General features: G+C 41.1%; 1 protein-coding gene across 1 annotated transcript; it reads right to left on the bottom strand.

The window, feature by feature from the left end:
* Positions 1 to 36,668: 36,668 nt before the first annotated feature.
* PELI2 (pellino E3 ubiquitin protein ligase family member 2) lies at positions 36,669 to 91,625 on the bottom strand. Its single transcript, XM_014072956.2, has 6 exons — positions 91,276 to 91,625; positions 69,182 to 69,311; positions 54,134 to 54,235; positions 47,333 to 47,530; positions 45,619 to 45,807; positions 36,669 to 44,439 (listed from the first exon to the last, which is right to left on the bottom strand). The coding sequence occupies exons 1-6, from the start codon at positions 91,350 to 91,352 to the stop codon at positions 43,873 to 43,875; spliced, it is 1,263 nt and encodes a 420-aa protein (XP_013928431.1). The 5' UTR covers positions 91,353 to 91,625; the 3' UTR covers positions 36,669 to 43,872.
* Between the last annotated feature and the right edge of the window lie 52,554 nt (positions 91,626 to 144,179).

Genomic DNA, 144,179 nt, shown 5'->3' with positions numbered 1-144,179 from the left:
TTGACAATTGGAATTCACAACTACCGAAATAAATTTAGTAGCCACTCAGAACTTGCCATTCCTAATGCATTCTTCAGAACCTGCTGGCTCATTTAAAGCCCACACAGACACACACTCTCACTCACCCCGCCCTCCCTATTCTTAACTAAACACCTATTATATTAATGTTTAAAATCCATTTAAGTTCATCAGGGGTGGCTTTGCCAAAGGACCTTGACTTTACTGGTGTAATTAGAGGATGCATTGCCCCCTAGTGGTGGCTCATGCTTGCAAAAGAAGCTGTGACTTAAATTGGATGAACCTCGCAGAGAGAGACAGAATGCAAAAACAGAAAGGAAAATTATACATACGCTCTGAGACAGGGATATATAAGCACAGTTATACATGAACATGCATATAGATCCAATATACACACACATGTTGGCAAAACTCTGCCGTAAGTCAGCTATCCATAAAGTTGTGATCCAACTTAGCTTATATAAGTTATGACACGTTTTTCAAGATGCTAAAAGATTGTGTCGGTGCTACTGTTTTTTTTCTGCAGACTAACATGACTGCCATTTGGGGAAGGTGGGGGTTTTCTTGCTGTAAGGATACTGATGACATCAGGAATAGCAGGGGTGGTTCTCTGGTTGCTGGGTGGGCGTGGCCATGGTGGGCGTGGCCTAGTCAGCTTCTTGCACTGTTAGGTAAGCTCCCCGTTGGGAGAGTGAGTGCATTCAGAGAAGCATTGTGAGAGTTGTGTTGGATAACAGTTCCATCCTAAACGTTCTGAGTAGCTGGTTAATCTTCTCAGTTTGTGAGATTTATATATTGTCCTACCTAAAGGGGAGAATGTTAGGAATATAATCTAACAGTTCGGTTGGCAATATATAAATCATGTAACAATGCTGAACCTGTTTCTTTAAATCATATTGTAAAATGTGATTGGTTGCTGTTTCCTCAATCGCCCATAAGAGGGAGCCAGAATGACTGTTAGGTCTCTGTTTGTTAGATGCTGGGCTGATCTGATCTGAGTGTTTTGGGTGTTTTCCCTCTGTGGGCTCTGGAGGATTTTCTCAAGTCTCTGGGAGGGCGAAAATGGCCTCCCCAGTCTCTGGAGGCCCATTTCCAACCTTCCCAAACTTCCGGTAGGCCCGTTTTTCGCCCTCCCCGAACCTCCGTGTGCACCCTGCACTTACCTGCATCCAAAACGGGCCACAGGGGGACTCCTGGGAGGGGTGGGGTGGGTGGAGCCAGCCAGGAGTGGAATTTGGGAGTTCTCCAAACTGCACAGAATCTTAGCTAGAGGTCCTCCCAAACCCCTGCAAACCCACAGCCGCCCTCCCCTGCGGGCTGTTTAGAGGTACCATAGTCCTGGACTTATGAGCCCAAAATTTCCATCGCTGAGCAAGATGGTTGTTAAGTGACTTTTTCCCCATTTTACAACCCTCCTTGCCACAGTTGTTAAATGAATCACTACTGCTGTTAATTGAACCAACATCTTGATTTTGCTTGTCAGAAGGTTGCAAAAGGTGATTACATGACTCCGGGACACTGCAACCATCACAAATACATGCCAGTTGTCATTGTCAAGGATCTGAATGTTTGATTTTGTGACTGTGAGGACGCTGCAATGGTTGTAAGTGTGATAAATGGTCATAAGTCACAATTTTCAGTCCCATTGTAACTTTGAATGGTCACTAAATATATAAGTCGTTATAAGTCGAGAACTGCTTGCATTTTTCTGACCTCCTAAGGAAGTAAATAACAATTTGTATGTGCCCCCACAGGCAGGCTTATTCTTGAAAAATAATGGGAGTAATATACCTCTCCTTTCATTTTCCTATGTATTTCACCAACAAAAAAAATTAGGGTGATTAAAAGGTGGTTTAGATTTTTTTTAAAAAATTGGATTGCTTTAGAGAAAAATGAAAAATAAAAATTAGAAAATGAAGAAAAGAGCAAAATCCAAAAAAAGGAGGAAAAGTACAAAAATATTATAACAAAAACAATTATAATGTGAAAAAAGATGTAAATGAAAGCAAATGAATACAAGAGAACGGTTGCTGCAAAAAATGAAATGAGATTAAAAATGAAACTAAAATGTAAATCAAAGAGAACAAGGAATGTTTAAGTTAAAAAAAGATAAAGGAAACATAGAGCAATTTTGTTGAAATATATTTTTACAAATATTTTAGAAGTGGGGCAAGAGGGCTAAAGAAGGAGCTTCCAGCAGAATAAATAGAATTACAAATAAAAGTGATAAATCTATATGGGATGTAATTGAAGTGATAGAAGGATGGCAGGAATATTTGAAGCAGAGGTGGCATTCAACTGGTTTACAACGGTTCACCCGAACCAGTGCCAGAAATCACGGGGAGGAGGCTTCTCATCTGCCCTGGCTTTATTTCGTCCTACTAGGCACTTTTTGAGGCTGGGTGCATGCACGGAAGGCACGCGGGTGAGCAAAATGCATGTGCGGAAGGCTGGGCGCATGTGCGGAAGGGGTGCGTGTGCCCACACAGCGGCCACGCCCGCACGAAGCACACATTAACAAAATGTGAAACTCACCACTGATTTGAAGGAATTATAGTGAAACGTCAAATGGGAATGGAAACAATAGTTATAAATGTTGTAGTAGTTGTAGTTGTAGTTAAGTAGTTAAGTTTATTTATAGGCCGCCCTTTTCCCTGAGGGGACTCAGGGCGGCTTACAACTTATATAGGAAGGGGAAACATACAAAGACATATAGGACAATACATAATTAAAAGAGTAAAGCAACATTCATTCAACATTCGGGCGGGGATGGAATATAATCTTTAACCCCAGGCCTGACGGGATAGCCAGGTCTTGAGGGCTGTGCGGAAGGTCTGGAGGGTGGTGAGGGTACGAATCTCCATGGGGAGATCGTTCCAAAGGGTCGGAGCTGCAACTGAAAAGGCTCTCCTCCGCGTAGTTGCCAGTCGACACTGACTGGCAGATGGAACTCGGAGGAGGCCCAATCTATGCGATCTAATGGGTCGTGTTAGTGTAGGAAAGATGAAAAAGAAGATTTCAATGTGAGAATGTGTTGAAAAATGTTCCATCTGCAGGTGTGGACAGCAGAAAGGGAGAATTTTGAAAATATGATTTATGTGTCGAGTGGCGGTGCAACCTATTTAACAGTTCCATGAAGACCAAGTCAGTGCTTGACTGTTGGGAGAAAATCCACCATTATTCCTCTACCCAAATTAAAAGATAGCAAGGGTGAATGCACAAATGGCGGGGAGAGGAGTTAATTAAGGATGGCTGGGAAAGTATTTAAGAGAATCCTTGTTGAAAAGATATGGCAGCTGAGAATGAGTAAAATTGGGGGATTTATGCAGGTCATTGAGAAATGTATGAAAGTGAACAAGAAAGATTATTGATGTTTGTTGATGCAGAGAAAACACATGATAATGAAAAAGGCTTGAATTATGGAAGTGATTATATATTTCATGCCTTTAATTTCTTTGGCTTCCTTTTACTCCTTTTGTATACTTTACGTAACGTAGCTAAATCTAAAAGGGAATAAATTGATTGCCGTGGCGGAGAAGCCTTGTGTTAAGTGGCAGTAGCAAATTGAAACATGGAGGCAGATTCTTTTCTCTTAACTCCCACCCAAGTCTACCACCAAATCTTCCTTGCAGAATTCTCGGTGGGGTTCAGTGGTGGGTTTCAAAAAATTTTCAAACCTACTCTGTGGGTGTGGCCTCCTTTGTGGGAGTGGCTTGCCAGCCATGTGACCTGGTGGGAGTGGCTTGCCGGCCATGTGTTTTCTTTCTTTCTTTCTCTCTCTCTCTCTCTCTCTCTCTCTCTCTCTCTCTCTCTCCTTCCTTTTGTCTCTCTGTCCCTTTTTCCTTTTTTTTCTTTCATCTCTCTCTCGCTTTTTCTTTCTTTTTTCTTTTTTTTTCTTCCTTCCTTTCTCTTTCTCTTTCTCTTTCTCTTTGTGTGTGTGAGTGTGTGTGTGTGTGTGTGTGTGTGTGTGTCAGTGGTGGGTTTCAAAAAAATTTGGAACTTCTTCTGTAGGTGTGGCCTGCTTTCTGGTGGAACCTCTTCTAACAGGTTCGGTAGATTTGACAAACCGGTCCTACCAAACTGGTGCGAACTGGTAGGAACCCACCTCTGGTGGGGTTATAAGAATGAATGGTGTGAAAATGACTTGTAAATTTGGAGCTCTGTCTGGAGCCAGCATTACATGTTGGGTTCCAGAATTAATCACGGTGTGTTAAGGGAAAGAGTATACAAGCAGGGGTGGGCTTCAAAAATTTTGGCAAGGGGTTCTCTGCCTGATTGCTGGGTGGGCATGGGCATGGTGGGCGGGGCCTAGTCAGCCTCCTGCACCATGGCAGTTTGCGTTTTTGCCCTCCCCTGGCTCTGGAGGATTTCCTTGAACCTCTGAGAGGGCGAAAACGGCCTCCCCGGGCTCCGGAGGCCCCTCTGGATGCCAGAAACGGGCCCATTTCTGGTCTTCCTGAACTTCCGGTAGGCCCATTTTTTGCCCTCCCCAAACCTCCACATGCACCCTGCACTTACCTGCATCCAAAACAGGCCGCAGGGGGACTCCTGGGGGGGAGGGGCGGAGTTAGTCTCTAGTAGCCAAAAATCAGATGGAATTTGGTAGACTTTTTATTTACGAACACGTTATGAGATAGAAAAGAAAGGATGCCTTTTAATATAGTTTTTTTTTTCCAATATATAGCCCATAGTTCATAACCTGGTCATATTAGAAGTTTAGAGGTGGAAGTGGTTTAGAAAAGAGGACTCAACAGTTCAGGGTACTCCAAGGGATTCAGGCAATTTAGGGTACGCAGGTAAAGATTGAGGGAACTCAGCAAGCAGGCTTAAATCCACCATGCAGAGCATCTCCCTCGGGTAATGCCTCATTACTAGATGGAGCAGACCACTCCTCTCCTGCATCCTTATTTATCTCTGCTCTCTTATGCCCTGGGGGTGGGGGGTGCAAGGGGACTCTTTGGGAAAATAGTCCAGTCACCAACAAAAAAACTTTGGTTATGTTCTCTGTGCTTTCATTTTACAAAAAACTTTAAAAAGTTATTTCTTTCTAGGTAAAGTTAATATTTATCACTAATCTATAATATTTATTATATTCTATCCATGCCACAGTAATGTCTGTATGTATGTATTTAAATTAGGCACAGTCCTATGAACATTTCTATTCTCCTTAATTGCCTGAGCTTATAACAAAGTCTTTAGCCATTGTTTAATCACTTTCAAGTTATACAATACAATAGCAGAGTTGGAAGGGACCTTGGAGGTCTTCTAGTCCAACCCCCTGCCTAGGCAGGAAACCCTATACCTTTTCAGATAAATGGCTAGTTGGTTAGTTAGTTGGCTTCTGTTGCTGTCAACTGCTCTTCTGACATGACAGCCTCTCAATCTGCTTTGTGGAGGGTTGGGTGAGGAAGAAAGTGCTTTACCAGCTGGTAGCTGGTGGTAAGGCTTATAGCAGCTCTGCTGAGTGGTGAGGCTTCCTTTTTCAGCTCATGCACTGTTGGTTTGCTGAAATCTGCTCCTCCTTCACTATTAGTCATCTATTAAGTTTTATACTTTGTTCTGACAGCTGCAAATTCTTCCTTTCTGTCCTCCCACAAAACACAAAAATGCCTCCAGTCCAAACAAGTATTACAATCACGTGTGCATAGTTTACAGCTGGAAAGCAGACTGCCTTAAAGTCAGTGGTGGGATCCTGCCGGTTTAACAACAATTTCGGTGATTGCGTGCTTGACGCGCATGTGTGTTCAGTCTTAACAAAACTTACTTTCCACGTTACTTCTGGGGAGTAACACAACTGAGGCGCGGCAGAATCAGCTGAGAGGAAATAGCTAAGTAAAGAGCAGGGGCAGGCGGGCTCATCTGATCGGTGGAGCGAACTGGTTCGCTCCCCAGCTGATTGTCGGAGCTACCGGTTCGCCCAAACCGGTCTGAAACTGGTTGAATCCCACCCCTGCTTAAAGTCCCATGGAAGGAAGAGCTTATGATGGCCACTGCAAGGTCTTCCCTTCACAGGGAGGCATAGATTCGCCACCCTTCAGGCTTTCCGTATAGTCGTTAAGACCTGGCTGTCCCAGCAGGCCTGGGGCTGTTGAGTTCCACCCCTACTTGAATTGGTTGTGCTTGTTGTGATTTTTAAATTGTTGTATTGTTGTCTTGTTTTTTGTCTTTGTTGTATTTGTTCCCCTCCCCTTGGCTTTTGTTCAGCCGCCCTGAGCCCCTTCAGGAATAGGGCGGCATACAAGTCGAATAAATCCAATCCAATCCAATCCAACAACCCTCCTTTCCTTTTGGAGAAGATTCCTAACAAGTAGTTATAACAGGATGCAGTTCCTGATCTCAGATTCTAGATCTCAAAGAAGTCCTCAGAAGCACACATGACACTCTGGACTATTCAATTGTTTTTCTAATTGCTGGCTTACAAATGATTTCTGAGCAAATACAGTCTCTGGAGCTGATTAATCTTCATGCCCAACAACAGTAGAACTTGCTGTGGTTCTCCATTCCAAGGATCCATCCACTTGCTTACTTGAAGCACTGCAAAAACTCTACTGAAGCTCTCAATGGAGTCAGGGAGAAGTATAATCAGATGATCAGCTAAGTAAATTACTTTTGTGAACACCAGAAAGGGTAAATATAATAAAATTAGGACAATGTTTGAATAATGTTGGGTTGGGTTTCTTAAAAACAGGCTTTCTATAGCATTAAAAGAGGAAAGACTCCACATTGTTGAAGTTGGCATTATCAAGACAACTAGTAAATATTATGGTCAGCTGGAAAGTAGGAAAAATCAGAAGGAAAAAATACACAAAAGGCAAAACATGATAGCAATGTGGCAGCTTCCAGAATTTTGTCAGCAAGGCTTTTCTGAGGAGGATTAATCTTGGACAGTATTTCTCAACCTCGGCAACTTTAAGATGTGTGAGCTTCAGCTCCCAGAATCCTCTAGCCAACATCACTTGGACACCAGGCCAGTTCTAAGTTTCATAATTTAAGAAGAAGATTGACAGATGGGAAGGTCTCCAAAACAAGGTGGCAAGAATGAAGTAGGAAGATGGCCAGAGGTGGTATTCAGCTGGCTCGAACCGATTTGGGTGAATGGTAGCGGAGATCACCCATGCGCCCCAGCACTATGCCGTTCTATTGAGCCACATTTTGAGATCCGGTGCATGCACGGAAGGTGCGTGCACAAGCAAAGCGCATGCACGGAAGCCCGGGCACATGTGCGGAAGGTGCTCACGAAGTGAGCGTGCACGCGTGGGGCGAACCGGTATTAAAAATAAATTAAACCCACCGCTGAAGATGGCCTGGCTTGAGGACTCAACTAATTTATTCTACTGTATTTCACTTTTGCACAGAATGGGGTAAAGGAAATTTTTGTTCCTGGCAATGTGAGGACAGTGGTTTTTGTGGTGGGGTTGCAGTTCTAATCCATATCTTAATCTATGCATTTTAAAACCTTAAAAGAAAAGAAAATGAATTTTAATGATAAGCAATGCATTAGCTATCAACCAGTGGTAGGTTCAGACTGGTTCGGCCAAACTGGTAGTGATTTGCCACGTTCCCTAACCAGTTCTCCTATGGTTATCCTACGGTGGCGCCATCTTGTTTTTTGCTTCTGTGCATATGCAGAACAATTTTGTTGCATTGCGCATGCACACACGGCACACATCAAGCACATGTGCACACAGCACACATGAGCAAACAGGTAGTAGTGCCTGCCAGAACCCACTCCTGCAGAACCCACTAGTCATTTATATTAGGTTTTCCAGACCGGATGTTCTCCGTAACTGTTTACTTCACATAATTCTTCAGGCTTTATATTTGAAACCCTGGAGGTTCCCAGTACTGCATTTCATACTTGGCAATATTTTGGAGGGTTTTTCTTTTCAGAATTCCAACTAAGGGCCCTCTTTGGCTCTCTATGTCTCTGCCTCTGTCCCAGTTCCAGTCTGCATATTATGGATTTTATAGCCAGCCATGGAATGCAATTATTTTGGAACTAATGTTGTGCTGCTAGTTTTTCTATAAATTTGTTGTCAAGATCAGCTGGCCATTACAACTTGCATCATTTCTTTTGCTAGTACCAAGCTCCGACTTCACAAGTCCACATGGGAGAATATTATCGCTCGGCCTGTTTGAATACCCAGTTCTTTTTTAAAATGCTTGTGTATGGATGTACACACACCAAAGTGTGTATTCAATAATTATGCTTGTTATAATATTTGAATGATCAAAACTACTCTCAGTAGGGAATGTTTTCCACTAAGAATATCATTATTGTTTATATCATTTACCAGATCATTTTTGTTGATTGGTATTTAACTTGTTGCCAGGAGATGGCAGTAATATTTAAACTTTTCTTTCCTGGCTGATTACTTGGCTTCATTTGGGCCTGAAAACTGCTCCCTCAAATACTTCCACAAGAAGACTCACAGGGCTGGATCATTTTAGCACCCGGGTTTTTCTTGTGCTCCACCTTCTGCTCACATTTAGAAGTCGTCCTTGACTTATATCCATTCATTTAGTCACCATTCAAAGTTACAACAGCACTAAAAGTGACTTATGACCAATGTTCACACAACCATTGCAATACCCCCCATGGCCACGTGATCAAAGTTCAGACACTTACCGTGTTTCCCTGAAAATAAGACAGGGTCTTATTTTCTTTTGATCCCCGAAATAAGTACTTGGCCTTATTTTTGGGGAAGTGTTATTATTTTTGAGGTGCAGGAGGCAGCGACCATGGTCACCTCATGGCTGCTGCTGTGTTAAAATATTTTCAGGGGAGGGTTTATTTTAGCGCATGCGCTCAAAAGAACGGTGGGGCTTATTATCCGGGGAGGTTTTATTTTCAGGAAAACGGTAGCAATTGGCATGTATTTATGATGGAGGCAGTGACTTGTGATCTCCTTTTGCAACATTTTGACGAGCAAAGTCTATACGGAAGCCAGATTTACTTAACAACTGTATTCCTAACTTAGTTATTCCAGTGATTCATTTAACAACTGTGCCAAGAAAGGTTGCAAAATGGGGCAACTTGTTTCACAACCATTTTGCTTACCAACAGAAATTTTGGGATCTTTTGTGATTGTACGTCAAGAGCTACCTGCGTCACTTTAAAAAGCAGCCCAGAACTAAGTTTTCTCATCTCTGTCCCTACAATGGGAGAGATCAAGGCAGATGGATGGTATTTGAGAGGCATTTGGGAAGTCATTGGAAGAACTACAAGTAACAACTGGAGATAGGGCAAGGGAGGGGGGCAAGCATTCATCTCTGCAATTGCTAGGAGTTGAGCCCAAGTCAAAATAACTCTTTCTCTCAATACAATACAATAGCAGAGTTGGAAGGGACCTTGGAGGTCTTCTAGTCTAACCCCCTGCCTAGGCAGGAAACTCTATACCGTTTCAGGCAAATGGCTATCCAACATTTTCTTAAAGACTTCCAGTGTTGGGGCATTCACAACTTCTGGAGGCAAGTTGTTCCACTGATTAATTGTTCTAACTGTCAGGAAATTTCTCCTCAGTTCTAAGTTGCTTCTCTACTTGATTAGTTTCCACCCATTGCTTCTTGTTCTACCCTCAGGTGTCTTGGAACATAGTTTGACTCCCTCTTCTTTGTGACAACCCCTGAGATTTTGGAACACTGCTATCATGTCTCCCCCAGTCCTTCTTTCTATTAAACTAGACCTACCCAGTTCTCCAGACCCCTAATCATCTTTGTTGCTTGTCTTCTCTTAAAACTCCCTTTTACAACAGCTTCTACATTTCTTACCATGTTAAGTGAACCAACAAACTTGCCAAATTTGATAATTCTTTGGTACCTGAGCTGTTTGATATATCAGACACTCACTTTAATTAGGCTACCGTATCATAATTTGCAGCAGTAATATGGAGTTTTGCTGTATAAAATGAGAGTTGGAACTATTGCATCAGTTCACTTGGGCTACCAGCATATTCAGTACAGTTACTTGGGAATCAATAAGTTGTGGTGGGAACAGAATTTATAAAATGAATATAAACTGCAGGTTTATAAATGAGTACTTGTCTGGCTGCAAATAAGAACAAAGGAGGCTGCAGCAGACGCAATTTTATTTTATTGATTAATCGATGAATTTGTAAACTGCTCTGTTCATACAATTCTGTGTAGTGCACAGCAGGCAGGTGCAAACATGATTGAACTGATCCACATGAAAAGGAGCTAATCAAAACACAGCATCATATCAGACGGATTCTTTCTGTCACACGCTTTCTGTTAAACACTTGCTGAAATAACATGCTGGAGCCTTTTCTCCTTTTCTGCTCCATCCAACGTTGGTCAACTTTTTAGGTGACCATGTGGGGGAAACTTCACAACAGGCGTGTCCAATAAGAAAGTTCAAAACAGTCAACACTTCTGCAACCACATGACTGAAGCCCCATGCCTTGTTTACAAATGTTGTAGCTGTCATTTTTATTTATTTATTTATTGCATATAGATTTTGTAGGGTACTACAAAAACCATCTCTGCATGCTTAAAATCTACACACCTGGAATTAAAAAAAAATCAAAGTTCTTGTTTTTGACATATTAGCTTTTCACACTTAGGGAAGTATATTGTACTTATAAGTTGCTCAGAGTTAGCTTGGTTGGTGTGGCTTATAAACCCAGAATACGATCAAAATATTTATACCAAGGAAAGGCTGTACTTATTTGTAATGAGTAACTCACAGGTACATTCTTATGGAAGGAAACTCAACAGCAGCACTTCTGAAAATGTCTAAAGCTCAGATCACATCTCCAGAAATGGTTGCTATTTGTTGGTAATGCTTGATGCAAAGCATGTGAAATCCAACAGAGGGTACTCTAAGATTTCCAATGAGTGTTAACTCAAGAATTCTCCCTAGAATACTCCAGCAGTTCTCAACTTTCTGCTGACAGGACTTCTGTTTCTTATAAAAAAAGGTTTGCAGATCATCACCTAAGAAAACCGTTTTGTAATATAGCCTACAGCTGTTGGAAATCAAACCTTTCTATCAAAGAATGTTTAGAGAAATACAGCTATTCTTTGTAATTGATGATTAACCAGAATTCCACTGGATAGCTGGGCAGCCATATCAATGTGTATAATAAATTCTAAATGAATAAATGGACCACTGGAAAGCTTAATGCAGGGGTCCCAAACTTGGCAACTTTAAGACGTGTGGACTTCAACTCCCAGAAGTCTCCAGCCAGCATGCTGGCTGGAGACTTCTGGGAGTTGAAGTCCACAAGTCTTGAAGTTGCCAAGTTTGAAGAACTTTGGTTTAATGTTTGCAACTTAAGCTGTTTCCTTCAATCTCAATTCTTTCCTTTTATCGTTTTTATTTTTATTATATAAAGTACGAGGAAGAAGAAAAGAAAATAGGAAATTAAGGGAGAGAAAGGGAATGGGGGGGAAAGGGGGTGTGAGATACAAGAGGAAAGAGACAAAGAAAGAAAAGGGGGCATTGACTTCCAACTCTTCCTAGCACAGTACAAGATAAACAAACTCCAAGCTCAACCTTTTGCTTTTACACATGAATATATAACTAGCCATTTCTATCTCAATTCTTAATTTCTTTCTCGTGATTCCTGAATGAATTTTGTATCTTTCATAATAGCTCTCTTCTGAAACCTTAAATTTTACAAGTTTTTTTTAAAAAAGAGCAGCCTATAAATGTAATAAATCAAATCCTTATAGTAGTTACTCACCTCAGTATATATATATATATGTGGTTATTTTTTTTAAGAGATGCATACGGTTTCCAACGTTGAATTGAATTTCTGTTAATAATGCACATACTCCATCTAAATTCAAGGTTAATAAATACATTTTTTTCCAACTGTTTAACCTATTTTGTTTATTTTCATTCTCCTTCGTGATCTTTAGCCAATTACTGGACCATAAGAGAAGCCTTTCTCTTAACCCATGACTGCTATGTTTGCTCTAGAATACAGAGACTTTTTTTAAAGTAATAATAAACAAAATTTCTAAACAACATCTTAGTAATATCCAGTCTCGTCTTTAGCAAATTAAAAATCAAATGCTTTGAGAATAATCTGTCGCATCATCTTTACCAGCCTTGCTTTGTTTTGTAGGTCCCAGTGGGCAGCTTAAATCTTAAAATTGGCCTCCTGTTAGATTGCTGATCCTTCTATCTGAGCAAAGTACACATGGAGTTTATATCTTGCAAGCCCATTTAGACCTTTACAGAGAAACTCAACAGAATGAAAATCAGACTGAATGGATTCCTTCTCTTTTATGCCCTCTAGTCCAACAATTTGCCGGTTCTAACCACAACCATCCTTTGTAGGAAGGGATGTTTATCTCAAGGCGAGTGGGGAGATGAGCACAAAGCCCATGTAAGCCTAGCTCAGAAGAAGGAGGAGAGAAAGAAGGAGAGGTGGAGGAAGAGCAGTAATGTCTCCCTTCCAGGAAGTCAGCAATGAAGTAACTTTCATAGTGGATAAACACAAAACCAGTGATAATCTCTCCACTTTCTCCACAACCAAAACCATAGAGATAGCAGTTGGATTGGAGAAGCTAGAGCAGTGATGGTGAATCCTTTTAGCACAAGGGTCCAAACTGGAATGCATGTGCTTGGGCACACACCAGAGCACCTGAAATCCGAAGACTAGCTGGCCGCACATGCCTGGTCTTTGGCTGTTTTAGGCTGTTTTTCAGGACATTTTGAGTGGTTTTTCAGGCAGCCCCCAAACAGCCCGAAAAGCAGCCTGGAAACAGCCTGAAAAGCGGCCTGAAAATGGCCCGAAAAGTGACCTGTTTTGGGGGAATTTTTCAGGCCATTTTCTGGTGCTCCAGTGCCCGCGAAGACCAGCTGGAAACCAGAAGAGCAGCTGGCGATTGCGTGCATGCCCACACATGCCATAGGTTTGCCATCACGGAGCTAGATTCTGATTACCAGAGGAATCTCAAGTTTTTCACTCACAAAAAGAACCTGACAGAAGAGCTCATGGTTTAAGCATGACTAAAAAGCTGCCTGGTGCTGTTTAAACCCACAAATTTGGGGATAACATGCTGCTGTAAACCCTCTTGTGTGGAAAGACTTCATATCCCCCACTTTATCTCAAGCCACAAGATTGTGGGGCTAGTCCATCTGTGTGAGACTTACTCTTTTAAATTGGCTTCCTTCCATTTAAGTGGTGTATCTAGAATAGCAACTCACGCTGAGTCATGCATATATCAAGCATTTTTGTCGGAAACCACATACACCAAAAATATTTAAATGTCCCTAACTACTTGGCATTGTATTTTTTTTATAGTACAGATGCCGGACTCTGATGTTTTAGCTATTAAAAATACAAGAAAGAAGCATCAGAGATACAGGATGGTGCATAGACCAAAAAAAGCCTTACAGCTTGGAGTTTGGAGGCTGTTGCTTTCCCAAAAGGCAGAGGGAGGAAAGGAAAAGAGGAGAAAACAGAAGTTAGAAATTAGCATAAGTGAGTTGTTAGAAGGCAGGAACTTGGAACATGGGGGAAGATTCTCTTTCCTTCTATTGTGCCTTCTTTTGCGTCACTCTTGCCCTCCAGAAAACAACCCTTCATCCAAGGTCATTTCCTTCCTCTAGTCTAGTGCAATCAGCACTCTAAAAGCAATGGCACCAAACACTGCTGTGAGAGCCCTATTGTGAGAGGCTGCCTGCCACCACCTCAGCCCACACCAAACAATTGTCCCAGCTCCACCTAAACCTTGGATGGTTTGAAGAGGCCATATTTGTTTAAGCTTGTCTGGCTACTGGAAATTTGGCAGTGTGTGTTTTTTTCCATTGAGAGAAGGATGGTTTTGAAGGAATTTCCAAATTAGCTACACAGGTATTGGCAAGCACCAACCTCATGAGAAACATTTTTTCCACAAACTTGACCTGTTCAAAATAATCTTTCCCTCACCATGATAGGCGTAGCAAGAACCTTGGACCCAGTGGCGGGATTCAAATAATTTAACAACCGGTTCTCTGTCCTAATGATTTCTTCCAACAATCAGTTCACCAAACTGCTCAGGAAGTTAACAACCGGTTCTCCCGAAGTGGTGCGAACCGGCTGAATCCCACTACTGCTTGGACCCAAAGATAAGCTTAGAATGCCTTAAACCAGGAACCTAAGCTCTGTTTCGTTCTCACTTTAGTATTACGTATCAAAGTCAAATTCATCAGGGTTTCCAAAGGAATATGCTCAAGACTGATTCAGCCTTCAACCTTCCGAGGTTGGTAAAATGAGGACCCAGATTGTTGTGGGCAATGTGCTAACTCTGTAAATCACTTAGAGGGTGTTGTAAAACACTGTGAAGCAGTATATAAAGAAATGGCAAGACCTCAAGCATTCAGATTAGCTAATTCCAGCTTGGAATGAATGGGAGAAGCCTGGTGGAGAGAACAGGCCAGTTTTCTAAACATTCTCAGAACTGCTATGTTCTTGACTTCCAAAAGGAGAAATGGACTAAAGTTAGCTCCACAAAATGCAAAGCCCTTGACTGCCGCAAAGAGCAAAGAGCTGGTGAGTAGACTCAGAATCTCTCCAGATAAGTAGAAGGTAGGAGATTGCCCAGATGCATTCCAAACAGTTGCTCCTCGCAATGAGATTGCAAGACAGTGGGTTTTAATATACAAAGTGACAATGGGAATAGCCATCTTGCTTGCCCTGGAATAGTAAGTTCGCAAATTTCCTTTTCTAATCACATTTGGAAATTGCTTGTTTAGCTATTTCTAAGTCATTACAGGCATTTGAATCTCCAAGTGAATTGTCTTTTAATTCTTAATGAATGAAAATTTAAAACATAAGTTTAAGAATGTTTTTAAAAATCAAATAAGCAGCAAAAAGTTAATAAGATCTGATCCTAGAAAGATCCTAGAATGGATGAAGAGTCCAGATAAATTTGGAATAATTTGGGAGACGTAATTGTTTAGATTTTGCAAGACATAATTTTAAACATTAGAGAAAAGCAAAGATTTTAGTTAAAAAAGAAACATGCCCAAGCCTGATCAGTTAATTAACTGGGATATATAAAGTGAAGCAAAATGAAGATAGTCCTCAACTTACAACTGTAATAGAGTCTGTCCATTAAGATAGTAAGTCATAATGGTTGTAAAGCAGGTCACCCACATAACTGACGTGATTTTATGACCCTTTTTGCAGCAGTTAAACAAACATGATGGTTATTAAATGAACCAATTATTCACAACGGGCCATTTTTACCAGAAACCAGAAATAAATGCTACTTTTTGGCAAAAACATTGTTGGTTGGTCGTTTGATTGATTAGCCCTTAGGCCATATCAAAATGCAGAGTTCCAGAAACAAATTATTACTAAAATTTGATAAAAGCAATTTCAAATGAAATTGGAATAAAATACAATAATTTAAGATGTAGATAAAATTATATTTCGGTGTCACCCCTACAATCTACCCCAATCAGTCCCACATATTCAGATCTCAACCGAACCATTTTGCTTAAGTACTGTGCTGTGTTAAATGTTATTTTCAGATTCTGGCCACACATAAGGTAAAGAAACACAACGGTTATTAAATGAACCAATTGTTCACAATGGGCCGTTTTGGCCAAAAACCAGAAGTAAATGCTGTTTTTTGGCCAAAACATTGTAAAACAAGGTCACGTGACCATGAGACATTGCAAACAGCAATACCCAGGGACTGGAAGTGGAGGTTAGCCATCAAAACATCTGAGCCAGGTCAGTAGTTCTCCCAGGGAGATCCATCATAACTTGTAAGCAACTGGTCATAAGTTTAATTCTTGTAAGGTGTTATAAACACATGGAAATAAGCCTCAAGAACAGGTGCAGTTCTCAGTGTTTCCTTGGTTTGGTATACAGTAATCAGATGATGTCATGAAGAGGCTTACAATTAAGAAACATCTGGATTTATATGGATAATATCAATAGACAAGGAACATCTGTTTTGAACCAGAGGTTTCTATTTGTGGGGAGGAGTGGGGAGGCCTTGTTTCCTGTTTTTGAAATTTTTTCATTGGAAGGAATTGACTTCTCCAACCTTTGAATCCTGCTGAAGCAAGAGATTTACACGCGCAAAATTGTTGATTTTCTACTAAAGCAAACCTGAGGGAGAATATTTCATTTTCTGATGAGAATTAAGCAATGTGTGCCTAGACATGGATCTGATGGGGCAGCAAGACAAAAGTTTTGAGTTATTGGCTGGCAAGCAAGCACTGACTGACTGACGATTCTCTATGCTTACCTTCTGTTCAGAAATGAGCACCGGTTGACAATACTGCTTCACAAGGACTCTGGACATACAATCGTACCCAGAATCCTGTAGCTGAATATGAACAACTTGGATCAATCTCACATGTTTTTTAAGCTGGAATCAGAAGAGCTGAAATATTTGTTTGCTAGAAGGGCCCATATCAAATGAGATTCTGTTTTGTGTAGAGCTGCAGCAAAATATGTCTTTTCAGCTCACACCCTTCCTCGGCAGGCATGCCATAGAACCGTGTTTACAGCTGACATCTTAGCTTATTTTGGAAAGGTCCATGTGTTTGTTTGCATAGGACTTTTTGGCTTTCATTGTATCTTTGGCTCCAGCAGACCTGGAAAGTGGCCCTGGAAACCTTTCCCAGAACTCGCCTATAAAAGATTCCTTCACCCTAGTGTAAACATATAATGATGAAAACATAGAGAAATCAATATTTGGATGACTTGTTTACTTGGACTTATATAAAGACTCTCCCTTTAGGGCTTGAGAGACAGAATTCATTCTGAAGACCGGGAGAAAGGGAAAAATACACGTTGAAATCACTTCTGCAGATTGTGAAACGTTTGGCAGGTATGAAAGATTACAGATGGTATTCAACTTACGGCCACAATTGGGCCCAAAACTTCTGCTAAGTAAGACAGCTGTTAAGGGAGTTTTTCCGCATCTTATGAGCTTTCGTACCACAAAAGTGAGTCACTGCAAGTGTTAAGTTAATAAACATGATAGTTAAGTGAATCTGGCTTCCCCAGTGACTTTGCTTGTCAGAAGGGGCACAGAAGGTGATCACACGACCCTGGGACAGTGTAACGATCATAAATATGAGTGAGTTGCCAAGCATCTGAATTTTGATCGCGTGACCATGGGAATGTTGTAATGGTCATAATTGTGAAAAACTGTCTTAAGTCACTTTTTTCAGTGATGTAACTTTGAATGATCACTAAATGAACTGTTGTAAGTCGAGAACTACCTGTACTGCCCCACAGAACTAGGAAATTAAAGCAGCAGAAGAAGAAGGTTTACTGAACTAGGAAATTTGAGGAGAGGGGAGGAGAAATCTCCTCTAGAGTAACCAGAAAGTTTTCCCTAGAACAAAATCAGTGGAGAGGTATTTAACTTCTCAGCCGAAGTACCGACATGAGGTCTTATGAAGAAGACAACTTATCACAGAACGATCTCTTTTTCTGTATGGTTATAGCCTTATATTATAACATGAGCATAACAAACCGTAGCTACAAAATCCTGGTTTTCATAACCAGAGCCTGTGCCGTCTATCTGGATTCAAGGGTCTTGGTAAATGAAATAATTTTATACGGAGCAACAACAATTTTCATACAACGCAAAAATAGTATTGTAATATTTTTTTTATTTCAACATAACTACAATTTACAAATATAAATTGTAACTGTTGCCAAACATCAAAATTTTGATTGCATGACCATGAGGATGCTGCAACGGTCGCTAAGTGTGAAAATGGTCGCTAAGTGTGAAAAATGGTGATCAGTCACTTTTTTCGTTTTAAATTTTCTTATTTTTTTATTTTTGTTATTTTTTTATTTTATTTTTACTTTTTTATTTTTATTTTTTATATTTTTATTTATATCCAACTTTCCATCTTCTTCAGTCACTTTTTTTCAATGCCATTGTAACTTTGGTCACTAAGCCCATTATATCACCTTTCTTGCCACAGTTCTTAAGTGAATAACTGCAGCTGGTATTTTGTATTTTGGATAGAATCTTTTTTTAAATTGTCTTAGACCCCCCCCCCCCTCCGGACAAAGGTGTCCCTCTTTACCAATCTGAAAATCTGGTCACCTTAAATAACACACATCAAAATTTAAAATCTTTAGGCACTCTTAATCTTTACTAAGTTAAAAGAGGCTCACCTTTAGTCAGAGCTTGCTATGCCTTTTTGAAGATCTGCCCCATTTTGGGGATTTCTTCAGTGTTAAACAATGAGGAAGACGGCTGCTAAGGCAAACCAAAATAAAGAAGTGTGGAGCAAAAAAAAAAAAGAAAATGATGGAGAAACATAAAGGCAGAAAATTGTGGTAGTTTGTTATTTGTAGTAATGTGTAGTTTGATCTGCCTTGCTGTGGATGGCTAAATCATAAAAATCAGATTTTTATGATTCCTGAATGGCTAGCAATTTCTAAGTGATTTATAAAAAAAGGAGGAGTCAAGATGGAGGAGGAAATTATTAGAGATGTATTTGAAAATTCTCTAAACAAAAGCCACCAGTTTGTAGACCAGCTGTTCTCCAAGGATGATAAAAAAAACACGTTATCAAACTACTGGAGAGATGCAAACGTGTAGAAAGTTACCAAACTACAGAGGCATCTTCACAAGTAGCTGAAAATGCAGAGGAGTCAGTTGCAATTTTGGAACACAAACCTGACATCAACTTTTATTATAATGGTTTAAACATAAATCTCTCAACACAGCTGAAAGAAGAGCTTTCAGAACTTATAAAAAGACAAGTTTGGGACTTTTTAAGGACATTAACAAGGTTGAGAAATCCTTGAGAAAAAGGGAGGCCTCTGACTGCTTGATAAACTTTCCAGAGAGGAAAGTTTGTATTCCATGAAGACAAGCTGAAAGTAGTGACTTAAATTTATCTAGGATGGATTTTTATTTGTTGTAATTGAAAAAAATCTTAATCTAAAATTTGAAAATGTAACATACATACATATATACATACATACATGTTACATATATATATAATCACACACACACATATAAAAAATGTAACCTAACGAAAGAGAACCAATCACATTTTCCCCTTGTACCTTCTCCTCTCTCTCCCTTTTCTTCTCCTAATTTCCCATTTCTACTTCTTTTTATATTTTATATATAGATAAAACAACAATAAAAGCATACAATTGAAAAATCAAATCTAAAATGCATGGCCTTTAGGAATATTACTATTCCTATGTTATCCCTATGTGAAATATTATTATTCCTATATTATTATTATGTCAAAGTTTACATAGGGAATTACATCATAAAACTTTGGCAAGTGACCAGGAAGCCCCCAAAGCAATCTGATCAGCTTTTCTGCATATTCATTGTAACATTAACACTCTCTTTTTCCCTTTCCTGTTTTCACCACTCCGTCCACCACCTTCATTGCCCCCACCCCTGGAATTTCTAGGCTTCCTTCCAAGCTCAAATTAAAAAAAAAAAAACCATGGAGATTTGCCTCTAAAATGAAACAGAAGGCTCTGCTTCGAATGCTTTAAACTTGATCAATATGGTGATTTTCAACCTGGCTTTTAGTCTTTTTTTTAACTTTATGTTTCAGAGGAAGAAGATTGCCCCCAACAAATAAAACTTCAGGAAGTGAGGTAGCAAAAGGGTTTAGAGATTTCAAGCTCAATGATTCTCAGGACAATCCACTTCCTGTTCTTGAAGTATCATTCCCAGCCGGATGTAGGAAAGTCACAAAATTATCCTCTAGTTTTTCTCATGAAGACCAGAAGATATTTAAGGTCAAAAAGTGCACCAATTCATGAGAAAGGCAGATATATGTAGTCCTCAGCTTACCACCAGTTGTAAAAACACTAGTGAGCATTCAAAGTTACGACCAACCTGAAAAATGAGACAACCAAAGTTCTGATGGATGTATCTCCCCACGGTCATGGGACTGTGTCAGAGTAGATATACACATGAACTGGAATAGGGCTTAGGAACAATGGGAGCTGAAACATTTTGGAGCCTGGCCTTGGCTTAGCTCTATAGCTCTGAGTCTGTGCAAGAGCTAAAAGTGGCCTGCAACTCTGAACTAAACTGGAAACCAATCTCTCCTCTCTAGCATGTTGGAAGAACCACTCTTGGTATTGTATATATGTCTCATGTGTTATATTATATATAAAGAGAAGTTAATGAATCCCGCTGAATCAGTTACCTATGTGTGCTTCTGGATTTGATTGCTGCAACAAACTCTGACATCTTGCATTTTGTGTTTGGTAACATGACCAGGTTTATGGCTGTCTCAGGCAGGGGTGGGTTTCTCGCCCCGTTCCAACCGGTTCGGTTGGAACGGGGCCGGCGGCGTCCTCGTGCACGCATGCAGTGCACGCATGCGTACTAGCGCCTGTGCGATGCTCCAGCTGCTCCTGGAGGATCACGCAGGTGCTGTATGCATTCTGCGCATGCGTGGAAGCGCAGAACTCGTCAAAATTGGGTAAGAAATGCGGGCGGGCGGGTGGATCCTTCGGCGTTCCCGGAAGTTACTTACTTCCGGGTTCGCCGACCAACCGGTTCGCGGGGACCGCCGCGAACCTCCTGAAACCCACCCCTGTCTCAGGCATCCTGTAGTCTTTTGACTATGTCTTACAAATTTTGCCAAAAGTCAGCACATTTGGTTTTGGCAAAACCATGCTATAGCACACAATGGGGTTACTTGATGACCATGGCATTCACACTTATGACTGACATGTTCACTTAACCACCACCACAAAAAATCATAAAATGTTACAATAATTACAACCTACAGCTTTAATGGGTAGACTCCATTATGGTCGTAACTCCAAGACTACATATAGAGCAGTATGGAAAATGAGGAATGATGGTTAAGTTGATGTGTTGTTGTGAGATGCCCAGATTGTACTCTATAATGGATGGTCACACAAATCTTTTAAATATTTTAATTCCCTCTTCTTTATAGTAGCTTATCAGATTATTGTTGTCTAGGAATTGAAGACAGAGCAATTGTTGTTTGATTTCTACCTGATGTTTCTCAGTATCTCAAAGTAGAAGGGATAACTATGGCCATTGGGAAGTTTAAAAATTGTGAGGTGAAGCAGGACTCTACTCTCTCTTCCAATGTTTCCTCCACTCTGGTCAGACAAAGTTGGTCAGGGAAAGAATGGCTAACCCAGGATTACTCTATATTTCCATAGCTGTGTATGTAGAACCAGGGAAATCAAGTCTGGATTTCCCTGGTTCTACTCCGACATGATGAGTAACCACTAATAGCCTTGAATGTGGGCAGCTCTCCCAGTTGGCAGCTGTCACTACACTTGTGGTAGCAACCTCACAGTTTATGAATCATTTTCAATTGTATTTTTTTGTCTACACACGAGTTCTAAATTGAATGTTCTTGTACAATTTTCCTAATGCCATATTTATACATAGTTCCCCAACTATGCACGTGGCACTCTGGGGAGCCGCAGCAAATTCATAAGTGTGCCATGTGCCAAAGTTTTGTTCTTAATGGGTGTGCAAAATAAACTCCAAACAGCCCTACAGTTTGGCTTGACCTCAGGAAATCATTGACAAGCACTTTACCAGCCCTGTCAAAGAAACAATATTGGACATGTATTGTTGTACGATGTATGAAGAATCTGGTGATGTTGGGACAAGTTTCAATCAGGTAATAATTTGGCCTCTAAGAGATAAGTTTGGGATCCATGTGAATGCTAAGGAGACAACCTATGAATAAATTTGGTCTAGATAAGGTCAACATAGCTCACGGCTATCAAGAGCACTGATTTAGAAAGAAACATTACACAGTTCTTAAGAAAACAAACCTTTGTTTCGCCTAGCATTAATTGTTTAATATTTGAGTGTCCCTGAAAAGTTTTATCTAAAAGCCAATTTCAAGGTTGTGATGTGAACTGGATGCAGCTGGAAATAAGAATTACCAGGGAGTATCTGTGTTTTTATCCTGGAAGGCACCCAAAGTTCACTAGACCACACAGTGAGCCTCATCCCATAAAAGAAGAAAGTTCTCTCTGCGAATAGGGATGTTCACAGATGAGTGAGATCATTTAAAGGAGTGGGAGGGAATTGCACATGTCTAATTTATTGTATGAATCATATAATGAAGATGTGCTGGAAATCTATTCACTGAAGTCTCCCAGCGCATATGATATTCTTGAGTATACAAAGACAGGGTTGCTTTATATATTCTGTGAATGTGACTCTTGAGAGGTGATGATCAACAAGCAGTACACTGCAGGCTTCGCACAGATTTCTAGGGCTTTTGTTATCATGAATGGCTGAATCCCTCTTCATTTATTCATTTATAAACAGAACAACTCATAAAATTAGACAGTATTTATTGTTCATTTAGCCATATAGTTTTCCACTGTGGATACAAAAATCTCTCCTCTGTTTTCGGCATCTCCCTCTCCATTTGCAGTAATTGCTTTGTCTTTTTGCAAGGAGAAAAAAAAATGTAGTCAAATATTTTCATTGTCCTCACTTGCCTTATTTATTTACATATTTACTTACAAGGGTTTATATAGAGTTCCAATTCAAAAAGACACTGAGCACTTATATTGTATTCCCCCCCCCTTTACAGTAAGAAAGGGGAATAAAAATGGTGTAAATGCATAAAAATGAACAATTACTATGGAAGTTCCAAAGGAAACTTTGGTTTCCAAAGACTGAACAAAAAGACAAATAGGTTTGTTATTCATAGCAGTTTTATTCTCAAGGTTTAAAACTGTCACACATTGAGAACTGTAGTAAGGCTGATCTCAGGCAATGTGCTGTTGCAAACAAGGGGGCTGCGACAGAGAAGGCTTAACTCCAAGATGATGTGGATGACAACATCCGCCCCCAATAAAGGGACTCTGACCCACCCACTCATCTATATCTTATTGGATGAGCAGAAGCCAGAAGGAGAAGGACATCCCATAGACATCCAGATGTCATGTAGCCTTTTAATATTCAGTTCTACAACAAGAGAGGAGGTTCAGATTCAAATATAAAACAAAGCCTTTTAAAATATGAAACCACTTTTTAAAAATAGCAGGAATCCAATTACATAATATCCAACTGAAAAATAATAGGTCTGGGGTTAAAAAAAGTTTCAATCTGGAATCAAAGAGGACAATAAACTCAGCATCAAGTAATCCTTTCTGTGAAGAATTCTAAAGCCAAGAAGACTTTATCTTGTCCTAATGATCATCCGCTTTAGCCTAGGGAAGATTTATTGGGATAAATCAGTGTTTCTCAACCTTGTCAACTTGAAGATGTCTGGACTTCAACTCCCAGAATCCCCCAGCCAGCATTCTGGGAGTTGAAGTCCAGACATCTTCAAGTTGACAAGGTTGAGAAACACTGGGATAAATGATGTAATAACCAAATCTTATAGGCTGTTCAGAGTTGTGACATCACCCCATTCACTGCAGGTTTTGTTTTGTCATCCTTTTCAGGACCACCAGATAATTCTCACTGAAAAATTCTACAGCAACAGCAGAGTATGCGAAAGCAACAGCTATGGTTGCCACCAAACCCTCACTACACCATCTCATTCTTTTAAAAAAACTGTTAAAAAGTTATGAAAGTGAATAAAGATTAATGTGGCAACATTAAAAAAAAGAAACTGAAGGCTTGATTTTGGCTGCTCAAGAGCAAACTGTTCAAACGAATGCAATCAAAGCAGAACTGAAAAATCACCAAATGATTCAAAGTGCAGATTGCGCAAAGAAGCAGAAGAAACAAGGGGTCACATACTCAGCTAGTGTAAGAAAATCACACAGACATATACTCTTGCTAGTGTAAGATCATGTTCACCAAAACAATTCAGTGGAACATCTGTAAAAATTATAATATACGAGTAATGAAAAATTGCTGGGAACGTATAATTGAAAAAAAATATTAAAAAGTGAGCAGGTTTAAATATTGTGGGATTTCTGACTGTAGACAAAGTTTTGGCTCATAACCCACTAGATGAAACTCTAGTTGCAAAGAAGAAATTGTGGATAAATGAAGTAGCAACACCAGGGGATAGCACAATAGAATAATATTAGAAGAGATCAGAAAGTGTCAAGATCTGAAAATTGAAATTGAAATAATCTTTACCACAAACCAGCCATGTTAGTCCTGGTACATTGGATGCCAAATAAAAAAAAAATCTTGGATGGCACTTAGAAAATCTGCACATTCAGAAAATCTGCATCTGTCAATTGCAAAATGCCCCATTGCTTGCAACTGCATATATACTGATACATTACAACCTAGATTCTTGGGTATGCAATGCACATGAAGGCCAACACCAGCTAAAGAACTGGCAGCTGTGACTTCATATTGTTGTGAACAGATAACAATTATTAATAATCCACAGTTTTAGATTCTTCATGTGCCACTTAACCCCTTTGTCATCCCAAGCTCCAGCTTCAGGGTGAAAACAATTTCTTGTTGCTAGATAACACAGATAAATGAAAGCTGGCCATGCTTGAAAATAAGGTAATGGGGAAGAAAGAAATGAATTATAGAGCCCCTGTAAACACTTTCCTGTGAAGTACCATCTCTTCTGATTAATAATGGAGAATGGGCAGGCAAAGGGACGGTTTAAAAAAAATCCCCATCGCAATCCCAGATGTGACTTCTTCTTCTATAAAAGCCTTCTTGATGCTTTCTCCAGATAAAATGGAACTGCATCTTCCAGGAATTGCAGTCCCAACACATACAGAAGGTTTCAAATAAAGGAAGAATTTCTCTATAAGCATCATATCCATTATAGGACATCATTAATCAATCAATGACAGGGAGATGGATTGCTGAGGCTCTTGGCCACAAATAAAAGCCAAATCTACCCCCAGTTAGCTCGGTACATTAACAAATCAGCTCCCTAGATTGGTCATGCACAGTAAAGCACAGAATACTGATGCCCTGAGACCAATTAAAACATACATCAATTTCTTTCGAATGGATTTTACTCCATTTTATAAAGTGTTCTGAGGCAGACAGAACTCCATAAAACAGTCATAAGTATTTGTTCAGCGCTCTTGTAACTTAAGAGAAGTCACTGACCACATGGCCATAGGTCGAGGACCAGCTTGTCTGTTAAATCTATCATTATCTGCCTGAACTGATCCTGCTGAAAAGAGCTCACTTGATCTAGGCTGGATTACCTGCATGGATCATGGTGATTTTGCACAACTGGGGATGGCAGCAAGACTAAGCACAATGCACTTTGTTTGGTTTATTTTAAATCTTTTGAATAAAGAGTATAACTGAGACCAAAATAAAAATAATGATGATTCATTAACCGTTCTGTCAGCAACTCTAAAGGCCCAATCTTTTTATGAAATTAAAGAACTGGTTTTTTTTAATAAGTATCTATGAAATAGTGGATGAGAAAACTCATGATCTATTCTCCAGCCAACCAAGACCAACTCTAGGTCTGAGGCGCTTCTGCCTATCTTAGTATCTGCTTTTTGTTTTAATGTCATGTTATGAAGTAACCCAATCTTCAGCAAATAGGTTAGATTAGATTAGATTTGTTTTATTTATATGCCGCCCTTTTCCGGGAGGGACTCAGGGTGGCGAACAACTCAAGGGGGGGGGGGGGGAAGGGAACATAGAATACAATACAAGTAGTTAAAATAGCCAAGAATCACACAGCCACACAGGTCAAGAGGGGAGGGGAACTCATCAACCCCAGGCCTGCCGGCACAGCCAGGTTTTGACGGCTTTCCGGAAGGCCAGGAGAAAGGTGAGGGTCCGAATCTCCGCGGGGAGTTCGTTCCAAAGGACCGGAGCTGCCACAGAGAAGGCCCTCCCCCGGGTAGTAGCCAGATGGCATTGGCTGGTAGACGGAACCTGGAGGAGGCCGACCCTGTGTGATCTAATGGGTCTTTGGGAGGTAATTGGCAGCAGATTGGGACCAGGAGGAGGCTGCTGCCAGCATTACTGCCGGTTCACTGCATGTGCATGGCCAGTTGCCTATAAATTGTTCTGCGTATGCGCAGAACATTAAAAAAGGACGTAAAAACATGCCGGCAATGGCATGGGTGACTGGGGAACTGGTTCGGGGGTGTGGCCAGCCTGCCGTCCCTACTGGTTCAGCGATCCTGTGGTAACCGGTAGCAACCCACCTCTGATTGGGACCTGAAAATGGAGAATCATAGCTGTTCTGAGGCCCAAGAAGAATGTAACACCAATGAGTCCTGCCAGAGACTGCCAAAGGCTGGGTTCAGACATTACACAAAGCCAAAATGGAAGCTTGTTCATTTTGGCTTGCCTATAGGCTGACTCCATCACTTGGGTTGTATAAATCATGGTTTATGGCTTAGTGAGTTACGTAATCCCAGCAACAAGTTATGGTTTCTTCAACAAACCACACTGAAACAAACCATAACATAATGCAATGTATTTTGTATTCCTCCAAGTGCTGTTTTCCCTTTTCCTTTCAATTTCTTCCCCGAAAATTTTCTCTCCCAGCTTTTTACATGCACAATCTTTTTACATGCACAGTCTTTATATGCAGGCTTTGTCAAGGAAAGTAAAGGAATAAGGAGATCTACTGCCATGAAGAGTCAAAAAGTGAAAAAGATGAGACTGTAAATTATAAAACATTCTTACATAAAGCATCTATATCATTGCATAATCTTTAGTTAGGTTTATAGAGTAAAACAATACTCCCAATTAGGGCAGCCCTTCACTTTGAATGTGAAAAGATCCTTTAAAGCAGACAGGAACTGTACACTTACCACTTCTCTTCAGCTGTCAATCAAATCTTTCAGGGAATCAGCAAGCTGAGCGCAGCTACACTATTCCAGGAGAAGATGCAGCCTTCTATTCTGCAAATATTTCTATATTTCATGCAAAGGCATGAAGAAAGCCAGCTGGATGACATTGGGTCAGTCAATCTCTTTCCCCCAACTCACCTCACAGGGCTGTTGTTCTGGGGAAAACAGAAGAGGGAAGGAGTATTGGGTATGTTTACTGCCATGTGTTATTTAAAATAATAATAATAGAAGAAGAAGGAGGAGGAGGAGGAGGAGGAGGAGGAGGAGGAGGAGGAGGAGGAGGAGGAGGAGGAGGAGGATGGATGGATGGATGGATGGATGGATGGATGGATGGATGGATGGATGATAGGTAGGTAGGTAGGTAGGTAGGTAGGTAGGTAGATAGATAGATAGATAGATAGATAGATAGATAGATGATTGATAGATAGATAGATAGATAGATAGATAGATAGATAGATAGATAGATAGATAGATAGATAGATAGATAGATAGAAGCAGAGGTGGTATTCAGCAGGTTCTGACCAGTTCTGGAGAACCAATAGCAGAAATTTTGAGTAATTCGGAGAACCGATAAATACCACCTCTGATTGGCCCCACCCCATCTATTCTCTGCCTCCTGAGTCCCAGCTGATCGGGAGGGAATGGAGATTTTACAATATCCATCCCCTGCCATACCGACCAAGCCACACCCACCAAGCTACTGGATGGATGGATGGATGGATGGATGGATGGATGGATGGATGGATGGATGGATGGATGGATGGATGGATGGATAGATAGATAGATAGATAGATAGATAGATAGATAGATAGATAGATAGATGGATAGATAGATAGATAGATAATGGATGAATAGATAGATAGATAATCCCTCTTCCAAAATTTATCTTTCCTCCTTCCAAGAATCAAAGATTGTCTTTCTCTAACCCATTTTTGTTCCTGTCTCTGCAGAGCTAGGCATAGATAGTGAAAACAACAAAAAGTGGTTGCGCTGACATTAACCAAGCTTGGGCTCTTTGTACATGTAAATCTTGTGTGCAGGAAGGGGTGGAGGTTGTGTCACCACAGGGCAGTGCTGCTTTCATCACTTTGTTCCTTACATTCATTATCTGATACAATACCATCACAGAAAGATCAGAGCAAAGAATATAGATCACCTTTGATCAAATTAGCCGTCACTTTCCACTTCCCAAAGGAAGACAGACGCTCTGCCCCTTTCTGTGTGTGACATTTCCCTGTACAAAGGGTGGGGGCTTGTGTCGCACCAGCACAACATTCTTTTTGTCAGTCTTCGATCCATAAATGGTCTCTGCTTTGTTCATGTCGTCTTTGCAAACACGCAAAATGAAGGCCAAATCAGTGATGAAATTCAATTTTTTTTACTACTGGTCTGTGGGACTTGGTGGGCATGGTGTGGCTTGGTGAGAGTGGCTTGGTGGGCTTGGTGTGACTTGGTGGGCATGGCAGGGGAAGGATACTGCAAAATCTCCATTTCCACCCCACTCTGGGGCCAGCCAGAGGTGGCATTTGCCGGTTCTCCAAACTACTCAAAATTTCCGCTACCGGAACTGGTCAAAACCTGCTGGATTTCACCCCTGGGCAAAATGTACTATTTTCATGGGCTTTCCAGACATTGCTTGCAGGCTCTGAAATCGTACAATTCTATATTGAATGCCTCCAAGAGCCCTTTGGATTCCTCCTGATAAGTTTTATTGCTGGTATTATTCATTTATTTACTAAATAGATTCATATGACTGCCACATCCCAACTCCTGAGTGGCTAACCTGTTAAAAACAGTAGTGGGGGGGAATCAACAAATGTTTAAAAATGTACAGTGGCTGCTGAGGATAAGCCAAAACAACACAACAGAAAACTCTCAGCAAGTCATCTAACCTTCAGATCCCAGGCCCTGCAGCACATCCTGGCCTTCAGTGCTTTGTCTAGCCATAAAGCATTGTGCAACAGTAGCCATAGGAGTACAGCAGTAGGAGGCAGATATTAACGCACCGACCCTTTGGTTTCCTGCATGACTAATTCTATGTTTCATAAGAAGATTCTTCCCCCAGGAAGTGGAGGATGAAGCGAACATGACTAAAAGCCTGAGTAGAAAACAGAATAAACCTGGCTACCGCAAACACATTTTGTCAACTAACCAGCCAAGCTGACCTTTTTCTTTTTCAAAAAATGTCTATGAATATGCTTCCTCTTTAATTGACATAGAATCGAAGACACATAGGGCTGGAAGGCACTTCAGAGGTCTTCTTGTCCAACCCCCCGTGCTCGAGGCAGTAGACTTATACATCCAAGTCAAATGGTTGACCAGTCTATTTTTGAAAACCTCCACTGATGAAGCACCTACAACCCCAGGAGGCAAGCTATTTGACTGATTAATTGCCCTCACTGTTAGAAAAGTTCTCCTTACTTCTAGATTGGATGTCTCTTTGACAAGCTTCCACCCATTATTTCTTGCCCTGCCCTCTGGTGCCCTAGAGAATAAATCAGTCCCCTTCTTCTTTATGGCAGAGAACATAGAGAACCTCAGAAGAGCTCTGCTGAATCAGATAAGCGGGCTATCTTGGTCTGTGTACTACTGAGAAATTGTCACTGAGCCACAAATATGCCAGACTTTCTACCTGATTATAAGAAGTTTATAACAGATGGAAATTTTGTCAATTCTGTGGAAAATGAATGCTGGCATCTTAAGGTATTGTCTACTTAGGAGATCCAAGTTATGTTATACTCAACATTAAGCAAATGGGAAAAAATAACAGAGTTGGAAGGGACCTTGGAGGTCTTCTAGCCCAGGGGTAAGCAAACTGCAGCTCTGGAGCTGCATGTGGCTCTTTCCTCCCTCTGCTGCGGCTCCGTCACTGGACAACAATTTTGAGAGGAGCTTCCAGGTGGAAGAAGCACAGTGTGCCAGGAGAAGACTCTATGGCAAGGAAAGGGTTTTCCAGTTGTCTCCACAATTGATAGGGCTTTCGGTTATGACAGGTAGAGGGAAAAGTATGCCGTGCTAGGAGGAGACTCTATGGTGGGGGAACTTAACTTCAGGTCAGCTTCAGAACTGAACAAGGGGCTTCCGGTTAGGACCTTTTTGGCTCCCAGTGTTTTCTTTTCTGTGGGAAACGGGTCCAAATGGCTGTTTGATTGTTTAAGTTTGCTGACTCCTGTTTTAGCCCAACCCCATGCTTAGGCAGGAAACCCTATACCATTTCAGGCAAATGATTATCCAATCTCTTCTTAAAAACTTTCAGTGCTGGAGCACCCACAACTTCTAGAGGCAAGTGGTTGCACTAATTGTTCTAACTGTCAGGAAATTTCTCCTTAGTTCTAAGTTGTTTCTCTCCTTGATTAGTTTCCACCCATTGCTTCTTGTTCTGCCCTCAGGTGCCTTGGAGAATAGTTTGACTCCCTCGTCTTTGTGGCAACCCCTGAGATATTGGAACACTGCTATCATGTCTCCCCTAGTCCTTCTTTTCATTAAACTAGACATACCCAATTCCTGCAACAGTTCTTTACATGTTTTAGCTTGTTACTTTCCCCTACCACAAATCCTCAAGAAACCAAAAAAATGCAGATCATGTGAAACAAATTGGGGGAAGGTTTTTGCAAACTGATTCAAAACAATTACTTTGAATACTTATGTAAAAATGGAACCCTTTTTTAAACTGTAGTTGAAGTTTAGCAGTAGCAGAATGACATCATTCTGCACAACTGAAGGCTCAGAATAAGTTGTTCAGCAAATATTTGGCCAGTTTCGCAAATCTGACAGATGACTAACAAGCTGTCTGCTTAGATCAGTGTTTTGTAGGCTAATTCTCTGTCATTAAGAACCAGAAAAACCACACTGGGTATACTCCTAATTTATGAGCTATGCTACAATTTGACTGAAGAGAATCACATAGACATGAGGGCAAAATTATTGCATTAACAAAATTAAAAGTGGGATGCAGTTCAACCTTATCTAATTTATTGCCGTTCAGGTGTGTTGAGTTATGACTCTTGCCATTCCCAACAACGACTAATTTCCTATTCAGAAAACTAATCAGACACTGGTGACAATTTAAGACTGTGCAAAGCCTTTAAAAGATGCCGAGTACCTACTGACACAATCCCTTCGCTAGCCTTTGATATACAGAAGACACTTCTGTTGTTACTTTCGACTGGGAGAAGTAAAAATTCCCGTCTTGATGCTTCCCACTGAAAGATTTAAGAAAACAAACATCTCCATTTTTTGAGAGGAGATGCTGCCTCAAAAGAGATTGCTGCAGCAATAAATGACCAGAAAGCTTGGCACAGTAATGCCTCTTCTTATAAGTAAGTGACTAACCTTTCTTTCACCATCTTTATCATTTATTTATTACATTTATATGAAACCCCCTTCTCTTCTTTTTGCTGTTTCCCATTAAGTTGTTAAAGGGGACAAGAAGAAGGGAAAAGAGGCAAGGGTTATTAAAATATAATGCAATACAAAATTATTTATTGGCAAAGTGTGATAGGACACACAATGAATTTGTGTGACAAGAGCATCCTTGCATGAACATTTCATTTATTCATTCATTTATTCACTTATTTACTAAATATCAAAATTGGGGACTTATTTTCAGCGTGTGCATGCTGTTTTAAGCCATTTCTTCAATGCCACTTCTGTCAAAGAAGGATACATAAACAACTATATTAAGCTGCGAAAGTCAGGTTATTTTTGGAAGCAAACTGAAAAGCTTTATCTCCCCCCCCCTTCATCCTCAGCATAAATTGCTTTGTCAGGATGAGGCAGCCAACTGCCCATGACTTCACAGCCAGCTGCATAGTTAATGCAGCATTGCAACAAAATGCAAAGCAGTGTAGAAACTTCTGTGGCCAGGAAAATATTTTTTAAAAAACACAAAAGGATCAAGATTCATAATCAAACTTGCCTTTAGGGCATTTGATCCCACAGAACTGAGACTGGTCTAAAGGATAAAAATTAAATATGCCACCAACTGGCAAATATAACTTTGTCTCAGTTAATTAAACTGGATGCTCAGATGTAAAAGGCCTGCTAAGGTTTATTTTACTTTTAAAAAAAGGTTTTCTTGAGGTTTTTCCTTGCCTCAGATAGCAATAGCACTTAGATTTATATACCGCTTTACAGCCCTCTCTAAGCGGCTTACAGAATCAACAATTAAATATTCTCCCCAACAATCTGGCTCCTCATTTTACCCACCTTGGAAGGATGGAAGGCTGAGTCCCCCTTGAACGTGGTGAGATTCGAACTGCCAAACTGCAGGCAACTTAGAGCCGAGGTGGCGCAGTGGTTAGAGTGCAGCACTGCAAGCTACTTCAGCTGACTGCAGTTCTGCAGTTCGGCTGTTCAAATCTCACCGGCTCAAGGTTGACTCAGCCTTTCATCCTTTCGAGGTGGGTAAAATGAGGACCCGGATTGTTGGGGGCAATATGCTGACTCTGTAAACTGCTTAGAGAGGGCTGAAAGCCCTATGAAGCGGTATATAAGTCTAACTGCTATTGCTATTGCTATTGCTAACTTGCAGTACTGCACTCTAACCACTGCACCACCATCCCTTAAGCAGTACATTAAGGCAAATGTACCCTCCTGCTCGTTACCTTGTTTCCCCCCCCCCAAAAAAAACCCGTACACAATCTGGTATTTGCTGTTTCATAAAAATACAGTAGACAAACACGGACATTTTTGACATTTTGTGGTCTTGTGATTTGAAGGCACTCCTTGAAGTCTGTGTTTCTCTACAAATCTGAAGGAACTTACGGTAACAGCAGAAAAATGGAAGAACTGGAACTATGCATAAACATATACAATATGTAACATGACAAAATCTACTGATATGAGTCCCACCCTTTTTTTACAGCAAAGCTTTAATAAAATTGTGGAAGACTTTAGATTACTTTTTGCTCTGGGTAAGAGAGCCTCACTCTACATGCTCTAGTGACAACCTGCCAATCAGTTGTTCCCTGGTAGAATGTTGTGATAGGTGTTCTTTCCACTATATCTAGAAGCAAATTCTACCTCTACCTGGATAGACAAACAGACAGACAGAGGATCTTGTAGTAAAAGTAAAAGTAACATTTCTACAGAACAAGTTGCATCCAGCCCCGGAGATGTTATTAGGAGCCACCCTTGATTTGAATTAACAGGTGGCACAGTGGTTAGAGTGCAATACTGCAGGCTACTTCTGCAGACTGCCGGCTGCCTGCAATTTGGCAGTTCAAATCTCACAGGGCTTCCATCCTTCTGAGGTGGGTAAAATGAGGACCTAGATTATTGGGGGCAATTTGCTGACTCTGTAAACCGCTGAGAGAGGGCTGTAAAAGAACTATGAAGCAGTATATAAATCTAAGTGCTATTGCTATTGCTATTGCTATTGCTATTGCTATTGCTATTGCTAATCCAACTCCCTGCCCAGTGGAGGATCCACTACAGCATCTCAGATACAGTAATCAACTCTCCAGCCTTTGTCTGAGGACTTAGACCTAACAAAGGAGAACCAATCATTTAATAGGCAGCTTGATGCACTAGCTGACAGCCCATCTAGTCATTCCTCCAGATGTCTAGTCTGAACTTTGTCCCATTACCTGATTTGAATCTGTAATTTTAATCCATTGGCTCTGGCCCTGACCCGTGGGACAATGCTATCGAGAATATGTGTGTTCCTTCTGTGTGACAATCCTCCTAAAGGCTATTATCACACTTCCAGTTAGTGATCCATGTTAGCCACTTCAGTTTTCTCTCATATTTCTTTTCTGAGGGGAATTTGCAGCTGTACATTTAGTGCCCGGTTTCAGAAAATTTCCCATTCTTCCTGGACACTTTTCTCCTTCAGGGTTTCAAGCTATTAATCCCTGGAGTTCATTTCCTCCTTTAAATCCCTATGCATGTTAGAATAACAGAAGCTGCTAATTATCATTTTGTGCTTTAATAAGACTGGTTGATTCAGAAAGGCCTCATCAATATCTTCTGCCCACGAAGTGGTCTATTATAAATTCCCTAAATGGTGTCACTTTTATCTCTTTCTCCTTTTGCTATTTCCTAAATACTTTCATTGAGATTTCCATGCTCTCCTGGATTTAGTACAACTATTCTTCCTATAATGTGCTTGTAGTCTTCCAGTAATGCCTATATCACTGGTCTAGTTAAGATCTCTAGTTCTCTTTCTGTTTATTCTGTGTATTGTTGTAGAAACATTTAAGGTTTTAAATACCACCTACTCATCCTGTTTCACTGCCTGATAAAATTCTAGGTTCCCATGGTGACTTTCCCATGATTGCTGGAATATACATTTCTGGTCTTTGGCCACCTTTTTGCTCTTTTAAAGCTTTCCAGAAGAGAGTGATAAGGCATCTGCCAAATATTTCTTCAAAACGGCTTTCTAAAAAAAGCTTGACATGCAGAGGTGGGCATCACATAATGCAACAACCTGTTCGCCTAGAACCAAAAATGTGAGCACACGCATATGCACACCTGTTTTGCTTGTGTGTGCGCCTTCCAGGCATGCGCACGGCATCAAAAACACAATTATATAGGATGGGATAGCCCCGGGGCAGGTAGGAGGGCCCAACCTCTGATCAGAACTGCCGGTTTGCCTGAACCTGCCCGAATTGGAAGCAGCAAACCTCTGTTAAGGTGGTTTGCAAATGGATAAATTACTATTGGAGGCATGAACCATCAGAGTGTATTTTTTTATTATTAAAAGGCAAATAAATGAAATTGCTTACTATTGCTTTCTCTAGTTTGCGAGATGTTTTCTACAAACCCAGTTTATCTGTCACTTTGGAAGGGGAGGCAGGTGAGCATATTTTAAAACAATCCATTGAACTGCAATGGATACATCATTTTCAAAAAATCTCTGTGAAGCATATCTAATTTCAGGGATTGCAAATAAAGATGGCATTAGAAAATCAGTGATTACAGAATTTTCCCAATTATTTTTTTGTTTTAATTAAACAAAAATAGTAGTGTATAGACTGCATAGAACAATGGATATGGCTAAAGCTTGTAAATTACTAAAAAATGCTGTATGAACATCTTAATTGATCAAAGTTTTATTAGATGGTGGAGATTACCATCTATGGACACATCTGCAATGATCATGGTATATAGAACTTGTGATGGAATTGGTTTTGGGCGCCACAATATACCAATCTAAACATAAGAAGAGTGTAGCATGAATCATGAATGAAAAAAAGTAGGTATGTTCTCCTAAAATTCACAAAAATATGTACTATAAAGTTGGATCATTTAGTACACACATGGAAGTGAAAAAAAGTTTAATTATGAATGACAAGTGTGAATTGATATTAAGCAATTGTGGGTGCATATAAAAATAGGCATTCATAAGTTAGTGGTAGTTACATGTTTTGAACCGATGAATACTGATAATGAAAGAACCATAATTATTCTTTTAGGTGACAAAAGTAGGTGGGAACTGAAACAGGAGTATAGAAAAAGTGACTGAGCTATTTGGAGGCCCAAGATAGAATTGTCAATGAACAGTTCAACAATGATCAACTATGGAAATGTGTGTACTATTTATGCAGACAATGCTGTATTGTTAGGTAAGTTTCTGAATTATTTGCATAGAATATGTTTGTGTGATGTATTGAGGAGTGTAGATCACAATATTAATGTATCAAAGAACTAAGTAAATTGGGAAAATTGAATGAAAGATTGTCAGTTTTCTATAAATGGCAAACAAATAACAGTAAACAGGTGAATTTGAATACCCAGACAGTAAGTTTATTAAGATGAGTAAAAAAAAAAGATTTATCAATTTTGATAGATGTATGGGGGTAATAAATTGTCTATTGTGAGGAATAAAAGTGTTTAACCAAAAGAAGCAAAAATATCTGCATTTCTAGACACTTTATTATATGGAGACGTGAGGCATATAATAAAAAACATTAAAGCTCAATACAGTGAGAATGAGTTATTTAAGAAGTGTCTGATAAAAGATACACAAACAAAAAATAATAGCTGATGAATTGTTTAAATAAATCGAATAAAAAGTGGCCTACACAAAATAAATATGTTTGATCATATAGAGAAAATTAGTAAGAACTAATTCTGAATTATAAAACAAATATAGGAAGGCAGAATGAATAAGTCAAGAGAAAGGGGAACCCTGAGAAAATGATGGTTGAACCTGATGAAATTCTTCAGAAAAAGGAGCTGACTGGCAGGGAACATTAAGGATGGCTTGAATGGTGTAAAGGCACAGAGAGGTATATATAGTGATTACTCTTGGTGTAAGTAATATTTTTTCTTGTTTATTTCTTGCTTTTTTAATTGTTTATTACTTTTTATTATTTTTCTTGTGTAACATTACATTTGGCATAAGACTTATTTTCCCCACTCATAACTGTAATTTTGTAAAACACCACAAAAATCTGGCTTTTGTTAAGTCTTAAATCACCTGGCTTGTATTCTTAAGAATAGTCACATTAAATATTTTTGTGTCCTGAACAACATAATGAATTTTCACTTCAAGTATACGAAAGTACATGCAAAACTATACGCAATAAACATTCTGAATGGCCTGTTTTATCTTGTTATGGCAATTGGAGAAAATTCTCAGGTGAGAAGCCTCAGTTGTAGTAAGATGTAAAAATTTCTGCTGCTTGGTTTTATCATACATCTAACAGCTTTTATGGTAAATTTCACTGCTGTGCTGTTTTTATCTTGAAATCTCATACATGAGAACTTCCACCATTAATATATTCCTTTCCAGAATTCTTAATGGCGAAAGGACCAACAAAACTGCTAAGATTCAAATCTCCATGCACCAAGTGTTATAATAACCATTTATTTGATAGCCTTAAAGAGCAATGCTGACTTTAATTCACAAACTAAACATTGGATTCCGGTAAACAGCTTTGAAATATGAAGAATAAAAAAGGAGTCAAGAGATAATACTGGAATACTATTTTATTTTCCCCCCTCCTGTAAAATGGCTTGTACTTCCAAAACATACAATAGTTAAATTATGTTAATATTCATTCACACTGTTGTACAAAAGGCCAATTTCACAAATATAATTCAGAACATTAACAGCTGGTAACACTCTAAAGTCAATATTGCCATTTCCATCTTTCAAGTGGATTTGTCCAAAATAAAATCTCTAGGAATGGTTTTGATTAATGAGTTCTATCTATGTTCCTTACAATTTAGTCTTATTAGGCAATGAATTACCTAACATGTTACATTAAAAAATTAAGTTGGATAATTATTTGAACAGCTTATTTTACCAGGATGAGTTTCTTGCATATTTGTTTACCAAGCCTGATCAACAGCTAAGATAATATTTTCAATATGCTGTTCCTATGAAGCTGAGACTCCCCTGCATGTATTTCTGAGAGGTGTTTTTTTTTCCAGTAAGATGCCAAATGATTGCTTGCTCATCATTACAGATATCACCCCAATTTCAAACTAGGCAATCTTGAATATATTTTAGAGCAGAGGTGGAAAATGTGGCTGAGCTACAACTTGCATTATCCCTCTCTACTATAGATGTGGACTGATTAAAGCATTATCTAGTAATAGATAATAGTGAGCTGAAAATACCATTTAAAAGAGGCCCAGATTCCTATCAAGATTCCAGGGAACACTGTTTTCATAGGACAGAATGCCCCAAAGCCTGGCTAACACCCAAATCAATCAATACCCACTCTAGTGTGCAGACTGGTGGCTTTCAGTAGTTATTTCTAGGTGAAGACGGTTATCAGGAAACTTGTAATCAGATAAATTCAACATTAAAATAATGTATAAAAGAGTCTCCAAATCTAAAGTATCACTTATACAGGTACCTAATATGTCTAACACAAATTTGTCTTCAGTTTTTTGGAATAAACCAATAATATACATACATTTTGCCTATTCCGAATTATTTAAAGATATAAGACTTAGAATCATTTAAGACTCTAAGGTTACTATAATGGTTTCCTGCATAGAATGGATTTTCTGTAGGAATGTGCAAACTGTACCATGCATGGAACTGTGTTGAGTAGCCAATATTCTAAGTGAACCATGCATGTTTTGTAATCTTTGGATTATATATAGAACAAAACAATGCTGTTCCACACATTAGTTTGCGGAAGAGGAGGAGGAAAATTGGAGGCAGGCAGGCAATTGGAGTATGACACCCAGAGCAACCAGAAGGGGGGCCTTACCCTACTCATCCCATATCACTCCTGGATCTTTATGGATTCCTTCTAGAGTGTTGTTTCATCCAAAATTCAGAGCAATGAAATGTTTAAACAACATATGTTCTATTTCACACATATCTGAAGTTTGATGCAGACCTGATTTTGGTGTGATCTGTTACATGCCCAGGTTCTTAAAATATTTTTAAACTAATTAGTAAGTCACCATTTTGTAATACCAGCCCCAATTCAATCCATGACACTCCTACTCAAAAGTATTTTTTAACACCAGGAGTTTGAAAAAGACATCCAGAAATGTATGTCAAAACTACTGTAAATAAGACTGCATTTAAAATAAGTATTATCGACTACTGATATTCACATGGAAGGGAACTAGTGAAAATATTTTTTTCCTCTAACAGCTTCTTGGTAATTATCCCAGCTGTTGATGCAATCTTTCATGAGTCATATTTTCACCATGACTCTGGGCAGGAATTCATCCTGATCACTAACCAGCCATACTGATTGCTATTAAAATAATATAATGCCAATAACAATTACAATACTTTGATAACCAGATGTCTCACATATCCTATATACCATGCACCGCCTCCTTTTAAGTCCTCTAGCTCCTGCTTCTGTACTTACTAGATGTACTCACTAAAACTACAAGATGCCTCTCAATGAAGCAAAGATATTTCTTTGTATAAGATATCTCAACAATCTAGGTTGTTTTATTAAAGAACAACAGCTTTCCAACTAATTAAAAACATCACCTTAAGAACAATTTAGGACTATTTAAGATTTTTTAAATGAAAGGAAGCTACTATCCTATTTCAATGTTTCAGAGATATTTGACCATAAGATTAACTTCAGTCTTTTTAAATATAATTTTTGGGATGAATGCTAAGTTAGATGAACAACTATCAATTTCTCCAATCAGATTCAGATCTGTAAAAGCCCATGTACTGAAGGGAAACATCTGAATTTGCTTGAAGCAATCTCCATGGAACAGTCCATTACAGGGAACTGAATGGCTTAACATTCATAATCTCTTTATAGAAATTATTAATTGTTCCTGTGCCATTGCCTGGAAACTATAAGAAGATATAAGCATAAACAAGAAAATGGATATACAGCTGGAATATCTGAAGTCATTTAGACAGTAATGAATTAGTGTAGTAAAAATGGATAACCACATTGCTTTTAGTGCAAAACACATAGGCAAATCCATCAGCTGACAAACAATTATTGCTGTTATGGAACAATGAATTGTTTCAATGGCATTAAAAATATCTGAGGTTTTGCAGTTTCTAAACTGGCATTGTTTAATGACCCATGGTAATAACAACTATATATGCATATAATAAAATGTTCTTATTTACTTAACAAAAGGGAGGGCAACCATGTATTTTGACTTATTTGCACAGGTCAACCTGTTCAAATGTATTTTGCATTTGCAATTTTTTGACTGATAGAAATTTTTAAAACCTTATGAAGTTTCAGAAAAATCTAGCATACTTTTTTCCTGAAATTCTAATTGCAGGGACAACTAAGACTTCAGAAAGTCTGCTGTTCATAAAGAACAAAATACATCAGCAATGAAATAAATAATTATTGGGTTCTAGAGTAGAAAAGCTAACACAAATAATACAGAAACATTTCCTCACTGACTACAGTATAAGAGGAGGAATTGTCCAGAGAGACTTACAAGGTGATCAATTAATATTTTATACAGACATTAGTGGATCTCCCAACACAGGTTAGCGTGACTTGCACTGACTTTTAAATAAATATTTATCAAGGTATTTATTGGAAAAAGCAGGGAAGAGAAAGTTTGCACATGCTTCAAATTCATTTTATAGGGCGGTTTTTCCTCAACCTGGCATCCTTCAGTTGTAGCAGTACTACATTTCCAAAAATCTTTGTAACCTCAAGAACTGAGTATCCTTGAGGTTAGAGCCTCAACACATCTAGAAGTATCAGATTAAATAATCTTTTTTAAGGTTAAAGGCTCCTATTTTATTTCAAAATATATAAATGTGTAAGTTTTATTTTAGAGAAAACCCATTGGAATCCATCGCATAGATGAATTTCAGATATCTCAAGAAATTTTGGCCACTTCCTGTATATACTTTGAATCTATGTCCAATTGGGTGGGGTGTCAACATCATGCAAATATTAAAACAAAAGCATTTCAACTTCCCCAAATATTTTGGAACAAACATCAGACTCGTGCTTATCTTTTTTTAAAAAGTACCAAAACATTTCTAAACTACTTCATCACCAAGGAATGAGTCAAGATTTCTCAATCTGACATTAAGAAATTACAGAAAAAAAGGTTGATGATAGCAAGCACCACTGCAAACATTCAAAAGGGTGCACAGAAAATTTTGAGGAGCATATAATGCTGGTTGAATTTGCATGACACTTCAAATTATAAAGTACCAATCACATTTTAGTTTAGAGTGTTGTGCAATTTAATCTGGTGAGCCCTATAAACCCATAGAGTTAGGTGAAGCGTGATACAAATATGTCCATTTAAGTCAAATATAGACTGTAAATGACTGATTGAAACAGTACACTAACAAATTCATAGCTCTTTGGGGAAAAGTTCAACATGAAATGAGACAGTCATTTAAAACATGCAAAAAAGCCACTCAGTAGCTTGCTTTGCACTGGAGTTGGCTTGTTCTTACAAATGCACACAGTTTTCAATGCTCCTTTTCACCCCTTCAACCTGGAATCCAAAATAAATATCTTCTATTTGTGTCTGGCAAGCTTGAGGCACTGAAGAACCATCATTGGATGGTTTAGATTGGAGAGAATCAAAGGATTACTAAACAAGAATTACATTTCAGAGGAAGAACATGAACATGTAGCTTACAGGCTTATTATAAGCAAAAAAAATGTTTTCCTATATGAGGAATGAGAGTTGTATAATATGTGAGCCAATAAACCAAATTTAAAATAAGACACAAAGCACACTTTGAAGTAAGTTTGTATAACAAGTTTTAAATTCTATTCAGACAACACTGACAAAGAGACTGCTTCAAAAATCTTAACTTGTAGAAAATATTATTGCTGACAGAATTCAGGAGAACAATATCCAAAATAGTTTTAAAAATTCCAAAAGCTTAACAGAGGAAGAGACTGAGAATGCTCTTTTAATAAATCGCACTGGCAAATTGTATAGGGAATTTTTCATATAGCCAATAGCCCTCCGAAACAGAAAGAGGAGCCGAATCGAATTCTGTAATGTATAAGGAAAAATGGGATTCAGACCCCCTTCCAGTATGGGGAAATATGGAACTGTTTCTATACATGCTGCTCAGATTACAAAAGGATTCAGAACTGCAGAATGAGTGGGCTCATATGACCTATTAAAAAGCAAAAATATATATCTGGAACAACTTTCATTGCTTGAGCAAATAGTAGAGCATAGGATCTCCTTGTATATACCTTGTATATGAAACAGTCAAACATGGCAACCATGTTTCTTTTTTCACATTTTAAAGTAACAAGGAGAATAGTTTTTTAACTGATTTTATAGCATTTCACCAATTAACAAGAAGTCGTTAAAAGGACTAAAGTATCTGTATTAAAAGATAACAGCTAAGCAAGATTTGAGTTACATGTTTTATCAGGAAATCAGAGCAAGGTGCTATCTTGTTTAGAAGGCACTAAGACGAAATGTTTTGAAAAGAACTGGCTCTCCCAATCTATCACATGGGCTAGGCAAGCTACAGTGTGGTACTTGATGTAATATACTGCAATAAGTAAAATCCTTTCAGACAAATTATTTCTAATTAAAAATACTGAACTTTTTATACAGGAAAAGTGTATAAAACATCAGCAAATAAAAACAAATATGTCAATGGGCATGGACATGTGAAGTGTTTAAAAGGTTAACTGACTATTATTATGTTTTAACTATGAACAGGCCAATTAAAGTGTATGTGTGTGTATATATGTATGTTAATATATTAAAATCATATAACTTCTATACTTAACCAAGGACAAAGTAAACCAATGGACTGTTCTGCATTTTAATAATTCAAAATGCAAGATTTACTTCAAGATATGCAATAAATTTCTTTCTGGTAGAGACTAATTTTTTCATGGCAATATGAAAAATTGAATAAATTTGATAGCATGAGTATAAAACAAAAAAATGGAATTTCTATACCAAAACAACAATAAACTACATGTAAAATAATTCTCAAAATGAGCAGTAATTTGTCCTGTTTCCTATCCACCATTCCTGCCATACTAAATCAAGAATTTCAAGTTACTTAAGACAGGAATTGATCCTAAACATTTAAAGGGTTTTTTTTTAGATGCAACTTCAAAATTAATAAAAGGAAGAAAAGAAAAATAGCAAACCAAACATTAAAAAGTCAATAGTATTATTAGAAAAGATTTGTACATTATGGGAAACATAAAAGAAGCAGGTGCTACAAAATCACCTATTTTAAATTATTATTTCAAAATGATTAACAAGAATTTAAACATGTGAATTATGCAGAATTTTCTGCAGTTGGTTAAGACTGAAGAGGGCATCAAACTGATTATAAGCTCAAGGGGAGTTTGTGTGTGTCCTACAAAAAATTGTCCAAAACTTCCCACTACTGTAGAAAGTGAAATTACTGAAAAACTGGATTAATAAGTTTCTACATTTTCTTTTGCTCACAGGTCTCAGACATGCAAGGGCAAGTTAATGCAAGTAAAGCCAAAAGGCAGAATTAGAAAGAGACAAAACTGTTAAGATGGTACAAATAGGTAGATATGCATGAAAAGTACAAATGACACCAGATGCAAAATTGAAAAAGACTTGTTATACATTGTGATTTACGACCACTGAATTTAAATGAGATAAAATTTAGCATCACTACACTGGTGGGAGAACCACTTTGCTTCAGCCATGGTGCTGCAAGAGCACCATAAAAGAATCAGACCTAAGCAGGACCATCCAAGCTAGGAGGAACATGCATGGAAAGATTATTAGCGCATGATAAGAGCCATGGATACTATGGAAAAAGAAATATGGTTCTTGTCCTACTCTGATAATTGACCTAATACTAATCCTTACAGGACCATTCTATGCTGTGTAAATTTACTAAAACGCAGGGTAGAATGATAGTACAGTCCTTGCTACTGATAGGTAACAGAGTTGGCTCAGAAGAATCAGAAGCAAAGAAAGAAATGCTCATTTTGCATACACTGTCTTAAACTTAGGTTGGAGCAAATAACCTGTTCCTCAAACTTCCCCTATTAGTTTTATGAGCATTGTTTAACATAGCAACTTTTTTCTGAAGAAAAGAAAAATAACACAGAAAGTCACCCACAACCAGAGATCCCCAACTTTCAAGTAACTATGTCTCTTGGTCAGCTATATTAGACAACACTGCAGAATCTCATATTATTTTGTGCTATATTGATAAAGCCAACCTTTTATTTCACTCTATGTTCAATGTATTAAGTGAATATTCACCTAGTTTTATCCCCTTTGAGAATGAATTATTCAAGTTAACTATATTGCAAATTAAAAAGAGAGGACAAATTACATTCTGTATGCTTCTTTTAGATTGAAAAAATATGTGTTTTAAAGGCTTGTCATTCAAAGTGTAGAAGAAAACATTTCTGTTAAAAAATCCAATATTAAAAAAAATCATTAAGACACTGGTATTTTTCTTCTAATCTTACAAATCTTACAAATATACTACAGCTTAACCAAAAAAAGATGTCATCATGAGCATGCTGCTGTTCCGCATGCAATGCCACTGATAACTGTTTGGTTCCAGATATCAAAATAACTTCACAACCCAGCTGCTAATCCCACCCCAAAGCCCTCATTAATAACAATCTTATTTTAAAAAAAGGTAAAATCTAGAGTTAGTGGCAATTCTTTATCTTCACAGTAAATTGTTAACAAAGTGAGCTGTATAATGGTCATCTGTAAAATGGCATTATCAGTCAATTGGACCCTGAAAAATAAGTTTGATGCAGTTCTGATCTCCAGTCAGCTGGGTAGCACAGAAAGGACAGGCAGCATGGAATGCGTGAGTACCATGTGGCAATGGGATCTGAGACCAGTATTTGGCAGATTTTTCTGAGCACACATGCCCACAAGGGGTGAAAGCATAAGTTGGTGGACCAGCATCAACATAAAAGCCTGCCTCACACCCAAGCCAAAGAGGAACATATGGACCAACAGTTCTGCACATGGGACATTCACGCTCATTGGCTTCTGTATCACTGCGGTGTCCCCAGTTATGATAACCATGGACATGGCCACAGCTGAGGTAAGCCCACGGTTGTTTTTCTTCTACCACTTCTTTACGGTTAATGCTAGGAAAAGCCAGTGTATTCAGTCCCACGGGACACTGGGGCCTTGCAGCATTGATTTCTTGTCGTAGAGCCTCTATGTGTTTCTGAGTTGGTGTGTGAAATAAGCCATCTGCTGTTCTCCACAAGAGTGTGGCCCCACATAGATCAATGAGAGAACCATCTTGTAGGATGTTGGTTTCATTTTCCACCTAAAACGCCAGGCAGAAAAGAAGAACAAATTGAAAATGACTCCTATCGCAATGTTCCCCCACACTTCTGGAAGTAATGAAACTTTCATTCTCCTCTTTAACGTCTTACATTATGATAAGCCATCCAGCCTTCTCACTCAGACAATGGCATCTGTACAATAAATATTGTACGCAAGAGCTAGAGCAATGGGCAATTGTGTTTTTATTATTTTAGCAGTTTTTTTCCTAACTTCTGCATTTTTAAGAACTGTGAGTTCATTCTACTAGAATTTCCTTGCCAACACACATCCCAATATCAGTCCATTTGATTTATAAGCTGCCCACATTACACGAGTCTAATAATTAGTCCTAAAGGTGCTTTTTCAACCATGACCTGGATGACTGAGAATCTCCATAGATTTATCTCCGTCATTTAAGTGACAGAGTTCCATTCCAACGACCTAATGACCATATGATTTAACTTGGTCGTTGGAATGGAACTCAGTCAGTTAAATGAGGAGTGGCTGCAGATGATGAGCAACACTTTGAATGCCACTTTTTTGCCAATTAGCAGCCAGTATAGCTTGTGGAGCAGAAGTGAACCTAGAATGTTTCAAGGTATACCCATATCCCTTCACAACAATACAATCTGGGCCAAATGTGGTTACCACATAGTCTTCAAGGGCAGCCCATCTATATAGCACACTGCAACAGTCCAACTGCATGAGTAACTTTATGTAGTACCTCCTGATCCAAGAACGATTCTAAGTGTATCTTTATGTAAGCTGCAATGATTTCCAGTCTGCCTCTGGGTGCAACTCGGGGTGCTAGTTATCATCCACAAGGCCCAAGGTAATGTAATTTGTAGGATTTCTCAACTCTTATGGTCCCCGCACCCATTTCACCAGATCCAGTAGGTTAGGCAAGCTCAAGATATTACTAAACAGTGTATCTAGCTGGACTTCTTTTCCCACAAATCCCTGTGTGGCTTCTCATTCAGGAATAAAATGATTCTATTGTAAGGGTTTTCAGATGGATTTATGTTTTTTGCATTCTTATTTACTGCTGCAGAGTTTTTATGTTGTCCTGTTCGATAAGATTTTTTTGAACAAACTTTACTGTTCGTTTAACTAAAAACCACTTCATTGTTCTTTAAAGGCTAGAAATAATTTTAAATCATGTTTTTCATCATTAACTTACTAGCTTGCCTCTTTGTTGAGCAGATCTTGTTTCCCGTAGAGTATATACATCACCGCAGACTGAAATTTCTCTCCAAACACCAGGTTTCGATTCTTCAGTGAACCCTCCTTTAGGATGCATGACTAGAACGCCATTAGTTGTTAATCCATCCATGTGTCCATCTGGATTCTTCCATTTTGCTGCTTTTTCCTAGACAAAATGCCACAAGAAATAAAAAATTAATTTTTCAGGCTTTCCATACTTGAATTACCAAGTGCCTAATACAGCCAAGTATTAGCAATCACATATCAAGGGATAAATAGAAGAACAAGAATATAGCTTGGAATCAAAAACAGATTAACTTGAACAAAATGCTGTATAACTAGTACTATTTTTGCTAACAAGTTTCCTTTATTCATTTCAGAAAATATGGTTGTCTTAATTACGGGCCTTCCAATAGATCATATACAGCAGCCTTTTTTTGGCTTCATCTGTAAACTGCTTTAACATTTATTATGAGAGATGCAGAAATAACATTAGTCAACAAATAATATGCAGTTGGAACAAATTATCTGGAATTAGTAGGAAGAGGAAGAGGAGAAGATGAAGTCTATTTTGAGATATATAGCAATTAAAAAAGAGAACCAAATAGTGTTTTCAGAGAAAGAATGGACAAATTCTTTCAAAGCAAAGCACTGTTTGTATTAGTGAGTCAAACTTAGCTCCCATTTCTTGCTTCATTTTTTTTACAAAAATAAAACTGCTCCTCCTTTGTACCAATACCTTTGATAAATGATCTTATTATGATCTTATTATATTATTGACTGCTTTTTTTTGTTTTTAACTCTATATACAAACTAAACATATTTAAGGTGCTCATGGGTGGCAGTTGGCAGTGATGGGAGCAGCATAAACATAGCCAAAAACCAGAGAAAGCAAACAAACGACCAGCCAACCTAGCAAACTATCTATTTCTATCTGAAGTTCTGGAGAATTGCTACTAGTTTAAGTCCACAATATTGGATAAGTAGATTAAGCATTCTAGAACACTCTGCATGGGTTGCGTTTAAAGACCACCCAGAAGGTTCAACTGATGCAAAATGCAGTGACCCTGGTGCTCATGGCTGCTTGCTATTGGACAGACATTGTATCTATTTTGGAAGCCTGTGATGGCTTCCTATCAGCTTTCAAGTGCAACTTTTAATCTATAAAGCTTTCTATGGCTTGGTGCGGTGTTATTTTCATGTCCACATCTCTCTGAAATCAGCACAACCATTTTGATCATGCTGGGAAAAGCAACATTTTTGGGATTTCAAGGTCCAGTTGCACTGCTTTCATCACCTGCCCAACTCTCTGGATGTGCTTTTAAGCCCAAGCTCTGGGCGCTTCTTAAAACACAGTTTTCTGGAGGTGTTTGGGGGCTGATGCCAGATGCCTTTTGAAGGGCAGATTTCTCTATTTCCACCATTGGTTTTAGTTTTCATTGTTATTGCTGGTTTTATCTTGTGAGTCACCAAGAGTTAGTGTGTGATTGTAGTGGGATGATAACATGGTATATAAATACACATATAAAAGTATGACTATTTTCAGAACTCTTTGTTCTTATTTTTATTAAATGGATGGATTTGCAAAAAAAAAAAGCCATCGCTCTGAGAGAAGCTATTATCTGAAGCAGCCCTTCATCATATGATATACAAGTCATGTCCTCACTTATGTAAAAACCTGGTATGCTCACCCCAAGGAATATGTTTTTGGAAGAGTCAAATCCTGCAGCAAATATTCTGGCTGTATATGGTGCATTCCGGTCACAGACAATGCGGCATGCAAACCTGGAAATAGTACTTTGGGTGATCTGAGTTTCATCGCTGTTTTGGCTTCCGGAAATCGTATCTGTTACAACAAAATCTATGGGGCTCTCTGTTGATCTGCCAACCTGAAAGAATTAATAGTATATAGAAAATCCTTAAGTGAAGCCCTGTGAACAAAACAACTGAACAGTTTAACTGTACTTCACACAAGCCCCGCTCCCCGCAAACTAGAAATGGGCATGGCTTACATCAGTGTTTCTCAACCTTGGCAACATTAAGATGTGCAGACTTCATCCCCCAGAATTCCCCAGCCAGCATGGGGAATGCTGCTTCAGGATGCAGGTCATCTTATATTTAATCACAGTTGGGATCAGAGGCTTGAAAATTACAGTTAATCCTTGACTTTCAACAGTTCGTTTAATGACTGTTCGAAGTTACAAAGGCACCCAAAAAGGGACTTATGGCTGTTTTTCACACTTATGACCAGTGCATGTTCACGGTCGTATGATCCAAATTGAGATGCTTGGCAACTGGTTCATATTCATGATGGTTGGGGTGTCCTGGGGCCATGTGACCTTTTGCAACCATCTGACAAGCAAAGTTCACTTAATAGCCATGTTACTAACTTAATAGCTGCAGTCATTCACTTAACAGCTGTAGCAAGAAAGCTTGTAAAATGGGGCAAAATTCACTTAACTATCTCACTTTGTAACAGAAAGTTTGGGCTCAACTGTGTCGTAGGTCGAGGACTACCTGTATTACATTCAATTAAATAACACTGCATTTGATGTACTGTTAGATCCACTTAGGAATGCCTTATGTTCACAATAAATATTGCAAATAGAAGATAATTGCATACAGGTAGTCCTCAACTTATGACCAGTCATTTAATGACAGTTTGAATTAATGACAGCCTTGGAAAGGACGCAAAACTTTGCATGCACGCACACACCAGTCACATGATCACAATCTGGGTGCTTGGCAACCTCTTTATCAAGTCAGTGGGGTCAATGGGGAAGCTAGCTGGGAATGTTCACGCTGCTGCCCTTTGCTGAGAGGATTCCTTCTTGTCTCTGGAGGGTGGCTGAAAGAACTCCCTGTCAAAAGAGTTCAACTCTATGCCTGCTTGGATTTCAGCAGAAAGCTCTTCTAGTCAACCCCCAGAGAAAAAGAACTCCCTGCTGAAAGATTTGAGCTCTGTGCCTACTTAGATTTTGGCCTGTTCCAACATCCAAGCAATCACAGAGCTCAAATCCTTCAGCAGGGAGCTTTTTCAGCCAGCTCCCAGAAACGAGAGGCAGCCAAAATCCAGGCATGATTTTCAGCCTCTGAGCGGAGACGCAGCATGATAAGGTAAGGAGTGAAGAGTGCCTCAGGTAGATGAGGACCAGTGCATGCCTCATGTGAGTATCTCTCCACTCAGCGGCTGAAAATAATACTTGGATTTTAACAGGAAAGATTTCCTACTCCTGAGCAGAGACACTCACATGCAGCCTGCACCAGACCTTCCAAGGTCTTCCCCAACCCCCTGAGGCATCCTGCATGACTTTCCCGGGACTCTGCTTAACAACTAAAAGTGCCAGGGTTATGATCATTGAGCAAAACAATCATGTGAGATTCTTGTTCCAACTGTGGTCATAAGTTGAGAACATTTGTTTTGCCTATGTGCAAGTCCTCAAAAATGTTTGTCCCATTATGTTTTATTTAAGAATATGCTATCACAGTATATTCGGTTTTGATAGCATGGACTTGCTACAAAAGTATGAAATATCTGAAGCCTACATACACTTTTTAAAATCTGTGCCTGAAGTATGTTTTTTCAAATAATATTAATAGAATACTGCCACAGGTGCAATTATTGTCTAGAACTTTTATGTATTTATTTGATTCCCCCCCCCCCTTTTCTTTAGTAGAAGACTCAAATTAAAATAAACAATGCTCTATATTCTCCCCTCCCCGCCCCCAAACAACTGTTCTGTAATACAGTTTGGTCTGATAAATTACTTTATTAAGTATTACTTTCTAGAACCATTTTAAAAAATTCATCTAGGCAACTCTCTGGATAAAGTAGTTCATTAAGTTACAAGAAAACATATCAAAATGTAATACTATTGCTGAAAAAAAATTCAATTTAATTTTTTTTTAAAAAACCCATTATTTGCCAGGTGAGTTACCTGAAAAAAAACACTACACTTCCAATTTCATGCATTTTTTGCCATTCAGACATGACACTACTTTATCTGATAACTTTCATTCTAATAGGTGAAAAATGAGAAACATGTTGCCAAACAGTGTTTTTTTCCCATCTGAATATCCATCTGACTAACCTTGTCAACTACGAGACCAGTGTTGGAAATATGCTCCAAAAAACAACTAGGTTGGTAACAGACAAGAAGGAGGGACAATCCCCTCCTATCTGTAGCCCACGTAGAAATCCATGGTATCTTTTTAATGGCCTTCTGTCAAGCAAATTGGTGAAAAAGTGGGGGGGGGAAACCTGGTTGTTCCGACAGGCCTGGGGCTAAAGAGCTGTTGCCCCTGCCTCGAATGGTATGACTGTTGTGAGTTTTAAATTATATATTGTTATGTTGTTGTTTTTAAATCTTTTGTCTGTATCCCCCTCCCCGGTTCGAGTTGTGAGCCACCCTGAGTCCCCTTCGGGGGGGAAAAGGGCGGCATATAAATTTAATAAACTGAACTGAACTGAACTGAACAATCTGTCCCTCTCCATCAGTCCATTACATTTCCATTCCAGTTATGGAGGAAGAGGCTGCCTGTCCTAGCATGGAAATAAAGTGCACTGGCAAAGAGGGAATGGGGCAATCCAATCTGTTCCCTTGCCTCTGAAGCAATTCCTGGTTGTCCAGGCTACCAAAGAAGGCTTAATACCAGGCTGTATCAGATAGTTGCCATAGTGAAAATATCTAGCTCAGGGCTGAGGTTCTTGGCATTCTCTGAGCTTGCTTTTCTTCCTACAGACATTTCATTACCAAGATAGGTAACATTATCAGTGCACAGAGGAGGGGAGATTATTGATTGTATAGGTGAGGAAGCTTGTCCGACCAGCCTTGATTGAGGCATCACTTCTTTCTGGATTGCTTTTGAGTTAGTTATTGTTTCTTCTATGATTGTTCTTGTTTGGAATTGGAATTGGAATTGATTTTATTTGTAGGCCGCCCTTTTCCCTGAGGGGACTCAGGGCGGCTCACAGAAACCAGGGAGAGGGGAATACAATACAATACAGTACTAAGACGACAACACATAATAAAATAATACGCAACATGCATACAACATTCGGGCGGGGTAATGGTCCTTATCCCCAGGCCTGACGGGCGAGCCAGTTCTTCAAGGCTGTGCGGAAGGCCTGGACGGTGGTGAGGGTACGGATCTCTACGGGGAGTTCGTTCCAAAGGGTCGGGGCCGCTACTGAGAAGGCCCTCCTCCTTGTGGTTGCCAGCCGACATTGGCTGGCCGATGGGATGCGGAGGAGGCCCAACCTATGAGATCTTATAGGCCGTAGGGAGGTAATTGGCAGAAGGCGGTCTCTCAAGTATCCAGATCCACTGCCATGTAGGGCTTTATGGGTGGTCAATAGCACCTTGAAGCGCATCCGGAGATCGACAGGTAGCCAGCGCAGCTCGCGGAGGATAGGTGTAATGCGGGTGAATCGGGGTGCACCCGCGATCACTCGCGCGGCTGCGTTCTGTACTAGCTGAAGTCGCCGGATGTTCCTCAAGGGCAGCCCCATGTAGAGCACATTGCAGTATTCCAGCCTAGAGATCACGAGGGCCCGAGTGACTGTTGTGAGAGCCTCCCGGTTCAGGTAGGGTCGCAACTGGCGCACCAGGCGTACCTGGGCGAATGCCCCCCTGGTCACAGCTGCTATATGATGGTCGAATGACAGCTGTGGATCCAGGAGGACTCCCAAGTTGCGAACCCTCTCTGAGGGGTGTAGAATTTGACCCCCCAGCCTGAGTGTTGGATTAATGGCCGAATTTTTGGGAGGAAAACACAACAGCCACTCGGTCTTTTCTGGGTTGAGCACAAGCTTGTTAATCCTCATCCAGTCCATGACGGCTTCGAGTCCCCGGTCCATTACGTCAACCGCTTCATTGATTTGGCACGGGGCGGACAGATACAATTGAGTATCGTCCGCATATTGATGGTATCTAATCCCGTGCCTACGGATGATCTCTCCCAGCGGTTTCATGTAAATGTTAAATAGTAGGGGGGATAAGACCGAACCCTGCGGCACCCCATATTTTAGGGGCCTTGGGGACGATCTCTGCCCTCCTACTAACACCGACTGCGACCTGTCCGAGAGGTAGGAGGAGAACCACCGTAACACGGTGCCTCCCACTCCCACCTCCCGCAGTCTTCGCAGAAGGATACCATGGTCGATGGTATCGAAAGCCGCTGAGAGGTCAAGGAGGACCAGGATGGAGGGATGTCCTTCATCTCTGGCTCTCCAGAGATCATCCATCAATGCGACCAAGGCGGTTTCAGTGCTGTAACCGGGTCTGAAGCCTGACTGGAAGGGGTCTAGATAGTCTGCTTCCTCCAAGGACCGTTGGAGCTGGAAGGCCACCACCTTCTCAACAACCTTCCCCAGAAAGGGGAGGTTGGAGACCGGGCGGTAGTTATTAAGGACAGCTGGATCAAGGGATGACTTCTTCAGGAGGGGTCTCACCACCGCCGCCTTCAGTGCGGCGGGGAAGTTCCCCTCCCGAAGGGAGGCGGTTACTACCGCCTGGATCCAGCCTCGTGTCACCTCACTGCAGTTAGAAACCAGCCATGAGGGACACGGATCCAAAGCACAGGTGGAGGAACTCACAGCTCTCATGGCCTTGTCCACATCCCCGGGGGTTTATCTGCTGTGGTTCAGGTTTACATAGGTTTTGTATTAGATACTATCAACTACCTCAAGATTGTATAATTTCAGCATGCATTATCACTCTCAGAAAGCCCTAGCTGGTTCAGGACTGCTTATCTCAGTGATGGCGAACCTATGACACATGTGTCAGTGCTGACAAGCGTAGCCATTTGGGGTGACACGCACAGAATTTCATGCGATTCATCCTCGGCTCCTGCATGGCCGCCGAGGATGAAAGAATCTGTGCTGGAGGAACGGGGGGGGGACGTGTGATCTCCCCCGCCCACACTCACTTACTGTATCGCCGCTGCCCCTTTCTGAGCGCAGGGGTTGCTGGTAAGGCGTGCGTGCCGTGCGCACACACGTCATCAGCGCGGCGAGCGAGGACCCGCAGGAGAGGAGCGCGGGAACAGTGCGCGCCTCTCTCCAGTCAGGCCGGCACAGAGAGTCTACTCCTGGGACTGTCGGTTACGACCGCACCACAGCAGGGAAGTAGTTTAAACTATAAATTGCGCAAAATTATGTTTTTGTCGAAGTGACACACAACGCGAGTTATGCTCGATTTTTTGCCGATTTTTGACACACCACGCCAAAAAGGTTGCCCATCACTGGCTTATCTTGTGGTATAAACACTTTTTGTTTTACATTGTGGATTAGAGTCAATGTATAGGAAGCATTTAATTGCTGAAGACAAGGAGGATATGACATGATTAATTCCTAGATGGGAGACCTAGTCTTATGAAGCCTGTCTGAGCTTTTCAAAAAATAAATAGGAGATCAATTTAACAAATAGCACTACATGTTCTGAGCTTGGAAAATCACTGAAGTAGGAGAAATCATTTAAAAAAATCCAAAGAAAAACTTGAATTCATCTATTTCCAAACTTATCTTGAAAATTAATTAAGGGCTTTCCAGATGGAGTGGGGAGTTGGGGTGCTTCTGTGGATCTGCTATACTAGCCATGTACACTACGTGGTGTCCATGGACACACTTTCAAGATAATATTGAGAAGACCAAAGTATAAACAATGCAGCTATCACTAGTTCTCATTGAGAGAGCTTTCAAAAATGCTTGAATAAGATCCATCCAAATTCAGGAATATTATTCCTGAACTGCTCATGTGTTAACCAACTAATTTTCAAAAGCATGATCCATTAAGTACATAACAGGAAACATGAATATAATTGTTTAAAAGATCTGCTATAAAAGGATGTTTTAAATATTCCACATGAAAAACTCTTCAGGGGCAGAAAATGCATGGAAATGCAGTTACATATCACTATCTTGAAAATATTTTGCTGCATGCATTTAAGTTAGGAAACTACACAACTGACCACAGCTTCCTAGTGTGCTTTCCTGTAACTTGTAAGATAACTACGAAATAGGTCTCTTTTGCAATTATACATAAACTGTATATTTTTCTATACAAAGACTGGACAGAGAAGCAATTAACATTCTTCTTCAGCAATTGCAATATTTTAATTTTACAAATTATTTCACCCCAAATTTATAAAATCTGAGAACAGTGCAATACTAGGATCAATGGCTATTAGCCTTAAAGGCAGTGTGACTGTCTCTAAAAGGCCATCTACTAGGAGGCCAGTAGGCTTCCTTAGGTAGTTGGTTGGTCCTATGAGACTGCTGGATTAGATGGTCCAGAGGTCAGATCCAACATGGTAGTGCATGTGTTCTTAATATAAAAGACAGACAGGGTACAGTATAAAAGCTTTCTGAGAATTACTTTTCATATGACAAATTTCCAATTCATAAGGCACATACGAAACATTAAAAACTCTAAGAAATCTATTTTATGTTACCACAAGCAACTACTTTTATGTAATGTTAATACACTTACCTGAAACATATCAGTATCTTTATCATGCGTATATTCTACTACAATGGTTTGATTTCGTGATAACGTGTAGGAGATACTGTGTTGTCCCTTACAACTGATGGCCTGTGGAATAAAACATTCTCTGCTTTATTTAAATAACATTTCTGCCAGGGAAAGAACAGTATAAAACACTTGTAAATACAATTACAAACATGACTACATTCTTCAAATTGAGTTTTTAATTTTAGGTACAGTACAGCATATATTGCAGTCATTAAGTGTAATCATAACAAATAAAAATTAAATTAAATTATCTCCCATGTAAGATATAATCATTTATGAGTTTTTCAATGGGACAGCAGGTAGAAAACACGGAGATCTACACTTCAATAGTTTTTTTAAATTAGTATTATCTACTTCACAAAGTCAAGAAAAGAAAGTGCCTCTGTGATTTCTACAGTATTATTGTTTTGTATATTTTACATTGGAAATACTGCTTAATGAAGTTTTTCTAGAGGAGATTCATATTTTACATATGAAAACCTATTTTTTTACAGATGTATTCAACATTTTATTTCAGGTTTTAAACCTACAGTATTTGCTGTCATAAGAAACTTTATAGATCAAACAATGGCAACAGGAGGTGCCCAGGCAAGCAGGGCCTGGGCTGGCTGCAGAGCACAGAACCAGTAAGTTTCCTAGAAGGAATTAAAGCATTCAACTTTGCAGCCCGGAGGCCACACCTGTGTTTAAATTTGGCGGGCGAGTGTGGGGGGGAGAACAATGGGAAGGAAAGGGTGGGAGATAGGAGCAGAGCCATGATGCCATGCAAGGCCCGCTTCCCTGCACCCAAAGGCACGAAAGAAGGAATCTGCAGTGGGGGCGCCATGCACGACTGCAGGACACAAGCGTGTACGTGCAATCCGGTGTCAAGTCCTATTGCAATTATGGCTGATGAAGCTTCTTGGATGAGAAGCGAAACATCAATCTTCTTCCTCAAAGGAAAAAAAAAAAGTTCAATTTCCTTTTGGAAGAGGACCTTTGTGACTGTTTAGTCATATAATTAATCTATTTCAGTTATTTTGCAAGTATTGGAACTTAGCTTCAAGATATAATTTCCACTAACATTAAGAAAAAATGTCTCTAATGTTCCTCTTAGTCAGAATTCTATCGTTAAACATAAACCAAAAGAGCTCATTTCAAAAGGTGAGCCAAATATGTTTATATGAATCAATTACAGAGCTGGTTATGCATCTGAATGTTCCCAAACAGACAGTATCTGCATCTGCTATTTTCCTCATTTTAAATGGCATAATCTCCTAAATATTTCTTAAATTCAATCTATCACATGCTTAGCCACTGATAAGTAATATTTAATAAATATTTGTACTACAAATATGCTTAAGAATCCAGGTACAGCTGAAAAACATTCAGCCACTTCCAGTCAAGCAATTAGAATTAAGAATATGTTTGAAAGGTTATTTGGAAATAGTTGATTACATATTACAAGCCAACCCCAGCTTCATAGATTGGCATTCTGAAATATCCTTTAGCAAGCCTGTTTTTAGTTCTATTTTTTACTAGGTAAATTATACGTATGTTTCTCCCACATAGATACAGGGTGTCCTTGGTTGGTAATTACAGAAAATTAACGTCCTGTGTTTCTAAAACAACTATTCATTTAGTACTACATGCACTTAATTTTATTTCACTGAAACTATTTGTACAATTCAAAAACCACATTCATAGGACTTTGGTGCCTTTATCAGGTTTCTTTCAACATTTCTTTCTTAATACAAAACATTGAGGGGCCTATGAGCTACATAACCCATTATTCTTGAAGATTAAGTTAACATTCTTTAAAATGGAAGCTCAGTGGCTATTAAGAAGAAAACAAAAAAGAATTATTCATAGCTTTAAAAGTAGTTTCGGTTATATTCTATAAATATATAGAAGGCTTTTAATATTCAAATAGTACCAAGACAGGTGCAGAAACCAGAACTTAACAAATAGGCAAAGCTAACAAACTTTTTTTTTTGTTATTATATGGACCGCTGGACCCTAGCCAACACTCAAAATATAGGTACGTACATTCCTGCTAGCTTACCTACATCCCAAACTGAATACAAAAATGCAAAAAGCCTTGCACCGCATACAAGTTATACCTCTATCCTACACTATCTGGCAAACTATATTTCTGCTTGTCAATTCCTTCTGTGATCACAGAATGGAGAAAGAATGAAGATTGCACATCTAGTAGGGATATTATCACCTCAATTACAGAAACAGTATTGTTTACTTTTTTCCTATCTCTTTCTTTGCTTTTGATCATTTATTTCTATGTATCAATTAAAAAGAAGAGCCAATATAGTGTAGTGGTTAAGGTATTAAGGCTATAAACCAGGAGGCTGTGAATAGTAGTTCTGCCTTAGGCACACAGTGAGCTGAATGACCTTAGGCCAGTTACTTTCTCTCAGTCCTGGAAAGAAGGCAATGGCAAACCACTTCTGAAATCTTGCTAGGAAAATTGCAGGGACTAATCCGGGCAGTTTCCAGGAATCATAACAGACTAAAAGACACATACAAACACCCAAAAAACCTCTACCATGATTCAAAAAAGCATTGCTGTATGTTTTAGCAATGTTGAATGTTTAGCAAAATTCAGAGCGCTAAAAAGATAGGCGTGTCACACTATCTATTTATCCAATTATGAAAACCACAATGGGAGATAATGCGTAATACAGAAAATACTGCACTGATTTGTGTTAGTTACATATTGGTCCATAATTCTCACTTCAACAAGAATATAAACTATAAGATAATTTTAGAAAATGCATTATTTTTCTCATAGGATAATATACTATGCTTTAGATTGGTCTCATTCAATTACTATAAAAATAATTGAGATAATATTCCAAAAGTGTTGTGTTAATACTCTGCATCATAAATAGTATTCTTCAAATTAGAAGTTATTAAAATGCAAATATCCCCCTAAAAAAGAGACAGCGGAAGGTTTAAATGACTATTCAAAAAGAAAAGCCACAAGTACAGTTAGGCAACTTGTTCTCTCCTTCACTATGGTTTCCCTGTAACATGTGAATGGAGGAAAACAGCTAGATGTAATTACAAGCAATGCAGAGGACAATGAAACAAAAACAAGAGTATATGTCATCCAAAAACAACAACCCAGCACCTGTTTTGATCTGTCTAGATAATAGATTTTTCAGACCAAGTTGCAACATAATAAATACTTTGCAGGTCTGCTGTCAACATTGCAGGTGCTATAGTGGAATGGACTTCTGCAGCATCCAGAATAGGGAGCTTTCTAATTGTTCCTGTGGCTGATGTGAAGCCAGAAAGCCTTCCTTAGGCAATATATGACAAATAAATAAACACTTTGCCTTAATGGAATGCTTCTAAGCTACATAGTGAATGTCCAGGAAGTGCATGGATAATTCTAAAGGTATTATTGGAGCAGGTAAAAAGATGTATAAAATAAAATATTGATTCAAATGAACAAAACTGAAAATCCTAGGAAGGCAAATATATTAACATCATATTTGTGCGAAACAACATATAGTATATAACATTATGTTTGTGCAAAATATCATACAGCATATCTAATTAGAATGTTCCCTAACTTGCCTGGAGCACCAAGATATTGCCAAGAGAAAACAGACCTCCCTAGTGGAATATGGCACATTTCAAAAGTAGCTAAACACACAAAGGATCTATCCATTAAATCAGAAAAAACCAATTTATACTGGTAAATAAGGCAAGCAGAATTTCTTGATACCTCATAAAACTATTCTGTTAGGAACGGAAGTAATTTATAAACAAAAACTGAAGGAATCTTATGTGAAGTTGACTATATTCTCATATTAATCCAAGTTACACCATAAATCCCAAATGCCGCTGCAGATTATTAATGCAGAGAAACAAATCAGTGAATAGTCATAAAAGTGAAGTGACTGATATAGACTTTCCAATAGAAGAAAAAATGATTTTTCAGGGAGTCCAATATACACAAAATAGTTTACATTAAAAACAAATGAGACATTTTGAGATCCAGAGCTAAGAAATGAATTAAGAATCAGTGTACTGTAGACAGTGAAAAGCAGTTAGTCTTACAAAGGTACATTAGTAGCCAAATTATCAGAATACAGAAAAATCTGTCGTTCTTGGATACACTGCACTGACTTTTTCCCCCTGAACAATATAAAATGGTTATTCTGTTCTCATCTGTTCCAGACAAACTCAAGATATGTTCTTGCAATTATGGAACTATGGTCTTACAATTACAGGATCAGAATTTATAAGACATATTATATTGCAGGACATGAAAGGATGACAGCTAGACTAAAATATTATTGAAACTGATTTTATCACTGACAGAAGTTGATAGAAATCAATTACTGGAGGCGGGGGTGGGTGGGAATGAAACATTGTCAGTGCAAATCAACCACATACCAATTTCCTATTACGGCAGTATAAAGAACACTTTATGGGCTTCTTGTTACTTTTTTCTTTTTTTTTATAAAAATACACGTGGTCAAAATTCATAAAGATCAGACATTACAAAATGAACAAATACTGCAAACAAACAATTCTACAACCCCATCTTTCTTCAAATAAATCAACGAGGAAGTTGCAATTGGAGAGGGCAACATTTTTAGGAAAGTCAAGCAAGAGTACATTCCAGGATTAACAAAATGTAAAAAGTACTTGCATATAGATTTATTACATATAGATTTAACATCAACAGTAACATATTGTTTGGGGTGGGGGAAGTTTCAGAAGCACTGCTGTTATCTGTTAAGAAGTAGATTACAGATTGGTATTGGAATCTTTTAAAAAATAATGTCTTTACCACCTCTAGAAAACAGCAAAGCACTCTACTTAGGATTGCCTTTAAAGGAAACTTCTAGAAACTTCTACTAATAAACAACAACAGCACCAATAATAAATTACACACTATTTCCATGGCACACCACCAAAAAAATCCCACAATACAATAATTATATATTGATTCAATAAAACTAGCTTAGAGCCCAGTAAACAAATATGTGTACTGGACATTAAAACAAACAATACATTTTAGGCAATGGCCTGGAGTAAGACAGAGTATGCATACATCTAGATTTATTTAAAGCAGGTTCTAACATGGAATTGTCAGCTAAATCAAAGTAGGGTAAAACAACTAAATCCTAGAATATCCCTATGATAATAATATGACAGTCCCTGGAGACAGCAGTATAGAAGGGAAAGCACTGGGGGGGGGGTCACAAAATACTAAGATCTGCAAATAGAAATAGAATGTAGAAGTAGAAAGACCTGTGGCAATAGAAAACAAAGATAGTGATAAGCACCATGGGTGCAACCCAAAATACCTGCAACGCCACCAATCCCTACTGCTTGATGCAGGCCTCCCAAGGCCTTCCCAACCGGAGACATCCTGTGCTCCGCTTGTTGCCCTTGGGGTCCCCAAGGCCCTTGGGTTTTGCTCCCCAAAGAAGTTAAGAAATTTTGGTGCAATTGCAAGGAATTGTGGCCATTCTGAAAATGGTGACTGTTTCCAGGAAGCAGCCACATGGTCCAAACATGTATGGACTGCCCTCCTTTCCCAATATGAGGTCCAGAAATCTTCAGAAGGTAAGAGTGATGGATGATGGAGAGGTGGGACACAGGCACATAGCTTTCAGGTACCAGTGGTGCAAAATCAAGGGGGAAGAGAGGCAGGGAGTGCTGCAGCCTTCCTGTGATCAGTTGTAAGAGCCAATGACCATGGGGGCACAGCAATTCCAAAATGAGGTCAAATAACTTTTGGGAGGGTTTGTTCAAACGGCTGCTAAATGACTGGATATTAAATGAGGATTACCTATAAAGATACCAAATATGAAGACAGAAAAAAAGAAAACTGGATTTCAGAACAAATCCAGGATTTGTTGGAAATTGCTAAAATGAGAAAAGAAGCCAGAATAAGAAAGGAAAAAAAAGACACAAAACAGTATTACATTGGCAAAAAACTGAAGATAGAAACAGACATGGGAAAACAAGGACTCTTTCAAAAGATTTCTGAATTCAGAAGGAAATTCTAACCTTGAATTGGTATAAAGCATGCCAATAGGCAGATAATAACTATTCAAAGAAGATCAAAGGAAGATGGAGGGAACATATTGAAACACTATACAGTTGTGATGTTAACATTCAAGATATTTTAGAAGAAATTCCCTACTTACAAGAATCCCTATTACTAGAAGATGAAGTTAGATCAGCACTCCATTCATTACCAACTCAGCTATAGCAACTGATGGAATGCCCATTGAAGCAGCAGAAGAATAATCAGTAAAGGTTCTAATTAAGCTATGCCAGCAAATCTGGAGAATGACACAGTGACCAACAAATCAGAAGAAATCAATCTACAATACCAAAAAAAGGAGACTAACAATGTGTAAACTATCGTACTATATCCTTAATTTCACAAGCTAGCAAAATAATACTTAAGACAATTCAACAGAGATTAGAGTCTTGCATGGGAAAAGAGATGTTCAAGCTGACTTTAGAAAAGGTTGAGGAATCAGAGACATTAATGGTGATGAACGCTGGATTTGAGAAAGCTCAGAAAGAAGTGGGAATTCCAGAATACCTCATTGATCTCTTGAGAAATGTATATACAGGGCAGGGAGTCACAGTATAACAGCCTTCCTAACTTCTGATCATAAGGAGGCTCTGTTACAGTCGTAACTCAAGGACTACCTGTACTCCAACTGCCAATGTCATTCAAAGACAGGCATTCTCTTTTCCACGTAAACTTGATTGTTTCTTCAATTTATTTCCCAGACTAAAGCACAATTGGCTGTTGGGCACAGCTATTTTTTTATTTTAAAAACAGAAATGCACAATGCCCTCAATTTACCACCACATAAAAAGAAGAAACCAGTAACAATTTTCTCTTTCAATCCCCAACATTATGGCCAGTGATTAATGAAATCTATTTTGCATTTCATTGTCTAAATTTCTGTTCATTGCCTCAACCTCTTCCATTGTTCGCAATCTGTTTCTTATGTTTGAATAAAACACAAGCTGTGATTTATTCCTAATGGTTAGAGATTATTTTTCCATCCTGATATGAGAGGTTTCCTGCTGGTCTAATAAATCTGCATTATTATCCCTCTGATTTCTCAGTCTATTAATATCTGTCTTTTTCTGGGACTGAGCAAAGATTTAACTTCTTTGTGGAGTTAGCAATAGCAATAGCACTTAGACTTATATACCGCTTCCAAGTGCTTTCCAGCCCTCTCTTGAGCGATTTACAGAGTCAGCCTATTGCCCCCAACAATCTGGGTCCTCATTTTACCCACCTAGGAAGGATGGAAGGCTGAGTCAACCTTGAGCCCTATCAGCAAATACAACATGGGCACCCCTACGGACTCCGAATCACCTTTTTTCCCTTGAATATAAATACCTACCCAGCTGTATTATGCTGCATTTTTGCAATCTCTACTGAAAATCGTGTGTCTATTTGAGTCAGAGAAAGAGACAAATCCTAAAATGATTAGAATGTTTTAATTAGTGTTTAACTTGTAAGAGTACAAATATAGTCAGTCAGAAAAAGGCTTTTGCCCTTCTGAAAGGGCCTGAAGAGCTGGTTTTGCAAACTGGTCTGGGGCCCCAATTGGGGCATGTCATTCTGGAGGGGGTTAATGGAGTAAGATAAATCCCAACCCACCCCTGTGTGTAACTTTCTCCCTTCCCTCCCATCTTTGTCAATTTTAACTCATTTCTAGTGTTACTATTTATTGTTTTCAATGTTTTCAATGTTTTATCTTGTTGTTTTTAATTGAATGTAAACTGCCTAGTCACCTCAAGGCGAACTGGGTGGCATACAAGCTTAATGAATACATAAATAAAAAGATACAATGAAAAGGAGGACTTGGGAAAAGCAGATGACGTGTTGGGAGTGCTTTTTAGTCACTTGCCATAAATATGCATTTCTGGTTCCAGAATAATTATATATTCGGAAAAGCAGCATTATGCTCTTGTCTGTCTTCCAACTTATAAAGCAGGGAGTGATGTCTATTTATATCTCACTAACATTTTGCAGGATTTGGCTGTCAGTTTACAGTCTCTTAGTGGCAATCAATTTAAATACTTATTTTAAGTAAAGTATCTCTATAAAGGAATAGTGGTACTCATGGTAGAAGAAGCTGCCTTTTAATATTCAAAATAAAGAAGAGCCAGAAACTCAGAACTGATAGGCATTTTGTCAATTTCAATTCCTACCTCCCTTTCTTCCATGAAAGCAGTTTTAGCCAATGTGGACAATATCCACATATTGTATGTGCACGTCCAACTTTTAGAATGCAATGGGCAGGCTGTGTAGAGGGCAGAGGCACAAGAAAAAGCCACTGCCAAAGCAATGATTAGTTAAGCCTGTGCTTGGGATAACAATGTGATGTGAGTAAAACTGTGATGTGATGTGAGTAAAACTCTACGAGGTTCCACCCTCATACGCCCAAAGATAAAGGGAGGGAAGGTAAAGTGAAATATTCTGTTATTGAAACTTTACAATAAAAGTAGTACTGATCTTCATGATGTTCGTATCCTAGTCTGATCTAGTCTGTAAGGTTTAATGAGTTCACTGGGTATTTTGCCTGTGCAAGTCCAACTAATTAGAGAATGCCCTGATTGAGGAAGGCTGCCTTTGAAAGTACACATTTGGAAAGAAATTGTTGTGATAATATATAATATTAATCAGATTTCATTTTAAGCATAGTTTGTTGAACAAACCAAAGTTGCAGATAAAGCAGTTATAGCTTCCTTAGCCTATTCCATATTCTTATCTCTTTTTTTCTGAATACCTAGAAGTTAGGAAGAGAAACACATAAAAATGAACTATGATAGTGGATTCATACATTCTAAAATAAATCAAGATTTATAAGTCAATAGTTTACTAGCTATGGTTTACTGCTATTTTGTCACACATCACATTCAGTCAAAAACAGATGTCACATTATAGTTTACCATTTTGTAAACACTAAAGCAATGAATCTATGAGGCCTGTTAAATTTTAAATACCTTGACATAAAGAAATTATAGTTTTGGAATTGGGTTACAAAAGCATGACCCCCTCCCCTCAAAAACCCTGAAGAAATTGAAATTGGGGGGGGGGAAATAAACCAAACAAAAGAGTTTCCAGATCTAGACTTGAAAATAATCACAAAAATCAAGAAGTGTAAGAAGGGGACATACATGAAACTAATTAGAAATAGTTAATTATCTACTTCTCCAGGCACTTTTTCAAATATATTGTCACGAAACACAAAGGAATCATGCTATTAGAGATCCTTGCTTAAGTGTCAGGAGAAAAGATGTGCCTGGAAAGTGAGACAACCAACTACAGGTGGTCCTCAACTTTTGACTACAATTGAGCCCAAAATTTCTATTTTTGGGTGACACAATTAAGTGAATTTTGTTCCATTTTATGACCTTCCTTGCCATAATTGTTACGTGAATCTCAGCAGTTGTTAAGTTAGTAGCACGGTTGTTAAAGTGAATCTGGCTTGCCCATTGACTTTACTTGTCAAAAGGTTACCAAGGTGATCCCATGATCCTGGAACACCACAAGCATCATAAATATGAACCAGTTGCCAAGCATCTGAATTTTGATTACGTGACCATGGGGATGCAGCAACAGTCATAAGTGTAAAAAATGGTCATGTCACTTTTTTCAGTGTCATTGTAACTTTGAACGATCACTAAATGAACTGTTGTAAATCGAGGACGTACCTGTACAGTGCACTTGATTATATCACATAACTTCCATGGTATACTAAACATACCCCAAACAGATCTTATTCAATAAAACAGATCAATAGGGATTTACATTTAGTTTACAGAAGAAGAAGAATTCAGTACTAAGAAACTGTCTCTAAAATATGCAAGCTTTTATTCTAACATGGATTTTATTCAAGGAAGGGAACAGTATTGTTCTGTGTTTGGAAACCATGCTACTATAGAACATGCAAAAGTACATTTAGTTCTTTTGGTTTAGGTCACAGCTCCTTAAGCCACCAGAAAAATAATATAAAGTAAAGGCTTTGCTAAAGATTTCAGAAGTATTTATGCATTTCAGAAAGAGCACTAGTTGTAACTCATTTTATCACTGTTTTCTGGGCAGACACCCAGAAGACATATCTTACACAGTAATTTTAAAAGCATAAAAACTCCTTCAGATTTTCCCATTATATTTATTAAACTATGATTAGAAACTGTACCAGGTAACTACATTATAAATCCAAGTTACATTTAAAGAAAAAAAGATACAGAACATACAAAACAGTATTACTACAATGTAAATAAAGAGACAGATACTGCATATACAAATATACAGTATCATATATGTAAAATATACTATATGCTGGTCTGTTGTTATTGAGATAAACCATAAAATCCATCCAAATTTGACAAAACTATTGTACTGCTTCTGATGTCTCACTACGTATTTTAACTTTATCTGTGATTTTTTTTTCCTAATGTGGTAATTGAAGAGACCTTGTTATTTCAAATCTTAAATGTTATCAAGTTTTCTAATGTTGTGCAACTATTGTTTTGACTGCTAAAATTACACAGATAAGTTCTTTATTTACAAGATGAAATCTTAGGCTTAAAATAAATGCAATAAGCCAACTTGGGGACATCAATTTTTGGTTTAGTAATGTTACTAATTCTCAAAAAATTTTACACCAAAAGGGTGTATCTTTATCACATGACCACTACAAGTGAAAAAAGGGATTTTTTTTTTAGAATCTCTCCTACATTGGGAAGGGGTGTGTATGTGTGTATGAGAGAGAGAAAAGATATATGTCTCCCAATTTTATCAGTAAATCTGATTGTTGGATATAGTGCTGTTACTAGCACTTCTATAACTAGATTGAATAATAGAGGTGATAAGACAGGGGTTCAAACTCAAGGCCTGCCACCGAATCCAGCCCACAGGCTGCTTAGATCTGGCCCACTGTTGGCCTAGAAATATCAAAGGACCGGCCCGTGGTGCCTCTGCTGGCCAAAACCTGCTGCGGGTGACAAGGTTGATCTGCTGACTTGGCCAAAACCATCTTGGAGTTTCAGTGTTGCCACTTTAGAGCAAGGGATATGGCTTCGGCCAGGTCAGCTTCAGGGTTAGCAGCAGGATGCCGTGGAGGCCAAAATGGCCACATATAGGGCTTCGTGAGCTCATTTTCAGCCAGCTGAGTGCTACAGGAGGCCATGGAGGCCAAAAATGGGTTGCTCGGGGGGAGGGGGCCTGCGGCCTGTTTTGGCTGGTAGAGTGCTGCAGGAGGCAGCACCTTCTTCACATTCTCTTTAGCAGCATCTGCCAATCAGAACTAGATAACCTCCATGATTGGGTTATTCCCCCACACCCCATAGTTCCACCCAAATATTAACCAGGCTTAACTCTGCACAGCTTCTAAATCCAGATAAGGAGAACCAGATGCTAAGCTTTGAACTACTGAGTTAAGTATTATATCTAAACCTTGAGACTCTGCCTCCTGAAGCTGATGTATTTTTTCACATTTGATTCATTTAACATTTGTTCTTTTTCCTCCTCCAAGACAGTGTCTAAATCATTTGGCAGCAGCATACAGTTGTGTCAAAACTGACTAGGGCCCAATACATCAAGGTGTCTATATCATCTTTCAAATCATTTTCTAAATAGAAGTTCATTAGAAGATACATCAATATCCGTGGCCCATTTTGACTGGCATAGTGCTACAGGTAGCAGTACCTTTATCACCTTCTCTTTAGCAGCATCTGCCAACTAGAACTAGGTACCCTCCAAGATCTGGATGGCTGTTGGACCCAAAAATATCTGGCTTTTCACCCAGGTCTTTGATGAGAGAGAGCCCCCTTGTATCACTGTTTGTCATCTTTTATCTTAATCTTTTACCTGTGATTGATTTAATTGTAATTTTGTTGTTGTTGTGAGACACCCAGGGTGATTAAGAATTGGGTGGTATATAAATTTTGTAAATTATTACTAATATTAAGTCCTCCTCGAGGACTATGTCACAGGTAGTAACAAAGATTGATAGACTGTTGGACAGACAGGTTTCAGGGACATCTGGAGAAATTGTCAGTTCATTTATGCTCTGCTCCTATACAAAAGAGTCAAGCCCCATAGCAGCTGGGGACTCTACATGTCTTTAATCTCTACATTATGCATTTGAGACTATTTGTGCCAGAAAGTAAATCTTCCATTGTCTGGAATAGCTTTTTTGAATGCAAAGGGGGAAAATGCATCTTGAGCCTGTGTCATACGCCCACCATGGTCACGCCCTCTCCAGCCACACCTATCTCCAGCCCACCGAGGTCAAACAGAACCCTGATGTGGCCCTCAATGAAATCGAGTTTGAGACCCCTGTGATAAGAGACAACCCTGCTTGGTACTTTTTAAAATCACAATATAATCTGAATCAAAGCTGTTAAGTCTTATCTGCACTTTAGTTGTTCTATATATATATATATATATATATATATAGAACAACTAATATATAATATTATATATATATATATATATATATATATATATATATATATATATATATATATAATATTTTATTTATATATATATATATATATATATATATATATATATATATATATATATATATATATATATATATATATATATATATATATATATATATATATATATATATATATATATATATATATATATATATATATATATATGTTCAATCATCTTACGACAACCAGCCCCAAATCTAGATTTATTTAATATTTGGTTTTAAAAATGCTATTTCCAGAGAATCAAAGACTTTAAACTTTAAATATATCAAAAAGATACATTACTAATGAAGCTTAATTAGTTTTACTAATTTCTATAGTAGTCAATAGTTTTCTGATTGGATAGTTGTATTTTAAATTGGAATAAAATATTAATTAAATATAAATTTACATTCATATGTTAAATATATGAATGATGTCACTTATAATTAGTGGTTAGCTAACAATTTTGTGTATGGTTTATAATCCACATTGAGTTGTGAATTGGGCCTATAAAATGACAATTTCTGTAAATTTGTAGTCATTTTAATGATCAAAATAATCTTAGATTATTTTCAAGACTCTGGAAAAGAGTCCTCTTGGTGCAAACTATTATATAAAAATAAAAATATTAACATATCTTTAAATTCTTTATAAAATTCCCCTGACCGTCAATCACGGCCAGGAGGTTTTACATTTTGAATAGAACTAAAGACTTCAGAGATTTCTGAAACAGAGAAAGGAGATTCCAAAAATTGTACATCTTCTGGAATTAATTCTGGGAATGTTGTATTTACTTGACAGAAAATAATTTGCAGGAGATTTCATCTGTCTGCAAATAATCTCTCTCCTTTTATTTTCCATCTGTTTGTATATTATACTCACTGATACGGTTCTATTATATGTTTTGCTATATTGTTAACTTCTGAATAAAGTGTTTTTTGCAGTCATGTTTTTTAAATTATGCTTATCTCATGTTCCCTTACTATTGCCTTGACAACATCCCGTCTCACCCTTACTAATGTTCCATTTATATTATTTTCTTGAAAAAAGTTTCTCAAAATTTGAGTTAGTTGTTGCTTTGCTAATGCATTGCATGCCATTATAAGATTAAAACATGATTTCTAAGTAAATGAATAATCTTTTCTAATTTGTGCATAATACCGTATATACTCGAGTATAGGCCGACCCGAATATAAGCCGAGGCACCTAATTTTACCACAAAAAACTGGAAAAGTTATTGACTCGAGTATAAGCCTAGGGTGGGAAATGCAGCAGCTACCGGTAAATTTCAAAAATAAAAATAATGTTTTTGAATATTTATCTCAAAGAAAAACAGTAAACTAGCGGTGTATTCAATGAAATACTTCACTCACCTCATGATGCTGATGTCCCACTGTGATGATGATGTCCCGTGCAGCCGCGGGAGTGATGTCCCGCCTCCTATGACACACGGCACAGTGATTCCTATCATTGGATCACTGTACCAGAGGAGGTGGGACATCGCTATGTGGCTGCTTGCCATAACAAGGAGGAGGTGGGACATCGTTGCAGAGCGGCAGGAGGGGGAGGAAGGGGAATCGTAAGACAGCCCTGCATTACATTAGAATGTGAGGAGGGGGGATGGTGCGGTGCGCGCTGCGCGGCAAACTGACACAGAGGGAGGGGAAACTCACAGGGGCACTGGGCCATTCACGAGTGTCACCCAGCGGCATGGCCCCGCCCCTTTCTCTCCTCCATTTCGGGCAAATTTTTCACTGACTCGAGTATAAGCCGAGGCGGCTTTTTTCAGCCCAAAAAGTGGGCTGAAAAACTAGGCTTATACTTGAGTATATACAGTAATCATTGGAGCGTGATCTGAAGCAGTTCAACATATTGCAAAAAAATTGGAAAGATCTAAATATTTATATAGTTTATCCTAGAGTGGGATTCATGTCTACCTGAATAAAATGTATTTGCTTTTATTGCAGGATTCATAATTGTCCATGCATCTATGAATCCATGGATTAAATTTTGAAATGCATTTCAGTCTGAGGTTTTAAAGTTTCAACATGGTGGGGTTTTTTTTGTCATTTTGTAAAATATATTCCAGAGTTGTTCTAAGACTCAAGATGCCCTAAACCCACTCTAAATGGTTATTGGGGGGGGGGGAGTGTTTGGAAATACTACTTCTTTCAGTATGGACAACATCTGGAAAATTGGAATAGGACTGTATATTTCCAATAATATCAAATAGCTAACGTGAATTAGAAATAGAATATCAGAGCTTAAAGAACATTCAAGCTCAGAAATTGTAGATTTGAAACTTTTTGTCAACATCTATTTATTAGCCCAGATGAAGGAATTCTTAACGCAAACATCATTGTACTCAAAGACCCAATAAAGTATGCTCAATGCAAAAAATACCTTCTAGCACCAGAAAGGGATAACACACATTCAATCATTGCTGCTCGGCAAAACTTAGCATGAGGCCCAAGCTCTGAGAATTAGTGACAATACCTTAGATGCTTGAGGTGTTGAAATCACATGAACAGTGCTAGGTTTGACGCCATTTGCTTTAGGTCTTTTATAAAGGGCAAATCTGCTTTTCCTACGACCCCGGTCACCATTAGGGAGGCAGCCATTGTACCTATGAAAAAGATATGTGTTTGTTATTTCCATTTGCTGAGCATTTTAGTGAAATAAAAACTTAAAGTCTTTGTAGACATATATACAGGGGCAGCAACTTTCAGCTATCTCTGATAATAAAAGACCACCAGATTGTTCAACCAGCCAAATCTACAACACCATTACCTAAAAGTTAACAAATGAAACAATTTCAGATAAAGTATCTGACCATAAGTTGCATTCTTCAGTTTCTAATGTCTCCCAAACTCCCTGTAAGCATTCAACTTTATTTTAAAATGTTTATATAGCTGCTTATATTGTGAACCATAACCCTGAACACTTGACAAAACAATAAAAAATATCAACTCCCAACAATTACAGTAACAATTCCTGGCACCCTAAGACAATACTTTCTCAAACATCAGCATTCTACCTTCTGCGCACCAATCTCACTCCTTTTGAACACTTGTAGATAAAGCCAGCTATTGAATGCCTTCCAGAAGACCAGGGGAATAGAGCTCTGCGGGATTTCCAGGAGGAAGGATACTCTAGTGGGCAGTGAGAGATATGGAGAAGGCACATTGCCAAATGGCAACATTTGGAAGGGACTTGGAGTATGCCTATCATATCTAACCTGGAATGGGATACCCTCAGGGAGACATGGTCCTGCAAGTCATTGAGGGCTTTAAAAGTTATAATCATTTAGGGCTTTAAAGTTAATAGTTCTCCTTGAATTGCACTGGGGGGGGGATAGAAGTCACATTGCTTCCATTTGAACAATGGGTGCCTGACCAATAGATGATTAAAGAACTGGAGACTAAAACATATGAAGAACCATTGCAGAAACAGAGAATGGCTAGTTTAGAGAAAAGAAGGCTAAGGGTGACACGATAGCAATATTCCAGTATTTCAGCAGCTGTCAGAAAGAAGAGGGGATCAACTTATTTTCCAAAGCACCAGAAGGCAAGACAAGAAACAATGTATGGAAACAAACCAAAGAGAGACGCAACCTGGAATTAAGGAAAAACTTCCTAACAGCAAGGACAATTAACCAGTGGAACAGCTTACCTTCAGAGGTTGTGGATGCTTCATAACTAGAGGTTTTTATGAAGACTAGATAGCCATTTCTCTCACATTGTATAGGGCAGTGATGGCTAACCTTTTCCAGAGTGAGAGCTCAATGCGCGAGTACCTGCACCCAAACCCCCAAAATGCAATGCGTACATGGCCCCACACATGCTTCCTGTGCATGCGCAGCAGAGACCTGATGACCAGTTGGATGGCAGGAGGCACACGCGCATGAGCAGTGAAGCTGAACTAGGGGATGGTTCGCTTTCCCAGAGAGAGGGCGCTGTGTGCCACCTGTGGCACACATGCCATATGTTCGCCATCATGGGTATAGGGTCTCCTGCTTGAGCAGAGGGTTGGACTAGAAGACTTCCAAGATTCCTTCCAACTCTATTCTGATTGATTGACCATTCTTGCAGCAGCAATGTAATATAAGTAAACTGTGTACTGCCCAGAGGTGTAGGCACTGCAATATTTAGAACCAGATGCAATTTCCAGATAGTCTTTAAGGACTGCCTCATATGGATATATTATAATAATCCAATGAGGAAATAACCAAGGCATGAGTAAACATAAGCTGTAAATTTTGTGAGAACTGTGAGTTCACATACTGTAAACTTCAGTTAAAGAGTTGCATAAGAACAAAAAAGTAAAATTATCTACCACAATTGTATGTGCATGTTTCAATCATTTGTGACAGATATGCAATGCCTGTGGCCTACAGATATTCTGAACTCAGCACTACAAAATGCTTCCTTCTTGGTGATGATCAATGAGCGTTTATTAATTATTATTGAAGGATTTCAGATATGGGTGTCTAGACACTATGTTTTGGTGCCTGGTGTTTTGATTGATATTTTTAGAGATCCTGGCTCAGAACTTCTATTTAATTTGCATTCTGTGTACTGAAAGTCAGTCTGGCTGGCATAGACTTAAAGGTCTACTAGGAACAGAAGAGATTTGAATGGTTTAGATATACTTGTGCCTTCATAAATAATTAAAATTAGGAGAGTAGATTATATTCTTCAACTGATTGGATTTTAGGGAAATCCTCTGAGAAATAATTGAACTGTATACGGCATATCCTTGCCAGTACATGTGATTCTTTGAAAAAGCCAACATAAAGCTCTACCAAGAAAATAATCCATGATGAAATTCTATCATCTATGTATCATCTCTGTTGTTGGTAACAAAGCATATGCAGCATTACAGTCTCAAAAGTACAAAACAGTATCTCTCCTTTGCTTCTAGCATCAAATCCTTTGATAGAAATCTAAACAAGTCTCAAGTCAGGACATTTATCCTGATTCTTAGAAGGCATAGCCCAGAGTTATTAAGTGGTCAAAGCAGAATGAATTAAGAAATATTTGTATTTAAATTGTATTTTCTAATTGAATTGGATTTTCAAATCTGTTACAGGTAGTCCTCACTTAGTGGCAGTAATTGGGATTGGATTTTCCATTGCTAAGAGATGTAAAGCACAATAACTCCAGCACTTCCAGTTGCTGTCATTGTGTGAATCATTGCAGCCAATAAGCAAGGACATCATGTAGTCACCCACTGTGATCTCACGCTGGCTTCCTCATCCGACTTTGCTTGTAGGAATCAGACAATCAAAGCTGGATCAGACTGTTAATCCTTAGCAGAAAATCTCAAGGCTACAGACCCCATCCTGAAAGAAGACAATAGCCAACCATTTCCATTGCTGGGATTCTTCAGAGGAGGTGATTAAACTTGCTGCTGAATAATTTTTTGTTGGGTTCTTCTTGCTCTTTGAGCTTGGTTGTTTCCTTGCAGATTACTTCAGTATGAGTGAAAGTAAGGATTGCTTATCCTGTTTTGGTGGAGGTGTGGCTTCCTTCTTCTTGATTCCTTATTTAAGGTATTGTTTCTTCCCAAGGACTCAATAGTTTAATGCTGAGTTGCATCTAATCTAACCTACAATACAACAAGACACGGTGGTGAAGTATCAGTGCTTATCTCTTAATAGAATAAGATGTAGTGAATAATTTTCTATGTGCATGCTAAAGTTCAGGTCATCCTCTGACTCAGGGGTGTAAAACTTGCATAGTCAGGGCAAGTGATGTATCGCAACTTTTTTCCCCATCACTAAACTGGGCGTGGGTGTGGCCCAGTGCGTGACGTATCGGGCCATGAGTTTGACAACCCTGCTCTGACTGGTGAGTTTGATGGAGAACCTCTGATAATAACATTGGACATTTGCCATTCTCCATATTTAGAGAGAGAGAGAGAGCTTAATTACTTCTTAACAAAGAACAGCTTTGATCTTTTTTATAGCACTGGACCTTTTCAAACAATAATGGTTTCACTATTCAAAGAACAGTTTGTCCTAACAGATTATAACAATTTATTCCAAGGTTAATAGTTACACTTAAAATCCTACTATAATAACTAAATGTTAACCTAGCTGCAGAATAAAATTCCATATTCAGTCTTGAAAGAAATTTTGTATGCACACTTAAACACATATCATGCCCCACCCATACAAAGAAACAGTTATTCACAAAGGAAGAAACAGGATTACTGGCTAATGGGAAGAGCAATAGGACATAAGAAAGTGATGTATTGATTTATTGACAATAGCAAGACTTTTGATTGTAAAGTTCGTGCTAGAATATGAAAGACACTAATGCACATGCCACAATATCATATTCTTCTCCTGAGGAACCACTACAATGAATAAAAAATAGTAACAACTTGAGATAACCAGACAACACTATTGCATTATCTGAAAGTGAAGAAGACACATTCTGAAAGTAAAATGGAAAGCAAAAAATCAAGTTTAGTGTTGAATATTACAAAGGCAATAGTAATTGACTTTTTAGGCAAAACAATTGTTAATTCAATGTTCTTAGATTTAAGATTAGACAAAGGAGTTCAGTGTGCTGAAGAAGGGAGGGTGATATCAAAGTAAGGCAAGATCATGAAAAATAGTGTAAGAATATTTGATATCAGATTAAAGTACAGAGAAATGAAAAGAAGGTTCTCTCAAGTATAGAGAAAGAATACAAATGTCTTAAAGTTAATATGTATGAGTAGAGTATTATGGACAATAAATTAGTTTGGCTATTCCTGAAACTGATAATCCACAGAACTAAACTCAAATAATCCAAACATTATTTGGGGCTTGAGAAATGAAGAGATGATACACTAAGGAAAAAAAAAACTATTATCTGTGGCAAAGATAAGGGAAGCAGAAGGTGAAGGCAACCAAAAGGTGAAGGATAGGAAAATCGTATTTTTCCACAAAAGCATCTCATCTAGGAGATAGGTTGATCAAATATACACAAATGAAAATTCTAATAGACACAGGGATAATAACTCATTAAAAAGTGCCCCACATTTTTGATAGAAAAAAAGCAAGTGATTCAGAAGGATTTTTTAAAAATTTGATTCATATCACCACCTATCTCAACAAGTGACTCTGGACAGTGTACGTCATAAAACATTAAATAATTAAAGCAGTCTAGCAAAAGGCGACAGGGTCAGGATCATCCTGATACCTGAAGGGAGAATATATCAGAGGCCAAGAGCTACAGGACAGAGAGCACTTCTCCTGACTCCCACCAGCCGACATTCCTCATCTAACAGGATGACATACCCAACCCGCCTGACCAAATTGGATGGGTAGAAATGGTTGGGAGAAGATGGTTCCGAAGGTAACCCATTCACAAACCATGAAGGGCTTTAAAGAAACTAGCACCTTGAATTGCACTCAGAAACACATTGATAACCAATTCAGTTCACAAAGCAATGGTGTTACATGTGCCAAATATCTGACACGCTTTACTACACAGTCACATTCTGCACCAGTTGAAGCTTCTGAATGCTCTTTCAAGGGCAGCCCCATGTAGACCGCACTGCAGTAATCCAAAAGAGAGTGTCTATGAGCAAGGCCTCCCCATCCAGGAACATTCTAAGACAGCGATGGCGAACCTTTTTTGGCTTGCGTGCCATTAGGGGGGGAACGCAGGGGGGTCGTGCGTGGGCATGCCACACCCATAATGCAATGTGTGACCCCACCCAGTGCGCATGTGCGCATGAGAGGCGCTCCCCCCATTTTTGCATGCTTTTTTTGCCCACCGAAAACAGCCTTCCCCCACCCGGAGGCCCTCCGGAGGCTTCAGGAACCTTCAGGAGGCTTCCCTGAAGCCTCCGGAGGACTAAAAAGGTCCCTGAAATCTCCGGAGGGCATAAACCGACCCTACGAGCAAGCCGGAAGTCTGGGAGGGTGAAAAATGGCTTTTAAAAATACTGAATTCTGTTGGCCAGTGCGTGCATGCACACTGGCCAGCTGACAGGGCAACGCCTTGCATGCCAACAAATGGCTCAGCATGCCACCTGTGGCACGTGTGCCATAGGTTCGCCATCCCGGCTCTAAGATATTCAAAGACCCTCCTGGCCATTACTGGTACCTGCTCTTTCTAGCAGGAGCTGTGAGTTCTCCAGATTACACATGGGGCCTATCTGGGCAGTGTCACCTTATCAGGGACTAGTGGTGAAAAGAACTTATCACCAGAAGACTCAAATACCTAAAGCTATCCTGTTTTCCTTAGGTTGAGTCAACGTCCCCTGCACTTCATCCAGATTACAGCCTCCAGGCACTGAAACATCCAGGCATCCATGGCATCACTCACGTAGCAGTCATAGTTTTAGTTTGGCTATATATTGTAAAATTATGGCTGGAGATTTAATCAAATTGTCAATCCTTTATTAAATCACAAAATTGCTCCTTCTAAATCCAATTCTAGTACAGAATGGAAAATATTGCAAGCTTGAACATCAGAAGTTAAGTAGTTGTATAGTAACTAATAATTTTTTTTAGGATAAAAATGTACTTTTATGTTCAGTTCCACATTTCCTGGTATCTTAGTTGAACAGGTTACCGTAGCAAGTAGGAACTCTAGCTATATCAGATCATGTCCTATGTAATTATCTCTGTCTGTTCAATAAGATCAGACAATGCCAGCATGCCCCAGGTCCTGTCTCTTAAAAAGAAATCTTATGAAAGCCAGGAGATGAGTTTTCTCTATTGATGCACCTTCCTATGGAATAGTATTACCCCTGAGATTCAGATGGCCCTGATCCTGCCTGCCTCTCATAAGGCTTTGAAAACCTGTTTGTTCTCCCAGGCACTCAGTTATGAGGATTTGTGCATCTGTCTCGTTTGATTACTTTTATTACGCCTCTTGTGTAAAACAGAAAGAACTCTCATTCAAGATAGTTATCCCTTTGAAGTTATAAGACATAAATTGAGTTATTTAGGCCAATGCTGTTAGGGATCTAGTAACATTGAAATAAGATTTATTTCAATTAGGCCTGTCATAAGGTTTTTTCCAACCTCCTTCAATGAGGTTTATGTAACTATGAGTTTGAAGGTTGGTAAAGATTTTGCTAACTATGCATGATCTTGTCTGACTTCCTCATATAAAAAATATTGACAGTGACTAGTGATCAGATGATAAATGACATTACCTTTAATTATTCATCTTATAATATCTGTTTAGAGAAGATTACATAACATCTAATAATATTACTAATGCTGGCACAAATTATCCATTATGACAACCAAAGCTATTTCAATACCAAATCTTGGTTAAAAGCTGATAGATATGGCTTCAGAAAATCTGGATCAAACGGATACATCTGAAACTATATGAGCCGAGGTGGCGCAGTGGTTAGAGTGTAGTACTGCAGGCTACTTCAGCTGACTGCCAACTGCAGTTCGTCAGTTCAAACTTCACCGGCTCAAGGTTGACTCAGCCTTCATACTTCCGAGGTGGGTAAAAGAGGATCCAGATTGTTGGGGGCAATATGCTGACTCTGTAAACAGCTTAGAGAGGGCTGTAAAAGCACTATGAAGCGGTATATAAGTCTAAATGCTATTGCTATATGGCCACAACATTCCCAGAAACTGAATATCTGAGACTAGTCATAATTGTATAGATCTCCCAGTCAAGATAGAAGGAAGGAATATATACCGCTTGGAAGAAAAAGAGCTCATTTCTGCATACATTCTGTCCTTGGTCTTGAGATCTATAAGATAAAGATTTAGGTTTAGGTTTAGGTTTATTAGATTTATATAAAGACTTTTTATCCCACCTGTATGATTTTTATAAATAACTGACAGTGGCAAACTTATATAATATTCCTTCCTCCTCCTATTTTCTCAGCAACAACCGTGTAAGGTGGGTTGGGTTGGGAGTGTGTGGCTGGCCCAAAGTAACCCAGCGGGCTTTCAAGGCTAAGGTGGGCTTAGAATTCATTCTCAATACAGGTAGTCATCAACTTATGACCATTAATTTAACAACCATTCAAAGTTACAACAAAACTAAAAAAGTGATTATAACCAGTCCTTGCATTTATAATTACTGCAGCATTCCTGCAGTCATGGAATTAATATTCAGACGCTTGGCAACTGGCATGTATTTCATTCATTCATATTTTTAAACTTCCCATCTCCCTCAAAGATTTACAAGAGTTGCAGCATCCTGGAGATAGGTGATTTCTATTTTCGTTCCAATGGGCCCTCTGACAAGCAAAGCCAATAAGGGAAGCTGGATTTGTTCAATAAACACAGATGTTGGAAGCCCCTTTTAGGAAGCCCCGAACCTGGGGGTGTCTAGAAAGTGGTAGCTGAGAGTCTGTGGACAGAATGGTGCCCAAGGCAGCCACCTGTCGTCTGAGAGTGTTGGGCGCAAGACCCTTGTCCAAGCCGTCCTGCAAAAAGTCCAGAACTTGTGGTATGGTTGCAGAGGAAGCAGTGATCTGGTGGCTCAGGCACCATTGCGAAAAGGACGACCAAGTTGCTTCGTAAATTCTGACTGTGGAAGGCCGCCTAGATGTCTGAATAGTCCGGATGACCCTATCAGAGAAACTGAAGCCTTAGGGGGTCCCCCTCAAGTGCCAGATGGCCAACTGCAGCCACTGGGGCTCCGGATGTTGAACGGTCCCCTGGCTAAGGGAAATTTGCTCCTGAGGTATGTGCCATGGTCGGGACACCGACAAGCTGACCAGGTCGGCGAACCAAGTCCTCCTCGGCCAGTGAGGAGCCAAAAGCAACACCTCCGCTCCCTCCTCCAGGATTTTTCGCATGACCAGAGGAATTAGTGGAAGAGGAGGGAAGGCATACAGTCGATCTGGAGGCCAGCAGGACCGAAGATCGCCCATGCCTTCTGCCCCGAGGCAATGGAACCTGGTGAAATACCGGGGAAGGTGTGTGTTGGTCGGTGAGGTGAACAGGTCGATCACTGGTGGGCCGAACCTCCGGGACAGCTGGCAGAATAGCCTCGGGTGGAGACGCCACTCCGAGTTTTGGATGGTGGTTCTGTTTAACCAGTCCGCTGTTACGTTGTTCACGCCGGAAATGTGATCCGCCCGTATTGAGGCCAGATGTCTCTCCGCCCAGCAACCCAGAGCCTCTGCTTCCGACATTAGAGCCAAGGACCGCGTGCCGCCCTGATGATTGATGTAGGCTTTGGCGACGATGTTGTCTGTCAAAATCAGTACATCGCGGCCCCTGACCTGATTGTGGAAATGGCGCAAGGCTAGCCTGGCTGCCCGAAGCTCTAGCCAATTGATGTTGTGGCCGAGCTCCGCCTGCAACCATCTGCCCTGGACCATCAGAGTCTGTAGGTGAGCACCCCAGCTGAAGAGGCTGGTGTCTGTAGTTATGATCAGGCGCTCCGGTTCCCTGAAGCAACTGCCCTTCAGAATGGCCTCTGACTGCCACCATCTGAGAGAACGGAGGACCTTCGGAGGGACCCGAATCACCCGTCTGGAGTTGCTGGCCTTGTGTCTCTGTAGAGGAAGCAGGAACCACTGGAGCTCTCACGTATGCAACCATCCCCACGGGACCACCGAAATGCACGACACCAGCTTCCTCAGCTGGGAGAGGGAGATGATCGACGCTGACCCGGCCAAGCGAATGCCCCTCACCAGGGTCCTGATGCTGTCCACTCTCTCCTGCATGAGGAAGACTTTGCAGTCCCCGGAGTCGCTGACCATGCCAAGATGCTGGATTCTGCAGGTCGGGGTCAGGTGACTTTTGGCGAGGTTAACCGAGAACCCGTGGAGCCGCAGGACTCTGATGGTGGTGTCCAAGTCGTTCTGGGCCTGCCCCCTGGACGACGAGTGGATGAGGATGTCATCCAGGTAGCATTCTAGTCTCATGGGAAGGGACCAGAGATGCGCAGCGACGGCGGCCAGCAGCTTGGTGAATCTCCGCAGGGCCAACCAGAGGCCGAAGGGGAGGGCTCTGTACTGGAAGTGACAATTGGCGAACTGTTTAACTCACCTCTCGCACTTGCAGGCGGTCGCCAACGCGAGCCCCGACTCGAAGAGCAGCTCAAACTAGCGTTTGGCTAGGAGCGCTCCAGGCAGCCTGTCCGCACAATTTGGAGGCAAACAGAAACGAACGGAGGCAATAGCCAGGGATTTAAAAGCTACCTGCACTATCTAAAGGATTAAAAAACTGAAGGAAATTAAAAAGGAAGCTACAATAAAAACTACACTAAAGGGTCTGGGTCCAGCTTATTTCCCAAGTACTGGAGCCCCAGAAAACATGTCCTGTAGGGCAACTGAGTTTTTTAAAACTGAGCCTCTGAGGCAACCAAGAGGCGGAGCTACAATAATTTTAAAACTCAGTTCCTTGGGCAGCAAGCTGAAGTTAACTCCGTGCTTGGACACTCCAAGCAGCGCCTAGGAGAAACAAGAAGTTAAACATATTAACAATATTACCCTACCCATCATGTTATTTAATTGTGCTTGCCCTTCATTTATGTTTTTGGGAGGGGCAGGACCAACTGCAAATTTCAGCAAAACCAAATCTCTCTCTAGACATTTCCTTTCTGCCTCAGGGCTACAAAACATCTTTAAGATTCCTCAAGCGAAAAGTGTGCAAGAACAACACTGTCACATTCTTCTTAGAGGCAAAAATATGCTTGTTCATTCTTAGATCTCTTCCAAAAATTTAAGTCACAGTTCAAAAGCATTAAACTACTAAAATAATATCAAACATTCTCATTTCACATTCATGTCCTGGTAAAAGTACATCAAGGTAGAATACTGTTCAAAGAAAGTAAAGCAGAATGAATAAAAGCAAGTTAGGGACTGTCCACACTTCCAAACAACATATAATGCAAAAAAAAAAAAAAAAAACCCTACCTAGGAATAAGTCCCAATGAATTCAGGGTTACTTTTTCAAAACAGATTTGAATTGAACTTCCTTTGAACGGAGTAGAACAGATGGCAATAAGAAAAAAATAATTATTTATTTTCTGAAATATGCATTATATCTGTGCAGAATGACTGTGGTCTGTCAAACCTTTTATAGACAATTAGAGATACAATTTTACAACCAACAACAATTTCATCCATGAACATTATGTACCAAATCTTTACGGCAATATAAAATGTTTTTCCTCTGATACCCATCTATTAGGAAAACAACAATCATTTTATGACTTTGAGTTACCCAACTACAGAAAGAGAAAGCTACCAAGACTGCCTCCCACCACTCCATCCCAGACAAGAACTGCACCATGGAGAGAAGAGAGGCAACTTCTTTTTCAAAATGGCAAAAATAAGGGGAGAAGTGCTCATTATTAAAAACACTTTCAAATCTAATTGCCTCATAAAGGCCAATCAAAGATGTCAAGTGGATATTTACAATTGTAGTACTGTAAGAGTTAAAAAGTAATGAGCCATAATGTTTATAACTCATTGCTGCAATTAAAAATTTAGATATAAGCAAAATGGATGATATTCTGAAATCATAACTGCAATGAGATGTATCATACACCTGCATTTTATTCTCTTTATAGGGATTATCTGTCTCAAAACTCTTAGGTTTTTTCCTGGAGGCACAGAGCAGACCAAACATGTATTTCTTATTATATTACCCAATACACTATTCTTTCACACTATAGATAGCCCACCACATTCTTAGGTTATGTATTTCAGCAAGACAACAATCTAAATATATCTCCAAATCAACCATGATTATTTGTAATTTTGAAAAATTTTGCTAATCTTTACTGTCACAGTAGGAGCTATAAGGTATGGTCTAAAGAATGTACACATTTCTGCATCTGTCATATTAACTGTTTTATTTTCAATCTGAAAATAATTGTACTTAAATAGCAGAGGGTTGGACTAGAAGGCCTCTAATATTCCTTCCAGCCCCATGATTCTAATAAGCAGAAAGATATCCTGTTTAACCATACGCAGATAGAGTCAGCTTCTGTTCAAGTAAAGATTCGCTAAAGCATATTGTACAATTTAATAGCTACCTAAACTTTTACATACAACTGCATTAAGATTTAAATGAATCTCTGATGGTACTGTGGTATTGTTTCATATCATAGATTTATGTACTCTTCTAAATATTTCACAACTGTTACCACTGAAGGGTTTTGGTTTTGGGGGGAGACTAGAGCTACATTATAATTCTTGTACTGACAGCTTTGTATTACTTGGGGGGGGGTGTAGATTTTTTTTTTATCCAGCTTTTATTTTTTTATATAAACAACTCAACGTAGAACACATATCTAATTGACAGGAGCATCTTGGTACAAATAAAACACGGCCATTTGCTATGTGTTACAGAATATAGAAAACAAATTTTACAAATTTTAAATTATCTTGGAGTACATTGGCTTTGCATCAAATATTATGCCAGGGGCAAAATCCATCCAAAGGATAAGCTTCTCAAGTATTCCTTTAATATACTGCAGCCTCTGTGAAAAATCAATTATTTCAAGAGGGTAGAACATGGGTAATGGCTATTGAGTTGTTGAGCAGTCTGCAAAGTGTGCATTATCTAAATATTTAAATATACCCACAGGATGAAACAATTTCAGGGCAGAAGGCCATTGTCAGTACTTTAGCTGTTTTACAATGTACCAAATGGGAATATAGTCTATTTTAAATATTGATTTATACCAGAGATAAGCTATTGGTTGGCATTTATATAGTACAGTAAATCATATTTGTGGGTAAGGATCAGGATTGAAATATATTTCATATAAATTGTACAAACATCATTATTCCATAAGCATCCCCCCCAAAAAAATGCCAGTCCATATGTGATTAGCACTTCATATGTTCTTCAATATCAGCAAATTCCCTCACTACCTTAGGATGAAATTCATCTGATTCTGGATTTTACAGTCCAAGTAATTGGTATTCTTTGACTGTGTTGCTCCATTCTCAAATTTCAATCCTTTTCTTTTAACCTGTTCTTTACCATTCCCTACAGAATACATACCCAATCCTAAACTAACATTTTAATGTAGTCGTGATAATATAGTTGATGTGACTGCCAGAACAAGGACAAGGGTTTTTTCTCATTGTCTCCTTACTGAAATTGTGACAAAGTTTATATATTATAGTTCCAGTTTAACTATTGTTTGTAGTATAAAACCACAAATGACTGGGTTGGCATAAAATGCTAAGTGAAAAACTATAATTTATAACTATAATTTATAACTCATATGTCAGGCGCAAGAAATCAGGAGCCAAGGCTGTCCAAACGAATATCAGTTTAATACATGCTAACGCTTTCTACAAAAATATGAACTACTAATGGTCAAAGCAAATTGGTGATAGATAAGAGACAACGGAATTCAAGGTGGAACAGACGTAGATCTCGTGTCCACGAAGGGACTCAAGACTAGTGACACGCTTGACCCATTCCCTTACCCTTAGCCTGGTCATCTCTTACATCATAATTTATAACTTGCACAAGCTTGATTCACAAAATACCACCAATCACCTCATGGTAAGATGGGCAGCAAACAAGTTTAATAAATAAAAAAATATTAAGCCAAAACCAAATAAATCACATTTTATAAACTCAAGTTAATGCTATCTTTAAATCATAGATTTAGTATTATCTTAATTATGACATAATTCATCAACCATAATTTTTAAAAAATCAAGATATAGCCACTATGTATTTCCAGTACTTACATATGTACAATCTAATTTTTTTTAAAGTGTACCTTTCTAACCACGCAAATTGTAAACCACATTAATCCTTTCTAATCACACAAATCTTTCTTCTCAGACAATTCAACTTGTCTGTCCAAAAGTATGCCAGGGATGTACAGTCACTAGAGGCAAGGGGAGGCGGAGCCTCACCAGTCTCCTGAGGGAAAGGAAAGAATTTTAAAGAATTTTGTTAAAATAATTAAAGCCAGGATAGTTGCTACCAGATTTCAAGTCACAGTGGCTTGGTGTCTGCTCTTCGCCTTTTAAAAGTTAAGAAAGATTTAAAAAGCAAAAAATTTCATATGCAAAGGAGGCACTGATTCTCCCGCCTCCTGATCTGGAAGCAGCGAATCATGCCTTGCACTTGAGCGACTGCGCAATCTAGCAGCAGAAGCCTTGCTTGTAAAACGCGCCTGTGTTGGAAAAGTTCATGCTCCGAGCAAGTTCAACTCTCCAGCGTGCAAGTAAAGTTTCTTTGGTTTTTCCAACCTTTTACCATTATCTCTACGGAGAGGTTCTCAATCATTCAGATCTGTGCTTTTTCCAAAGGCGAGTGGACTTTCTGCCCCTCCCCTTTCAGACGTTTCTCTTCTCATGCAAAAGGATAGAAGAATCGAAAGCTTCATGGAGAAGCGAAACGTGTTCGGGGGGGGGGGGAAATACCCCAAGAAATTCAACTCGCCTTTTGGAAAAAAAAGCACCTTTGGGACCACCTTCTTGGGTTAATGAGGTAGGGGGAATGTGATTTTTGTCGGCAATAAATCTGAAGCGTTGCCCTTTTCAAGGGAGAGCCTTGATCAAACTTTGTGGGGTGAGTTCCAGCTTGCCACTCCTGAGGAAGTGGACAAGGCCATGGGAGTGATGAGTGCACCTGTTTGCTGGACCCGTGTCCCTCCTGGTTGGTTTCGACCAGCAGGGAGGTGACACGAGGCTGGATCCAGAGGATTGTTAACACCTCACTTCAAGAGGGGTCTTTCCAGCATCCTTTGAAGGAGGCGGTGGTGAGACCCCTTCTTAAGAAGCCTGCTCTGGACCCAGCTGTCTTTAAAAACTACCATCCCGTCTCCAACCTCCCTTTTCTAGGGAAGGTTGTTGAGAAGGTGGTGGCCTCCCAACTCCAGCGGACCTTGGCTGAACCAGATCCCTTTCAGTCTGGTTTCAGGCCTGGTTATTGCACCGAAACTGCTTTGGTTGCACTGACCGATGATCTCTGGCGAGCCAGGGATAGAGGACATTCCTCTATCCTGGTGCTTCTTGACCTCTCAGCGGCCTTTGATACCATCGACCATGGTATCCTTCTGCGGCGGCTAGTGGAGGTGGGAGTGGGAGGCACCGTCTTACGGTGGTTCTCCTCTTACCTCTCTGGCAGGTCGCAGTTGGTGTTGGTCAGAGAACAGAGGTCGACCCCTAGGCCCCTTGAATATGGGGTGCCACAGGGCTCGGTCCTGTCCCCCCTCCTATTTAACAGCTACATGAAGCCACTGGGTGAGATCATTCATCGGTACAGGATTAAATACCACCAGTATGCAGACGATACCCAGTTGTATCTGTCCGCCCCGTGCCAACTCAGTGAAGCAGTGGAAGTAATGTGCCAGTGCCTGGAAGCTGTCAGGGTCTGGATGGGAATGAACAAGTTGGCGCTCAACCCTGACAAGACTGAGTGGCTTTGGATGTTACCACCCAAAGATAGTCCAGATATTCCACCGTTAAACCTGGGGGGTGAAACTCTACACCCCTCAGAGAGGGCTCGCAACCTGGGTGTTCTCCTGGATCCACAGCTGACATTAGAACACCATTTGTCAGCTGTGACCAGGGGAGCTTTTGCCCAGGTTCGCCTGGTGCACCAGTTGCGGCCCTACCTGGACCAGGAGGCACTCCAAATGATCACTCATGCCCTCGTCACCTCAAGGCTTGACTACTGTAATGGGCTCTACATGGGGCTGCCCTTGAAAACTGTTCGGAGACTACAATTGGTCCAGAATGCAGCCGCGTGAGCGATACTGTTACACCTATCCTCCGTGAGCTGCACTGGCTTCCTATCGGTCTCTGAACACGCTTCAAGGTGCTGGTTATCACCTTTAAAGCCCTACATGGCCTAGGACCTGAATATCTCCGTGACCGCCTCCTGCAACATACCTCCCAGCGCCCAATAAGATCCCACAGGGCGGGCCTTCTCCGGGTATCGTCGACCACACAATGTCGTCTAGCGGCTCCTCGGGGAAGAGCCTTCTCTGTAGCTGCCCCGGCCCTCTGGAACGATCTCCCCCCTGAAATCCGGACCCTCCCCACTCTCTCGGCCTTCCGAAAGGCTGTTAAGACCTGGCTGTTCCGGCAGGCCTGGGGCTGCTGATCTTTGATTGGACTTCAGCCCCATTATAATCGAGTGTATGTTGTGTCTCTTTTAATCTATTTCTTTCTTTATTTTAATCTCTTTTCAATATTTTTAAACTGTTTTATGTAAGCCTCCCAGAGTCCTCTGGGATTGGGCGGCATACAAATCTATTAAAATTACAAATTACAAATTTTCTGTCCTGGAAACAGGTTTTCTCTCGCTTTGGCAAGGTCACTTTTTTGGTTGCTTTGGTATTTGGGTTTAAATACGTGGGGTTGACAAGTGTGTTTTCGATGTTACCGCAAACGAATATTTATATTTCTATTATGAAATAAAAGGGGCAAAACGTGGTTCCCGATCCCCTGACAGCGATCGGAGGCAGGGAAGACGCTCAAAAGGGCAAAAGAACGGGTGAAAGAAACCGAAAAAGCTGCCGGGGGAGTTTGATTTTCAAGCTGAAGCGGTTAAATACTTCCCCGTGAAGTATACCCTGAAAGGGCTCGATGCAACTAAAAAACCCAAACAAACCTGTCTGCAAAAGCAAATTTACAGAACAATCTCCAGGAGATTCTCCCCCCGCCCCAACTTTGCCCACTCCTGAACTGGAGTGATCTCACTCTCATAAATACATAAATGTCGGGTTGAAATTGTGGATTTCCATGCGCCTTTCTGACTTTCAGTGGCCTGAGTCTTTCGGAATGTCCCTGCGGCGGGGGACGGAGGAGGCGGGGCGAGACGGCAGAGCGCGGCAGCGGCGAGAAGCAATACCCCCGCCGCTGTGTCCAACAGGCATCTCACATTTATGTCCACCATAAACGCGATACGCTTGTCGGACACAGCGGCAAGAACGTCCCTGCCGCTGCTGCGCTCTCCCACCTCACCCCCGCCTCCTCCATCCCCGTCCGCTCCGGGTGTTCCCTCCCCCTAAGCCGTTTCATGAACGTCCGCTAACAAAGGATCGGGCTCCCGCCAGCCACAGCATGATTAAACCTCTGCTTTTCTTTTCGAGGCGCCCTTCTCCTTCTCCCAATCCCCCTCCCCAAAAAACCCTCCCACTTCAAACCGGTTTCCCTTTTTACTTATATTTTTTAAATAAAGGATGACATTGCCAAGCAGAGAGCGATGTGCCAGGGGAAAATGCCAGCCGGACCGAGGCTTTAATGGGCTATGGAGGCGAAGAGGAATTACATGGGTTGGCTCTTGGTTGGCACCAAGGGCGCCCCGAGTGGGTTTCGTGGGGGGGGGGCTTTCCTGCAACTGGCTGAGCCCTGAATGGAGGCGACTGTTTTCCTGCGGCTTCTTTATGGCTTTGTCAGCAGCGGGATAGCTTCGTGCAGGCGCGATTCATATGCAGATGGAGAGTCGGGGAAGTAAGGAGGTTAGCAGGAGTTGAAGAAAAGAGGAGTTGAAGAAAAGAGGGGGGCAAGGCGGGAGAGCGCGGCAGTGGCAGGGACGTTCTCGTCACTGCCACGCTCTTGCCTCACCAACCATAATCCTCACCGCACCTCACTGAAGTATACATATACATATTTTATCGCTACATCAATTATAGTTTTAAAAATATATCAGGTAATATCTGCAATCTTGAATAGGTGTATAATTTATCCTTACAAAAAAATTATTGCTATTTTTATTACTAAAATGCATAAATACTTTACAAAATTGCAGACAAATCAGCAGAAAAAATAATGTTTGCAATAAGCACTTTCTAACACAGTTGAGTTTCTTTCAAGTTTACATTTGTACCGGTATTGCTAATTTGACACAGATCAGGATAAAATGCTAAGCATCTTACAAAATTGCATTTTATGTCACTATTTTAAACTTTTCAGTTACTGACAACTTTCTACAAAACTCTTTCTTTGAAACAATTTTCTTGTGGACTTCATTTTTAAAAAACATTAACTGAAGCAAAAAAAGTTTTTTTAAAAAAACTAAAAATAATACTGTTAAAATAGATGAAATTGTAAAGGCACAAAGCATTCATAACATTAATTCACTGATACATTACAAGTTTGCTGAAAAATGAATCTACTTGATGTATCTCTCTAAATGTAAAATAAGACAAATCTAGGATTTTTGGAATAGTTCAAAAAGCTTTAGCAGAAAGCCTTTTTAATCTATTACTTAATTATTCAAATCTCATATCTGATAACTATTTATCAGATTACCGTGATATATCATCACATTCTTTCCCATCCCAAAGTATAAAATATTCTTATCTCTAATAAGTTTATCAATGAATATTTTCCTATGATATTGGTATACTTCTCCAAATTTGGAATAGCTGGCTGTCTAAGTTTAGTACCTTTTTACCACTTCTTGAAATCTTCCTAACTAGCAAATCATGTTTTACTCAACACCGGCTCCCAGTTCGCTTTATGTCCCTTTATTGCTTCAAGTTCCATTGCTGTGGTATTAGTAGATAATTCGATACGAGGGTCAGTTTTATGGTAGGAAATATCAATGCTTTTTATCACACAATCTGAAATGACATTATCTTTTTTCTAAAAAAACCCTCCTCTTTTGTTTCATGGCATATAATCACTTCCTTTTTCTTGGAGATTTTCTTTATTCAATTAATTAATATCATCCAAATTGTACAGGGGGTGCTTCCTCTGTCACAATCCAACTTTCTTTGATTTAGGAAATGATTATTTGATTCACTTTTATTTATTTCTTATTTAAGCCATTTCCATCGCAATCAATCTTTGACAATATAGAGAAATTCATAGAAGTTGATTGGATACCTCATTTTTCTGCCAATAAATAGGTTTTTGTCACAATACAATTAATATACTCACATCTTTAACACATAAGCTATTCAACATCTCTAACCATTTATGAGTGTGATTATCTGATTCACAACCTTGTTACCTAAAGTTCTTCATTCTCAAAGGTAACAAATAGCAGACGATTACACAATTACTTATTCTAGGCTTTTTTAAAAATGCTGAACAGATGTTCAAGCTGTTCTGTGATTATTTTCTACTAATGATACAGCTCTGGGAAGAAGTAGCATTATGCTATTTATGGAATTACTGAGTGATTAAGCTTCTTGAAAAGGTGTCTTAGAAGAGATATAGATGTTTAGAATAAAAACAACAAATAAAATCTAGTTTCTCTGCATTATTGTAAGCTGATTTTGTTCCAATCTCAATTCTCATTCTTGGTGTTCCTTTAAATAGAAATTTAGCTTTATTAAATATGTCATGCTACAATCCAGACAGAATAAGATTAAATGTATCTCTTGCTCAAGCTGAAATACTCATGCATATTAAGTGCCTCTCTAATGACCCTTAATAACTAGCAAAAGTAGTCATTTAGCATTAAAAATCTCTAGTGATTCCACACAGACATTGCAGGGTGGGGGAGGCAAGAAATATAGATATTCAAAACAGAAGTAAGGATAAATTCAGTCCTACAAGATTTTGTGGGGGAAAGCTATTTGCCATTGCACAGTGCAAGGAAAGAAAGAAATAATAATAATAAATATTTGGAAATGGTTCAAGCCACATTCAATTATCCTGAACTTATATCTATAATATTTGTTCCAAGGCTTCCAATTGCATAAAGCAAATAGTACAATTACCTGAATGAAAGATTACATGCTTAACAGAGTTCTAGAAGTGTCAAGACTTCAATAACACAGATGATGTCCATGCTGTCAGCATGTCTCTTCTCCAAGTAAACTGTTCTTTACTGATAGTGATATAAACTAGATATTTCCAATTATTGTTTAGATTAACAACTTTTCTACAAATAATTTTTTCTAGAAAATGTTTGATACCTTTCAAATATTTGAAATCATGTTATATTTTCCTAATTTTCTGAAATCAGCTACAGGAGGTAGCAATGTACCTCATCCCTAAAAAAGCTAAGTCAGATTAAACCTGTTTAGTTCCTGTAGAGGAGACTACTAGGAAATTCAAGATCTTTATAAAGCTTAAAATCAATGGATTTTACAAATAAGTGACAATTGTAAATCACTTTCATGGTATTTCCAAAAAAATTAAATGTGGATGTTCCTTTATGGTCATTATTTATATTTACTTCACTTAATTAAATCCCCCCCAAAAATATTTAAAATAATCAATTTCTTTAGAATCAGATTTTGTCAAGTTTTCTTTTACTGTCACATTCAGTGTTATTAAAAAAATAGCCCTATAAGGCTTAGAAAAAAATGCTAAGAAAAAGGTCTCTGCTACTGATAATTCTTTCAAATCCAATCCCTCCATATTGTTTATGAAATAAGCAAACAGCTTATTCAAAGCACCCAGTAGTGCTATTTCATAGTAAAACTTCCAAACAGTAAATTTAATTTGAAAGTTAGTTTTCATATTCTATTTATTTGATCATGCAAATGTTATGTACTTTTAGTTAACATGTCTAAACACAAGGTTTGCTGGGAGTGGATAAACAGATTTAAATGTCTTATATTCAATTTGTATGGCACTCAGACACAAACTCCACATTCAAACAATAAGGATGGAGAAGAACACCAAACCAGCGACATAGATTCCACCCCACACACCCCCAAATCCCAACTGCTGATGTACATGTTTACTATTTCACATATTCACCAACATCATCCAGTCTTCTCTATCACAAGGCATACTGGAGAAGTAAAACAACAATTAGCACTATAATTAATACATTCTAGAATGGCATGAGATTAATTGTAAAAGCACCCCCGAGTCAGACCTCTCCAAACCAGATGGGTAATGTCGGTTTACCTTCTCCACAGTATGTTTTTTTTTTAAAGCATGCTAAGAAGTATCCAACTTAGAAGCAATTAATTAAAAAATATAGATACTGCAGATTGCTCTTCTCCCAACAGTACAGTACACATTTCAGAAGGCCCAGTGCTTCTCTTTTACCATCCAGAATGCTCTTATAGAACGAGTCCAAGAATTGCACTGACCATCCAACAAAAGCAAACACAAAACAGTCTTAATTTTGGAACAGCTATTATTAGTCCCAACAACTACAGTATCCTGCAATATGGTACAAACTATATCTAAAGCCAAGACAACGAGGTTGACAAGAGCCAATCCCCTGATTCCAATCTATGGGACCAATAGCCAATTAAGCAGGCTCCCAGCATTACACTTCTGTATCACCATATTTTACCCCTTTTGAGATCTTTCATCTCAGACAGAATATGGGGAAAAGATATCGGGTAAGCAAGAATAAACCATAAACCAGGCAGAAGTAGGATCTGCTCAGTCCCAATGAAACAGGGCCTCTCCCCCACCCACACCCACCCCTATAATCAGTGTTTATAATAATCTCACTGCTAAGCATTCAGAATGGGACTACAATACAAACATGCTATTTGCCTGCCCACCCTTCCTCTTACCCCCCCTCCTTTCAATTTCTCCCTCTCCCTCTCTTTCAATACAAAGTTTCCTCTTTCCTCACCTGCACAGATTAATCCCCTACTTCTCCCACCCCTCCATCACGATTAACACCACACCTCTTTGGCACTCCTTTTGCCATCCGGGCAGGCCTTCTAACCAGGCAAGTTGTGTTTCCTCCCCCCCCCCCCTTCTCTCTACTGACCTTCAAGACTAGGGTCCCCAAACTTGGCAACTTTAAGACTTGTGGACTTCAACTCCCAGCAGAGCTGGCTGGAGAATTCTGGGAGTTGAAGTCCACAAGTCTTAAGGTTGCCAAGTTTGAAGACCTCTATGAATCAAGACTCACCATTCCCAACAAGCGGATACATGCCTCCCCGTCCGGTAGGTTTCTCTTCTCCCCCCCCCCCCCCCGCCAACACTCCCAAAACAGTGGAAAGCGAGAGACTCCTCCGGCGCCCCCACACACACACACAGACACACGTCCGAAGTGGGTCCCGGAATACTCTCCGCGTCCTTCTCTCGCCTCAACGAACTTTTCGGGTTCTTTCTTTTGGGGGAGGGAGGAGGAGAGGCTACTAATTAAAACGACCCCGCATATCCTTTACGTCCAACACTCGCCCGCCCTCCTGCCCGGAGGCCCCGAGAGAGAGAGACGCGGCTCCCTCTTGCCCGCTTCAGGATGTTTCCCCGAGGGAGAAATAATTCCTGTCCCGCCGTCGCTTCTCCTCCGCTCGTCAGCCAGGGGGCCGACCTTCCATGCATTTTCCCCGGCTGACCTGAGCTGCCAGGCCCTCTTTGCTCACCCACCCCCACCGGCCCTCCTCGTCCTCCCTCAAGCTTATTACACCTCCGCCCGCCGTCCCACCTAACCGTCGCCCGTCTGCTCCCCGACCGTGGGCCCGAGGCCTCGGGGGACACCCCGCACCCGCAACTCTCTCCCAGCCTCACTTCACTCTCGGGGAGCTTCTCCACAGCTGCCCACCCCCGAAAGGACACCCGCTCGTAACTAGCGCCCCTCGGGCTGCGTTGCCCACCCGAGGCAAAAGGTGGTGGTGGGTGAGACGGGGGGGGGGTCTCCTTCCCACTCGCGCTTCTCCCGCGCCGCCGGCTTCCCCCTCAGCCTCAAAGCAGGAGGGGGGAGATGCCCCGCCGGAGCCCCGACACACCGCAGCGCAGCGCCCCAGTCTTCGCCGCTGCCTCCTCCTTACCCGAGAACCATGAGCTCTCCATATTTGACGGGCTCCTTGTTGGGCGCGCAGTGCTCCTCCTGGCTAGGAGAAAACATGGGGCCACCGCCACGGCCGTGGTCGTCGTCGCTATAATCCCATGCGGGGCAACAACGGCATTCGCCAGAAGAGCCGTTGCAAGAGCAGTCATCAAACAGGACGTTGGGCTGGAGACCTTTCCTTCATAGTCGCGGTGCCAGCCAGTCAGCGGTCGGGCGAAATTACGGGGTTGCCTTTGCTTGGTGCGCCCGCCGACGCGGACCCTTCGCTTCCCCCTCTCTGCACTCAAGCCAACAGCGACAGACACGACTGCCCGGGGGTGCGGGGGGGGGGGGAATGAGGAGAGACCAACTACAGCGCCTACCCAGAAAGGAGGCGTGGAACGGCCCCTCCTCTTGGCTTTCTCCGGGCCTTCCACGCTCCCCTCGCCTTCCGTCTAAAACCGCGATGGTATCTTCCAGTCTGTTATGTAAACATAGAGTACGAAAAGGGAAAGGGGGAAGTTCTTAAAGGGCTGCTGCCCTGTTAAAGCAATGTTTCCTTCATAAGGAAAGACAGGCGTTGTCTACCGCCGCCTACCGGAGGCTTTGTCCGTCCCTCTCTCGGCCAAAAACCTGTCTACAATAATTGACTACTGTACTGTACTCAATTATCGAATAGGTCGGGATGGGATTACCGTACTTAGTACTTAATGAATATGAGCTTAAGTTTAAGAGCGGACAAAGTACGGTAGTATATAAGTAATTTAGGGAACTCACTGCCACAAGTGTGACCATTGTTCTATCTAATAATATAAAGGAGAAGATGGGCATTTACCTCTAGAACCTGAGTAGTAACTAATAGTTACTCTAGCTGGGGATAAAAAGAAGACAATTCTGTAATACCTTTGAGATCCACAAATGTATAATAGCAAAATATTTTCTGGACTATGTACAACAGTAGCATAAAGCATAACTTTGGGATAAATTTAGAGAGTGGAAACAATGAAGATAAAGAGAAATTACTGTAAACAGAGAAGTTAAAAACAGTAATTTATAGTGGTGGCTGTATATAAATTTATTAGATTTTATCCTGCCTTTATAAGTAACTCTAGCCAGCGAATATCTAATGCTCTTTCCTCTTCCTATGCCAACAACAACAACAACAACACAACCCTGTGAGGTGGATTGGGCTGGGAGTGGCTGGCCCAAAGTCACCCAGTTGCTTTTCATACTGAGGCAGGATTAGAACTCACAATCTCCTGGTTTCTAGGCTAGCACCTTAATCAGTACACCAAACTGGGTATGATTGGGTATTGTTGCATATAATACTAAGAATTTTTCATTGATGCAAATACTGCACATTGTGGCTCAGAAAACTCCCATGTTTCCCCATTTAAGCCAATGAGAGATATAGAATTCATTCATTATACCTTAGCTACTTCATCTTGACATTGGTCTTTGAAGTTCAAAAATGCCCACGTTAAAATAAATGACAGACCATCCAGAGAACTTCATCGGTTCTTTTTTCATCTTGTCATTTCTTGTGTCAGACATGTGGCCATTCAGAACTACAATGAGGTATTCCATACTACTGTCACTACTAGAAGATAAAATTAATGCAAAAATTTCACATAGGGAATGACATTTATCATTACCAATTAGTGAGTCTTAGACTTGAGTAATTTTCTGTAAATAATTAAAACTTCTGGAATAGTGATTGTATAAAGTATTGCTCAAATGTAACCTTTCTCAATCCTGGCATGCTGGCTGGGGAATTTTGGAAGTTGAAGCCCACACACATTTTCGCACTGCCAAGGTTAAGAAACTCTGCTATATGGTGTTAGTTCTTGAGGAAGCATAGAAGAAAAGAGATCTAGTCTTCATGCTATAAGTGTGAGCTTTTCTGAAATATTCGGTTGGCATCCATGGAGAATGTGGCAGCCTCAATAAGATCCTTACCAATATTTGTACATAAAATAAACACGCAGCACTTACACAGTGTGCACCTTCCTTTCACAGTCCTTCACAAGCAATTTCACCTCGAGGTCTGCTTCATTGCTACCAACCATAAAAACTGAGAATGCCTTCAGCCAATTCATTGTTCCAGCAGTTCAACAGCAGAGCCAGAAGAATATCATTCAGTCTATAGCTACCCCACATCTTTCATTTGCATTTTCTTATCTTATGTTTATTTGTCTCTTTAGCTCTTAGTATTTCTTACTCTATATGTGCTCTGCATAAATGTAGCTTCACCACATAAAAATGATGTGATGGGCATGTATGCGTTTGTATCCACAGAACTATACTGTGCCTTCTTTTACAGGATGAGCAACTTGTTTGCTGACAAAATGCATGCAATTCCCACCCATCCTTCCACGCCTACTTTTTTGCAATTCATTGTTTAGATCTCTGTGTTAAACTTCAACAACAAATTGATAAGATGCGATTTCCTATCACTTTTTCTGTAGAAAACAGCTGAAAACAGATATACTAAATTTTAGTTTAAACAATCCTTTCCCTGCAAAAACAAGCAACAAATAAACTAAAACAACTCTAAAAATCTCAACACCCCCTAAAACGGGGCGATCTCACACATAGCACAATCAGAGCAACCACATACAGCATCTTTTTTTCTGTGGGGTTTTCATGTTGTTGCCTTTATCACATCCCCAGCCTGTGATTGAAACAGGCTTAAGTCATAATATTAAGTGTTAGGGGATTATTTTCCCTCTTTATCCATCGCAGTCTAAGAGTAACCTCAAGGCATGTAGTATTAGTTAGCCTTTATCCCCTTGGAGGCAAAATTAGCAGTCAGTTGAAAGAGAGAAGCTGGGGTAGTGTAGGGATCAATAAAGGGAATAGCAGTCTTCAAGTTAGGGAGTTTTCTGCTGACTCAAGCAAGAAAGGAGAGCCTTTGGTTCAGCAATGGGGGAAGGCCCTTTGTGGGTGTCACTGCATCCCCTCTCCAAAGTGCTACTCCCAGACACCCAAAAGTTGTCCTTACCTTCTCTATGGCCTCTGAAATCTACAGCCTAGCTTTGGTGAGAAGATTACTTAATGTGACAAACAAGAATTATTTGCCATCTGAGTCAGTTGTTTTACTTGGCTTAATGGTAGATCTACTTTTAGCCTAATCAAAATTCCAGTCATCTAGCCAATATCCTAAACCTGGCAAGTATAGGATTTAACTTTGTTGCTTGTATCCTTATGATTTATATTGATATTGATTGTTTCCTGATTGCTTATTTGTACCCCATGACTATCATTAAGTATTGTACCTTATGATTCTTGATGAATGTATCTTGTACATTGAGAGCATATGCACCAAAGACAAATTCCTTGTGTGTCCAATCACACTTGGCCAATAAAGAATTCTATTCTATTCTATTCTATTCTATTCTAAATGGATCTCCTCCTGGCACCCATCTTCTCATGATATTAGTCTGCAATATCTGTGTTGTTTTTTTAAGATATAGCAGTATCTGGGAAAAGAAACCTACAGTTGGCCGATCATATGGTTTTCAAAGCCAGTGCCCATTTAAATTCACCCCAGCTTATCTAGGGATCACTCTGTTGAACATACAGCTAAAGTAAAATACATCTTCTGTGAATTGTAATTTATCAGCAATTGGAAATGACATTATGAAGTCTCTCACCCACCTATTCAATTTCATCTTCTGAGACTAAAATAAATTGTCTTAACTGCTAGTTTCTTTCTTCAGAGAGTTCTTTTTTTAAAAAAAGAACACTCTATTTTTATTAACTCTAAAAATGTTTTAAATCCATGTTTCCACTTTGGAGTCATTTATATGCTGTTTAATCTTTTTATTTTAGCTTTTTTTCTCTTTAAGGATTTGTCTATGTAAATGCCCATTTTCTCTTTAAAAGGAACACTTTCTCTTCATCTTTCCACTTTGCACACTACTGGATAAAAGGAATCAATTAATGTCTAGCTGAAACATGTTTAAGTACCTAGCCTATTTTATTTTGTTTTTCAGAAGTGACTATCTAAGATAGGAAGTTTTGTCATTGGCTTGCATTGTTTATTTCTTAAAAATTTGAGGTGCTGAATGTATTTGAATATTGGCTACTTAACTGGCATATAAAATCCATAACCTTCCTCTGTGCCATTAGGATCCAATGTTTACGATTCAGTGGTGCACAGTCATCTCTGTTGCAGAGGTGGGTTGCCAATTTTTTTACTACTGGTTCGGGCATGCTCCCACATGCTCCTACTCGCACATGTGAAGCTTCTGCACATGCGCAGAAGCATCCAGGCAGATAGGTGGAGCCTCCCGCCCTTGTTACTACCGGTTCGGCCAATCCGGGCCAAACTGGCAGCAACCCACCTCTGCTCTGTTGCTTGTCAAGTTTAGCTCTCCCTGTTCATAGGTTTGGGATAACTTTTTCCCCAGCCCCACCTCTTCATCCTTCCATTTATTAACAATTTACTTCTTCCTCTACTTCTTTTTTCACTCTTTGCTTTATCTTCTCTTCAGCTTTCCAATTTATTTCCCAGTGTATTATTTTCATTTAATCCATTGAAATCACAACCCTGTTCTTGCTTTGCTTGCTTTCCAATTAAAAATACTTTCATATCTAGGCATTGTGTTATAGAGCCCTGCTCTCACATTCTACATAAATGGATCTTAGATTTTAGATAATTAGAAGGTTCCTGAACTTTCTGTGCAACTCACAGTATCCCTATACTAGGCATTATTTGAAAAAAACAACCACAGGTATATGTATTACCTAAAACACTGGTGCTGCATATAAATCATGATTGCTCAACTTATTTCTGAGATTCCTAAATGCAGGAATTGGGTATTCTAATTTCAAGAAAAGAAGGACTGGGGTGACATGATAGCAGTGTTCCAATATCTAAGGTACTGCCACAAAGAAGAGGGAGTCAAGCTATTCTCCAAAGCACCTGAGGGCAGGATAACAAGCAATGGATGGAAACTAATCAAGGAGAGAAGTAACTTAGAATAAGGAGAAATATCCTGACAGTTAGAACAATTAATCAATGGAACGACTTGCCTCCAGAAGTTGTGAATGCCCCAACACTGGAGGCTTTCAAGAAGAGATTGGACAGCCATTTGTCTGAAATGATATAGCGTCTCCTGCTTAAGCAGAGAGTTGGACTAGAAGCCTGAAAGATCCCTTTCAACTCTGTTATTCTGTTATGCTTCACTTATGCTGTAAACATGTTTAACATAACATGGAACCATACCAATGAAGGATGAGAGCTGGGTGGACCTTCATTATCTAAAAACCTAGTAGATATTGCATCTTCAGCAAAGCAGTCTGAAACTTGCTTATTCTGAACTAATCCTATGCATACTTACAAAGAAATGAGATAAATTAATGGGGGCAGTTGAAAGATGAATGGGCATGTGCTGTTAAACATATGTGATCGATTTTGCTCCCATTCATGAAAAATATGAAGGGCATATTCCACCAAGAATCCACTTGGGACCATTTTGGCCAATGAACTCAGAGGACTGGGATTAGTGGCAAGTGTAGATTTAATAAAACAATCCTCAGTTCTACTCAAAGCTCATGTTAAGACAACAGAGCTCATCTGTTTTATGGACACCTTCTCCAGTGTGATGCTTTCCAAATGTGTAAATTTTCTGGTCCTAAAATTTGTACTAGTAAGGCTTTGGACATGCTGCCTGGAAAGAGCACCAACTAAAAAAGCTCCGCATTGTAGATATTGTGTCAGGCTCCAAAAATTAAGAAAAATACATAGTGATTCCTCCAAACACATTTCTTTATAGTTCTACACCTACAGACAGAATCTTGCCAAAGTAAAGCAGACTACTTCCTATAAGAAGCAGGTACTCTGGAAACTATTAGGGAAGGGCTGCCTTCACTTTCTTTCTCTCACACAAAGTGTCTGAATTAAATTGTCTCTTAGTCTTCTGGAATTTATTTATTTATTTATTAAATTTATTTCCCACCCTACTCATTTCGAAGTGACTCTGAGTGGCTGACAACATTCAATGCACCCTCTCCCTCCTGGGAATCCAGGCCAATATATTCCATCCTACATTGTAGGAGAAGAGAGGCATTAGTCTAGGCTACCAACAAATCAGAAGTCTGGTGGCACTTTTTGTCTTATTCAACAATGTTATTAAAAGGCAAAAATTATTTGTTAGTTAGAAAAAGTACTTCTGATGAAGTTTTGTACAATGCTTTGCAGTGGTGTTCTGCTGATTTCTATTCCATTTTCTTCCAGGCTGGAATGACAAACATTCTTACTGCTAAGGAGAACCAAGCAGTAACAAGAAGTAACAAAAAGCATTCCTTCTCTCTTGAGAATAAAATCCCTTAAAATCTGTTCCACTCTTATCACTGTTTTCAGTTATAAGACAAAAGCAAACATCTCAGCCTCTATTTATGCACTAAAACTTATTCCATTAATGTTTGTAGAACAGATTGTGGTGGGGAGATAAGCTGACTAAATTTGGTAGTATAACTTTTTAAATGGTTGTCCAGCTTTTCTTCAATGATTTAGCCTCTTATCTCCATCTCATTCTCCCTTACCAATATTTGTGGGTTCTTGACTTTTATCATCGTCTTCTTCTTTTCTTTTGCATAATCTCTTACTTTATTCTTTACATGTTTTAAAAATAAAATTGTGAACAAAATGTTTTGTGGATTCCAAAGATACTAGAGAAAATACCCTAATTCACCAACAGCACTTACCTAACACATACACCTTTCCATCAGGAAAATGCAGGCAGCAAGTTTCAGAGGCTTCCAGGCCATTGTGAGAAGTTCTACATCTAAATATATTTTATTATTTATATGGTTTTCATCTTCCCTTAAAATATTGACAGAACCCATAATGGTCTGAGAATCAGTGTCTCCAAGTTAATCAAATTAGCAAACTTCCTCAAACCCCAAAATAAGTAGACCTAATCCACATATCAAAAGATAAAATGCAAACAGAGTTAATTAAATTAAGTCTCCCAGCAGAAGGGCATGTTTACAAGAATACACACACACACCTTAGTACGTAGACACTTCCATACCCTGGACAAGCTCCCCCTATAAAATTTTGCCACTGCATCCCATTTCTCTGCAGCCTGCCCCTAAAAGCAAACTGCTTTTATTCCTAAAAGCAAACTGCTTTGCTTTTAGGAATAAATGTTTCTTCTTTCCTCACAGCTGTCTGGATCTCATTTTTTATTTATTCTTGTGCAACCCCAGCTCAAGTTGGAACCCCAAATTATTCTTCTGACACCAGTCAAAATTATTAATCTACTAGAGTAAGGGAAGTAGCCCTGACTGAAACAAAATCTGGCCATTAATTTCTTTGGCACAGACATTCTGCTGCTCATTCCAACGATAAGGAGGAAATGGAGAAAAGCAGCTAATCTTTAAACATAGAAAGTTTTCCTATCTGCTTCCAAGGAGAAGGATGAGATTTTATTAAAACCAAGAGCTGAATTATTACATAGTTATCTTTTTTATTAGGAGGAGGCTGCAGCTAAGAAAGCTGTGCCATAACTCACTGTCAGAGTAAGCACACGCTTGTGCATAAAACAAGCAAGGAATAAAACATAAACAAACAGCTGCACATCACTCATATAACTTCCTCCTGTTTCTCGCATTTGACCCCCAAATGCAGTTATCTAAAGATTTGCATTTCTCTTCTTCTTTATAAATTAAAATAGTTATTTTTTCATTCATGTCTCAATAATTAGGATCAGATAAATCCAAAACTAACTGGCCAGAATCTTGCTTTAGTTAAAAGCACACAAATAGATTGTTGAGGATCGATTACAAAAAGAACTGAATCCAGCCAGAAGTATCCACAGGAAGGTCTATGCTCTGCTTCACCTGATGTACCAGTTATACTAGTGGTGAATGTTTTTTTACTACTGGTTTTGTGGGCATGGCTTGGTGGGCATGGTGTGGCTTGGTGGCCATGGCTTGGTGCGCGAGGCAGGGGAATGATACTGCAAAATCTCCATTCCCGACCTACTCTGGTGCCAGCCAGAGGTAGCATTTGCCAGCTCTCTGAACTACTCAAAATTTCTGCTACCGGTTCTCCAGAACCTGCTGGATTTCACCCCTGAGTTGCACCCTTTCTAGATCATGAATCCCTATGTGGTAAACTACCAGGACAACAGTTGGGAGTAATTTACACATGCCAATAGCTGGATTTGCACACTATTCCAGACAAAACTAAGCAAATTATCTAACCCACATTTGTTGAAAAGTTTATTTATTTATTTATTTAGTTAGTTAGTTAGTTAGTTAGTTAGTTAGTTAGTTAGTTAGTTAGTCAGTCAGTTAGTCAGTTTGTCAAACATGTACGATATAACAGGTATAAGAATAAACATGTAAATGAGTACATGAAATGAGTACAAATAAATGGGGACAGTAGGACAGGAACTGTAAGTATGCTGGTACGCTTATGCACGCCCCTTACAGACCTCTTAGGAATGGTGTGAGGTCCATGGTAGACAGTTTAAGGTTAAAGCTACAGGCTTTAGAGGAAGTAACAACAGAGGCAGGTATAGCATTCCAGGCATTGGCCACTCTATTGCTGAAGTCATCTTTTCTGCAATCGAGTTTGGAGCGGTTTACCTTTCGTTTGTTTGCCCGTCTATTATTGCGGTTGAAGTTCTGGGAGGCTGATGTGTCCTGGTTGGGTATTCTGTCATCTGCAGTTCCAGTGCATCTAGATAGCCCAAACCTGAAGAAATCTACACTAAATAATCATTAATGTATACCAATGGATTTTAGAGAACCATGTAGTGTACACACAAAATATAATTCTGTACATTACAATTGGATAGACCGATTTTTAGCTACTAAAAGTGCTGATTAGGTAGAATAATCTAGTTGTTCTGGTATATTCCTATCCAAGAAAAATAAATGTTCTTTAACTCATTTGACCTTTTTTTTTTAAACATTGGAATAAGTTAAAGATTCTCCTCTCCATCAGTATGTGAAAGGTAATAAAAGGATAGCCACTGACATTTATGAGGATAAAGAGGATCAGAATTGTTGCAAAGAGACCTCATACGTATTCTGTTTTGGAGTTTCAAATATTCAGACTGTTTCATAGACCACAAAGAATGCAAAAACTCAATTCTGCTGGATGAAAAGCTGACTTTTTTTTAAGAATTTGAAGGCGTTTAGACTTCTAGTCTTCTGATTAGTTCCAGGATTCATCTTGGAAATCCCTCAAGAATGTTGGAGATAGAAATTTTCTTTCTTATGTACCAGCACTTCTGAGAATAGGAATCTACCCAGATAAGGGATTAGTGAAGAGATCTGTTTACAGGAAATACATTATAAAAATATGCAAAACCTAACACCTAGTTAGCTGTAGCCTATTCCAAAGATACTCCAAGAATGTGTGTTCTTTGAATGTGTGCTTCGGAAGAAAGGCAGAAGAAAGAGATCTCAGATTAGCAAATTTAGACACCAGGAACAGAGGGAATGTTAGGTAAAGGGGGCGGGGGAGACACAGAGTAAATAGTTAATATTTTGTCTATATCTAATTATCACTTTGGGTCAGTAGATCAGGATTTGTACCTTAAATAGAGAGAGTAAGTATTCAGTACCAGATAAATATACCATTTCTCAATTGTTTTGATAGGGACGTGTCCAGAATGGCACAGTCTATGGAAATGAAGTTGGCAAAAAAAAGTGACATAAAATAAGAACCTCTTGCAGTTGTGTAATTTGTGCCAAACAAAATAGGCACTTATTTTAAAAAGATAGGTCATGAATTCAGTGGTGGGATTCAGCCAGTTCGCACCTATTCAGGAGAATTAACTTAGTTTATTAACTTTCTAAGCAGTTCGGAGAACCAATTGTTGGAAGAAATCTCCTTTTGCTTTTCTTTTCAACTTTACAGGGCTAATCCTGTAAGGAAGGCAGGAAGGAAGCATTCTGGTGTTGTTTCTAGCTTAATCTTTATTGCCCTGCTTACAGAAACTGCCTCTCCGGTTAACCCTCATTACATTGTAACAGCTAAGGCAAAGTGCCCATCAACGTGAGTTGACCACACCCATTCAGTCACATGACCACCAAGCCCCGCTTACCCAGCTGGTCATTAGGGCAGAAAACTGGTTGTTAAATTATTTGAATCCCACCACTGCATGTATCCTGGATTTTATTAATCACCATCTAGGTACTTCCTGGGCTTCGAAGCAGAGATGCAGAATCTGGGTCTCTTGTAGCTGTCACGTTCCGGCATTCACGTTGCATACAAACAGAGATTCAGTTTGTTTGGTGAAAAACTTTTATCTCTATCTAACAAACTATTTGATAACCAGCACTAAATGAGAATGATACAAAGATAATCAAATCCAAGTCAGTTCTAATCAAGTTAACACCATCTCTCTCTCTCTCTCTCTCTCCCTCTCTCTCTCTCTCTCTCTCTCTCTCACACACACACACACACACACACACACACACACACACATATATATCACTACTTCCATTCTCTGTCCTTCGGCTCGTCACAAGAGACCATCCAGGCAGAAACCCAATATTTTTACTGTTGCCTTTTTGTTACATTTTGTTGTATTTGTGCTGATAAATAAATAAAGGGAGACTAGTATAGATCTATTTCAAGCTATTTAGCTCTCATCAGGTAGCCATACTCTTACTGGGATTCGAACCTGTGCTATATTACATCTTAGGCAAACGTCTTAGCCATTAAGCCATTAAGCCACAAGTTCTTCTCCTTATCAGCTGAAGCCAGGGAAGAAGGTATATATTTAATGTCCATATATATATATTCCATTACCCCACCCAGCTCCACCCACAACTCCACCCAGATGATTCACACCCACCATCACCAATCACCATGACCCACACCCTCATCCACACCCCCACACTCCCACTCAGTGTCATCATAGCCTCTTTCCTGGTTAGCCGCATCCGAGCAGAAGAGTTACGTCAGAGTAGGCAGTTGCACCCGAGTAGAAGAGCCACATGCAGCTACAGGCTCAATTGACATCAGAGAGCCAGCATCAACGTGGCAGTGTTAGTGGCGTGTAAGCATGGCTGAACGGGCATGGTGATGGACAGGGTCCCGCTGGATGGCAGCCTGAGGGCTGACAGTAGCCTTATGCACAAATGCAGGACTTATCCCCGTGATTACTATCGGATTATAATTTTGAAAAGTAGAAGAGGAAGACCCTTAAATATCCAGGAAATAATCAAAGAATCCAGAATCAAATTTATTTATTTTAATAAACCCATAATCTTCAGTTCAGACCATCAGTTAAGCTTTCCCAGAATCAATGATTTGTTTAATACAAAGGAAATGTACGGTATTACGTCTAAATGAGGAGGGTTAACCTCAGTTTAAAATGCTACCTCTCAAGAGTTGTAATTGTGATTTTAAAAAGCAAAGTGTGCTTAGTCTTGCCCTGTACTTGTCATTTTATGAATTATAATTGCTGTGACCCAAAACCTGGCAAGTTAGAGTGGATAAATGGGTTCTTGTCTGTCAAAAAAAAAAACAGCATAAAATTTCTCATTTTGACCTATATAATACAGATTGACGAAGAATGGTTGGCTGCTCTGGTCCTAGGGCTAGTTTAAAAGCACATGTATGATGACTTCAGGGCTACCTGTGCTACAAGGACAAAAGTATGTTTTGCGGGGGTGGGGTGGAAATAAATTTAAAGGAATTTATTTTTTATTTCTCCTTTGTAATATAGGCAGGGACGTGCAGTCAGGAGAGGCAGGGAAAGCAGGGCCTCACCACTGTCATCAAGAAAAGAAAAGAAAATGTAAAAGGAAAAAGGCTGAGGTAGTTGCTGCCAGAGTCATGTGCCTCATTTAGTCTATCTTTATGATCACTCGAGCAGAGTTAAGCAAGGATTAAAAGCCGAAAAATTCCTTATGTAGACAAGGCACGTGGTTCTCTTGCCTCCTCCTGTAGAGGGCACTTTTTTTAGAGGCTTTTTAAATAGTTAAGCAGAGTCATCCATTGGGGACTCTGGCAGCAGCTAATCCAGCCTGACCTCAGCAGCTCTTGCCTTTTTCCTTTTACATTTTCACATTTTCATCATGGCAGGCAAGAGCAGAGTTGAAATCCTCTGTGATTGTGAAACAGCTGGAAAAGGTATGTGGGTCGGAGGGAGGGGGAGGAGTTCAAAATTAATGTAATTTATTGTAAGTAATTTGTGTGTGCATGTGTTTGTTTCTTCACTTCACTCAAACAAACTCTCTCTCAATTTGAGAGAGAGTTTGTTTGAGAATAAAGGGAACGGGGAGAGGCAGGGAGGGCAGCTTGTTTGAGAAGAGAGGGGCAGCCTTGTTTGAGAAGATACGGGCAGCCCACCAGCAGAGGCGGTCTTTTACCCGCCTCTGCTGGCGGGCTGGCACTTTCTCTTTTGCCCACTGTGCCTCCCTTCCCTTTCTCCTCTCCCCCCACTGGGAGCCCCATCCTGCTCCCCTCCCTCTTTCCTCCCCCTCCTCTCCCCTTTCTTCGCCGGCTGTAACTGAGCGAGGAGGCACCCCTGGCCAGGCCACTCACACCCGCGTCCAGTCCGCTGGAGCTCACCGTGCCGGGGGGAGGAATGAGACCCCATTGTCCCGCGGAGCCCGCCGCCGCTTGAGCAGGGGGGACGAGGAGGAGAAGAGCAGTGAGGCCTTGTGCCAGCCGGCTAGCCAGGCGGGGAGTAGGTCGGGTGGGGGGTGGGTGGGCTGGCTGGCTGGGGAGGGGGGAATCATGGCCACTCAGGTGGCCCTCACCCCCACTGCCAGCAGCTTGGGTGTCCCGGCTCCGTCCCGCAACAGAGGTGTTCCACATCTATGGCGGACACAGCGGCGGGATGTCTGAATGAACACCCCGCCTCTGTGTCCGACAGAGGGGTCCCGCGTCTATGGCGGACACAGCAGAACATCCCGGCACTGTGTCTGCCATAGGGACATCTCTGCCGCTGTGTCCGACATAGCGAGGCTTTTGCCCGCTTACCTCACCAGCCATAAACGTCACCGCACGTCACTGAATATAGGATACATGCAGGGGTGGGCTTCAAAATTTTTAGCAAGAGGTTCTCTGTCCAGTTGTTGGGTGGGCATGGCCATGGTGGGTGTGGCCTAGTCAGCCTCCTGCACCATGGCAGGGGGTGGTTTTTTGCCCTCCTTGGGCTCTGGAGGTTTCCTTCGAGTCTCCGGAAGGGCAAAAATGGCCTCCCCATGCTTCGGAGACCCTCTGAAGGCCTGAAATGGGCCCATTTCCAGACTTCCTGAACTTCTGGTAGGCCCATTTTTCACACTCCCCGAGGGACCACACCCTGCACTTACCTGCATCCAAAGCAGGCTGCGTGGAGACTCCTGGAGGGGCGGGGTGGGTGGGGCCAGCCAGAAGTGGGATTTGGGGGTTTTCCGAACTACACAGAATCTTAGCTAGATCCTGCTGAACCCCTGTGAACCCCCAGCAGCCCAGCCCTGGATACATGGCTATCAAGAGTCTAACCTAGTACCAGCAGATGTAATGTCGGGCTTGTTGGAAGAAATGTCCTTCTGGGTTCGGCTCCAAGTCGTGAAAAAGACACTGGAGACATGGAGGCTGCTTGGAAAGATGGTTTTAATGGTGGACAGGACCACATGGCTTGAGTCCTGAACAGAAAAGGTGATCACATGCTTCAATGTTGGTAGAGAAGAGAAGGGAAGGGAAGGCAAGGAAGGAAGAGAAGTTGAGGTTTTATGCCCTCTCTGGCCTTTGATCTTGAGCTTGTTTTCTGATTGGTTGTCAAGACTCCCATGGGGCCATGCAGGGGCAACTCTCTAGGCTGCGTTTTGAATCCAGCTTTGGTTGAGTTCTCAGATGCCATGTGGCGAGTTGGGTAAAAGGGCCAATATTATCCTGCCTTAATCCCATCACTCTGGAGCTGAAGGGGAGAACTCTTTATTATGTAAAGTGGACTAGCTCCTGCTTTAATGGCTCATTGACAAAGTGGGGATGGGCAGGAAGCTGCAGGAAGCTATTCTGTCTTTTAAAACATGTTTCTTCCTTTTCACATCCAGAGAAATATTCTGCCTTTTCAATATTTTCTAGGATATTTCATTTTTCTGGGAGAGGGCTGGGTGATAACTTCCTACAGGCTGTAGTCCAACAGACAAGTTGCCTGAAACTAACTGAAGGCCATCGGGTCAAGAGAGACTGTTTCAGTTGTTTTCCTCTTCTTCCTCACCATTTTTGAACTCTTGCAGGGTCGTCCTGTTTCCGTAAAGGAGTTGTGGCGGGGGGGGGGGTAGGGTCATATTTCACAGGATGGGTTGAACTAGACATCTCAATCTGTCTTTCTACATACGGGTGAACCTTCCCTCCCTCCACGGCCTCCTGTGACGAGGCAAAGCACCGAACCACAATTTTTAACAGTTGCAGACATTCCTCCTTGTAACTGAAGCAACAAATACTTTCCCAGCAGCTCCACAACAGCAGTTCATTTAGGAGAGCTCCCGCAGCTGCAGTCGATTATCGGCAAGAACTTTAAATAACTCGTAGGTGGGGCCTTTGGGATTACTCAGGCCGAACTTCCTAAAGTGGTGAAGGAGGCCTTTTGTTGAAGGCTTCTCCTCTTCAATGACATTTACAAATAGCTTTGGCCAAGCTTCTTTTCCCCAGCTATTGGCATCCTTGCAGTAGTTTTTAAAAAATGGCTTTCATTTCAACGAAATAAATGAGGCCTTTGCTTAGGGTTATCACCTTTCCCGCAGGGACGAACTCTGAACATTGTTTATGTGTTTTATGGCAGTGCTGTAAGGAATTCACTAGCGCCCGTGATGAACCTCTGTGATGCCACAAAAGGCTTGTTTGCAGAATTTCACACAGCGGAAGAACTCAGTTCATCTGTGCAAGTCATCAACACAGTCCTCATCAGCATCATACTTCAACCCATCTTTATGGTTTGCCTTGTAATCCAATCCCAGATGAATATGATTTCGGTTATTCAGAAACACGGATTTGGAAATCTAGACTATAGAACATGTGAGCAAACCTTTCTCCAAACTCTTATATAATTGTCCTATGTGTCTGCAAAAGATTTTTTTTTTATAAAAAGAAAGGAGACAGTGGCATGCAGAGAACTATTTTGAAGCTCCTCTAGTCTCTCATCTTTGTGATCGGAAGGTGGAAGAGATACTTAATCCTAGAGTTGGTGTAATTTCTGCAATTGGATGGCACAAGCTGGTTTAAATTAAGGTAAGTAAGCTTAAAACAAAATATTCCACTACTAGAATAGATCAATATTTTTCAAACATGGCAACTTTTAAGATGCTGGCTGGGGAATTCTGGGAGTTCAAATCCACAAATCTTAATTTTGCCAAGTTTAAAAAATGTCATAGATTGAGCTTTGGTCCACATACGTACATACAACATGTTAGTTCTGTTAAAAGAAGTTTCCGTCCGATTCTGAGCCAAGTTACCCAATGAAGAACGCAGAACGATTGCTCCATGTTGAGATAGAATTTTATTCTGGACAGCAAAACTGATGATCAGCAATTCAAAGTTGGCCAAAACTGGGAATGTTGAGAGGAGTAATATTTATACTAATAATGGGCTTTGATCGTGAGGTGTGTAAATGTGTCAGTTGAAGTGTTTTACCCTGTAGACGTGTAAAGTCCAATGAGGAAATCTCTCTCCCTCCCTCTGTCTCTCTCTCGTTCTGTGGGGTGCATTGATCTTTTCTAGGTGTGGCATTTTATGAGGGGGGTCTGGCATCAAAGATTTGGGTGAGAAGTCTGGCATTGGAAGCAGTATTGTGATTAGGAGATTTCCCTATCTTGAGGGGACTTTGCTTCCTGATTAATTCATAGGTAATTATCTGGCTTCCTGGGGAGACACGTTTTGTCAATTTCAGCCTACACAGCATGAAAACCGGTCTTAACTGGTTTTTGTAACTTTTTACAGGTAGTCCTCAATTTATAAACACAACTGAGCTCAAAATTTCCCTTGCTAAGCCAGACAATTGTTAAGTGAGCTTTACCCCATTTTATAAACTGTTTGCCACAGTTGTTATATCGATCACTGCAGTTGTTAACTTAGTAATATGGTTGCTAAATGAAACTGGCTTCCCCATTGACTTCGCTTGTCAGGAGGTCGCAAAAGGTGATCACGTGACCACCCTGGACACTGCAACCATCATAACTACATGCCAGTATCCAAGCATTCAAATTTTGATCACATGACCATGGAGAAGCTGCAACTGTTTTGTGAAAAATGGTCATAAGATGGGGTTTTTTGTGCTGTTGTAACTTTGAACAGTCACTAAATGAATAGTATAATAGTCTAGGATTACCTATCTGTGGGTCAGGGGCAGCGGTGGGTTCCAGATTGCGTTCCAACGGCCCCAGAATCACCCACATGCACGCACCCAGCGTGCGCATACACGCACACGGTGTGCGCATGTGTTGTAGCATCAAATGATGCTTCAGCACGATGCTCCAGTTTCTCAGTGGAGTGTCACACAGGCACCATACGTGCGTGGAAGCGCCAAAAGCTTAAAGCACAGGTAAGGAGTGCGAGCAGGCCCTCCGGAGCACCGTACCAGAACGGTACCCAGTGCTACAGGCAGAATCCGGTACACCTGTACTGGGGCATACCGCCTGCAACCCACCACTGGTCAGGGGAGGCTTTTGCCTGTAGAATGGAAGGAAGGGTGGGACATGGGTATTTTCTTTTTACAGTTCCATTGTGCTTGCAGGTTTTTTTTCTGTATTTACATCACCACTATTAGGAGAAGATGGGAGGGTCAGATACAATACAATACAATACAATAGCAGAGTTGGAAGGGACCTTGGAGGTCTTCTAGTCCAACCCCCTGCCTAGGCAGGAAACTCTACACACTTCAGAAAAATGGATATCCAACATCTTCTTAAAGATTTCCAGTGTTGCGGCATTCACAACTTATGGAGGCAAGTTGTTCCACTGATTCATTGTTCGAACTGTCAGGAAATTTCTCCACAGTTCTAAGTTGCTTCTCTCCTTGATTAGTTTCCACCCATTGTCAGTTGGACAAGATGTTCTGGAAGCCCCTCAAGACCTGGTTTTGCCATTAGGCCTGAGATTGCAGAGAACCAGAGAATTGTTTAGATGGCTCCACTATTGAGATGTATGCACTCAATCACACTCTGCTTGGGGCAGGGGTGGGTTCCAGCAGGCACTACTGCTGGTTCACTCATGTACACTCTGAGTGCACATGTGCAACGCAAGTAAAATTGTTCTGCGCATGCGCAGAACTGAAAAACAAGATGGCAGCGCCTATGGTGCTGCCCGGGGAACCGATCCGGGGACATGGCAGGCCTGGGTCACTGCCGGTTCCAGCGAACCAATCTGAACCGGTAGGAACCCACCACTGGTTTGGGGTTTGTATACAGTATATATTTTTTGTTTTAATTAACTCCATTTTAATGGTGAACTTTTTTATTTTTAAATGTCTGTTTTTATATATGTGTTTTTTTTTAATTGACTACTGTATATCACCCAGAGTCACTTCTCATGAGATGGGCTACTATATAAATTTGATTGGCAGATTAAATAAATAAATAGATGAAAAGATGAATGAAAATATCAAACTAAAAATCATTGCAATAACAAGGCTTCACGATTATAACTAAAAAGAAAATAGAAAGGTTTTTATCTAAGTTATTTCTGCAGAAGAAAGACAGGTCTGCTAGCTAAATTTATCAAAGCTGAAATCATAATCAAAAGCAGAGGTACACAGTGCAGTTAATGTCTGGGTTATAAATCCTGAATGTAAGTTCAAAATGAGAACAGAAATATGGAGTTGTATCATACATAATATTTGTTGTTTTGTAAAGAGATAATGGTCTCAGTTAAATGTACTATTATTTATTTCAGTTGATATCATGAACTGGGGAAATGAGTGGTATATTGCATTTCACCAAATATTCTAGTGTTGTTCAAATTCTTTTTTAGGAAAAAGAGGATTTAAAATCTCTTGCCATTTTTTTTAATAATGGAGGGATTTAACTCCTGGGTAAGACCTATCTTAAATCTTAAAGCAGGTCTTGTTGATGAAGTGGCTCCTATAGGACACCCGTGCTGAAAAATAGTGTTTTTCTCTTTCTCTTGGATCAATCTGTGACAGTGTTTTTCAAACTTGGCATTTCAGTAGTTCTTAGGGTGGTTGTTTCCTGACTTGATTTATTATACAGAGACACAGCAATAAACTTGGAGAAACTATGAAGAAAACGTTAGAAAAGCAAGTACATGCATTATGCTCCAGAGGAAGGGTCAGACTGGCTGTAATCCGGACTATAGTGAAGCAGCAATTTCCCAGGAAGGAGGGAACACACTGCAAGGATGGGGATGAGACAAGAGACAACACAGCCCTGAGCAGGATCAGAAAAGGAGGCAAAACGTTAAAATAGCCACTCCCTACACCAGTGATGGCAAACCTTTTCGGCATCGAGTACCCAAACCGGAACACGTGTGCATGTGCTTGCATGTGTGTGCGCCGGAGCCCCGAAAACCAGCTTGCCGGTGCACATACACATGCTGGCTGGCTGGTCTTCCAGCACACACATGTGCACCGGAACCGGAAACTCGAAGACTAGCTGGCCAGCGTGCACATGCCTGTTTTTTTGCCATTTGGGGGGTCGTTTTCAGGTGGTTTTTCAGGCCATTTTCCAGATTTTTTTCCGGTGCTCTAGCGGCCTCAAAGGCTAGCTGACCAGCACGCATGTACACACCGGAAACCAGAAGAGCAGCTGGCGATGGCAGGTGTGCCTACAGAGTGGGCTCTGGGTGACACCACTGGCATGCATGCCATAGGTTCGCCATCACAGCCCTAGACTCTTTCAAGGTATACCCATTAGAGTTAGAGTAATATGGGTTTAGTCTGGCAAGATTCTGTCTATTTGACATGAACAAATAAAGAACTAAACATTGGCTGGATTGTACTGCTGTTCTTGAGTCAGGCCCAACAGTGAGTCCATAAGTCACTTGGGTCTAAAAGGATGGAAGGGAAAACACAGGCCTTCCAAGATCCTTTAACGGTACCCTATAACATAACAATAAAGTATAATTCCAATCAAATGTGTGGAATCTGTTTGCTGACATGGCTTATCTCCAAGGGCTAATAATTCCAACCAACCTTGCACCTCTCCCTTCATTAGTTCTTTCGTGATTAACTAATCCCACCTACTTCCCTTTCTGTCACCCAGGACTGTGGTACTAACTCCTGGTGGTTCACTCCAGAAGCCTCATGTAGCGTCCCTCTCTGTATCTCACTCAGAGAAAGATGCAATTCTTTCTCCTTCCAGTCATGGGCTTACCCAAGTAACTTTACTAGAGCTATAGTTATTGCCAGTTGGTTTCTGGGTGCCATTCAAAAGGCTGGTTGTCATTTGAAAAGCCCTGTCTGGCTTAGGATCTCCAATGTATGGGACCGCCTATTCCCAGTGACTTCTACCCATCCAAAGATAAATGCAAAATAAAGTTTCCTCTTGGTTCTTTATCCATGGCATCTCTATGCACCACAAGAACAGGACTTCTCAGTTGCTGTCCCTTTCTCTGGAACAGCAATCCCCTGTGGTCTGATTAACCCCAAGTGTCCTGGGTTTTCAAAAAGCAATTAAAACATGGCTGTTTCAGCAAGCCTTCAGTTCTAATAGGCTGAATTAGCCTGAAGTTCTTCAGGGAGAGCATCAATTAATTGGTGATTGGAGGCTCCTCAAAGAAGAAGAATAGATTATATTTTGATGTTGTTGCCTTAATCTTACTCCTGACTTTAGGAATGTAAGATGCCCAGATGCATATGTGAATGGAACAGCATATAAGCCAAATAAAGAAGTTGCTGCAAAAAAAATGTTCTTCATCCTGGACTTCGAAGTTCAAATTCCCAGCCAATGTATAAGAACAGCAGATAAACACTGCTTAATAATTAAATTACTTATACATTCTGACCCAAGTACTACTTAAGGGCACACGGTGGCTCAGTGGCTGTTCGAATCCCTAGTGCTGCATAACGGAGTGAGCTCCTGTTACTTGTCCCAGCTTCTGCCAACCTAGCAGTTTGAAAGCATGTAAAAATGCAAGTAGAAAAATAGGAACCACCTTTAGTGGGAAGGTAACAGTGTTCCATGTGCCTTTGGCATTTAGTCATGCTGACCAGATAACCACAGAAATGTCTTTGGACAGAGTTGGCTCTTCGGCTTTGAAACGGCGATGAGCACTGCCCCCTAGAGTCAGGAACGACTAGCACATATGTGCGAGGGGAACCTTTACCTTTACCACAGAGACCAGTGGACAATTTTTTGTATGAATCAGTTATTATGAATGAAGCTGCCAAGTACAGCTATAGCCAGGCTTCTCTCTAGTACCCTCCTCACTTTCTCACATTTCACTAATTGGAACCTTTTGGGTTCCAAAATGTGCAAAGTGTGCAAACTACCAGCCCTACATTCCCATTCTGGGAATCTGAGTCCATAAAGGGAAGATTGTAATCAACCAACTCAAAGGCACTCTCCTTCAATTTTGCATGCAGAACAAGTCTCTAATTATGCAAAGGTCACTGCCTACAGATGGAGTTGGAGGTTAAATCATTTCAGCAAGCTTTTTTTCCCCCTTCTTTGAACTGGTCCTCTTGTTCTTTTACCCCAAACGCATAATAAAGATGATTCCTCTCTTTCCAAAACAATGGTTGCCCCACATATTAGCAATCATTTATCAAGAGCCATAGAGGGATGTGGTGGCTCAGTGGCTAAGATGCTGAGCTTGTCGATCAAAAAGGTCGGCAGTTCGGTGGTTCAAATCCCTAGTGCCATGTAACAGAGTGAGCTCCCGTTACTTGTCTCAGCTTCTGCCAACCTAGCAGTTCGAAAACACGTAAAAATGCAAGTAGAAAAATGGGAACTACCTTTGGTGGGAAGGTAACAGTGTTCCGTGCGCCTTTGGCATTTAGTCATGCTGGCCACATGACCATAGAGATGTCTTCGAACAGCACTGGATCTTTGGCTTTGAAACAATAGCAATAGCAATAGCAGTAGACTTATATACCGCTTCATAGGCCTTTCAGCCCTCTCTAAGCGGTTTACAGAGAGTCAGCATATTGCCCCCAACAATCTGGGTCCTCATTTTACCCACCTCGGAAGGATGGAAGGCTGAGTCAGCCCTGAGCCGGTGAGATTTGAACCGCTGACCTGCTGATCTAGCAGTAGCCTGCAGTGCTGCATTTAACCACTGCGCCAGAGATGAGCACTGCCCTCTAGAGTTGGGAATGACTAGCACATATGTGTGAGGGGAACCTTTACCTTTATCAAGACCCATAGCAATAAAATAGTGTATGCCATCACTAGAATTTGTATCTCTGCAACTGATATTTCTTTACACTAAGATAGATAGTTGGAGATGAAACATCCACCACATTTCATTTGACTATAATCACCCAGACCCAGCCATTTCTTGAAAAACCCTTTGTAGTCCTGCAAAATATCTAGTCAATTAGTTCTATATATTTGCATCTTGATTTGCATGGAGGGGAAATTAGTCTGCAACTATAGAAATACTACAGTGGTGGGTTACGACTGGTACGCACCGGTACAGGAGAACCGGTGCCTGCCGGGAGCACCAGGTACCATTCCGGTGCTCTGGAGGCCCACCCACCCGCCCGCGCTCCTTACCGGTATTTGAGCTGTTCGGGCTTCCACGCATGCGCACGGAGCATATGGCATCTGCGTGATGCTTCGCCGAGCAGCTGGAGCGTCATGGGTGGTAAGTACTCATGTGCACGCTGCACGCATGTGTGGGCATGCTGCATGCATTCATGTGGTGGACACTCATCCCCGTTGCAGCATACCGGTTGCAACGGGATCCGGAACCCACCACTGAAATACTAGTATATAAATAAATACTAGTCAAGCTGAAGATGCACTGTAGGAAAAATTATGAATCTTTATGACTGATAAAAACCTTAAGGTCAGATTTCACATCCCTTTGCTTCAGAATATATGGTCGGTTACAGTTACATATTTAGGAAAGCTAGACTGAGCTAAGAATGGCAGTTACTGGTCGTGGCACGACAAAACCGCGCTCGACTAAAGCGCGCCCAATTAAACTGTGTCGCTGACGTCATCAACAGGGCGACAGCAGCGAGCGTGGAGAAAGAAGGGCGCTTTAAATAGCGCTTTGAAAGCAAGCCGATTCAAGTTAAGGTAAGGGTTAGGTTTAGGGTTAGGTTTAGGGGTTAGGTTTAGGGTTAGATTAAGGTTTAGGGTTAGGGTTAGGGTTAGGTTTATGGTTAGGGTTAGGGTTAGGTTAAGGGTTAGGATTAGGTTTAGCGTTAGGTTAAGGGTTAGGGTTAGGGTTAGGGTTAGGGTTAGGGTTAGGGTTAGGGTTAGGGTTAGGGTTAGGTTTAGGGTTAGGTTAGGGTTAGGATTAGGTTTAGGGGTTAATTTTAGGTTTAGCGTTTACAGCGTGCTTTTTTCTCCACGCTGTTGTCGCGCTGTGATGACATCAGCTACGCGGTTTCATCGAGCGCCCTTTAGTCGAACGCGGTTTTGTGGTGGAACCGTTACTGGTAGGTCATTTAAAAAGCTGGTTAGTAAAATACAATTCAATACATGTGTGGATTCCGCTAATGTAGTGACCTAAATTGATCAGTTATAGTTTCCTTTGATATTTCGAAGGAAAACTCAACACATGCCTGTCATTTTGATCACAGTTCCTTTGTTGGCCTAATTTATCATTTCATACTCCCGATACTTATCTTTTGACCACTGTATTTAAAGGCCTTTCTGCAATTTTAGATAAGCGCACCTGCCAAATAAATGAGGAACGTTCCTGCTTCCTACTAGCAGCTGCCCACATCCAGCATGCTTGGCCTCTCATTGTTTGCACTGATGAATGATTCAACAGACCTTGGGACTGACGGAGCTCCCTCTCTCTCTCTCCACTTTCCCTCCTCCACTGCCCTTTGCCCATGGAACATGGCTGGCACCATGAAGTTGCAAAGACAAAGCCTCGCCTTTTTCCTTTCTCATTCTCTTGGTCTTGAAATGCAACGTTGCTAACACTGCAGAAAGAAACAGAAAGCACAAAAGTGATGGCAGTACTGGACTCAGGATGATAACCGTTGCTCGTGCGCTCTCTATTCCCACCATGTGCATACATTGGGAACAATGCCATATTTCATATTTTTTTTTGCTCGTTTTCTAATTAGCTGGAATCTCCCTCTAATCCATCTGTGCCAAAAGCAGTATTTGATAAAGCGTTCTAGAAGATGTACCTGATGCAGAAGCTATGCATTTTCTACTTCAGTGCATTAGTACCCTGGACATTTTCCCACTTTTGAGTTGAATCCATCCATCCCTGAGTCAGCAATAAACTATATTGACATGAAATTTGCTGAACAGAACAAAACAGAATACAATAACAGAGTTGGAAGGGACCTTGGAGGTCTTCTAGTCCAACCCCCTGCTCAAGCCAGAAACCTATACCATTTCAGATAAATGGTTGTCCAATCCTGTCTTAAAAACTTCTAGTGTTAAGAAAATTCACAACTTCTGGAGGCAAGTTGTTCTACTGGTTATTTGTTCTACCTGTTAGGAAATTTCTTCTTAGTTCTAGATTGTTTCTCTCCTTGATTAGTTTCCATCCATTGTTTCTTGTCGTGCCCTCAGGTGCTTTGGAAAATAGCTTGATTCCCCCGGCTGTCCTTAGTAATGATCCCTACTGTATATCTATTAGTCTGATCTCATATCTGCAGTCACTTGATTTCTCCCCAAGGTAATAGGTGCAAAAGTCTTAAAGATTTTATACATTTTGATAATACTTGGACAACATTCGAATAAGGAGAGAACAAAAAGAGAAGCAATGCTTTATTGCCAGTACAGCTAAGGACATTTTAAGCCCCTCTGATTTATGTGCTAGAAATGAGACAAAGGCAATATTTTGAGTTTTTAAGGTTGCTTTTATTAAAATATTGTAAGCCGTACAGAATGTTTTTGGAATCGAGTGGACCTAAAAATCCAATAAATAAATGTCAAGGGAATGTACAGCAGCAGAAAAAAATGTGCCCACTGTGGCTGGGTACAAGTGGAGTATAATATGTTCCATGATCAAATATATTTTAATAGTTTATTTTTATTTTAAAAAAATATTTTTGAAAATAGATGTATGATTTTTTTAAAAAATTAACAATCTAATAAGGAAATGGGTAGACCTGATTTAACAATAGATTTTAAAAAAAAACCAATTATGAGAAACTGAAACTGACACATCCATCCCTTTTATATGCACATAGTCATGATGTTTTGTTAATCTAAGGTCACAGTACCATCCATAAAATATGTTGTATTTTCTAAAGCTTTGTGAAAGTAGAAGGAAAATAACAGAATATTGGGGAGCAGGAAGATTATTGGATTACATCTGGCCAGGGACCAAAAGAATTATAATAAAAAATATAGAGAAACCAGACTGGAAAAAGTTGGGTGATGAATGGACAAATTTCTGACCTGAATGTACCAGTAATAAATTGTACAGCTAGGTATTCTGCCAGTATAAATAACTTGACTATTACCCAGCCTGCTCCTTGCTCTGTTATTTTCCATTTAAATGGATGTAAAAGGACAACAATGGAACTTAATCTTCTTCCATGGCCTTAAGTAGCACCAATCTTGAGGTAGCATCCTGACAATAATCTAAGGATTGCGTCCTGGTAAGTCGTAACTCATGGGCTTTTTCAGAGGTGTTGTAACTTTGAATGGTCATTAAATGAACTGTTGTAAGTTGAGGACTACTTGTATGTTGCTGGTCTTAGAATCAAAATATGTGTCATGGATTCAAGTAACACCCCCAATGAAAGAAGACTCTGAGGCTTCCACAAAGTTCCATTTTATTAGAGATGTCACATTGGCACATCTGGGAAAACCTGAATCTGAAAACTTCAAGGTTGTCCCTACCCAAGTGAAAATCCAAGTCCCTGCCCAGCACCCACATGTCTATCACAAGGTCCAATAAGACTAAGGTGACCAGATTTTCAGATTGGAAAAGAGGGACGCCCTTGACTGGGGGGGGGGGGGGCTTGATTAAAAAAATTTTTAATCCTCGAGACTCCTCGAGACTCCTCACTTAGCGACCATCAGAAATACGAATCTGTTGCCAAACATCAACATTTTGATCGCGTAACCATGAGGATGCCACAACGGTCGCTAAGTGTGAAAATGGTCGCTAAGTGTGAAAAATGGTCATCAGTCACTTTTTTCAATGCCATTGTATCTTCCTGATTATTAAAAGTGCAAATTCACTCAGTGTCAATCATGACTCCTGAGTCCATTTCAAAGTATTGTGCATAGAAATTTTTAAAATGGCTTGTTTCAATTTATTTTGGATAGAATCTTTTTTTAAATAGTCTAAGACAATTTAAAAAAAGAATCAACACAGAATACCACTATTTTAAAAAATCATATGCACAATAAATAAAATATTATTTTAAAATACATTGAGCCTATACTCCTTACAGTAAATGACTCATCTGGAAACAAGCCAATAGCAGTTTTGTGCTTTAAAATTTACAGATTTTCCAAAATCAGCTTAAAGTTCAAATATTTAAAGACCCCCCCCCCCTCAAAGCTATCTTACCAGAGCTTTAAATATCTTCTGGGGAGGCCCTGCTAGTAATCCCATTCATGACAAAGGTAGGGCTTTCTCAGGAGGAAGGTCTCAGCTGGTTCCCATCCTTTGGAAACCTCCTCCAGAGCAGGGAGCCCTAACCTGCTGTCCATTCAGGAAGGCTGTACAAATTATTCTGTCTTCTAGAATCTAGAGCCATTGGGATTTAATATGGTTTTATCACTGGATTTTCTTTTTATTGTTTTTGTGGAATTGTTACAATGATTTTATAATAATATAATTTTATTTGGCATTTTTGTTGCTGTAAACTGCTGAAAGCCCCTGATAGAATACAAATTATTTAATAATAAATTAGGAAATGTGTAGCTGTTTTCTACACATTGGTTTGTTTGAACAGCTGAAATCAAGCCTGTTCACCCAAGGCAATTCTAGAGTAACATGTGCTTCAGGACAACCTCCCTCTTAGACTGCTTTTTAAAAATGAATTATGCCTTGCTTTTCTATATTATCTTCACTGACACTGTTAGTTTTATTGTTTTCTTGAAGAGATATTTTATTATTCTTTTGTAAATCCTTTTGGATTTTTTCATGAAGAATTCCAGTATAAAAATAAAAAAAACAACACCATAGAGTAAGCTATCTTTTTCAAATACACTTGCAGTGGCAACCTATTACATATTACCTGGCAAAAGAAATCAGTGTTTCTTAAAATCTCTCCTTGGAGTCCAGAGGGTCAGACCCAATCAAGGGTACTCAAAATTCAAATTTGCCAGCCTATGTTGAAATCCCATCAAACAATTGTGAGAATCCACAGTAGCAGTGAATACTTAGATTTCAATATTTAATGCAATACATATTGATAAATATAACCCATACAAACAAATACCATTTTGGGATCCTGAGAGAAATTTTTTAAAACAAAGACAGTAATATAGATTCAGGCGGCTAACACATACAACTGTAATGTTTTGAACATATTTTTCTCTCTACACTATACAGCCTTCTGATGCATGAAATGAAACTCTTACTCTTAACTCTATAGGCACACAATCTTTCCAGTAGTTCACATACTAGTTGGTAACATCTTAATTTGAGGCTTGATTGGAACATTATACAGTTATTGAAAGACAGTAAAATGGACATCAACAATCTCACACCCTGCTCAAAGTTGTGACAGCAAGTTTAAATTTTTGACCTTAACTATCAAGAAAAAAAACAATTTTAAAACTGGCATGTCAGTGACTTCTTAAAAGTCAGGATGCCTGGTCAAGATTAAATTGCAGGTAGATTTCTTATCACTTTCTAAAAAGAGAAAAATTCAGAACATAACAAATAAAAGGTTGTGAATTTCACAGATGAGACAGAAAACCACAAATGGGCAAATATGACCTACAAAGGCATGAATCTCCCATATTATGGGAATCCCATAAACCCTGCAGATGTTCATAATGAAATTATATTTAACTATTTGGGACAGAAAGACAACACAGACTATTTTTTAAAAAAATTCACCAATATCACACCATAAGATTCTTTATCTTTTCTTTGCAACAATTCCTAATGGCACAAGAAATCTCCATCAATATCTATCCCCAAGAAGAAAACTCTTCTTTAACAGCAAAATAATGTAGAAAAATTACAAACAATAACTCTTTTCAGCTTTATGCACCACCCCAGTAAACACAAATGTTTGATCAGAAAAAATATGTCCAAGATAGGAGCAATAAGCTATACACCATGATTTAGGAGTTTGATTTTTTTCAAAAATAAATGCTAAAATACTAAACTGTATATATGCACATTTAGGTAAATAGTGTTCTGTATACCCTCTCGGAGGCGGCGATGGATCCCAATCACGAACGGACGCCGCCAGCAGATAACTTCCACGCGATTCAGGGGCTTTTGCCAGGCAGCGGGACCCCCGAAAGCGAGAGGAAATTGTCTGCGGGCAGCTGGCAGCGCCCCAACCTCTCCTCCTGCCGCGCGGATCCATTTTGATTCACGAACGGATTCCGCGGCGGTTCAGGGGCTTATGCCGGGTGGCGGGACCCCCGGAAGTGAGAGAGGAAGTTCCGGAAGCGAGAGGCTGCCCCGGCGATCGATCTCAATCACGAACGGACGTCGCCCGCAGATAACTTTCCATAACTTTCCGGGCGGCGGGACCCCCGCACGACGTTCTGTGCGGGCGGCAGCCGCTGCGCCCATGCTCTTGGAGGCGGCGATCCCATTCACGAAGAGGCAGCTCCTCGTGGGCGCAGCGCCTGCCGCCCGCACAGAGTGAATTTAATTGGGATCGCCTGCGGCCGCGAGGACCCCTGCACAAATGGAGTTCTCGCGGCCGCAGGCGATGCCAATTCACTCAGCCGGGGCGGGCAATTTCTGCACGAACGGACTACTCCTCGCGGCTGCAGGAGGAGAGGGAGGAGGAGGGGGCAGCCGAGCCGCCCGCACAGAGTGAATTCAATTGGGATCGCCTGCGGCCGCGAGGACTCCTGCACGAACGGAGTATTCCTCGCGGCCGCAGGCGATCCCAATTCACTCAGCCGGGGCGGGCAATTTCTGCACAAACGGACTACTCCTCGCGGCCGCAGGAGGACAGGGAGGAGGAGGGGGCAGCCGCCCGCACGCAGTTCAGGGGCTTCTGCCGGGTGGCGGGAGCCCCTGAACTGGCCGCGGGCGGCTGCAGCTGCCCCCACCCTCTCCTCCTGCCGCGGCGAGCGGAAAATTCGATTAGAATTAGATTACTCAACAGTCAGCGCAGCTGCAACCTCTTTCGTCTTTTGTAGAAAGGAAATGGAAACTCGCGCAAGCGTGCTGAAAATTTCCCATCCCAGCCAGCTCACTGATTGGCTGGAGTCCAGGCCAATCCAATCAGTGAGCGGCAGGCTGGGCTGGCTTAAATTTGTAGGTAGTAGGTAAAAGGCTAAAAGCACGCTTTTTTTGGCGCTCGCAGCTCCCGCCCATCAGCTGCTAGCTTGCTGGGCTGGCTCATCTGGTAGGATAGAGAACAGAACGATGAGCCAGCCCAGCAAGCTAGCAGCTGATGGGCGGGACCTGCGAGCGCCAAAAAAAGCGTGCCTTTTAAAAAGGCGGGCGGGACGCGGGAAAATGCATTGGAAAGCGGGTGTGTCCCGCCAAAAGCGGGACATCTGGTCACCTTATTCATGACCCTCATCCAAGTCTGGTAGGTTTCATCCGCTGAGTCTGCCAGAATCTGTCTTCAGGAGAGACAAGTCCCTATTTCACCGAAGGTCAATGACCCAGCGGCTACTCTCAACCTGGTTTAGCCAGCCTGTCGAAGCTGTTGCCCGGGGTGTGGCCGCTGCGCATGCTACAGCTACTAGGAGCCACAGGTGAGAGCTGAGTGACAGGTGGGGACCAAAGGTGGAAGAGCTGCCCTAAAAGGACACGACATGCCCCTACACCAGAGGTGCTACCCCTCCCTGAACACCCCATACACCCCTTAATTATCAGCCAACAGCCACGCCTAGCCTTAAAGTGGGCCGTAGAACTGTTTTCTGGTTCTAAGAACCATGCCATGGCCAAAATTACGCCAGGGAAGAAATCTCTAAAATCTACTCACAGTCAACAGCCACGCCTAGCCTTAAAATGGGCCGTTGATCTGTTTTCTGGTTATAAGAACCATGCCATGGCCAAAATTACACCAGGCAAGTAAACTATAAAATCTACTAACAGTCAACAGCCACGCCTAGCCTTAAAGTGGGCCATTGAACTGTTTTCTGGTTCTAAGAACCATGCCATGGCCAAAGTTACGCCAGGCAAGAAATCTCTAAAATCTACTAACAGTCAAAAGCCACGCCTAACCTTAAAATGGGCCATTGATCTGTTTTCTGGTTCTAAGAACCATGCCATGGCCAAAATTACGCCAGGCAAGAAATCTCTAAAATCTACTAACAGTCAACAGCCACGCCTAGCCTTAAAATGGGCCATTGAGCTGTTTTCTGGTTCTAAGAACGATGCCATGGCCAAAATTACGCCAGGCAAGAAATCTCTAAAATCTACTGTCAACAGCCACGCCTAGCCTTAAAATGGGCCATTGAGCTGTTTTCTGGTTCTAAGAACCATGCCATGGCCAAAATTACGCCAGGCAAGAAATCTCTAAAATCTACTAACAGTCAACAGCTACGCCTAGCCTTAAAATGGGCCATTGATCTGTTTTCTGGTTCTAAGAACGATGCCATGGCCAAAATTACGCCAGGCAAGAAATCTCTAAAATCTACTAACAGTCAACAGCCACGCCTAGCCTTAAAATGGGCCATTGAGCTGTTTTCTGGTTCTAAGAATGATGCCATGGCCAAAATTACGCCAGGCAAGAAATCTCTAAAATCTACTCACAGCCAACAGCCGTGCCTAGCCTTAGAATGGGCCATTGAGCTGTTTTCTGGTTCTAAGAACCATGGATGACATTAAACCTAGGATGAAAAGTAGAAAGATATATGCGATAAGACCAACTAGCAATCCAAATAACTCATGAAATCTCCCTAGTTTCACCAGATATTAACAGACTTAACCAGAGTTTCAGTCTGGAGACTCACAGCATGCCAAGACATTAGGAAAATTCTGAAAGTCCAGCAACTCTTTCCAATTAGCCATCACGCAACACTGTCTATAATCCTTCCACAAGAGACAATCAACAAGTCCAAAATTAAACAAATTGATCCAAGATTCACATCACATCAACGTGCAGTAAATAAATAGCTCAACCAAAGAACCTCCAAGACTACTTCCACCAACACTGAAACAACAAGCCACTAAAATGCAAGTGGAGAGCAAACTCTTTCCCTTCTAGCACTTCACTTGTCCTTCAATGAAACATCTGCAAGAAGACCAAGCTGAGAGAGCACCAGAGACAACTCATTTCAAACCTCAGCCACAAATCCTGTCCTGCATTGCATACAGCATCGCATTAAAATGCATCACCAGGTTTACTTTCAGGGCTAAGAAGTCTGGCTGGTACTGGCGTTCTTCCTAAGGGAGTGAAGGGGGTCCGAAAGGATTCCCTTCCAGTCGGAGTACTGGGGGGTCCTCAGGGACTGGAGGAGGCAATGCAGCTGAGCGCTCTTGGCTCCTCCAGGCTGATTCACCCTCACTGCTCACTCAGGGACTGGGAAGGGTCACCCAGTGGGACCCCCGGAAGGCCATTCAGTGTGAGTCTCCAGTGTGTGTGTGCAGGGGGGGGGTTGAATGAGACAGGCAGAGGCCCACTACCAGGCTCATTCAGTCTGGACGCCGGACGCTGGAAACTCAGGGACTGAATGGCCTCCAGGGGGTCAGGGCAGGGGGTCAGTTAGAAATCTAAGTTTTAGAGACATTTATCGCATTATTCATAGGTGGATTTTGCCATAACAAATCTCATGTTGCCAATAGTACCTGCCAGGCTTCTTGGCTAAATGCAGCACTGGATAATTAATTAAACCAATGTCCTACCTTTGACGTCTTCAGTTTTGACTGATTTTACTCAGTGAGTCCCTCTGAAATAAATGAAAACTCAACATCAGCAAATGTCCACCTGGTGCTCAAAGACTAGAAAAGTAATTCAACAATTTCACAAAGGAGCTTTTATCCCATCAGTGAAAAAGCAAGATACAAAGAATAGGAATGTTGGGCCCTTGAGAATAAACTTCAGAGCAGATTTTTCTCCTGTTCCCAAAGACATGGCAATTTTAGTTAACTTTTGCCTTTAGTTCATTGAAGATGCTAGTCCCCCACATTTTTTGCTTTTTTTTTTTACTCCTAAGCATAGTTTTACTCCCCAAAAAAAACATTTAAGAATTAAAACTACCAACGGTGCTATCCTTACTACCCTAAAATAAGTGTATTCATTAGCACCCCACCTCACACAACTTCTAAGTCTCCACTAGAATTACCTTAGGATGCGAGAGGCCGCCCGTCCCGTCAAGGAATGAAGTCTTCAGCTGCGGAAGCGCAGATGGGAGAGGGGCTCCCCCCCTCTCCTGCGCACTTGCAGCGGCGTCTCTTTCGAAGGCACAAGAGACGCAGCATCTCTGGAGAGTCTCAGTCACCCAGGTCAGGGTTGTGTCCCATGCCATGGCCAAGGTTACGCCAGGCTAGTAAACTATAAAATCTACTCACAGCCAACAGCCACGCCTAGCCTTAGAATGGGCCATTGAGCTGTTTTCTGGTTCCAAGAACCATGCCATGGCCAAGGTTACGCCAGGCTAGTAAACTATAAAATCTACTCACAGCCAACAGCCACGCCTAGCCTTAGAATGGGCCATTGAGCTGTTTTCTGGTTCCAAGAACCATGCCATGGCCAAGGTTACACCAGGCTAGTAAACTATAAAATCTACTCACAGCCAACAGCCACGCCTAGCCTTAGAATGGGCCATTGAGCTGTTTTCTGGTTCCAAGAACCATGCCATGGCCAAAGTTACGCCAGGCTAGTAAACTATAAAATCTACTCACAGCCAACAGCCACGCCTAGCCTTAGAATGGGCCATTGAGCTGTTTTCTGGTTCCAAGAACCATGCCATGGCCAAGGTTACGCCAGGCTAGTAAACTATAAAATCTACTCACAGCCAACAGCCACGCCTAGCCTTAGAATGGGCCATTGAGCTGTTTTCTGGTTCCAAGAACCATGCCATGGCCAAGGTTACGCCAGGCTAGTAAACTATAAAATCTACTCACAGCCAACAGCCACGCCTAGCCTTAGAATGGGCCATTGAGCTGTTTTCTGGTTCCAAGAACCATGCCATGGCCAAGGTTACGCCAGGCTAGTAAACTATAAAATCTACTCACAGCCAACAGCCACGCCTAGCCTTAGAATGGGCCATTGAGCTGTTTTCTGGTTCCAAGAACCATGCCATGGCCAAGGTTACGCCAGGCTAGTAAACTATAAAATCTACTCACAGCCAACAGCCACGCCTAGCCTTAGAATGGGCCATTGAGCTGTTTTCTGGTTCCAAGAACCATGCCATGGCCAAGGTTACGCCAGGCTAGTAAACTATAAAATCTAATCACAGCCAACAGCTACGCCTAGCCTTAGAATGGGCCATTGAGCTGTTTTCTGGTTCCAAGAACCATGCCATGGCCAAAGTTACACCAGGCTAGTAAAGTCTAAAATCTACTCACAGCCAACAGCCACGCCTAGCCTTAGAATGGGCCATTGAGCTGTTTTCTGGTTCCAAGAACCATGCCATGGCCAAGGTTACGCCAGGCTAGTAAACTATAAAATCTACTCACAGCCAACAGCCACGCCTAGCCTTAGAATGGGCCATTGAGCTGTTTTCTGGTTCTAAGAACCATGCCATGGCCAAAGTTATGCCAGGCTAGTAAACTATAAAATCTACTCACAGCCAACAGCCATGCCTAACCTTAAAATGGGCCGTTGAGCTGTTTTCTGGTTCTGAGAACCATGCCATGGCCAAAGGTACGCCAGGCTAGTAAACTATAAAATCTACTCACAGCCAACAGCCACGCCTAGCCTTAAAATGGGCCATTGAGCTGTTTTCTGGTTCTAAGAACCATGCCATGGCCAAAATTACGCTAGGCTAGTAAACTATAAAATCTACTCACAGCCAACAGCCACGCCTAGCCTTAAAATGGGCCATTGAGCTGTTTTCTGGTTCTAAGAACCATGCCATGGCCAAGGTTACGCTAGGCTAGTAAACTATAAAATCTACTCACAGCCAACAGCCACGCCTAGCCTTAGAATGGGCCATTGAGCTGTTTTCTGGTTCCAAGAACCATGCCATGGCCAAGGTTACGCCAGGCTAGTAAACTATAAAATCTACTCACAGCCAACAGCCACGCCTAGCCTTAGAATGGGCCATTGAGCTGTTTTCTGGTTCCAAGAACCATGCCATGGCCAAGGTTACGCCAGGCTAGTAAAGTCTAAAATCTACTCACAGCCAACAGCCACGCCTAGCCTTAGAATGGGCCATTGAGCTGTTTTCTGGTTCCAAGAACCATGCCATGGCCAAGATTACGCCAGGCTAGTAAACTATAAAATCTACTCACAGCCAACAGCCACGCCTAGCCTTAAAATGGGCCATTGAGCTGTTTTCTGGTTCCAAGAACCATGCCATGGCCAAGGTTACGCCAGGCTAGTAAACTATAAAATCTACTCACAGCCAACAGCCACGCCTAGCCTTAGAATGGGCCATTGAGCTGTTTTCTGGTTCCAAGAACCATGCCATGGCCAAGGTTACGCCAGGCTAGTAAAGTCTAAAATCTACTCACAGCCAACAGCCACGCCTAGCCTTAGAATGGGCCATTGAGCTGTTTTCTGGTTCCAAGAACCATGCCATGGCCAAGGTTACGCCAGGCTAGTAAACTATAAAATCTACTCACAGCCAACAGCCACGCCTAGCCTTAAAATGGGCCTTTGAGCTGTTTTCTGGTTCCAAGAACCATGCCATGGCCAAAGTTACGCCAGGCTAGTAAAGTCTAAAATCTACTCACAGCCAACAGCCACGCCTAGCCTTAGAATGGGCCATTGAGCTGTTTTCTGGTTCCAAGAACCATGCCATGGTCAAGGTTACGCCAGGCTAGTAAACTATAAAATCTACTCACAGCCAACAGCCGTTCCTAGCCTTAAAATGGGCCGTTGAGCTGTTTTCTGGTTCCAAGAACCATGCCATGGCCAAGGTTACGCCAGGCTAGTAAACTATAAAATCTACTCACAGCCAACAGCCACGCCTAGCCTTAGAATGGGCCATTGAGCTGTTTTCTGGTTCCAAGAACCATGCCATGGCCAAGATTACGCCAGGCTAGTAAACTATAAAATCTACTCACAGCCAACAGCCACGCCTAGCCTTAGAATGGGCCATTGAGCTGTTTTCTGGTTCCAAGAACCATGCCATGGCCAAAATTACACCAGGCAAGTAAACTATAAAATCTACTAACAGTCAACAGCCACGCCTAGCCTTAAAGTGGGCCATTGAACTGTTTTCTGGTTCTAAGAACCATGCCATGGCCAAAGTTACGCCAGGCAAGAAATCTCTAAAATCTACTAACAGTCAAAAGCCACGCCTAACCTTAAAATGGGCCATTGATCTGTTTTCTGGTTCTAAGAACCATGCCATGGCCAAAATTACGCCAGGCAAGAAATCTCTAAAATCTACTAACAGTCAACAGCCACGCCTAGCCTTAAAATGGGCCATTGAGCTGTTTTCTGGTTCTAAGAACCATGCCATGGCCAAAATTACGCCAGGCAAGAAATCTCTAAAATCTACTGTCAACAGCCACGCCTAGCCTTAAAATGGGCCATTGAGCTGTTTTCTGGTTCTAAGAACCATGCCATGGCCAAAATTACGCCAGGCAAGAAATCTCTAAAATCTACTAACAGTCAACAGCTACGCCTAGCCTTAAAATGGGCCATTGATCTGTTTTCTGGTTCTAAGAACGATGCCATGGCCAAAATTACGCCAGGCAAGAAATCTCTAAAATCTACTAACAGTCAACAGCCACGCCTAGCCTTAAAATGGGCCATTGAGCTGTTTTCTGGTTCTAAGAACGATGCCATGGCCAAAATTACGCCAGGCAAGAAATCTCTAAAATCTACTCACAGCCAACAGCCGTGCCTAGCCTTAGAATGGGCCATTGAGCTGTTTTCTGGTTCTAAGAACCATGGATGACATTAAACCTAGGATGAAAAGTAGAAAGATATATGCGATAAGACCAACTAGCAATCCAAATAACTCATGAAATCTCCCTAGTTTCACCAGATATTAACAGACTTAACCAGAGTTTCAGTCTGGAGACTCACAGCATGCCAAGACATTAGGAAAATTCTGAAAGTCCAGCAACTCTTTCTAATTAGCCATCACGCAACACTGTCTATAATCCTTCCACAAGAGACAATCAACAAGTCCAAAATTAAACAAATTGATCCAAGATTCACATCACATCAACGTGCAGTAAATAAATAGCTCAACCAAAGAACCTCCAAGACTACTTCCACCAACACTGAAACAACAAGCCACTAAAATGCAAGTGGAGAGCAAACTCTTTCCCTTCTAGCACTTCACTTGTCCTTCAATGAAACATCTGCAAGAAGACCAAGCTGAGAGAGCACCAGAGACAACTCATTTCAAACCTCAGCCACAAATCCTGTCCTGCATTGCATACAGCATCGCATTAAAATGCATCACCAGGTTTACTTTCAGGGCTAAGAAGTCTGGCTGGTACTGGCGTTCTTCCTAAGGGAGTGAAGGGGGTCCGAAAGGATTCCCTTCCAGTCGGAGTACTGGGGGGTCCTCAGGGACTGGAGGAGGCAATGCAGCTGAGCGCTCTTGGCTCCTCCAGGCTGATTCGCCCTCACTGCTCACTCAGGGACTGGGAAGGGTCACCCAGTGGGACCCCCGGAAGGCCATTCAGTGTGAGTCTCCAGTGTGTGTGTGCAGGGGGGGGGTTGAATGAGACAGGCAGAGGCCCACTACCAGGCTCATTCAGTCTGGACGCCGGACGCTGGAAACTCAGGGACTGAATGGCCTCCAGGGGGTCAGGGCAGGGGGTCAGTTAGAAATCTAAGTTTTAGAGACATTTATCGCATTATTCATAGGTGGATTTTGCCATAACAAATCTCATGTTGCCAATAGTACCTGCCAGGCTTCTTGGCTAAATGCAGCACTGGATAATTAATTAAACCAATGTCCTACCTTTGACGTCTTCAGTTTTGACTGATTTTACTCAGTGAGTCCCTCTGAAATAAATGAAAACTCAACATCAGCAAATGTCCACCTGGTGCTCAAAGACTAGAAAAGTAATTCAACAATTTCACAAAGGAGCTTTTATCCCATCAGTGAAAAAGCAAGATACAAAGAATAGGAATGTTGGGCCCTTGAGAATAAACTTCAGAGCAGATTTTTCTCCTGTTCCCAAAGACATGGCAATTTTAGTTAACTTTTGCCTTTAGTTCATTGAAGATGCTAGTCCCCCACATTTTTTGCTTTTTTTTTTACTCCTAAGCATAGTTTTACTCCCCAAAAAAAACATTTAAGAATTAAAACTACCAACGGTGCTATCCTTACTACCCTAAAATAAGTGTATTCATTAGCACCCCACCTCACACAACTTCTAAGTCTCCACTAGAATTACCTTAGGATGCGAGAGGCCGCCCGTCCCGTCAAGGAATGAAGTCTTCAGCTGCGGAAGCGCAGATGGGAGAGGGGCTCCCCCCCTCTCCTGCGCACTTGCAGCGGCGTCTCTTTCGAAGGCACAAGAGACGCAGCATCTCTGGAGAGTCTCAGTCACCCAGGTCAGGGTTGTGTCCCATGCCATGGCCAAGGTTACGCCAGGCTAGTAAACTATAAAATCTACTCACAGCCAACAGCCACGCCTAGCCTTAGAATGGGCCATTGACCTGTTTTCTGGTTCCAAGAACCATGCCATGGCCAAGGTTACGCCAGGCTAGTAAACTATAAAATCTACTCACAGCCAACAGCCACGCCTAGCCTTAAAATGGGCCATTGAGCTGTTTTCTGGTTCTAAGAACCATGCCATGGCCAAAATTACGCCAGGCTAGTAAACTATAAAATCTACTCACAGCCAACAGCCACGCCTAGCCTTAAAATGGGCCATTGAGCTGTTTTCTGGTTCTAAGAACCATGCCATGGCCAAGGTTACGCCAGGCTAGTAAACTATAAAATCTACTCACAGCCAACAGCCACGCCTAGCCTTAGAATGGGCCATTGAGCTGTTTTCTGGTTCCAAGAACCATGCCATGGCCAAAGTTACGCCAGGCTAGTAAACTCTAAAATCTACTCACAGCCAACAGCCACGCCTAGCCTTAGAATGGGCCATTGAGCTGTTTTCTGGTTCCAAGAACCATGCCATGGCCAAGGTTACGCCAGGCTAGTAAACTATAAAATCTACTCACAGCCAACAGCCACGCCTAGCCTTAGAATGGGCCATTGAGCTGTTTTCTGGTTCTAAGAACCATGCCATGGCCAAGGTTACGCCAGGCTAGTAAACTATAAAATCTACTCACAGCCAACAGCCACGCCTAACCTTAAAATGGGCCGTTGAGCTTTTTTCTGGTTCTGAGAACCATGCCATGGCCAAAGTTACGCCAGGCAAGTAAACTATAAAATCTACTCACAGCCAACAGCCACGCCTAGCCTTAAAATGGGCCATTGAGCTGTTTTCTGGTTCTAAGAACCATGCCATGGCCAAAATTACGCCAGGCTAGTAAACTATAAAATCTACTCACAGCCAACAGCCACGCCTAGCCTTAAAATGGGCCATTGAGCTGTTTTCTGGTTCTAAGAACCATGCCATGGCCAAGGTTATGCCAGGCTAGTAAACTATAAAATCTACTCACAGCCAACAGCCACGCCTAGCCTTAGAATGGGCCATTGAGCTGTTTTCTGGTTCCAAGAACCATGCCATGGCCAAGGTTACGCCAGGCTAGTAAACTATAAAATCTACTCACAGCCAACAGCCACGCCTAGCCTTAGAATGGGCCATTGAGCTGTTTTCTGGTTCCAAGAACCATGCCATGGCCAAGGTTACGCCATGCTAGTAAAGTCTAAAATCTACTCACAGCCAACAGCCACGCCTAGCCTTAGAATGGGCCATTGAGCTGTTTTCTGGTTCCAAGAACCATGCCATGGCCAAGGTTACGCCAGGCTAGTAAAGTCTAAAATCTACTCACAGCCAACAGCCACGCCTAGCCTTAAAATGGGCCATTGAGCTGTTTTCTGGTTCCAAGAACCATGCCATGGCCAAAGTTACGCCAGGCTAGTAAAGTCTAAAATCTACTCACAGCCAACAGCCACGCCTAGCCTTAGAATGGGCCATTGAGCTGTTTTCTGGTTCCAAGAACCATGCCATGGCCAAGGTTACGCCAGGCTAGTAAACTATAAAATCTACTCACAGCCAACAGCCGTGCCTAGCCTTAAAATGGGCCGTTGAGCTGTTTTCTGGTTCCAAGAACCATGCCATGGCCAAGGTTACGCCAGGCTAGTAAACTATAAAATCTACTCACAGCCAACAGCCACGCCTAGCCTTAGAATGGGCCATTGAGCTGTTTTCTGGTTCCAAGAACCATGCCATGGCCAAGGTTACGCCAGGCTAGTAAACTATAAAATCTACTCACAGCCAACAGCCACGCCTAGCCTTAGAATGGGCCATTGAGCTGTTTTCTGGTTCCAAGAACCATGCCATGGCCAAGGTTACGCCAGGCTAGTAAACTATAAAATCTACTCACAGCCAACAGCCACGCCTAGCCTTAAAATGGGCGGTTGAGCTGTTTTCCGGTTCTAAGAACCATGCCATGGCCAAAGTTACGCCAGGCTAGTAAACTATAAAATCTACTCACAGCCAACAGCCATGCCTAACCTTAAAATGGGCCGTTGAGCTGTTTTCTGGTTCTGAGAACCATGCCATGGCCAAAGTTACGCCAGGCTAGTAAACTATAAAATCTACTCACAGCCAACAGCCACACCTAGCCTTAAAATGGGCCATTGAGCTGTTTTCTGGTTCTAAGAACCATGCCGTGGCCAAAATTACACCAGGCTAGTAAACTATAAAATCTACTCACAGCCAACAGCCACGCCTAGCCTTAGAATGGGCCATTGAGCTGTTTTCTGGTTCCAAGAACCATGCCATGGCCAAGATTACGCCAGGCTAGTAAACTATAAAATCTACTCACAGCCAACAGCCATGCCTAGCCTTAGAATGGGCCATTGAGCTGTTTTCTGGTTCCAAGAACCATGCCATGGCCAAAGTTACGCCAGGCTAGTAAAGTCTAAAATCTACTCACAGCCGACAGCCACGCCTAGCCTTAGAATGGGCCATTGAGCTGTTTTCTGGTTCCAAGAACCATGCCATGGCCAAGGTTACGCCAGGCTAGTAAACTATAAAATCTACTCACAGCCAACAGCCACGCCTAGCCTTAGAATGGGCAGTTGAGCTGTTTTCTGGTTCTGAGAACCATGCCATGGCCAAAGTTATGCCAGGCAAGTAAACTATAAAATCTACTCACAGCCAACAGCCACGCCTAGCCTTAAAATGGGCAGTTGAGCTGTTTTCTGGTTCTGAGAACCATGCCATGGCCAAAGTTATGCCAGGCAAGTAAACTATAAAATCTACTCACAGCCAACAGCCACGCCTAGCCTTAAAATGGGCCATTGAGCTGTTTTCTTGTTCTAAGAACCATGCCATGGCCAAAATTATGCCAGGCTAGTAAACTATAAAATCTACTCACAGCCAACAGCCACGCCTAGCCTTAGAATGGGCCATTGAGCTGTTTTCTGGTTCTAAGAACCATCCATGGCCAAGGTTACACCAGGCTAGTAAACTATAAAATCTACTCACAGCCAACAGCCACGCCTAGCCTTAGAATGGGCCATTGAGCTGTTTTCTGGTTCCAAGAACCATGCCATGGCCAAGGTTACGCCAGGCTAGTAAACTATAAAATCTACTCACAGCCAACAGCCACGCCTAGCCTTAGAATGGGCCATTGAGCTGTTTTCTGGTTCCAAGAACCATGCCATGGCCAAGGTTACGCCAGGCTAGTAAACTATAAAATCTACTCACAGCCAACAGCCACGCCTAGCCTTAGAATGGGCCATTGAGCTGTTTTCTGGTTCCAAGAACCATGCCATGGCCAAAGTTACGCCAGGCTAGTAAAGTCTAAAATCTACTCACAGCCAACAGCCACGCCTAGCCTTAGAATGGGCCATTGAGCTGTTTTCTGGTTCCAAGAACCATGCCATGGCCAAGGTTACGCCAGGCTAGTAAACTATAAAATCTACTCACAGCCAACAGCCACGCCTAGCCTTAGAATGGGCCGTTGAGCTGTTTTCTGGTTCTAAGAACCATGCCATGGCCAAGGTTACGCCAGGCTAGTAAACTATAAAATCTACTCACAGCCAACAGCCACGCCTAGCCTTAGAATGGGCCATGGAGCTGTTTTCTGGTTCTGAGAACCATGCCATGGCCAAAGTTACACCAGGCTAGTAAAGTCTAAAATCTACTCACAGCCAACAGCCACGCCTAGCCTTAAAATGGGCCGTTGAGCTGTTTTCTGGTTCTGAGAACCATGCCATGGCCAAAGTTACACCAGGCTAGTAAAGTCTAAAATCTACTCACAGCCAACAGCCACGCCTAGCCTTAAAATGGGCCATTGAGCTGTTTTCTGGTTCTAATAACCATGCCATGGCCAAAATTACACCAGGCTAGTAAACTATAAAATCTACTCACAGCCAACAGCCACGCCTAGCCTTAAAATGGGCAGTTGAGCTGTTTTCTGGTTCTAAGAACCATGCCATGGCCAAAGTTATGCCAGGCAAATAAACTATAAAATCTACTCACAGCCAACAGCCACGCCTAGCCTTAAAATGGGCGGTTGAGCTGTTTTCTGGTTCTAAGAACGATGCCATGGCCAAAATTACGCCAGGCTAGTAAACTCTAAAATCTACTTACAGCCAACAGTCACGCCTAGCCTTAAAATGGGCCATTGATCTGTTTTCTGGTTCTAAGAACGATGCCATGGCCAAAATTACACCAGGCTAGTAAACTCTAAAATCTACTCACAGCCAACAGTCACGCCTAGCCTTAAAATGGTCCATTGATCTGTTTTCTGGTTCTAAGAACGATGCCATGGCCAAAATTACACCAGGCTAGTAAAGTCTAAAATCTACTCACAGCCAACAGCCACGCCTAGCCTTAAAATGGGCCGTTGAGCTGTTTTCTGGTTCTGAGAACCATGCCATGGCCAAAGTTACACCAGGCTAGTAAAGTCTAAAATCTACTCACAGCCAACAGCCACGCCTAGCCTTAAAATGGGCCATTGAGCTGTTTTCTGGTTCTAAGAACCATGCCATGGCCAAAATTACACCAGGCTAGTAAACTATAAAATCTACTCACAGCCAACAGCCACGCCTAGCCTTAAAATTGGCCTTGAGCTGTTTTCTGGTTCTAAGAACCCTGGATAACATTAAACCTAGGATGGAATGTAGAAAGATATATGCCATAAAAGCAACTAACAATCCAAATAACTCATGAAATCTCCCTAGTTTCACCAGATATTGACAGACTTAACCCTAGTTTCAGTCTGGAGACTCACAGCATGCCAAGAGATTAGGAAAATTCTAAAAGTCCAGCAACTCTTTCCAATTAGCCATCACGCAACACTGTCTATAATCCTTCCACAAGAGACAATCAACAAGTCCAAAATTAAACAAATTGATCCAAGATTCACATCACATCAACGTGCAGTAAATAAATAGCTCAACCAAAGAACCTCCAAGACTACTTCCACCAACACTGAAACAACAAGCCACTAAAATGCAAGTGGAGAGCAAACTCTTTCCCTTCTAGCACTTCACTTGTCCTTCAATGAAACATCTGCAAGGAGACCAAGCTGAGAGAGCACCAGAGACAACTCATTTCAAACCTCAGCCACAAATCCTGTCCTGCATTGCATACGGCATCGCATTAAAATGCACCACCAGGTTTACTTTCAGGGCTAAGAAGTCTGGCTGGTACTGGCGTTCTTCCTAAGGGAGTGAAGGGGGTCCGAAAGGATTCCCTTCCAGTCGGAGTACTGGGGGGTCCTCAGGGTCTGGAGGAGGCAATGCAGCTGAGCGCTCTTGGCTCCTCCAGGCTGATTCGCCCTCACTGCTCACTCAGGGACTGGGAAGGGTCACCCAGTGGGACCCCCGGAAGGCCATTCAGTGTGAGTCTCCAGTGTGTGTGTGCAGGGGGGGTTGAATGAGACAGGCAGAGGCCCACTACCAGGCTCATTCAGTCTGGACGCCGGACGCTGGAAACTCAGGGACTGAATGGCCTCCAGGGGGTCAGGGCAGGGGGTCAGTTGGAAATGTAAGTTTTAGAGACATTTATCGCATTATTCATAGGTGGTTTTTGCCATAACAAACCTCATGTTGCCAATAGTACCTGCCAGGCTTCTTGGATAAATGCAGCACTGGATAATTAAGGAAACCACTGTCCTACCTTTGATGTCTTCAGTTTTGACTGATTTTACTCAGTGAATGCCTCTGAAATAAATGAAAACTCAACATCAGCAAATGTCCACCTGGTGCTCAAAGACTAGAAAAGTAATTCAGCAATTTCACAAAGGAGCTTTTATCCTATCAGTGAAGAAACCAAGATACAAAGAATAGGAATGTTGGGCCCTTGAGAATAAACCTCAGAGCAGATATTTCTCCTGTTCCCAAAGACATGGCCTCCAGCCCTGGAGATCCTCTTCCTCTCCAAGAAGAGGAAGACATCCCCAAAATTGCCCCAGGCCCTGGGAATTTACCTTCCTGCAAGAAAGGTGGGTCAGTTCCTGGACCTGAAGCAATTTTAGTTAACTTTTGCCTTTAGTTCATTGAAGATGCTAGTCTCCCAAATATTCTGCTTTTTTAAGGACTTGAGTCTTGGCTTAGAATTGCCTCAGTTCCCAAGAATTGACTTTATTCCACAAACCAAGATCAACTCCTGGAGCTGAAGTAATTGTAGTTAATTGCAGTTCTTTAGAATAGAATACTTTATTTGGCCCAGGAGTTTAAGAACTTGAGCCTTGACTAAAATTATACCTCAAGTCCCAAGAATTCATTAATTCCAGAGAGGAAGGTCACCTCCTGGGGGATTTTTACCCTTAAAAGTTATTTTTAATTCTTGCTAGTGGTAGTTTGGTCCTTTTAAGAGAACATGGCTTGTGATTACCCCAGTTCCATCAATATTTTACTCTAAATACTTCAGCTTTGGCTAAAATTACCCTCCTTTAACTTTATTTCCAGAAAGTAAGGTCAACTCATAGACATAAAGTAATTTTACCTTTAGTTACTTGAAGTATAGCTGGTCCTCTGCATGCTTTGCTTCTTTTTCACCTCACAATCAAGAGGTTGTGAGTTCAACCCTAGGTAGAGGCAGATGTAGGGTCTCCTGCTTGAGCAGGGGGTTGGACTAGATGACCTGCAAGGTCCCTTCCAACTCTGCTAATCTGTTAGAAGAAACTTGAACCTTGGCTAAAGTTACCTCAAGGACCAACAACTTCACTTTACCCAAGAGAGTGAGCTGTTATTCCAGAGACTGAAGCAATTTTGCCTTTTTAAGCTGATTTTAACACTGAATTCACCTGCTGTGGTTTAGCCCTTTTTAACTGCCTAGAAAAACTGCCTCAGCTTTGTGCCTCCTGAACTAATTATTTTACACTTCCCCACCTGTGGATGATTTGGTCCTAATTTTTAACAAGGCACAGCTGAAATTACCTCAGGCTCCACCAAATATTTTATTCGACTCCTTAAAAACTTGGCTAAAAAAAAGAATTCAGCACCCAGAAGTTTGCCTCATTTCCCTGAGGGAAAAGCACTTTTCCTGGGACCGAGTGAGGTAACTGTGGTACTTTGGAGTCCTTTAAATAAGATGCAGAGATATTACCTCAGCCATTCCTGGCATTTTACTCCTAAGAGTATTTTTACTCCTATGAATGGACTTTTAAGAATTAAAATTACCATAGGTGCTATCCTTACTACTCGAGAATAGGCTATTCCTTAGCGCCCCATCCCACACCACCTCTAAGCCTCCGCTAGAATTACCTCAGGGCGCAAGAGGCTACGGCACCATCCGCTATGGCATTGAGCAAGGGGTTGGACTAGAAGACCTCTGGGGGTCCCTTTCATCTCTGTTCTGATTGATCTTGCTCTTAACCCATTTCAGATGGGTGACCTGGGCAATTCAAATGTGAAGCACTCTCTAGGCCAGTGTTTCTCAACCTTGGCAACTTGAAGATGTCTGGACTTCAAGTCCCAGAATTCCCCAGCCAGCATTCGCATTCGCTGGCTGGGGAATTCTGGGACTTGAAGCCCAGACATCTTCAAGTTGCCAAGGTTGAGAAACACTGCTCTAGGCCACCTTTCAACGAGTTGTAAGGAGGCAGGTGCATGCATTCTCCTAGGAGTAAATGCATGTTTTATTACCATGTGTCTGCTGTGAGCACATTGCACATAAGAGCCAGACCCACGGTCCAACTTTTCAGGCTTATTTATATAGTTCTTCTACATATCAATCATAACATGATGCAGTTGCATAGAAACTAGAAATTTGAGTGTCTGCTGGCGCTGTGACTGCCACTGTAAAGCAATGGTGGTGGACCACTCATAATGTTTCCCATGGAGACCTGCTGGAAAAGACACCTCCTTAGTGATGTGAAGCTGCCTCATCCCAGTTCAAATGATTATCTGGCCAGATAGCAAATAATTCCCTAGCTAACTATCCAGGTTTCCAGGGAGATGTTGGTCATATCGCCTGCTTTTGCCTCTTTCCAAGCGGTGGTGAAAAGGCCTTCCAGACAGAAACCCCAAACTCCAGCTCAGTTAAGCAGCAATTATTTCTGTGTGCAAGTTTTGATACTAATATTTAAAAAATTAATCCCACCTTTATTACTTATGTCAAGGTGGCAATCATACATGTTTAGCACAAAACAACCCTGTGAGGGGGGCTGATCCAAAGTCACCTACACCTGCTTTCTTGCCTTAAGGTGGCACTAGAACTCACTTAAGAGCCAAGGTGGCGCAGTGGTTAAATGCAGCACTGCAGGCTACTGCTAGATCAGCAGGTCAGCGGTTCAAATCTCACCGGCTCAGGGTTGACTCAGCCTTCCATCCTTCCGAGGTGGGTAAAATGAGGACCCAGATTGTTGGGGGCAATATGCTGACTCTCTGTAAACCGCTTAGAGAGGCCTGAAAGGCCTATGAAGCGGTATATAAGTCTACTGCTACTGCTATTGTCTCCTGGGGATTGGCCCAAAGTCACCCAGTTTCATCATATCTAATGCTGGACTCCATTGGCGAGGTCGGTTTTACTCTCCGAATTCAAGGGGGCCTAACCCTAAGTTGGTTTCCCCCCCCCCTATGGGATTTCCTTGTGTATTTCACCAGGAAGCGTAGAGTGGGGGTGGGGGGGAGCTGGAATAGTAATCCCCCTCCTAACCATACCAATGGGCTAGGAATCAGTTGGTGAGGTTGATTTTACTCTCTGAATCCAAGGGGGCCTAACCCTAACCCTAAGTGGAGTTTTCCCCCTATGGGATTCCCCCATGTATTTCACCTGGAAGCCATGACTGTGTTTACATTCGGACTTCACTTTTTCTTCGCTTTGTTTCCTGTGAAGCTTGTAAGGATTGGTGGCAAAGTTATTATTTCCTTATTGTTGTTCTCTATGTGCAAACAGTCACTTATTGGGGATTGTAGCCAAAGAGGAAAGATTTTGGTCCAGGGGTGGGAAATGAATATCATTGAAAAAAGGTCTTTTTTATGTCTACACATTTTGATCTTTTTGAGCCCATCTATAGCCACCTTGTTCAGATTTGGGTCGGGAAGTGTTCCTAGCAAGAATAAACAGGTTTCTCCTGCAATTGATCCTAATTGAGAATTTATCCCTTCGGCTTTGTCCTCTTACAGATCCTGGTGAATGGAACGGTGCTCAGCACTTTTTTTATTTCCAAGCCTAAGTAATACTTGGGAGGCAGAGAATAGATGGGGCGGGGCCAGTCAGAGGTGATATTTACGGGTTCTCTGATCTACTCAAATTTTCCGCTACCGGTTCTCTAGAACCGGTCAGAACCTGCTGAAAAACACCTCTGCAAGGGCAATTTTCCAACAGAGAGCTAGAAATGGGTTCCTGGATGGCCTTCTAGAGTAAGGTGACCAGATTTTCAGATTGGAAAAGAGGGACGCCCTTGACCGGGGGGGGGGGGGGGGGCTTGATTAAAAAAAATTTTTTTTGTCAAAAGGTCACCCCAGGACACTGAAACCAGCATAAATACGAATCTGTTGCCAAACAAAATTTTGATCACGTGACCATGAGGATGCTGCAACGGTCGCTAAGTGTGAAAAATGGTCGCAACGGTCGCTAAGTGTGAAAAATGGTCATCAGTCACTTTTTTCAATGCCATTGTATCTTCCTGATTATTAAAAGTGCAAATTCACTCAGTGTCAATCATGACTCCTGAGTCCATTTCAAAGTATTGTGCATAGAAATTTTTAAAATGGCTTGTTTCAATTTATTTTGGATAGAATCTTTTTTTAAATAGTTTAAGACAATTTAAAAAAAGAATCAACACAGAATAACACTATTTTTAAAAATCATATGCACAATAAATAAAATATTATTTTAAAATACATTAAAAAAATAAAAGAAAAAACCCAGCTCACTTACCAGCAGGCAGGCAGAGTCAGCAGATCTTCGTAGGGATGGATGGAAGCACACAGGGAGCCTATATATACGCAACTGCAGTAACAATGACAATGATGAAGGATTGGATTGAGTTAAAGAATAAAAGAATTCTGATCTTAGAAGGCCATGACCTGCAGGCAGGCTGGCATAATTTCTTATGGAATGAATGACAAACATAAAACGCACAAATACTTTCAAAATCATTTAATTAGAACTTTACTGCAACAATGGCTCAAAATTAAAAAAATCCACTATGTGAAAACCCCAAATTGGCTATCACCAACAGAAAGAACGACACACCCAAATTTTACAGATTGGAACAAAATTCTAAGATACAGAGATCTAATTGACAGACAGGGAAATTTAAAAACAATTGAAGAATTGGAAGATCAGAATATGAAAGGTGACTGGCTAACCTACCTCCAAATTAAAACTAAATACAATAAAGACACTAAAATATATGGTATTGAAACAGAACCACACAAATTGAATAAAATTATTCAAAGTCTGGACAGAAAGATGATAGGGAAAATATACAAATTCCTCTTGAAGTATCAAATGGAAGAGGAAATTGGAAACTGTAAAAGAACCAATGATAAAATGGGCACAGAACTTTGGCTATAACATTGAACTAGACAAATGGGAAAAATTTTGGGGAATAAATTTAAGAATGACACTATCAATCCCATACAAGGAAAACCTTGTTCTTTCAATCCTTCCAATATTTTTTTCCTTCATTCCCTTGTCTGTTTCAATATTAAGTACATTTCTTCCTTTCTTCCTATAATTTTTTCCATTTTCTTCCTTATATTATCTTTTCTGTTTCAACAGTCTTTGTTTCTTCCTTCCCTCCTTCCTTCCTTCCCTTCCTTCCTATACTTCTTCTTTCATTCATTATATTTTCTTTTCCATTTCAATATTAAGTGTAATTCTTTGTTCCTCCTTCCTTCTTTCAATCCTTCCAATACTTTTTCCTTCATTCTCTTTTCCTTCAATATTAAGTGCAATTCCTTCCTTCCTTCCTTCCTTCCTTCCTTCCTTCCTTCCTTCCTTCCTTCCTTCCTTCCTTCCTAAGTTATTTCCATTTTCTTCCTTATATAATATTTTCTGTTTCAACATAAAGTGCCTTCCTTCCTTCCCTCCCTCCCATCCCTTTCTTTATGTTTTCTTTATGTTTTCTTCATGCTTTCTTTTCTTTTTCCTCTGCTCTTTTTAAATCCCCCCCTTCTTCTCCTCCTCTACATTTAGGTTGGATTAGTTTGTACAACAGTCATCAAACTTCTGAAGTAAAAATAAATAAATAAATCATATTTAAGAAGAAGAAGAAAAAGGAAGACGTTTTTAGTTAAGTCAAACGTTTTAATAAAAGTTTCATCTTTTAAGATTCGTCCAACACATCCAATTGTAACCTTAACAGTAAAGAATATCACCCCAGCTGCTAAAGGTTCAACCAGTCTGAGAACCATTGAAAAGACAACAGTGCAGCAAAATCCAAAAGACACAACTTCCTCACGACCTCACCGCCATTGCTTTGGTACCAAATCTTTAAGGAAGGGGCGCCAGAAAGGAGGAGGAGGAGGAGGAGGAGGAGGAGGAGGAGGAGGAGAAGGGAACCAAAGAGACGCTCTCGGAGGCGGAGATCCCATGCACGAAGAGGCAGGAGGAGAGGTGGGTGCGCTGCACGAACGGACTCCTCGCGGCCGCTCCCACGCTCTTGGAGGCAGCGATCCCATACACGAAGAGGCAGGAGGAGAGGTTGGGGCGCTGCACGAACGGACTCCTCGCGGCCGCTCCCACGCTCTCGGAGGCAGCGATCCCATGCACGAAGAGGCAGGAGGAGAGGTGGGTGTGCTGGCAGCTGCCCCGCAGACAACTTCCACACGCTTCAGGAGCTTCTGCCGAGCGACAGGAGCCCCGGAAGCGCGTGGAAGTGGTCTGCGGGCAGCTGCCGCTGCGTCCACGCTCTTGGAGGCCCAGAAGCGAGGGGACGTTCTCTGCTGGCGGCGCCGCTCCCCCGACCTCTCTTCCTTCCGCGCCGAATCCCATGGATTCACGAACGGACTCCACGGAAGGAAGAGAGATTGGGACAGCAGCGGGGAGGCCCAGAAGCGAGGGGACGTTCTCTGCTGGCGTCCGCCGCTCCCCCGATATCTCTTCCTTCCGCGGCGAATCCCATGGATTCACGAACGGACTCCACGGAAGGAAGAGAGATTGGGACAGCAGCGGGGAGGCCCAGAAGCGAGGGGACGTTCTCTGCTGGCGGCGCCGCTCCCCCGACCTCTCTTCCTTCCGCGGCGAATCCCATGGATTCACGAACGCACTCCACGGAAGGAAGAGACATCGGGACAGCAGCGGGGAGGCCCAGAAGCGAGGGGACGTTCTCTGCTGGTGGCGCCGCTCCCCCGACCTCTCTTCCTTCCGCAGCGAATCCCATGGATTCACGAACGGACTCCACGGAAGGAAGAGAGATCGGGACAGCAGCGGGGAGGCCCAGAAGCGAGGGGACGTTCTCTGCTGGCGTCCGCCGCTCCCCCGATATCTCTTCCTTCCGCGGCGAATCCCATGGATTCACGAACGGACTCCACGGAAGGAAGAGAGGTCTGGTCTGGGCAGCACGCACAGAGCGGGAAAGGCAGCACCAAAGCCTGGCCGCGAGCGAGGGAGCGCGCGGCGAGCAGCGACGCCGGGCTGCTTCCTCCGCCGCCGCCGGCGGCGGCTACTCCCTCCGGGGCAGGAGAGCTGGGAGCAGCCGCCCGAGAACTTCCACGTGGTTCCAAAGGTTTTGCCGCCCGTTCCAGCGCAGCACAGGGGCTGGCTGCGAACTCTGCAAGGGGGCTGTCTCCTTCCCCCAGCCCAGCGCCTCCCGATTCCCACGGTACCAAATTTAATACAAAACATGATTTACTCACCACCAGTGAGTAAGCGCAGCTGCCCAAAACAAAGACGAAATAAAATGGAGACTCGCGCATGCGTCCTCAGCTAAGGAGTCCAGCCAATCAGTGAGCTGGTTGGCCAGCTCACTGATTGGCTGAAGTCCAGCCAATCAAATCAGTGAGCGGCAGGCTGGGCTGGCTTAAATTTGTAGGTGGTAGCATAGAACAGAACGATGAGCCAGCCCAGCAGCTGATGGGCGGGAGCTGCAAGCGCCAAAAAAAGCGTGCCTTTTTAAAAAGCGGGCGGGACGCGGGAAAATGCATCAAAAAGCGTGGGTGTCCCGCCAAAAGCGGGACGTCTGGTCACCTTAAATAAGACCCTGTCCCAACTGGAGATGCCTCCCAGTCACACCACTCCAGGTGCAGGGCAAAATGTCCTTGACTCTCTGAGAAAGGAATGTTGTTTAGACTATTTATCTCACGTACTACTTATAATCCCCCCTCCCATTTCCCCACAGCATTAAGTGAGGCATGCCTGAAGGCCCAATGCAAAATATGGCTTCCAGGCCTGACAATATACCTTTAAATGCATTGGGATTAGCTCAGCCTTTCCTAATCTGATACCCTCCATAGATGGTGGGCCTGCAACTCCTAGCCAGGATATGAGTTCGAGTTCATGTTAGAGAAAATATGCTTATGTGGCTGCCAAAAGGCTCCAAGTCCTGACATTGTCCTCAAGAGCAAAAACTATTGTGCCATTCAAAGCACTATCTCTCAACCTTGATCATTTTTAAGGTGTGGACTTCAACTTAGGGGTGGGCTTCAAAAATTTCAGCAATAGGTTCTCTGCTTGGTTGCTATGTGGGCGTGGCCATGGTTGGTGTAACCTAGTCGGCCTCCTGCACCACCGTGGAAGGACCATTTTTGCCTTCTCCAGGTTCTGGAGGCTTTCCTTGAGCCTCTGGAAGGGAGAAAACTGCCTCCCCCGAGCTCCATTCCCGGCCTTCCAGAACTTCCAGGGCGCCCATTTTTCCCCCTCCCCGAGCCTCTGCATGGGCCCTGCACTTACCTCGCATCCAAAACGAGTCGCGGGGAGACTCCTGGGAGGCCAGGGAGGGGAGGGGCAGGAATGAAAGGGAAGGGCCAGGCCGGGGTGGGATTTGGAGATTCTCCAAACTGGCCATAACATTAGCTACAGGTTCTCCCGAACTTGGGCGAACCTGTAGCAGCCTCCCAGAATTCCACACCAACCCATGCTAGCTGAGGAATTCTGGAAGTGGAACATCACACATCTGCCAAACTTGAGAAACACTAAGGGATTTGCTATTTGTTTTTAGAGACCAGAACTGTTTAAATACACCCTGCCCATTTACACTCTGCAGATGGCTTGTCCCCATCTGGTTAAGGATAATACCAAAACTCCATTAAAGTTTATTATAGTCTCACATCACAGCATGACTCCGAGAGGGCATTAGGGGGAAAAAACAGATCTAATCCTTTCGGTGCTGTCTTAGTACATCCTGTGCATCTTTTTTCCTTGCCATCCCTCTCCTCTCAACAAAGGCCGTTTGGTTTCGCTTGGCATCTCTGCAATTGGAATGCAGTCAGCCATGACAGCAATAAGAAAAAAAAGATGACTTGACTCTTGGGAGACCTTTCCAGCCTGTTCGATGAGGCTAATGATGGTGGCAGAAGCCCAACTGAACTCCAGCCAACTGATCCAGCTATGATTTATCTATTGGGAGTGGTTGGATCTATACTAATATTTATCAACCTCTTCAACAAACAGGACTGCCAAAAAGTGTTTGTCGATTGTTAAGTGTCCAAGGCAGGGGTGAAATTTACTTATCTTGCTACTGGTACAGAAATGTGAGCGTATGCAGGACCTTCCAGGTGGGCGGAGCCTGATACCGAGTGCGCCTGCAAAGGTAAGTAGAACAGTGAGTGGGGGGAATCCACTGTGCCACACAATTTAGATTAGCTAGAAAGCAGGAAATCCTGCTTTCTAGCTAATATAAATCACGCGTCAAAGCTGATTGCCGGAAATACCAGTTTTACTACCGTTTCGAGTGAACCAGTCTGAACGGTAGCATTTCACCCCTGGTCCAAGGCATGTTTTCAGACCCAACATCAACCCTCTCCTATCCACAATTTCTTTCTCTTCCCTCAAATACAAGTAGTCCTCGACTTACAACCATTCATTTAATGACTGTTTGAAGTTACAACAGCACTGAAAAAGGGGACCTATGACGGTATTTCACACTTATGATTGTTGTAGCATCTCCAGGGTCACATGATTAAAATCCAGACATTTGGCAACTGGCATGTACCGTATTTTTCGGAGTATAAGACGCACCTTTTTCCCTCAAAAAAGAGGCTGAAAATCTGGATATGTCTTATACACTGAATACAGCATTTTTTGCCTCCTGAAACCCCACCCCCTTCACCAAAATGGCCGTGCATAGCCTTTAGGAGGCTTTCAGAGTGCTCCTGGGGGCTGGGGAAGGCAGAAAATAGCAAAAACGGGCCAATATTTGCTCAATTCCCCCCCCCCAGCCCCACAGGAACACTCTATGAGCCTCCTAAAGGATATCCATATCCTTTTTTGACAAAAAACAGAGACATTTTTGAGAAAAATAGACTGGTTTTTGCTTGTTTTGGGGCTTCCCACTCCCCAGGAGCACTCTACAAGCCTCCTAAAGGCTATTTGTGCCCTTTAAAAAAAAACAAAAACGGGCATGTTTTCGTGAAAAACGGGACATTTTTGGGAGGTCTGCAGAGTGCCAAAACTTTTTTTTTAAATTTGCCTCTTCAAAACCTTGGTGCATCTCTTTCTCCAGCATTTGAGTGTATTCTATTTCATTTACAATATTTGCATTCACCATCCATCTTTTTCTTCTTCTTTGACCTTTCCATCTTAATTTTATCGGATTATGATCTGCCCACTCATTTGCTTCTATTTCAATTTCATCTAATTGATTACATAGACCAGATGAGATCCAAGCCATGTCAATTCTTGATAGGGACTGGTGGGGGTTCGAATAAAAGGTATATTGCTTTCTTGTTTTGTGCCTTTCTCTCCAAATATCATGTAGTTTATATTCCATTGCCATCTCAAAAAAGGATTTGTTTTATTTTTCTTTTTGCTTTCATCGTCCATTTTTTTATCCACTATTGCATTATAATCCCCAATTAAGCTAATATTTTCATATTCTAATTCGTTTACTTTGTTGTGTAATTTCCTATAGAATTCCTCTTGTTTCT

Source organism: Thamnophis sirtalis, unplaced genomic scaffold (assembly GCF_051295495.1).
Source record: "Thamnophis sirtalis isolate CommonGarterSnake01/CBP01778 unplaced genomic scaffold, rThaSir2_p1.2 scaffold_1, whole genome shotgun sequence".
Taxonomy (NCBI): Eukaryota; Metazoa; Chordata; class Lepidosauria; order Squamata; family Natricidae; genus Thamnophis; species Thamnophis sirtalis.
This window is presented reverse-complemented; position numbering and strand designations above follow the sequence as displayed.

Bases quoted from the DNA above. Each gene is read 5' to 3' on its own strand.
- PELI2 (XM_014072956.2), bottom strand. From the start codon at position 91,352: ATGTTTTCTCCTAGCCAGGAGGAGCACTGCGCGCCCAACAAGGAGCCC. The intron at 47,531-54,133 runs GTAAGTGTATTA...TAATTCTTTCAG, and splicing joins AAGATACTGATATGTTTCAG to GTTGGCAGATCAACAGAGAG. The intron at 44,440-45,618 runs GTAAGTTAATGA...CTGGCGTTTTAG, and splicing joins CTCAACAAAGAGGCAAGCTA to GTGGAAAATGAAACCAACAT.